At 42.7% G+C, this 121,896-nt stretch overlaps 1 protein-coding gene and 1 long non-coding RNA gene across 2 annotated transcripts; one reads left to right on the forward strand and one right to left on the reverse strand.

Annotated features, from left to right (window-relative positions):
• Positions 1-65,249: 65,249 nt before the first annotated feature.
• LOC137521600 (uncharacterized) lies at positions 65,250-108,784 on the reverse strand. The gene is made up of 2 exons (XR_011022162.1): positions 108,678-108,784; positions 65,250-69,889 (listed from the first exon to the last, which is right to left on the reverse strand). It is a non-coding gene; the product is annotated as an uncharacterized lncRNA (long non-coding RNA).
• An 843-nt stretch (positions 108,785-109,627) lies between these two features.
• IL11 (interleukin 11) lies at positions 109,628-121,581 on the forward strand. Its single transcript, XM_068242204.1, has 5 exons — positions 109,628-109,781; positions 111,999-112,162; positions 114,876-114,962; positions 119,802-119,960; positions 121,387-121,581. The coding sequence occupies exons 1-5, from the start codon at positions 109,628-109,630 to the stop codon at positions 121,552-121,554; spliced, it is 732 nt and encodes a 243-aa protein (XP_068098305.1). The 3' UTR covers positions 121,555-121,581.
• Positions 121,582-121,896: the final 315 nt, after the last annotated feature.

The raw sequence follows: 121,896 nt of genomic DNA on the forward strand, positions 1-121,896 counted from the left end.
TTATAAACAATAAGGGCCATGCTGAGAACCCCCCAAGAAGAGATGGACTAGTCCAAAACCAGTTGGTTCTGTCAGATTTCTACTACCTACTGTGAGTGACAGCAACCATGGCTCATTTTATTCTGAAAGAAACATACTTCTTATTTGTATGTGCTTACATATATTTTAAATTTTATCTTTTTTTCACGATAGTGATCCTTTAACTTTTCAAACTGGACACCGCAGTTCCTCACAGATGTGTAATTGTGTTGGAGGCCCTTCGAGATCCCAGCTGGATTAATGACCAGTAGTAGGAGTTATTTTAGGATGCCGGTAAATTATGCCATAGTGCTACCGGTACCCAACTGTATATCTGTGATTATTTTCCACACCTCGTGTTTGGGTTATGCATACCTTATGATACTACATCTCCTATGCCATGGCTATATTCTGTTCATATTTTAAAAAATTCAATAAAAGTTGTTGAATAAAAATAGTAATGAATATTTTGTTGGTGTGTTAAAATAATCATTTTGTGTGTAAAAACTGTCACATGTATTAGTAGATAGTAGTAGTATTTTGTTGAGCTTTTATTTCTTTTTATTTTCAACACATCACTTCATCACTTAACGCTTCTGTCTTATTGCTTATTTCGCTTAGTTATCTATATTAAGTTGTTGGTATTATTATTATTAACAAGTGATTATGGTAATGATATTAACTATAATTATAATAAAATAATAATAAATGACAAGGAAACATAATTTTTACAGCAAGTAAGCATTTCTATTCTCAATACTTTCAAAATATTGGTAAAAAAAACCTTTCCAGGTGTATTTCTACATACTTTATTATAGTGAAATTTGGGTTAATGAGATCCTTCCAGTGCTTAGGAAGTTTTCAGTCACAAATGATGAGATCCTACTGAATGCCCACATCCAAGGCAAAATTAGCTTTAACTAGCAAAGACTGTATCCCAAAATATTGCCTCCGATGAAGCCTTGGCGATACGCATGAGGCGGTTTGTGATTGTTGGGCCACTCTAGCTTATATTGGTAAGCCGTCCACACTTTTCAATGCTTTTTTTTCTGCTTCTCACGTGTCGTTTCCTCGACAAAAGTTCTCACTAGCTGCCAGATCACTGCACTTTAACCGCTGCATTGCTGGTAGGCCTCTTCTTTTGTCTACTTCACCTGTTTACATTTTAATCAGTCCTGGCACAATCATTTTTTTCTTTACTTTAGAGAGTTTACAGTCCCATTAATTGAACATATTTTATATGCATTTTCTCTATGTATTGGTTATATCTGCGAGTCACTTTGCACTTAAAGCCACACTGCTGTTATTGTCTTTGTGGTTAGACTGTCATTATTATTATTATTAATTTATAAAGCACTGTATAAAGTTAGAAACAAACATGCGGTGCATAATACTACAATACAGACAATGGTATGCACCAATATTCAAAATACAGAATTGGTACAAAATTGGTAATCACAGTGACAAAAGTAACACGATGAATAAAATGTAAAACAAATTCCAAGACACAAAAGTGTGAGAGAGCTCTGGCCTTACGAGCTTACAATCTAAAGATTGATTAATATATCTTTCCTATTGTCTTTGGAATCTAGTGATCTTCCTTGGATCAGGAGTATTCAAGGCTCTTTACATACACCTCTGACATACATTGTTTAGACTCATGTTTAGACATAAACTTCTTTTAAAAATGATCAAATGTATAACTGTTATCAATTAATTAAAGTTCTATAAATGTATGTGTCCCATGCATTTTTGCATACATGCTTGACTATTTATTATTTATTATATATTACTGTACTTAGTAAAGATACAGAATACCTCACCCTTTGCCAACTTTGTTTTTTTGTTTTCATGTTTTTTTTTAAATTGTGCTTGGGATACATTCATCAAAAAAATGAGTATTTTTGCCAGTTTATGGCAGCCTACGTAAAATCACTTGTACTTTGATGACTGATGTACTTCTTTTTCTTAAATAAGTAATTTAAAATATGTAAAAACGGATGCTTTGCCTTTTTTGATGGTCTCCTAATGATGCTCATATTAGGATATAATTAAGAAAGTCATGGCAAGTTTTCATAGACGATACAGCCTCTGATGAAGTGGTCTTGTTGAGCTACCAAAAGTGCATCAGGCCTTTGGAATTTCATAACAGCTGTGATTTTTTTTTAAAATTCAAAATAGGTTTTCATGCATCTATTTCCTTTTTATTGATAATTGGAATTAAAAGTTATGGTTCAATTGTATGTTGTCTCCTTTAAAACCCTTTATTTTTTATATTATTTGTTGATGTAGTAAAAGAGGTGGCTAACAAAACACTAATGGCATGCACACCAGCCCTGTATCACAAGATGCTACAGTCCATTAATAAACACAACTCTTCAAAATGATAATAGTATCAATAGGAAAAACTGTAAAAGTGGAACAGCAGGACTGGTATCCTCAGAGATCAAATACCTGGGATCAATCTTATATCCAAACAATCTGGCATACAGATGACAGAATAACACGTATGCTGCTACACAGCACTGTACACACATTCAGGGGCAAAACTCAGGGCCGATTCTAGAAACAATGGGGCCCTAGGGCAAAATTAGCCCAGGGGTCCCCCCAACAGACACCCCTCGTTGTTCTTTGTTGCAGCCAAATTTCTCTCCTGGGCCCCTGAGCTGGCTGTGGACCTTCCCAATCACCTCCCAACTTAACTGTGCCCCCTTGGGCCCCTGCAGAGTCTTTGGTAGTGTAATGTCTCACCTGCCCACCAGCACAGGTGATACACTGCTCTGATAAAGACTCTGCAGAGGTGTATGTGTGTGTGTGTGGGGGGGCAACAATTAAGATAGGGGAGACACTTTGGGGGCCCCTAAATGCTTTGGGGCCCTGGGGCAATTGCCCTCTTTGCCTCTATGGTATCTCACAAAGATCATAAAACAAGTGTAGACATCATAATCTTCACATCCATAACAAGTGTAGGCACAAAAACACCTGATCTGAAAGATGGATCCCTTTATTGGAGGGAGTGAAGTAGTTGGGACCCCCTTACAGCTCTGGGCCCCCCTGCAGAGGCAGGGGCTGTTCCCTTGTAGTTACACCTCTGCTCAGAATACCAACATTCAGATTAACCACTTAATGACAAGCTGACGTGTTTATAAGTCAGACAGTGCTGCTGCTGCCGATGTGCATGTAAAATCTTGTAATAACCAGAACAAATAGACAGATAAAATGTGTGGGTTTTATGCACAGTAGCAGTGTTTATATTAAAACTATAGGGGATAAAATTGGAGAAATGGTGTATTTTTTCAAATAATTATGAATTTGGCAGTGGAATAGGACCGTGGAACATACAGAGCCCAATCATTAATTACTTAGAAAGGCACACAGAAAAACTGATAAATGTTTCAAATGACATATCAAATTTTATTAGAGAGGATTAAACTAACATAATAAGTTTACCATTAAAAAAGCACATGGGATGGCCACCCCGTCACGACTCATCCATCCCAACACACATACCACAAACCGCAAGCATCCGCCAGCATCTAGCATTGAGCTGTGAAATCAGAGGTTGCACAGAGCACAGTTCAATTGTATATAGCTCAAAGGTAGCAAGCCAATGCAGGACAGTCAGAACACAGGACCATAGAGGAGCATGCACAGGTAAATGCAGGTAGAGCAAGCTTAGCAGAGCACATATAGCATCAGCATAGGGGCATCATTCATGCACATGGCAGCGCCTCAGCTTTGCAGCAAAGAGCATCACACAAGACTTGTCTCACCATGTCCACAGGATCCGGATGAGTGCTCAGTATTAGTGCATCTCACCACATGGATGAACAGGATGGTCTCCGTGTATCCTGAGGCTGTGGCAAATGTCCATCCAAGCCAACCATGGTCTGTAGAGATGGCATAAGAATCAACAGTCCAAGCAGAAACTGGCTCGGTCAGCTCGACCGGTCAGTGTGCACGGCGGTGGGCCCTGTTGCAGACCTGCGGCGTGCGGAAGGTGGAGGTCGGGACGGCGTGGCGTCCCATGCCGGCTTTCTCAAGGGGGCGTGGTTGCCTACACATAGCTCCCCATAGCTTTTAGTTGCCTTCTGGCCAATCAGACTTCAATCACCGCCCATACATGATGTCACCATCAGTATGGTGGCCGCAGCAGGGAAGGCAGGCCCAGGGCAGATATCAGTGTGGAGAAAATAGTGAGAGCAGCGTCGCCAGCCAAACAAAATCCAGAGCCAAAACACATATGGGGATCAAAAAAATTCCTCAATAGATCCCATGCCGGCACCCAAAATTGCCAGCTTAAAAAGTACCGGAAAACAAGGGGAAATATGTGTGTATATATATATATATATATATATATATATATATATATATATATATATATATATATATGTGTGTGTGTGTGTGTGACCCTGAGTCGCTGGCAACGCTGCGCCCACTAATCAAACCACCCCGCTCGCCTGCCGGCTGCCGCCCGCAGCGGACACCCACACACCCGGAATAAACATTCCCTGACCCAATAGGGACAGTGAGTCCCCAATCTAGTATATAGAAGAAGGGGAGAGGGATAAGAAAAACACAATAATTGAAAAATAAGAAAAAGAAAGGAGAAAAAAGACTGCAATAGAATAACTGCCCTGTAAACAATTATTAAGCGAACCCTGATATAACATCAGGCATAATCAAGTGTCATCAACTCAACTGAGTCATAATAACCGTTGTCCACAGCACCACAATAAGGGCCAGGGCAACAGGTCCTAGGGCATGAAGAATATTCCAGCAAACTCACCCAGACACACTACAGAGACATGACCGCGCACACCAAGCAGGACACAGGGATATACACACAACACGCGATCCCAAAATAAAGGGATCAGGTGGGCAGAAAATGAGCATAGCTCACTTGTTCATTTAGACCAGGTGCTGAACAGGCCCGCAGATTGTAAATCCAACGGGATTCACTTCTCAAGAGGAGTCTATCCAAATTACCTCCCCTAATTGTTGGATGTATCCGATCAAGGGCCATAAACCTAACCCCTCTAGTGCTACCCCATGTTCCATTGCAAAATGTCTCGCCACTGGAGAACTGGTGTATTTTTTCATTTTTTTCCTTGTTTTTCCCTTTGAAATGCATAGAAAATAAAGTAATTACTGAAAACAAATATCAACCCCAAAAAGCCCAATTGGTGGTGAAAAAAACAAGATATAGATCATTTAGTTGTGATTAGTAGTGATTAAGCTATTGGCAAATGAAAGGGATGAGCACTGAAAGGTGAAAATCGCTCTTGTCCGTTAGGGTAAAATCCCCTCTGGTGTGTAGTGGTTAATCTGAAGATCATGAGAACGTAGCTCATATGCCTATAGTTAATTAGCATATATGTAACCAAAACTCAGGTATGCTGCAATTGAGCGCAATACATTGAAATGAGAGAATATTAAATAATAAATGTTTTAGCAAATGGTAAGCAAAAGATAACTGGATTTCAGGGGGATTAAATGAAAAGGTTTTACACACAATTATGGGAGGAATCAGCCTTGTATTACTTGTTTCGGAAAGTCCTTCGTCAGAGGGTATCGGTGTACGATGACTGGTGCAGACATCCTCATCCATTGTAGGTCCTGCTCAGTATACATGTGCGCAAGTGGAAGTAAGCCTAGGCTTTACGTTTACCCCTTTACTCAAAGCAAAGCCTGTGTCAGCTTCTGCCATGTTGCTGCAGAATGGCACCGAGTGGCAAACACACAATATTTATAAGGTAAGACACAGAGCAAGGTTAACACTATAGATACTATACTATAGATACTGAGAACATGAAGATAGCCCAAATAATTGATATAATCTATTAAGGTATAAGAAAAAATGACAAGTAATAACAATAACAAATAAACAAAATAATCCACAGTAAAAACAAAAAGAATAATTGATGATAAAAAATACGGTAAGTTTTGATAGGTCTGTCTCTTGTTTCAGGGTACAGTAGAGCAGGTAACAATCCGGAGCCCTTCCTTAGCTTTTGCTGGGATTCTGCAACAGCTTGGAGTCCTTCCTTAGCGTCTGTTTGGGCTCCCCAAAAGCTTGGAGTCCTTCCTTAGCTTCTGCACAGACCCCCCCACCAGCTCGGAGTCCTTCCTTAGCTTCTGCTTGGACTTCTCACCAGCTCGGGGACCTTCCTTAGCTTCTACTTGGACTTCCCACCAGCTCTACATTAGAGTTTTAATATTAAATCCAGGAGCCAATAAAACTATAAGCAACACAGCCTTTGACAGGCTTCAAATGTCAGAGTGGGTTCTGGGCAGAGACAGAGGTGAAAACTTTATTTAATTACCTTTGGCAGCCAAGCATAAAATGCAGTTCTCATTTTTTTGCACCATATTTTACTGGGTGACATGGACAAGAAAATGGCTCAATGAAAAATTTGTTAGTTCTGTCGTTTGTGCAGATACCAAACATGACTATTGTGCCATGGTGCATTCATGGCAAACCATTATTTTAAGTTATCTAAAAAGGTTACTGGATTTCATAACCTTTAACAGTCTAGATGTATTACAACCAATATGGAGTTTACTGATATGTTCATATTCTTCATACGAGTGACGGGCTAACAGCCGTTTCGCGGCAGCCCGCTTCCTCAGAGATCAATGTCACAATGGTCTTTTAGGAAGCGGGCTGCCGTGAAACAGCTGTTAGGCCGTCACTTGTATGCTGCTTGTTATTCCGGTGCTGGTGGACAAATAAATCTCTTAAGCATTGTGGATGGTGCATTGTCTGCTTTCTACTGTTACATTGGAATACTGTCATTACATGTGCACACCAGCAGGAGGGTCCAACCATCTCCGAAGGTCCATTGGTGCCGACATTACAAGTTCTTCTGGTTTATAATGTTCATATTCTAGCTTCAGGTCATTGGGGGTCACTATACTTCAACGTGGCTCTGTCTGTCCTGGTTTCAGGGGCAATAAAAGATTGTGAATCCCACTCAGCCAGATCATCCCACATTTCATTACAAAACAAGACAAATAACATTTAAGTAGTGCTTTTCTCCTGGAGGACTCAGAGCGCCAGAGCTTCAACTACTAGGGCACGTTCTATAGGCAGAAGCAGTGTTAGGGAGTCTTGCCCAAGGTCTCCTACTGAATAGCTCCTGGCTTACTGAACAGGAAGAGGCGAGATTTGAACCCCGGTCGCCTGTGTCAGAGGCTGAGGCATTACCATCTGGAGTGTGGCACGTCTGAGGTATTCATGCACACAGTATTGTGAGAGGGGTGCATACTAAATAGAAACTGGCAGATTATGTACATTTCATTGACTGATTTCTGTCCCCAGGTCTATAAATGTGCTAGTCATGACATTGGCATGTCCATGTTACATGGAAGGAAAAAGGCATTACTCGAATGCTTGAAGGAATTCCCCCAGCTACCCTGCGGTAAGCGACTTCCATTTTGCACATGACAATCATGTGACTAGCAATTTAGACTGATATATTTATTCGTTTTAAATGTGAAAACTTAGTACAAAGTTATTCCTCTGACTCTTTGTACCTGCTCAGGGGAATAGTTAAGGCACCTATCAAAGCTGTATAAGTGGTCATTTCGGGTGACAATTTTATCACTGTACCAAGGGCATATCTACAAGTAATTGAGCCTCCCAGAAAATTTTTGATGAGGCCCTCAATGTGCATTCCCTTTCCTTGCCAACCCCTTGTGACCATCATAGCCTTAGGGGCTGATTGTGCAAGATTTTTAAACCAAGTGTGGCCATCATAATCTTTACACGCATAACAAGTGTAGCCATAAAAAACACCTGATCTTGAGAATGATATCCTTTATTAAAGGAAGGGGAGGTTAGTAGTCGGGCCCCCTCACAGCTCTGGGACCTCCTCCGGTTGCAGGAGTTCCTTCCCTATAGTAATGCCCCCAGGGGCGCCTCTTGCCATTTTGTCAAGGACAGGAAAAATAATAAAAAATTTCCCTCAAAGCGCCTGCCATAAATCTGGCACTCTAGGCAATTCGCTGGTCAGCTGGTCTCTAGAAGCGCCTCTGAATGCCCCTACACTGTACAGATATGCTGCCTTCCCCACAAATGTTCCCTAAAGAAGAGAGAGGTTCTGAGTGGAAATCACCAAGCAATAGTAATCTTTAATGTCAGTTCTCTACTGATTTGGCATAACTGATTGCTATGCAACACTGTGGGATACCTGACTAACACTAGATTTTTTTTTAGCAGTCATGACATACATATAGTAGAAAAACTAGTAAGGGGTCCAAGAGAAGCATAATAAGTTCAGCTAAACTGTGAACCTCAATGAGGGGATTGCAAGATAGCCATTTGATCATGCAAAAGCTAATACAGCACAGTCCCCAGTATCCGGCACCGGCGGTGATCACCTGATGCCAGATAAATGTGCGTGCCGGTTGCCAGGGGCTTCGCTAGCCCTATTTTGGGGGGGCACGTGCCCCCAATCTGTCCTGGGGTGCCACGGATCTCCGCCCGGCCGCCCCCTCTGGCAGCGGCTCCCTCCAGCCGCCGCGTCACTCAGACCTCAGGATCAGGCGGCGAGCCGGCGACCAATCGTGCGGGCGCTAGGACCCAGCGCCCGCACTGATATGCGGAAGTGACATCACTTCCGCATATCGAGCGGGTGCGTCCGGCGCCCGCTCTTACTGGTCGGGTCGCCGCTGATCCTGAGGTCTGCTACGAGGTAAGGGGGGGGGGGGGGAGCGGCGGCGGCGGCTGGAGGGGGAGCCTCCCTGTCACTCACTCCCTAAAGGGGCTCCCTGGCACTCACTCACTCCCTAAAGGGGCTCCCTGTCACTCACTCACTCCCTAAAGGGGCTCCCTGTCACTCACTCACTCCCTAAAGGGGCTCCCTGGCACTCACTCACTCCCTAAAGGGGCTCCCTGGTACTCACTCACTCCCTAAAGGGGCTCCCTGGTACTCACTCACTCCCTAAAGGGGCTCCCTGGCACTCACTCACTCCCTAAAGGGGCTCCCTGTCACTCACTCACTCCCTAAAGGGCCTCACTGTCACTCACTCACTCCCTAAAGGGGCTCCCTGGTACTCACTCACTCCCTAAAGGGGCTCCCTGGCACTCACTCACTCCCTAAAGGGGCTCCCTGGCACTCACTCCCTCCCTAAAGGGGCTCCCTGGCACTCACTCACTCACTCCCTAAAGGGGCTCCCTGTCACTCACTCACTCCCTAAAGGGGCTCCCTGGCACTCACTCACTCCCTAAAGGGGCTCGCTGTCACTCACTCACTCCCTAAAGGGGCTCCCTGGCACTCACTCACTCCCTAAAGGGGCTCCCTGGTACTCACTCACTCCCTAAAGGGGCTCCCTGGCACTCACTCACTCCCTAAAGGGGCTCCCTGTCACTCACTCACTCCCTAAAGGGCCTCACTGTCACTCACTCACTCCCTAAAGGGGCTCCCTGGTACTCACTCACTCCCTAAAGGGGCTCCCTGGCACTCACTCACTCCCTAAAGGGGCTCCCTGGTACTCACTCCCTAAAGGGGCTCCCTGGCACTCACTCACTCCCTAAAGGGGCTCCCTGGCACTCACTCACTCCCTAAAGGGGCTCCCTGGCACTCACTCACTCCCTAAAGGGGCTCCCTGTCACTCACTCACTCACTCCCTAAAGGGGCTCCCTGGCACTCACTCACTCCCTAAAGGGGCTCCCTGGCACTCACTCACTCCCTAAAGGGGCTCCCTGTCACTCACTCACTCCCTAAAGGGCCTCACTGTCACTCACTCACTCACTCACTCACTCACTCACTCCCTAAAGGGGCTCCCTGGCACTCACTCACTCCCTAAAGGGGCTCCCTGGCACTCACTCCCTAAAGGGGCTCCCTGGCACTCACTCACTCCCTAAAGGGGCTCCCTGGCACTCACTCACTCCCTACAGGGGTTCCCTGGCACTCACTCACTCCCTAAAGGGGCTCCCTGGCACTCACTCCCTAAAGGGGCACCCTGGCACTCACTCACTCTCTAAAGCGGCTCCCTGGCACTCACTCACTCCCTTAAGGGGCTCCCTGGCACTCACTCACTCCCTAAAGGGGCTCCCTGGCACTCACTCACTCCCTAAAGGGGCTCCCCGGCACTCACTCACTCCCTAAAGGGGCTCCCTGGCACTCACTCACTCCCTAAAGGGGCTCCCTTTCACTCACTCACTCCCTAAAGGGCCTCCCTGTCACTCACTCACTCCCTAAAGGGGCTCCCTGGCACTCACTCACTCCCTAAAGGGGCTCCCTGGCACTCACTCACTCCCTAAAGGGGCTCCCTGGCACTCACTCACTGCCTAAAGGGGCTCCCTGGCACTTACTGCCTAAAGGGCCTCCCTATCACTCACTCACTCCCTAAAGGGCCTCCCTGTCACTCACTCACTCACTCACTCACTCACTCACTCACTCACTCACTCACTCCCTAAAGGGGCTCCCTGGCACTCACTCACTGCCTAAAGGGGCTCCCTGTCACTCACTCACTGCCTAAAGGGCTCCCTGTCACTCACTCACTGCCTGAAGGGGCTCCCTGGCACTCACTCACTACCTAAAGGGCTCCCTGTCACCCACTCACTGCCTGAAGGGGCTCCCTGGCACTCACTCACTACCTAAAGGGCCTCCCTGTCACTCACTCACTGCCTGAAGGGGCTCCCTGGCACTCACTCACTGCCTGAAGGGGCGCCCTGGCACTCACTCACTGCCTGAAGGGGCTCCTTGGCACTCACTCACTGCCTGAAGGGGCTCCCTGGCACTCACTCACTGCCTGAAGGGGCTCCCTGGCACTCACTCACTGCCTGAAGGGGCTCCCTGGCACTCACTCACTGCCTAAAGGGGCTCCCTGGCACTCACTCACTGCCTGAAGGGGCTCCCTGGCACTCACTCACTGCCTGAAGGGGCTCCCTGGCACTCACTCACTGCCTGAAGCGGCTCCCTGGCACTCACTTACTGCCTGAAGGGGCTCCCTGGCACTCACTCACTACCTAAAGGGGCTCCCTGGCACTCACTCACTCCCTAAAGGGGCTCCCTGCTCTCACTCACTACCTAAAGGGGCTCCCTGCTCTCACTCACTACCTAAAGGGGCTCCCTGTCACTCACTATCGGGGTCCCTGTCACTCACTACCTAACTGGAGGCGCCTGTCACTCACTAGCTAACCTGGGGGTCCCTGTCACTCACTACCTAACTTGGGGGGCTACCATATTAAGGGGGCATTCTGCCTATTTATGTGAAATGCTGTCTATTTATGTGCCTCATTACTGCTGAATTTGTCTTGTTGGGGGCCTCATGATTTGTTGGGGGCCTCATGATTGCTGAATTTGTCTTGTTGGGGGCCTCATGATTTGGTGGAGGCCTCATGATTGCTGAATTTGTCTTGTTGGGGGCCTCATGATTTGTTGGGGGCCTCATGATTGCTGAATTTGTCTTGTTGGGGGTCACATGATTGCTAACTGCGAGACTATGGGAAAAGCTGAATCCTTATCATATGAGACAATAGCATTAAAACTACTTTTTTAGCTTTTTAAAACAGAAAATAAAATTGGGAGGTTCTAAAAAATTGAATACATTTTTCAGGAGTAGGATGGATGAAATTGTTTATCTTCACAGTTTATTTTCAACTTGGATTTTCCATAATGTTCATGTATGAGTTAAAACGTTTGTACAGTATTTAGTTTAAATTGCGGTTGCCACTTTGCGATAGATAAGTGACTTTTGGATTGCAGTTTGGGCACTCGGCCTCCAAAAGGTTCGCCACCACTGTCATAATCTAATGTCCCACCATTGCTAGGTTCATGTAAATTTGTCTCCACCCGGCCGTTACCACACCTATATTCTGGTCCATGGCCCACCCATTTTTCGGTGTGGCACAATAAGCACGCCGCACAACGTGATCCTCATATTTTTGGCAAGCTAGCTGCAGTGTGCTCAATTCTGCTGCCTACAGTATGTACAGTATACGCTGTTCTCTAGTGCCTGCACTGTGTGCTGATTTACCTCCAGTGTGTACAGTGTAAGGTGTTACTCTGTGCCTTTACTGATTGTAAACCAGCTATATTGTATGCTGATCCCTGCTACTTTCAGTATGTACAGTATTAGCTGTAAAGCCTGGTACACACATACAATTTTGATTAGCCAATTTTAGCTCTGTTCATAAAATTCATTGTCTGTTGGCCCACTTACTGCACAGGGGGTGGTAAAATTGGGGGTCAGTGATTGACCAATCAAAATTGTATGTGCGTATACATCTTTGATCTATGCCTATACTGATTGTAAATTATCGAAATAAAGGACAGGGGGCTCCATCCAATATTTCGATGGGCAGGCCCGTTATCTGTAGCTTACACGGCTGCTAAGTTCATGTACATTTGGCCCCACCCATGGCCACGCCCACTCACCGCATGGCCATGCCCATTTTTTGCCAATATACCTCCCCGCCTGGTGCCCACAGGTGCCCCCGATCTCCAAGGACCCTAGAAACGCCCCTGCCGGTTGCTTCAGCAAGCAGCTAAAAAAAGTAGAAACCTTCCCCTGTAAATACATACTGAGCCTCCAGTGATGTCTGGCAGCCTCCCCATACCTCCTTGCAGGCTCCTATCAGCTTTCTCGCATCCTCTGTGCACGCAAGTCAACATGTCACATGACCAGCATCAAGTCAGGTGACCTGCCGGGTTCCATGCACCGTACTGCTAGGAGCCCCCGAGGAGGTACGAGGAGGCTACTAGACACCGCTGGAGGCTCGTTAAGTATTTAAAATGCCACCAAAAAAACCCCCAAATGCCCGGAAATGTAAAGGCTCTGTTATCCTTCAGCCATGCCGGTTAGTTGAGACTTTCATTTGCCTGAATTCCGGATAACATGGACTCTGCTGTATAATACATTTCTCAATTTTCCCTCACCTTTAATTTCACAAATCCCATAAAACAGCTGGCGAGTGATTAAACCTTAGAGATCACCAGGAAGATGACACCGGGCTATTTTATTAGTACTAAATTCCGAACGATTGCTAAACAGAAGCTGTTTGATGTGACTGTGTGCCGTGACAGGTCAGAGTAAGCAGCTGACGTACGGAGAAAAAACTCTACGTGCAATTGTGTGTGCAGTCCCGGCTGATCAGACAGCAGGCAGACTGGGGAGATTATACAGCAGTGGGAGTTGCATCTAGCTGAGTACAGTCAGCATGAATGTCCATGTCGGATTTATATGACTAATGTGTAAATATCACAACACAGTGACCCTACGAGGCTTGTCCAGAATTTCCACACTGTTTGCTTTGTACAATACCAGCCCAATGGCTGTGATGATACAAAGCTTAAGGCATTCTAAAGTCATGACAGCTAGGCAGGTGTACTCATTTCCAATTTCACCACATCTCCCCGATGCCCCCTGGTACAGCGAGCGCCCTGCAATGACATCATCTCTTGGCGGCGACTGAAATCATGCGGAAAATTCGATGGTGAAGTAAAAAGCAAATCTCCTCTTAGCACATAAGGAAATGACAATCATTTCACTGCTGCGGCTTCTGTGCCAACTGCCAACTCTATAGAAATAAAAAAACAGACGTATAACGCACATTACTAATACCTGGACGTGTGCAATTTTCCTTACTGATTTTAACACCTCATCATCTATCTTTTGTGTTTGTCTGTTATATAGATTGTATTCTCTTTTTATTACGTGATACAAATAAATCCTTGCCTCACTCATTTTATCCATGCAGCGTGCAGTTTGTTCCTACATGTCTTTTTTTTTTCTTGTCATGCCCTCTCATTTTCTCTCTGTGATATCATCCATCTCGCTCTCTATTCAGTCTGTTTTGTCTATCCAGTTCCCTCTGTTTGTCTTCTTGCTTTGCCTACCTTTTTTTTTTCTTTTTTCCTTAAGAGGGGAACTTCTGAGAGAGTGTTTACTTTGGCATTTTGGTGTTACTATGGAAAGATACTTTATGACCAAGTGAAACACACTGCATCTATTCACGTAGCTGCCAGCCTGGCCTGTGTTTGGTGTTTAATGCTGGGGTCCCTGGTTCGAAAATGCTCTAGGAATTTTATCAGAGCAGAGCAATGCAATTCTAGTAACTGCCATCAGGAGTCAGTGTGAGTGTCACTGCATGATAATTTACTGCCAGGCTGAGCTCTGTGACTTTCCACATCTCCCGCCAGTTCCAGCTCTAAGGAAGGTAGGGCGATTTAAGAGAGGGATTTGAAACATTTACACTGCAAATAGCATCTGCATTATTTATTGCTCAGATAATACTTTCCCTGCTCAATATTAGGAAAGTGGCACGCACAATGGATTTAGTTTTTAAACGTGGCTGCCAATAAAATGACATCATGAGATTATAGTAATTCTGCCACCAGCATAGATTCATAGAGTGTTGTCTTTGCAAAGGCTACGCAAGCTGCCTAAAGAGGACCAGTCCCTTGCACATTTGATGCTTTCATAATATTTGAGAACAACAAACTAGGAGGGCCTATTCTGTCCTATAGGCCTATATTGCGTATTATTACAGACACTGTTTGCTATTTGATCTGAAGAAGCAGACTACGTCCTGCAAAACGCATTAGTGTTCAACTGTCTGATTATTACATTTTATTTTTGAAATTGGTGTTGCCTCTTCTTTTAGGTGTAAGTTATCTCTCATTATTTTATTTAGAACTATTGTCATTTGGGGAACCTCCTCTCTCCCAGTTATAGCTTATACAGCTCCCCAGAGTTTGCGGGGTTATTCTTTTGAACTTTTATAATTGTTTTCCCTGGAGTGCCACCTGCTCGATTGAAGATCAGAGAACCCGAGTGGGGACAGAACTTCCTTGCTATTATACTGGGGTTGCTGCTTGCTGGTATTGCAACCTACCCTTTATTACTCCCAATAAAATTCAAGGTATCTTCCCGACATACTACACCATAAAGACCATAAAGGGCTCCTGGTGTCTCTATGTTTTTTTTTTCCTGTTTCCCCTGGAAGGTCTTTGGACTCCACTGATCACTACATTGCCCCTATAGGGATACTGTTCAAGGTAGCAAGAACGCATCCAATTTAATAAAATATCACTTTTAGTTACGTAAGCATTCTAAAATAGTAGGGCGGAGCCAGGAAGGGAAGCGACCAGCAGCAGGAGAAGACGTCCCCTGATCTTTTTAACTATTATATGTGCTTTTTTACTTGATGTTTGTGAGTATAATTCTTGATTTTACTTAATAAACCACTGGTTTTACACTATTGGAAGCTCTTTAGCCCTAGATATACACCTGAACTCTGTCTCGAGACTGTGGAGGTGGTTACTATCTGGAAACACTGTGGTTGAGACTGCACACCTAAAGCGAGGACAGCTGTCTGTGAGTGTGGGCAGCAGAAGCAAAGGGTGAGCAGGAGACAAATAGGTGTGGATTGCAGTCAGAACCCAGTTTTTTGAAAGCTTGATTGCACTATGATGTTTTGTTGTTTTGTTTGAGATTCAACATACCAAGATTTTTGGAAGGAAGCTGGTTAACCTTTTAAGCGTGGTTGCTGTCTGTGGGGCTGGGCAGCCTTGCAGCAAGGTGAGCGTGCCACCTGTTGGCTACCACCCATGGTGATCACACAGTAGCAATTGCACAAAGCGGGCCCCATAGGGTGATGGTCCCCACAGGGTGATGGTCCCCATATTAATGTATAATATATATATATATATATATATATACATACATACACACACATATATATATATATATATATATATATATATATATATATATATATATATATATATATATATACATACACTATTGTCTCTGTGACAATGCTGCAGAGATTTTTTTTTTAAAGTCTGGTATGAGATGAAAATAATTTAAAGTTGCAATACTAGCACATTCTGAACAAGATACAACATCCATAATGTTGATCATTGTAATTCTAAGGTTAAATCAAGAGCCAGGCTGATAATAAACAGAAGAATAGCCATATACTTCCTATGATTCAATAAGTCAGCATATGCTTAGAGCACGATTTACTATGGCAAGTACCAAGCAAACTAAGTATGCTCCATATCAAGCTCATCCAGCGGATGTATGCTGATCACTAGTATATAACACGTGGTGGATAACTATAAGATACCCGGAGTGATCTCACCCAATTGGTGGATTAATAGTGATACCCCAGTCCATCAGATTCAGGGTGCATGCAATATTGTCACTGGTCACACAAGATGAGATTGTCTCCAGAACATGAATTGAACCAGCAGATCAGCAGGACTGCCAGGCAGCTAGTATTGTTTAAAAGGAAATAAATAGGGCAGCCACCGTATGCCTCTCACTTCAAGTGTACTTTAACCATAAGCATTTAGTACAACGGAACAAAACAGCTTTCATCACTTAGCAATTCAACAAAAAAATCTAATTTCTGTGTATGAGGGCAATATTGAACTTATTATTACTGTATTATTGAAAGGTAATTTGTTTGTAAAAACATCTCCTGCAAGAAAATTCAGGAGAAAAGTTAATTGAATAATTATCAAATATCAGCATAAACATAAACTACAAGAAATTGATGAATAAGCTTGTACAAATGGAAGGTGCAGTCAGTAGATACCGGTATACTCAATGTGTGGATGAAAAGCAAAAAACAAAAATAATTAAACTACATGCATTCAACTCCTGTTCATTTTTATTGCTGTGTACATATCGTAAAATTCCAGCTTGTGTTGGGGATTTGACTTCTTAAGCTTTTGACCTATCTTTAATTCTTATTGAATAGAGCTATACTTAGACCTCGTGAGATCATTGTGATTATTTTTGGCATGCACAATGAAGGCAATGTATTAAAATCTGCATTTGGGCACTCTTGTCATCACTGGCGGTGATTATTTCCCATAAAGCCATGAAGTCATTGATTTGTACCCTTGCTTAATCGCTGCTACTTTGGTGTGTGGGTAGCGATGACACTGAAGCAGGCCCGGAATCCTTTGTGTTTCGGAGAAAGAAAGAGGTGAAAAATTCAAGACTGGAAAAACAAGCTGAGTAAAACAGAAACCGAGGATGCCGAAAGAACCTGACTTGCCTATTTGGTCAAGACAAAACAAATCATAACTTTACATACAAATCTTTGTAAACACGTTTTAATTTCTGCAAGGACGTTATGACCATGAGAAGTTATCTTTTTCCTTAAATAGTCTCATTTGTCAGATTAGTAAACCACAACTTATTTGAAGCATAAACAAAAATTTAATAGAGGATGTTGTGAAAGCAGTGGCCACAAATGCAGGTATAACCAAAACAACGGTCTTCTCTAGCTAATGAGGATCCCCAATGCGACCAGTACCGGTAGCGAGGATAATCAAAAGGTGGGTATAAACTACTCTAGTTTGGGAGTCTCTTTTGCAGCCTTTATTAATATTTTGTATAGGCAAAATTACAGCTCAATCGAAAAAAACAGCAATAATGAAACATTCAACACTATACAATCAGTTATTATATAACAAGGAAAAAAAGTAGAGACTTTGCCCCAAAGTCCAGAAGCTGAATAAATAGTGGGCACAGATCACTCTATAATCTCCTGAGCCAATATGCACTTCACTTTTTCTCCTTAGTTTTCTCCTAGGTGATATTTTCACACCTTGGGCCATATGCAATTCAAGGTGATAAGAAGGTCAAAATGTGCAAGCTTCTTATTACTTCACATCGCTCAAGATTTACCAGCAAATTATATTGCCAGTTTGACCTGAGTGATGTCCTTGCGTAAAGAAGCATAATTGCACAATGCCCAAACAGGGCTAGACCATAAGTACCAGAAACTTGGTCAATAGTAGACCTATCCCATGTACACAACAATATGATCGCTGTAGTAATACATAGGAGGTTTCCTGTCTCAGGTAATGAGAGATAAAAGACTGTATATGGTCAGTATTGGTATGAACACTAAAGGGTGAGGGTCTTTGCTGATCCCCCCCACTGGTCAACTCGTATTCCCCGTGGGGTGTAGCTATATCTGCCCCAGTGTCACCAATTGAGACCTACATCACAGTACAATTTCCTCTAAAAATTAATACCTATATAATAAGCACAATTGTGGCAGAAAAACACTGGGTGCAAGTTCCCCTAGTACTGGGGTGTGGTTTGCTCGCACACAGGTCAATGTAGATCAGCCACACTAGTTGCAAAGGACCCCATAGGGGTCAAGGATATAGGTAATCCTTCTTCACAGAAGGTAACTGGGGTAACACATATAAGTGGGTGCATGAGTGCATCAATATTTACAGTGCTCTCAACAATTGTTTCACCCTAATACAGGGCGTCGTCAGGAGAAAATAGTGCACAACATAAAAAACACAGTACAAAGATATCCCCACACCAAGTGTCAAAGTTTCCCCCAGCAATAGCTTGTCAGGATTCCTTTGCGTTTTTCTGTGCAGAGGAGATTCGCATGGCGGGACCATCGGGATTCGCATGCCGCTATGCGAATCGCATGCAATGTATTTAATGGGAGATTCGCGTGCGGTTTGGGTGTGCGGATTTTCGTGCGGGTCCTTTGCAACTAGTGTGGCTGATCTACATTGACCTGTATGCGAGCAAACCACACCCCAGTACTAGGGGAACTTGCACCCAGTGTTTTTCTGCCACAATTGTGCTTATTATATAGGTATTAATTTTTAGAGGAAATTGTACTGTGATGCTACATGATTTCTGTGATTTGGCACTGTATTGGCCTGAGGAAGCGGGCTCAGACCCGCGAAACGCGTTGCCTGTGCTCAAATAAAAATCTTTTGTAAGTTTACAGAGATTTCGTCATTGAGGTAAGATACCTCATTTTTCTTTTTCGTTTTTAAACTGGTTTTAAAAGCTTTTATTCAAATCAGGGCACCTCTTTCCCTTATTGCAGGGGTCGGCAACCCGCGGCTCCGGAGCCGCAAGCGGCTCTTTTTCCCCTTTGCCGCGGCTCAGTCCCGGCTCCGGTGCTGCAGGGCTGCCCATTCTGACACTACACCGGTAGTGGGTGACTGGGTGTCAGTGGTTGCGGCGCGCGTGTGACGTTTGCACGTGTGACGTCACGTGTGCTGCCGCTGGCCGGCAGCCTATCAGAGAGGCCGCCGGACCAGTGCAGGGCTTTGGGCGGCCATTTTCCCGTAGCCCTGCAGTGTAGTGCAGGCAGGACGTGACGTCGGGAAGGAAGAGGAGCCGAGGGAGTTGCGCGCCACAAGGAGGTCGGGACCGGAGGTCGGGACAGGAGGAGATCGTGACAGGAGGTCTTCTTACTAGGTGAGTAAATGGGGTTTTCTTTTCAGATCTGCTGAAGGATTTGTGCATATTGGGGTCATTTCTGCTGAAGGATTTGTGCATATTGGGGTCATTTCTGCTGAAGGATTTGTGCATATTGGGGTCATATTTGCTAATGAATTGTGCATATTGGGGTCATATCTGCTAACGATTTGTGCATATTGGGGGTCATTTCTGCATATTGGGGACATATCTGCTAACGATTTGTGCATATTGGGGGTCATTTCTGCATATTGGGGTCATATCTGCTAACGATTTGTGCATATTGGGGACATATCTGCTAACGATTTGTGCATATTGGGGACATATCTGCTAACGATTTGTGCTTATTGGGGTTATATCTGTATATTGGGGACATATCTGCTAACGATTTGTGCATATTGGGGTCATATCTGCATATTGGGGTCATATCTGCTAACGATTTGTGCATATTGGGGACATATCTGCTAACGATTTGTTCTTATTGGGGTTATATCTGCATATTGGGGACATATCTGCTAACGATTTGTGCATATTGGGCTCATATCTGCTAACGATTTGTGCATATTGGGGACATATCTGCTAACGATTTGTGCTTATTGGGGACATATCTGCTAACGATTTGTGCTTATTGGGGTTATTTCTGCATATTGGGGACATATCTGCTAACGATTTGTGCATATTGGGGACATATCTGCTAACGATTTGTGCTTATTGGGGTTATATCTGCATATTGGGGACATATCTGCTAACGATTTGTGCATATTGGGCTCATATCTGCTAACGATTTGTGCATATTGGGGACATATCTGCTAATGATTTGTGCTTATTGGGGACATATCTGCTAACGATTTGTGCTTATTGGGGTTATTTCTGCATATTGGGGACATATCTGCTAACGATTTGTGCTTATTGGGGTTATATCTGCATATTGGGGTCATATCTGCTAACGATTTGTGCATATTGGGGTCATATCTGCTAACGATTTGTGCATATTGGGGTCATATCTGCTAACGATTTGTGCATATTGGGGACATATCTGTTTTATAATGGTTTTGCGGCTCCCAGTTTTTTTTCTCTTTTCGGAAACGGGTCCAAGTGGCTCTTTCATTCTTAAAGGTTGCAGACCCCTGCCTTATTGTGTATAGTTATACCCCCGTACATGTTTTGTCCGAGGGGTGGTGACAGAACACCCGTTGTTTTACCACGGTTAATGTTTTGTCCATCCTTTTTCATCTAAGAGAGCGACCTCAACCAGGTCCGTCCAGGACCACCCCGAGTGGAGTCGGGTTTATGGTCTCCACCTGCTTCCTGTGGTCGGTTGCCCCTTGCAACCCTCCTTTGTGAGTAGCCCTTTCAATCAATTGATTTCTCCACACACCTACTATTGACATACTGCACTATCGGGCTCCCTTTTTTGTCTCCTGTATTTTTTTCCATAGGGTGCCAAGACACCCCAACCACGATTTCTCCCATGTATTACTACAGCGATCATATTGTTGTGTACATGGGATAGGTCTACTATTGACCAAGTTTCTGGTACTTATGGTCTAGCCCTGTTTGGGCATTGTGCAATTGTTAATTATTACCAGTACCTCCCATTCGGTAGTGTGATAGTAAAGAAGCATAGCTCAGGCGAATACTAGGTATTCACCTGAGGGATATTCCTGTGTCGCAAGCAATGTGGAGCAGGCATTTATGTCGTGAAGTTGTCCTTCAGCACCACGACACTGCTGCCTCAGTCCCCTGGGAGATGCAGGCGCACCTGTCACAAAAGCAAGCCTTTGCTCTAACCCGCTGTTCTATCGCCTCCCGCCGATTGTCGCTACCCAGGACCTTCTCCACTGCTGCCGCCCTCTTCTTGCTGGGAGCCACAACAGAAGCATCTTTGAATGTCCCATTGGGGCTCCCATTCGTCCACTAGGTGGCCCAATGAGACTCATCCTGATTCTCATTAGTCTAATGAGAAACAGGATGATACTCATTGGGCCACCTAGAAGTGGGGAAGAGCCCCATGATATGGACAAGGACTCTGTAGGAGAGGGGGAGGCTTTGTCATCCCTCTCTAACAGAGCCCGATATATCATGGACCATGTGGGCTGGTGTGGTTAGTATGGCAGAGCCTCACCCAGGTTGACTATACCAGCCTGCATGGGTGACAAGTGGTTGGTTATTGCTTTGGAGGGGGGTACGTTATTTTTTTTTCCTTCAAAATAATAATAATAAAAAAATTGCATATCCCCCCTCATTTACAATTTCTTTAACCCCTTGTCACCCATGCAGACCGGTATAGCCTGGATGGCCTGGATGGGACTCCGCCATACTAGCCACACAAGCCCACATGGTCCGTGATATGGGGGGCTCTGTAAGAGAGGGACGACAACGCCTCCCCCTCTCCTACAGAGTACTTGTCCATATCAAGGACAAGGGGCGCTTCCGCACCTCCCAGGACGAGGTGGGGGGGGGGGGGGGGGGGGTGCGCATAAACCCGATGGGGTTTATGTGGGATCTGGGAGCCCCCTTTCATAAAGGTACCCCCAGATGTCCTGCCCCTTCCAGATAAATAGGTATAGAGGGTCAAATTTGACCCTATACCTATTTAAAGTATATAAGTCAAAAAAGACACTAATAAACTTTATTATTAGGGAAAATACATTTTTCTTTATTCTTTTGATTTTCATCTATCACTTCTTTTTTGTTTGACATCTGTCTTCTTTAATTCATCTGTCACTTCTTTCCTCTTTAAATCTTGATTGAAGGGTCCCGTCTCACTGCATGTCCTACGCCGCTCCTACGTCCTTCTTCTGCCAGCTCTGTGAATATTCACTGAGCACGGCAAAGCATCTTTGATTCTCCCGCCGGGGCTCCACATTGGTCCTCAGGTTAAACCAATGAAAATACTCCTTAATTTTAAATAGGTAAGGAGTCAGAACTGAAAAGATGCAATGCATGGGGGCAAGGAACTTGCTGTGCGATTATATCGCCCAAGGGAGTTCTTTACTGCCCTGGGGGTTGTTAAATGCAATTGCATTAGGTGATAATCCCGAAGTCTAATTTAAGATCTCGCCAGTGCTTATCACTGGCGAGGTTGGTAATTGCATAGGGCCCCTTGTTATAAAATGTCTTTTAAACCACCAGCAAGTAAGGAAATACTCAAGATAATTTTGATAGTCATTTTTTCCAACTTAGGGGGTACTTTGTCAATTGTAAAATGCTGAAAAGTTATTTTAAAGAAAAGATGAAAATTATCTCCTAGGCGATAACTCAGGTGAGAAAGTTAATTGCATATGGGCCCAGGTGGTTAGCACCGATTGTTCATCAGATGCAGAGCCTTACTGAAACCGAACCTTCCATACTTGATTGCATGTGTGAGCAGCACCAGTAACAAATAAAATAAAGGCTTACCATTCCAGAACAACACACGTTATAAGGTTGTTATCAAGCAGATATAGATGTATTCCACAATCTCTAATCTGCATCCCATGTTTCTCAATATCCTATACCTGCGTGTCACCATCCATCATGGACCCCTATTCCAAAGGTGAGCAACTCAGAATAATGGCATGTAATACTTATAAAGTAGGCAACTAAGTGCAGACTGCTATTTTATTGAGTTGCACAAGAGAAACAAAGAATTTGTGTGTTATTAAACGAGATATCACATTAAAACTGGCTGCATAAGTGTCCCTCGATAAATTTAAAGGCACAGCAGATGCAAATTGCATCTGCAAGCCAGAATATACAGGGTGTAAACTGACTATTCTGCTTGTTTCTGCAGGAGTCAGCCCATGCAAAATCATTAGCATCTAAACAGGGGCGCCACCTTTTTGCCCCCACTCTAACCTCTCTCAAGCATAACCCCAAGAAAGGGGAGCAGCACTGATGCCCCAAACTCGCTTTAGCTGCCTGGAGGCACGGGGGGCGAGGGGGAGCAGAGATTCCGCGGACCTGACACACTACAAAGCGTTTTTTGGGTCGTTTTGGTGTTTTAAAAATGCTTCCATTGACTTACAATAAAATCCCAGTAAAATCGCAGCAAAATTGCCGCAATTACGATTTAAAAAAAAAAAGCACGATCGCCGCTATTTTGTTGCGATTCTAATGTAAGTCAATGGAATTGTTTTTTTTTTTAAATGTAAATAACCCGTCAGGGCCGTTAGTTTTACTATTGCAAGAATTAGAAGCAAGCTCATGCACAAATGTCCTTAATAGAGATGAATTGTGAGATGCTAATAGTTAAGAACTAATACAAATTTTATTTTACTTTTAGGCAAATGTATGCAGCTTGAGATTGGATTAATTAAATGCAGTTTCTGGTCATTCTGACTGCCCCAATTTAAGCTACATAAATTTGCCTAAAATGAAAGTGAATATGAATATGCCAGAGAACAAGACGTCAGATACCTAAGTAGGTAAAGGGAAGCCTCTGGGTAATCTAGAGGTTTCCCATGTCCTCCTTGTTTCCATCCAACATAGCAGACAGGAGCTGGTGTATTGCACTCCTGTGGTGTCACAGAGTCAGCATTTTTTGCAACCATCAAACCCCCCCTGTCCCGCTTCGGCCTTCACTGTTGATATACAGTGTTTAAATTATTACCTATTTAAAACTGACTGTGAATGGCAGTAATTTGGCAGTTTTTTGAAGGATGGGCTCTTTCAAAACTTTAAACCAGCATTATGAGCAAATGACAACCCCCCCCGTAGCAATAGGGGGGGGTGCAGAGGTTGTGACCGCATCAGGGCCCTTGGGCCAACGGGGCCCTCCCTCAACCACAGTATTAGTAACACTCTATTATGGTCCTGTGCTGGTAATAATCACTTCTATAGATGCTTTGAATAGTAGTGATCATTAATATACCGTACCCCATCCCCTTTTTGCAACTCTGACACTGTGTTTGTCCTTGGCAGGTTTTAGTGTACCATATCAATTGTTATGCATAGAGTACTTGAGGGCCCCATGTAAAACTTGCACCGGAGCCCATAGCTCCTTAGCTACGCCACTGCACCCCCCAATATATGTTTTTCCCATATCCAATGTGCACGTCAGTAGATTGTGGCTAAAACAGTTGGGGATGACTTTATAAGCAAAAAAGATCCCTCTGGTGGTGCCTAACCCTTAGACCCCCCTGGTGGTGCCTAACCCTAAAATCCCCCTTCCTGGCGCCTAATCCAAAGCCCCCCTTTTTCTGTTGAAAATAATGTACATTCAAAAAGCAATACATTTGTAAGATAACACATTTCAAAGCTATAAGCGATATATTTTAATTTATTAACACGTATGCCCGTTATTTTTTAGAACTACTGAAAATACTGAACTCACAGGATTATGATCTAATTCATTTTTTTGTTGTATTTTCAGATAATTTTTCTCACTTTTGTGACTTAATACTTGAACAGAGATGCCAATATACAATAAAATATTTAAAAATCAGTTTAAGATGGGAGGTAGGGGTGGATTTACCAGAACAGTCAGAAACCCAGGACAGTCAAATAATCAGCAGAAAATCACTTTACTTTTAACTCGTAAATTGCAACACATTTCAGGCATCTATATCCGCTTCATCAGGCAATAACAGGAGCAAATGTTAAGAGAATCTTAGCCAGCAAAAGCACCTCTGTCGGTGAAAGGGTGTTACCCCCTACCCTTCCTGTCTACAGAGAGCGACTTTTAAAGACAATGAAACGAAAAAATTTTTTTTATGATATAATGAATTGGTTGTGTAGTATGGATAATTACTAGAACATTAGTAGCAAAGAAAATATTCTCATATTTTTATTTTTATTTTCAGTTATATAGGTTTTTTTTTTATAACATTGCATCATTCTCTAATATTTGCAGTTTACACACTACTCAGCATTCTAAATGATTTTACAAAGCAGGCTAGTAAACTTTTGAACTGTTCTCAGGCAGAGAAAAAGAAAATACAATGACTGACAGTTGAGATAACAAGCTTCAGAAGGCAGAGCTCTCTGCAACTTCGAAAGTCGTGGAGCTCAAGGGCTCTTTTGCATAGATAACAACTGGAGTTTCTTAACTCTTCCTGTACTGGAAACAATATTAGACTTACTGTATGCCTCTGCTCCTAATGTTTTATTTCTTAGCTGTACTACACATACAAATCATATCATAATTTCTTTTTTCGCTTCAGTGTCTCTTTAACCTGAGTGGGGTCAGGTCTAATTCCCCCACCTGCCACTAACAGTGGTTGCCTTAGGGGTAACCCACCTTTGTGAATACCTTTCTTTTATTTTATTCCAGATACACCTTTGTACTAAATTACTACACTATCAATGGCTTTCAGATTTTCTCCCTTTGTGTGTTTAAAGCACTTTTGTGACAAATTTGCTTTAAACGAATAAAACATTTTTTTGTTTTATTTTGTCAGTACTAATCAAAAGCACAGCTGTCCAGTATATTTCAATTTAGGCAGAATTTACTCATGTATACCCACTGGATTTTACAAGTACACCTACCTTTGCCCTATTTTATCTTTTGAAACACATCTATGAGTTGGAGTGGGCTTATCCCAAACACAGCAGATCATTTTAAGGATCTGTATATAGCCGGAGTATCTGTAACATTAAACAGCGGAACAAGGGATTTCCTGTTTTTGCTATTTAAAGTGCTGTATGTTTATAAGCCCCCACAAACAGTGTTACCAGATCTATGAGAACGTATACTGCAAATTAATGTCTGTATATCAGTTCATTAATATATATGTATGTATATCCTTATACACATATAAACATCAGCGCATAGCTCACTTATTCCAAAATAATGAAAACACTAACCAATGTAGCTATGCAACAAAAAAAGCAGATTTTAATTGTTAGATTTACAATGGACTTAACTGCGCTTAAAAATGGGTAATATTCCTAATTTTGACCATGCAATAGAGATAGACTGAGTATTTCTATTGCTCATATTGGAGGACTACAACATATTTCTCACAGTCCTCACCCCAACCAAGCAACCAGGAGAGTACTCTGTCTTTCTTAGGGTTCGTTCAAATTGGGGGCATTTTCGTCCTTTTTTCAAGTGAAGGCAATTTTTAAAATCACCCACAAAATGCTTGTGCAATTAATCTCTATGAGAAGGTTCATATCAGCGCGGTTCGTGCAGCAGGGAGTGAATTACGTCAATGAGTGAATTACAAAACCACTCTGGAAAAGCACTTAGAAAAGCGCTTTTACCAGAAACACAGCGCGCAGTGGAGCGCCGGGAGGGTGAAAAAAGTGCACAAAAATGCAAAACGCTTGCATTTGCGTTTGATTTTAGGTGTGAATGAGGCCTTACTAAGAAGGTACCTAGAATCATGTAGGTTTTCCCCATCCCCCATGAGCTTGCGGTTTCAGTTATGGGACCCTCTGACCCAAGGGCTTGTCAAATAGGTTCACACAGCCATACTTCTGTCCATGTATGAGTGCAGTCGCACTGCTCAGGCGCTATGGCAGCCCACATCTGCTCAGTAGAATGGAGTGCATGGCTTTTTCCTCCATGAACAAGCAGGTGTGTGCTGCTGCGCAGGTTGCCAGTGTGCCTGCACAGTGCAGCTGCACTCATACACAGACAGGAGTATGGTTCAAAGAAGAGGAGGATCCCAGGGACCAGTGGTGGGCTCAAGGATTAGAGAAGCCTCTGGAGCATCTATAGCACAGGCGTCAAACTCAAGGCCTGCAGGCCGAATGCAGCCCTCCTTGCCATTTTATGTGGCCCTCTAGAGCAGGGCTTTCCAACCCTGTATTCGAGTACCAGCAAAAGTGCATTGCACAGTAGCGCAGCGGAGCAGTGTAAGATTTACCAGCTCCAGGGATGTGTCCTGTCTCCTGTTCTTATTGGCAGCCACACGCTCTGTGCTTCCCTACCTCCATCTCCCAATCACATGACACACCTCAGGAGCCAGAGGTATGCAGGATAGAGTGAGTGTGTGACTGTCAGGAAGATCAGATGTGACCCGAAGCAGCACTGGAGCAGGTAACAACTACTGCTCCACTGTGCTACTCTGCCACTTAGTTTAGGACTGTTTAATAAATGTTAAATCTTAATAAACAATTTGGCCTGCAGCTTAGACTATGCTTATGATTTTGGCCCCTTGTGCGATTGAGTTTGACACCCCAGATCTAGAGGCTTCATTCTACAGAGGTATGTATCTAACTTCCGAGGATTTTTTTTCTCGGAACACAGGTTTCAAGAAACTGCTTTTGAGAATTTGCCTTTGCTTGGGCTTTAAATAGTCCAGATGGGCATAGTGAAGTCTGTTTTTCTGCGGAGGTAAGCAACCTATTTATACCAGCAGTGTAACAGTGAGTATGATTAGTTTGGATTCCCTTACAACTTGCCACATCTGCCAAATAATCTAATCTGCACAGACTGTAGTTTTCCTTAAAAGCTCATCGACTTGGGCAACATGCAAGAGGTGAACTATTGTGCTTGAATGTGCCAATGTATACATTCACACACAAACTAATATGTTATTGAGAGCTGACAGTACTTCTACCACTGAGCATCTGATTCTCGTAAACAAATTTATCATTTTTATGCATTAGGATAACTTCCAACAAGGATAGTAAACATTTGTTTCTTGTTCCCACCCTACCACCAAGCAGCAATTCAACTTTAAACTGGAATTTATGAATATTGAAGTGGACTGTATTGGGCATAATGAAAAATCATTCTTTAAGCATTTTTTACTTGCTTGTAAATATATAAAATACAACCAATGCAGTGTTTGGATAAGTGTCAAAACCTGCTGCCAATCACTGGTTAGGCCAGATGTTGAAAATCAGTTAAGATGCAATGAAAGATGGGAGGAGGCGCCCCAATTGTGATACAATATGTAGTGAGTGGAGGTAAGTAATAGGAACAGTCTTACCTCTTAATAAGAGGTTAAAAATTGTATTGCTAGACTCCAGTAAAAAGGCAACGCGTTTTATGGGACCTGCCCGCTTCCTCAGGTCAATACGAGACTCTGAGCTATGTATCTATGTTTCAGAATGGAAAACGACTCATAGATATATCTCATTATATTGTAATCTAGGGCCAATCTCAGGGGGAAGCCAATTAACTTATCTGCATATTTTTGGGATCTCTTCTGATGTTTCCATGCCTGAGCAGATGAAATTCTTGATCAGACATAATTAGGCCACAGATTTGAATACTACGGTGCATGTGATTGTACATACGGTATATACAGGTAAAACATGAAAAATGTGGATATTGTGTAAAAGTCCATTTATGTCTTAAAAGGTGAAACTAATATATAAATATACTCCTGTACATGCAAATCGGGATATTTCAAGCCTTTATTTATTATAATTTTCATGATTATGGCTTACAGCTTATGGAAACCACAAGAACAAAATCTCAGACCATTACAATATTGTGAAAATGTTCAATATTATAAGTTTGAAAGTGTCAGACTTTAATCAGCCTATTAATCCAAAACATCTACAAATTCATTTCCTATATTATTTTCATTTTTTAAGTACAATTACTGAAATAAGTGGACTTTTGCATGATCTTCTAATTTTTTTGACACATTACAGGTTTTCAGGGTTGGAGAATGATAAATGTTCTCTGGAAGGGAATTCCAGAGAAAGGGAGAAGCTTGTGGGAAGTCCTGTTTATGCACAGGAGCGTAGCAATAGGGGTCGCAGAGGTTGCAACCGCATCGGGGCCCTTGGGCCCTCCCTCAACTTCAGTATTAGCTCTCTATTGGTCCTGTGCTCATAATAATCACTTCTATAGATGTTTTGAATAGTGGTAATCATTAACAAACTGTTGCTCACCCCCTACTTGCACCTCTGACACTGTAGTTGCCATTGGCAGGTTTTGCTGCACCGTATCAATTGTTATGTATAGAGTGCTTGGGGGCCCCATATAAAACTTGCATCAGGGCCCACAGCTCCTTAGCTACCCCACTGTTTTTGCAGATGTGAGAAGGGGATTCTAGAGGGGGATAAAAGACAGCTGTGTGCAGAGCAGAGGTTGCAGTTGACGTAGTGTCAGGAAATCAGTGAGGAGATATATGGAAATTATTAGTTATTCTGTAATTGCTATTTATAGAAGATTATTTACAATGTATCATGTTTAATCAGTAGTTCTTGGACTCATTCTATTAAACAAAAGTAATTTGGAAATTCCCAAGCAGCACTGTACAGCTTCTTGGAAATGTCTTCCCAACTTGCCAAATAATCTAATTCCCCCCCCCCCCAAATAATCTCAATGTTAGACGCACAAATAAAACAAAAAGAAAAACACACCAATTCCAGCGTTTCCCCCTAAAATACAACAAATTTTAGCAGAGTTTTCCCCTAAAATACACACAATTTAGCAACATTTCCTCCTCAAATATACATAATTTGGCTGCATTTACTCCCCATAAACCTAAAGTCTATCTAAATTTTCCCCAAAACACACAATTTGGTAACGTCCTTTCCTCTAAAAATATAAATAGTTTAATATAGATTTTTCAACAACAACAAAAAAAAATACACATAATTTAGAAGCATTTTACCCCCCAACATACACATAATTTGTGGAAAAACAAATCCTTTCATTTTAGCTTTGTGCTTCATGGCAAACATTATTTGAGCTGGCTTACGTCTTCATGCCCCCTGGGAGCCTGTGAACTGAGTCTTACTGCACGTCTCTTGCTGATCACCACCTAAATACTATGCTGGAGGCTGGTGGATTGGGGGACACAGGACACAACATGGTCGTGACACCAATTGTGCTCAGACAGCCGGCTGACTGAGAGTCATACAGAGACCCTGTGAGTAACTGCAAGCTGACACAGATGCAAGCCTCTGCCATAACCTGTCTAAAGCTACGTACTGACCACCCGACAGGTCCAGCGATGACGGTTGTTAAACAATGCCTCATCCTGCTGGCGACGCCACGCGACTACACGACAGGCGTGTACGAGACGAAAGTAACCGTGGTACTTTGCGCTGAGTCATCGGGGATCTTAACAATACAGTCTGCCGTGTCCGTTGATTAACAATGCACTATCGCTGCAGGGGGGCAGCATCGTTTAACATGCTTATGTTAAACGATGTTGCCTGACATCAGGTAACATCGCCACAAGTATCGCTGGGTGGGTACAAGGCTTAACAGGGTGCTTTGCCATTACTGCGTGTATGGAGCTGAGTGTCACTTGGGCTAACCAAGAGGTTATTGCGATACACAGCGCGGTCTGTGCTGGACATTGTCTCATGGTTGGATTGCAGCTGCATTAAAGATCAGCCTGGCTAACACACTGTATTGCACGTTTGTGTGGAATGAGCATTTGCTTACCTTGCAACTGGAAATTGCCGTGCAAACTATACTTCGAAGGACTGTGCAACTTTATACCCAAATGCAGACTTTTTGTGGTCGCCATTAGCAATTGTTATCAGAAAGTAGATCAATCTCAAATGTATACCGGTACCAATAGCCTTATATTTGAGAGAAGCAATGTACTGTGTGCTTGAGGGATATCAGTGTGTGTGAGATTGACTCATGGTTCTCCCAGCAAGTTTTTAATTATTGATATTCGGGTTCATTGGATGTTTGCAATAAAGGTTTTTTTGACATTTGGAAGAGCGAGCCCTGAAGTGAATTTCTTTCTTTCCGTGCTTTCTATGGCCTAAGTCCCAGTTGATCATCTGATAAGTTGATAAGTCAATGCTACATGAATTCCTCCTGCCGGAGAAATCCTCCCAGAAGAATTTTTCATCTTTTTTTGATGAGGTCTGCAAATACCAATATAAATGCTTACTATAGTGACTCCCAGGGGCATAGCAACAGTCATAGCAGTCATAGCAACTATGGGGGACTTTGGAACAGAGGGGGCCCGGGTTGTACTTGATGTGTTCAACTTGATGTGCTTAATGTGCTTAACTTTTTTTGTATCTCCAGCCTCTGACTTTGTCTCTTAGCCCAAGCATTATACGCTGTGGTTTAGAAAAAATCACAGGATATCACCTACGTCACCTGAAATAAAGCACAAAAAGACCCGTCTCACCTAAGAGTGAAGCATATGATATTAAAGAATTACGGAGTTCAGGGTCATTAAGGCAACAATGTATTCATATATAATTTACATAACAAAATTCCAACTTACACAACCCCCCTAAAACCACAAAAACAATGCTAATTAGAAGCAAAACCAAGCGTATAGGGCAATTAATAATCACAGTCCTAGAAGTGTACTTCAGTATTCAAGACCAACAGCTTACTGATGATCAGTAAGCTGTTGGTCTAGAATATTGGAGTGCACTTGTGTAAGTTGGAATTTTGTTATATAAATTATATATGAATAAAATTGTTGCCTTAATGACCCTGAGCTCCCTAATTCTTTAATGTCATATGCTTCACTCTTAGGTGAGACAGGTCTTTTTGTGGGTAGTGATGACGGTTTGGAAGAGAATTCCAGAGGAAAAAAGAAGCTTATGAAAAGTCCTGTCTAGAGGAATTGATTTCTCTATGCCTCCTTCCCCTTTTTACTAGTCTCAGTTTAGGATCTAGCTTTTTAGCCCCATCCTGGTTTTCTTCCCTTTCCTTATTTGGTGTCCCTACAATTTTTCCTCATCACCGGTATGTCGCTACCTACACTTCTGCTGTGCCCACTGCAGTTATGCGTGGCAGACTTTTTACAACTGTCTGTCTAATATAGTGCAAGAGATGGACAATAGTTCTGTCCCAGTAAGTTCCTCTTTTCCTACATCTAGTTTCTTAAGCGAGAAAAATATTTTCCCCAGCTTATACAGACATTGTACTTCTTTTTTGTTCTGCAATAATCTGTGAAAAACTTTTTTTGCTTCTCTGCAAAAACATTTTTGCTTCTTCTGCAGATTATTTTATCTGTCACACATCTCCTGCAGCTTACTCCTATATGCACTTGGGAGTCCTTATACTCTGGTTTTATATTTTGGTTGCAGCTCAAGAATTGTATTTACAGTATGAGCCTGCATTGATTGACTACGGAGCCTACTGGTTTTAATTTGATTGTGTGTATTCATCTGCACTCCCGGCCACTTTCGGCTGGCCGTGGAACACAAATACAGGAAGTAGCGGGGTGTATGACAATACCCACAATGCATGTCCAGCCAGTCGTACAGAATTAGGGTTTAAATACCCAGTGGTAGCAGGTGATCACTGACAACGCCTCAGAAGAAGCACTGGGAGGCGCAAAATGGCCGTCGGGCTACTTGTACCCACCACAACCACTGAGTTGACCAGTCTTTGCATCCTTGGTATGCGACTCTCTATTCCTTATCCCCATTTGTGTCACTTTAAACATGGCAACTGGTTGAAATAAACAATATGAATTCTATGCAGCAGTGCTAGGTGATCTTTCATCTACTTTAATAGAGAAATGTCAGGAGGCGATTCTAAGGAAGGATGGCTATGTGCAGAGGAAATGTGTTTGGATTGGTATCTGCAAGTTATTGGGATGTACAGTATGTAAGGAACTGATTATTATCACTTATTCAGCAACTGATATACTGTAACTAGAGGCTTATTTACTATCTATCATGTTTGAGCATTTGTTTTGGGATTCTAGGAAACAAAAGTTGTTCGGAAATTCCCAAGTAGCCCTTGCAGCTTCCACTGTAAAACAAACAGTACAGGTTTAAACTGCCTTGTAGTAGAGTGTCGTGTTCAGTATACAGTAAATGCTGTAAACTTCCTGATCTGCTCAGGCATGACGGAGATATGGGTTGCTCATAGAAAGAAAGTCACACGTGAGAGTGAAAGTTCTGCACGTTCCTGTTACTTTTATGATTTGGCCCTTCTCCCAATCTTAGTCACTGTGCTGTGTAACCAGAGATCCTCTTGACATCACATCTATGATGTGCATCTCTGACCATGAGGAGAATCGATAGAGTTGTGATGACTGAGAATTTACTAAGATTTCCTGGTGCTGATGCAGCAAGCCAGCAGACTACAGTCCTTCAGACACTTATGAATAAGCATTTTTTAGGACATTCATGTCTTTACTCCTTAAAGGGAACCTGAACTGAGAGGGGTATGGAGGCTGCCATATTTATTTCCTTACATATGTGAACAGGTTTAAGTGAAGGCATAGATCCTGTGTATTACAAGTCTGTTGCCCACTGTACTATATTATGGTGAAACAGATGCTGTGTGAGCCGGCCCTAAATAAATGCTTTAAGATTGAGGTGCATTGCTAATAATATAAAGTTTAAAGCAGACCTGAACTCAGAACTTTCTCTCTGCTCTAAAAGATACGCAACAGGATAATAACATTTAAAGAAAAAACATTTCTTTGTTACAGCTGATACAAATCCTACAATAAATCTACAGTGTTTCTACTTCCTGCTTTCATGGAAGCAGACATAGGGTTAACATTCTGTGCTTTCAAATTAGATTATCTGCCGTGGCAGTCAGCTGACACAGGGAGAGATCAAATTACAACTTGTGATTAGACACAGATGAGGGTAATTAGACAGGCTAAACTCTCTAAATACATACAGGGTGCATTTATCTCTATTTTTCTTCTGTCCTGTTCAAGAGTTCAGGTCCACTTTAAATAAATGAAAGTTTCTGAACAGGGAGAAAAATGGTTATAAAGGGTACATGCAGTACTACAGGAAGCTGTGAGCCAAAGTGAAGGATTCCAGTTTGTAGCGTTGAGGATTAGTGAAGCCATCTGTGTCTGTGTGTTAGAGCTTATTACGGCATGAACTAACCACACTTTTGTTTGCTTTTTTGTTTGTTTTGTATTGCTTTACAACTATAATGCCTCACGATTTAGGAAGATTTCTTATTCTAGTAATGATAAAGGTTTTAAGTAGTGAAAGTGGCATATAAAATCCATTTATTTTGTGCAGTAGGAAAACGTTAAATAACTTCTGCTGAGTTCTTAGAGCAAAGGTTATGTTTTTCAACAGACCAGTTCGGCAAATGAACATTCATCCATACAGCATCTAAAGAAAAATGAATACTTTTATCTTTTTTTTTTTTTTACATATAGCATAACTATATGTGGGTGATGTTGGGCTTATGGTCTTGCTTGCTATCTTTGTAAGCCTGGTACACGCATTCCAATGATTGGCCAATTTTGCCCCCTCCATGCAGTGGCGTATCTGGGTAAAACAGCGCCTATGGCAAACTTTGAAATGGTGCCCACTCTCAAAGCAGAGTCTCATTCCCCTATATTAACTGCATCCTTTCCAACTCTCACAGGCAGAACAACCCCTGAACACAATTAAAACATACACATATAAAATAAGTTAAGGAGCCACATGAATCAAGATAATAAATCAACTAGTCACATGACCCCCAATAAAAATGTTTAGTCAAAAGTATCTAGATAGGATAATTAAAGTATTGACATTTACTTACCTGAGGTAAGTGGTGACCAGAGACGCTGCAGGGAGGTCCCCGCAGTATCTCTGGTAGCCATAGCAACATTGGCACCGCTCGCTGCCTTGCATCCCCGATCCCCCTCCTGATTGGCCGCATACGTGATGGATGTGGGAGGGGAGGCTAGAGGAGGAAACAATGCGTGGATATAGCTGCGGGCACCAGGCGGTCAGGTGACACACAGGGGGGAGCTGCACGGCAAGTCTCAGAGTGACCACACACAGTCAATTGGCCTCTACTCTCCTTCTGGGGGTACCGGGCGGGCAGCACAGCGCTGGCAGTGAGCAGATTACTGCTTATTCTCCCACCCCTGATTGCTTACTGGTTATTCTCCCACCCCTGAAGAGTGACAAGGGGCACCCATGGCAGGTGCTCTATGTGCACCCCTATAGATATGCCTCTTCCTCCATGTAATATGAGAGCTTGCCTGCACAATCCATTCATAGAATTCAAAATCTGTTGGCCCTCATGCTACATGGAGGTGGTAAAATTGAGCAGTCATTGGACAATCAAAAATGGATGTGTGCACCAGCCTTTTTTTTTCCTTGGATATCTATCGATTTGATCATTGAATTCCACATAATAAACAGCCTAGGCTAAGCCTCATTGGAAGGGTGGGGCTACATACCAACATACAGCATTATATACAGTAGATATAGGAAGTGTTTCTTATGCTGAAAGCTGGATGTTTAACATAAAAGTGAATATCCTGAAAGAACTGCAGTCACGTACCCGTACACGTATTACTTCCTGCTACCGTACTAATAGTACACACAGGAAAGTAATGTGCGAGGACATCTTGTGGCCAAATAGTAAAATTACACCTATATACATTTTTTTCATAAAAGACCTACACATACATTTACAATTAACCCCTCACCTCCCACCTCCCACACTCTCCGGCCAGTGCACACCAAAAACCTCTAGAAAATCCACAAAATGCTAGAGGTTTTTGAAGCAGATTTTCAGACCGATTCCTAGGCATGTTTAGAGAGGTTTTCTAAACATGCCTAGCGGTTTTTGGAGCGTTTTTGTGTAGCAGATTACATATATTGTTACAGTAAAAGCTGTTGCTGAACAGCTTCTGTAACAAAAACTCCTGGAAAACTGCTCTGATCTAGTGTTTTTCAGGGTGGTTTTCCACTTTCCTATATTTTAACATTGAGGCAGAAACGCCTCAGAAATCTAAAAAATGCTGCTGCCCCCGAGTTTGTGTCTGTGGACAAAACGAACCGCTCTGGTGTGCACCAGCCCATTCAAATACATTACCCAAGCAGTTTTCAAACTGCTAGCATTTTTAAAAATGCTCCAGAACCGCTCTGGTGTGCACCATCCCTCCCATAGATCAAATTAAACTTTTACATATAAAATGACAATTAAAAAAAATATATATATTGATATATTGATATATACTTTTTTTTAATATGTATGTCAAGAGGGTGTATTACTGTTATTTTTTTAAATTATGGGCTTGTAATTAGTGATGGACGCAAAACTGAAAAAATTTACCTGTATTTACAAATAAAATATTGGGGCCATACACTGTAATTAGGGAAATATTTTAAACATTGCAAAACCGGGACAAATGGGCAAAAACATTTTTTGAGTTTTATCCACAGTAGAACATTTTATTTTAAAAACTATAACGGCAGAAAACTGAGAAATAATGATTTTTTTCCATTTTTTCTTATTATTCCCATTAAAACGCATTTAGAATAAAATCATTCTTAGCATAATGTACCACCCAAAGGAAACCTAACTGGTGGCGAAAAAAAAACAAGATATAAATCATGTTTTTTTTTTTACAAGTGTAATAAGTAGTGATTAAGTTATTGGAGACTTAAAGGGAAGAGTGCTGAAAAGTGAAAATTGCTCTGGTCTAGAAGGGGAAAAACCCCTCAGTGGTTAAGCTGTGATAAGGTGAAATTTCATAGGGACTAAAGATTCAGCATTAGCTATGAAGATTGGATACACCTAGATGGATAAGTTCCATTTTTCAGCAGCGTTAAACCTATTATCAATAGATTAGTATTACAGAGATTACTGCCCGGGAGTTAGCTCGCTCTTGGATGCCACTTTGTGGTTTTTTGTATTTGATCACTAAATAAAATAAGATTCCTAAGCGGTCTAAGAAACATTATTAGGGTGGTAAGAATAAATAGTGCACAGTGCTCAGTACGCGTGGGACGGTCTCCCATGAAGCCGTCTGCCAAGAAGTGGTAAGCAGTATGGAAGTGCAGCCAACTTCAGTAAAGGTCAGTCACACAGCCGATCCAACTTTTCCCAACCTTTGGAAAACTCTGTGCAAGAAACTAACTTCAAAATGAAAACATGAAACAGTAATTTGATTTAGGGCGTAGCTTGCAGAAATTTCCAGTGCTCAGTAAACTACTGTTTGATAAGGAACACTTGGGTGCTACCATGTATCCAATCTTGTCCACAGATCTGGTCTCTTTTGATGTCATACTGAATCCTTTTTAATGCCAATGTGTGAAAAGGCTTCTTAGCCCACCGTATGAGATCTGCCAGTCCTTATAACAATCACAGTGCACCTTTTAATAGTTAAAACCCAAACAAATAAAAAATCATATCATATCATCATAGTGAAAAATGCACCTGTAGCATTATTTCAAAATCAAATATCTTCAACATAAATTGTGACAGGAACATAATCTAAGTTTTGTGATAAGCAGTAGAAAAAGCCAAACAAAATTTGTGTTTTTTATCTACAGTAGTCCTTTTTTTTTTTTTTTTTTTTTAATTCTCTGTATAGATTTTTCACTTTAAACAGATAACTTAGCCCTTTTTATTTTTAAACTGGAATTGGTACAACTGAGAAATAATGTGTTTTTTCTATTTTTTCCCATGAAAATGCATAGAAAACAACATTGTTCAAGGAAAAAAATGCCATACAATGAAAGTCTAGTTTGTCTTGAAAAAAACAATATATATTTCATTTAGGTGTCATAAGTAGCAATAAAGTTATTACTGATTAAATAGGGACAAAAAAGGGCTAAAATGTAAAAACTGCTCTGGTCCATAAGTGGGAAACAAGGTCTGGATGCAAAGTAGTTATTGAGGATCCAGTCCTGGGCACGTTTGAGCAATGGCACCCTCCTTCATCAATATGATGCAGATTTATACTTCTTCCACCTTCGCAGATAGAGAGATGGCAGGGACACTGTGTATGACAACATGATTTTTGAATACGCTATTAGGAATGTAAGTAGATTTCCTGCAGGGTCTACTGACCAGTGATGTCAATGCCTTAAGATTTTTCTGCTAGCACATATTATAAGACTGTGAACTGCAATGGAGACTGGCCATAGACTTTAATACGAAGCCTGCATGCAGCGAGTTAGAATAATGTGATCTGTTACAATGAACAGGCCCATAGAATCATACAGGCAGTGAGTTGACATGCAGAATTATTCTGCAATGCAACTGACCACTGTGGATTGGCCAGATCAGATTTCACTGTCATTCCTGTGTCCGCTGATCCTTCATTTCAGATCTGATGTAAGAAGAACAAATCATTGATAAGTGATTCAGTTCACAGATTTGCAAGTAATGCTATCACACACATGATGGGAAAATCAGAAGGGGAAGATTAAGGGCTGGTTCAGACGGGCGTTTTTGTGGCGTTTAACGCAGCGTTTCAGACGCAGCGTTTTTTGGGATCTACTGCCATCCCATGCAAGTGAATGGGAGCGTTTAGAGCTGGCTTTTGCAGGCTTTCATGAAAGCCTGGCAGTAGATCCCAGCGTTGCGTCTAGTCTCAAAAGCAACATGCTGCTTTCAGAGGCAGTAAACGCGAGGAAACAATAGCAGAGACCAGAACTGCTAGCCTTGAACGCTTTTCAAAAGCTTTCAAAAGCTAGCTTTTAAACGCTGGCATTTAAACGCTGGCGTTTGAACGCAATGCCAAGCAAAAGCTCAGCAGACGCCCGTGTGAACCAGCCCTTACAAGGACAGGAGAGGCAGGTGAAAGCTGCAGTACAGCAGGCAGAAAACATAGCAGTACTTGGTACAGATTGCTGATAAAGGGAACGGATAACACATGCAGATACCAGGCAAATAGGAGTTTCAGGTCTCCTAGTGGAAAACCCGCCTGTAACTGCATTATTAACCACTTAACCTCCAAGGGTTTTTCCCCTTTAAAACAAGAGAAATTTTCACCTTTCAGTGCTACGTCCATTCATCTGCCCATAACTTTATTAGTACTTATCACACTGAAATGATCTATACAGTGTTTTTTTTTTTCGCCATCAATTAGGCTTTCTTTAGGAGGTATTTTTTGCTAAGAATTATTTCATTCTAAATGCATTTTAATGGGAATAATATGAAAAAAATAAAACATTCTACTGAGGATAAAAGCCACATATTTTATTTGCCCAATTGTCCCGCTTATTGCAACGCTTTAAAATATTTCCCTAGCGCAATGTATGGCGCCAATATTTTATTTGGAAATAAAGGTGCATTTTTTCAGTTTTGCGTCCATCACTAATTACAAGCCCATAATTTAAAAAGTAACAGTAATATACCCTCTTGACTTACATATTAAAAAAAAGTTCAGTCCCTAAGATAACTATTTATGTATTTTTTTATTGTATATTTTATTGTTTTGCAAAAATTGTATTTGGTTAACTATTGGAGAGTGTGGGAGGTAAGGGGCTAATTTTAAATGTAAATATAGGTCTGTTAATTTAAAAAAGTGTGTAGGTGTAATTTTACTATTTGTCCACAAGATGTCCTCGTGCATAACTTTCCTGTGCGTACTATTAGTATGCAAACAGGAAGTAATGCCTGGACGTGTAAGTATGAGCTTTTGCGAATGACGCGACATCTCACTGATGCCGGCGATCATTCACACGGGAACTAAGATCAATGAACGGGAACTGCGTTTTGCAGGGATGTAGATGCTCATCCCAAGGAAGGAAAAGTGGTTGATTGATGGGGATGATTTGATGTATTCATGCTGAAAATTCCCATTTGAGCTTATACTGTTTAATTGGACTCAGTCTAGCAAGTTTAGAAACTTCACATCAAAAACTTCCTCTAGGAAGAAAAACAATCTCAGTATTTCATTCAGTGTCAAACGTACAAATGTAGCAGGGGATCAAATAATTATTTCCCCCACTGTATATATGGAGAACATACTCGGACATAGTATCGAATAAAAGCAGATTTCGTGAAGGTTTTCTTAAAATTCACTTTAATTCCAACAGCACTGTACTGCACACATTGCCCATTTATCACTTTCAGTGTTTAACTGGATTGTTTGCCACCACAGCATACAGCTAGACTCATGATAAAAGAAATATAAAAAGTGTTCAAAACAGAGACTTGCACAAAGCTAGACGCTACTGCCGTGCTGTGCCAGACAGCCACAACCAAACAACAAAGACTGGCCAATAATGTGTGAAGAAACACATAGATGTGGAAGCATTTCATTGTCATATACACACAAAACCACAACAAAGTCATGAAGATTTGGTTCAGTCGAAAATAAGATATCTTCCTATCAATGTGGGAAGAGGAAGAACAGAAACAGAAAGAAACAATAACAACCTGCAGGAACCGTGCTAACATAAACAAATGTTAAAAGAAAATAAAGTATGGAGAAATGATGAGGCCAGCATCTTGAATTTTCCATGAGAAAAAAGGAAGCAATAAATGCAGCAGTGCAAAAGTGGAACGAGAATCCTTGGTTTAGGGTCCCTATTTACATCAGTTTTCCTCCAACTTTCTTTTCACTGATTATTATAAATGTCTGTAAGATTTCAGGGGCAAACTTTCAAGGGGGGTATTCCTGAAAGGTTTCCCTCAATATAGTACAATATTATGTTAGGACATCATGCTGGGTACACATAATGCAATTTCCCGACCGACTGACAGGATCTGATTATTTCCTAAATGTCCTCCCTATTGACAACAGGATCGATCAGGAGCAGTTTGGATACAGATAATAGTGAGGACAGCCGACATTGGTAATGAAGGGGAAAGTGAAGCATTCATACTGCAGGGCACAGGACTGTGCTCATACCTGACTCTGTTAAGTTCTCCAGAGCGGCTCCATGCTCTATACACACAATGCTGCTCCATGCTCTGTACACACACTGCTGCTCCATGCTCTGTACACACACTGCTGCTCCATGCTCTGTACACACGCTGCTGCTACATCCAAAGTCAGCTGTAGCAGGTAAAGAAAGCGGGCGGAACATAGTGCAGGCAGCAGCACCATACTGAGATCTGCAGGATACCTCTCAACTTGGGCCTGTCCCTCGACACTGGACTGTCCCTGGTCTGAGGGGGATTCTGGGCAGCTGTAATCTCCCCCTGTGTTTGCCAATGGATTTGGTATTCTCTCTTTTGAATTCCATTCTGTCCTCACAGGGCTTACATGTAATAATAGCGCATGGAAATTTTAGCACACTGTAAAGTCAAAATTGTGTTTTGTGTGCTGGATGTAACATTACCAATATTCTACTATAGTCTATTGTAACCTAACATTGACCCTCCCCTACTTATGCTTAACAATAACCTCATCAATGCCTAACAGTAACCCCACCCCCCATGTGCATATGTGCATGAGCGTTTACATGGACAGTCCCAACAACTCTCAAAGCAGCAATAATTGGTGCAAATGAAGATATTCCCTGAGCCATTCTGTGCCTGTTTTTTTGTGAATGAACGGGGAAATGGCCACAATGATTTTGCACATGTAGTGTGCATTGTAGTGTGTTCTTCATCCACCATAGACCTCCAGGCACTTTCCTATAGTCTATGCCAGTCGCAGGCACTTTGCAATTTTATTGGAGGGGGGACTTGAGAGAATCATGGGAAAAATGTGCAATGTTTAGAAAGAATGTGTGCGTCACCATTAAAAAGCATTATGACTGGCCCCAGCCTTACAGCTAACTTGGGACCACTCTGGATGATATAGAGGCTTCTCCGATCCTCCTCCACCCAACCACTGCTCGCCTGGATTTTCTTCTTATTCCCTATGTTGTCCCACCCATGTCATAGCGCAGTAGCACAAAGCCATGAATTAGGTGTTCAGTGCTACTGCGCAGGCACGGCCCATACTTGCTCCTGCACAGTATGTATTCAAGCACAGATGGGAGCGCAGCCACTAGAATGTATTTGACAAGCTCTTGTCAGATATGTTCAGTGGGTCCCAGCATTCAAATGGCTATGCAAACAAATAATGGTGCTGTAACAGTTAATGCAAAAAAAATGGACTGCAAAAAAGCCAGAATAGAATAATAGAATACTTTGCATCCGGTTCGTTCTCAAATGAGGTATATGTGACCCAGTGGCGTAGCTAAGGAGCTGTGGGCCCCTGTGCAAGTTTTACATGGGGCCCCCATGCACTCTATACATAACAATTGATATGGCGCACCAAAACCTGCCAATGGCAACTACAGTGTTAAGGGTGTAAGCAGGGGATGGGGAACAGTTTGTTAATGATTACTACTATTTAAAGCATCTATAGAAATGATTATTATGAGCACAGGACCAATAGAGAGCTAATATAGTGCTTGAGGGAGGGCTCCTTGGGGCCCCTCTAGCGCAAGGGCCCCGATGCGGTCGCTACCTCTGCACCCCCTATAGCTACTCCACTCATGTGACCTCATCTTAATTGAAATGAGTTGTAGAGCACATTTTGATGTGTCTTATAGCTTGGACCGATGTTGTATAAAAAAATAGGTAGGGACAAAATCAATCCATCTATGCAAACAAATAATGACACTGTAATAATTAGCACAAAGAAAATGCACTGAAAAAACTCCAGTCGTGCACAGTGGGGTTGATTCATTAAGCTTTGCTGCTTTAGGAGCGCAAGTTATGCACACTTTATGAGCGGTAGTGCAGCGTAGCATGTGCTGCTAATTTACTTGAGCTTCTTGTAACTAACCCACACTCCACTGAACCCACCCTGAGCCCAGGCGGGTCCAGTGGCTTTAATGGACATGATCCCCACACTTTTATTGGCCCAATAGGCTGCCTATCACTTCATAGGCAGCCTATTGGGCCAATCAAAGCATAGGGATCACGTCCATTAAAGCCACTGGACCCGCCGGGGCTCAGGGCGGGTTCAGTGGAGTGGGGGTTAGTTACAAGGAGCACATGCAAGTTAGCAGAGCCTGCTACGCTGCACTTCGGGGAGTACCATTTGCATAATTTGCGCTTCTCTCAGGCATTTCATTTGAGAGCATTTCAATGTCCAAACTAAAATCTGCAGATGGCAGATGTTATAAAAGTATGTCTGTCTTGGCATTCACCTCACACAGAAGATAGCAGTCGCCAAGTAAAAATACAGGTGAAACACTTTAAAATAAGTCACTAAGGCCCCATTTACACTTAAAGTGGCACTATGGCGAAAAATTTTAAATTTAAAATATGTTCAAACACATACAAATAAGAAGTACATTTTTTTCCAGAGTAAAATGAGCCATAAATTACTTTTCTCCTATGTTGCTGTCACTTACAGTAGGTGATAGTTATCTGACAAAAGTGACAGGTTTTGGACTAGTCCATCTCTTCATAGGGGATTCTCAGCAAGGCTTTTACTCTTTATAAAGATATTCCCTAAAAAGGATCTAAACAATGATGCAGGCCAGCTTCCCTGCTCGCTACACAGTTTTTTGGCAGTTGGACAGAGCAACTGCCATTCACTAAGTGCTTATGAAAATAAATAAATCCCTGAGAAGCCCCTATGAAGAGATGAACTAGTCCAAAACCTGTCGCTTCTGTCAGATTTCTACTACTTACTGTAAGTGACAGCAAGATAGGAGAAATGTAATTTATGGCTCATTTTACTCTGGAAACAATGTACTTCTTATTTGTATATGTTTGCACATATTTTAAATTTTAAAATTTTTCGCCATAGTGCCCCTTTAATCCGATGCTCTGAGTTATAACTCAAAGGACAACTAATTTTCAAAGTAATGCCCATGTTTCCCAATGGCTCAGTTCACACTTAACGCGGTTTAACTGAAAGATTTTTCATAATGCACTGCTATGAAGAAAAAAATATGTGTACCAACTGATTAAGTGTTAATGGGGCCTAAGGCTCTAATGTTCGTGCTCGGTGCAGCTAATTCATCTTCCAGATAGGTGAAAATCTATGAATAGGGATGGAATGTGCCATGGCACAGGGTAGCCAGCAGAAAACTTCCATCCTATAATGCCCATCGTGATCGTCTGATCTAAACTTAGCAGTGACATTTATTAAACATGGGTTCGCAAACACAATTTCCACGGCCAACTCCATTCCTAATGACCAGCTCAGGTCAGAGGTCATGCTAGGCATGATGGGATAGAAGTTCGCCCCTGGTGAACCTATGCCATGACTATTTCCATCCCCATTTCTGAGCAGTCTCAACAGTACATAGATTACCGTTGCCAATGGTTGCAAAAAGCAGATATTGTATGTTGTCAGATCTGGAAATTCTTAGTTGGCTGAAAACTGAAATAATAATAACACTGAGGCAGGGAACACACTTGACAGTTTTCGTGCGCGTTTTCTGCACAGAAAAACTGAGAACTCATGTTAATCAATGGGCTAGTTTACACTTAGGCCTTGTTCAGATTGCGTTCCGTTCGCATGGCCGTTAGTATTGGGCAGTTTTTGACACGTCTTTTTTTCGATTCCCGGCGCTTGGGTGGGCGATTTGTTTTTGTGCTAAGCGGATTTCGAAGCATTTTTCCCAAACAGCGGTTATTTATTCACTCCCTGACGCAAGTCAGGAAGTGAACTCTTCGACCCGGAAATCGCCTCAAAAATGGTCCACGCATCGCTTTGCTGCCCACATAGCGCACGACCCGCGCTGATATGAACCTTCTCATAGACATCCATTGCACAAGCGTTCAGGGGGCGTCTTTAAAAAGCGCACACGGGAGAAAAAATTTGAGAAAACGCCTACATGGTGAACGAGCCCTTAATGTGTTTTTCACGCGCAGAAAAAAAACTGACATTCTGCATTATGATTCTGCAGATTTTGTCAGTTTTCTGTATCAATTACATTAGCTGCTGTGAAAAAATGCACGCGTTTTACTGCATAAAAACATACTTGGTGTGCAGAAAACGTACGTCGAAAACTGAAAGACAAGTGTATTCCCTGCCTGAATTACAAAAGGACCTAAAAAGAATAGATCTATGCTAAAAGCAATTTTGTAACGAAAGAGGAATCTTGCTTTAAATTCACCAGAGAAACCAATTAACATGTAAAGGGATCATATAAAGGAAAGATGTGGCTTAAAAAAATGAACATGAAAGAAAAATATCAAGCACACAAGCAGTGTGTGGCCAGGATATGCTAGTGAGCAATGGAAGACAGAATGTGTAGACATGCCCATATATTTTGGCATGCCTCATCTCATTTTCCAATAGGCCACTATTTATGCTTTGCTGCAAAAATGCAATTTCTTTAAACTCCGTCTGTGGAGGTAAATGTACTGGAAAGAAAGAAATAATGAATATACAAGTGTGTGTGAATTAATGTGAACATTTTGGGGTTTGGGGTTATTTGTACAGTTTTTCTAGTTATTTACCCACCCTTGCTAAAATGAAACATTTTTAACAATCATCTTATTTTTACTGTACATCTATAGCCATTGGCAGACTGGCGCTCAGAAAATTCTCATAAACGTGAAGATACCAGACATAGGCAAATGCAGGGGGGATTACAGCTGCCCAGAATCTCCCCTCAGACAAGGGATGGTGTAGTGTCTGGGGCAGGCACAAGTTGAGACACCAGAGTATCTGCAGGCATCCTGCAGCTCACAGCACTGCCCCCTTTCTTTCCCTGCTACAATTGACTTTGGATGAAGCACCAGCGTGTGTACAGAGCATGGAGAAACAGCGTGTGTACAGAGCATGGAGCAGCAGCGTGTGTACAGACCATTGAGCAGCTATGTGTGTACAGAGCATGGAGCAGCTATGTGTGTACAGAGCATGGAGCAGCTCTGGGGAACTTAACACAGTCAAGTATGAGCACAGCCCTGTGCCCCGCTGTGTGAATGCTTCACTTTCCCCTTCAATAGCAATGTCGGCTGTACTCATCATTATCTGTATCCAAACTGCTTCTGATCGATCCTGTTGTTGGTCAGTCGGTCGGACAGGAAATTGCATTATGTGTACCCAGCATGATGTCCTACCTTATTATTATACTGTATTGTGTGTGGCTGAGGGAGACTTCTCAGGAATCCCCCCTTGAAAATCCTGGGTTTGCCCCTGCCAGAGATCATTGAACTACAAGAGCAGTGGCGTCTGCCAGCTTTGTGCTATCCAGAAACACAAAACTAGTGCACAAAAAAGATAAATGGAGGTGACAATAGTGAACTTGAAATTGAAATGGGAATATCTCTAATGCACTGATAATGTTGTTAAAGGATAACTGACAGGTCCTAATAAAAGTATTTACTTGCTTTTTTGTATAAAGCATCAGGGACGCCCCCGCCCCGACTGCCAGAAGCTGTTTACGCACAACTAACAAATGCCGCCTCAGATATCCTTTAAGGCTGCATACTGTACTGAGAACCATCCAGTAAATGATAGCTATGCGATTTGTCTGCACTCCAGGGCCGGTTCAAGTAACAATTGGGCCCTAGGGCAAAATTAAACTGGGGGCCCCCCAACAGACACCCTCCGACCAAAAAACATCATTAGAGGCCCTTTGTTGAAGCCAAATTTCCCTCCTGGGCCCCTGAGCTTGGCTGCTGACCCTCCCCCAATCACCCCCCAACTTAACAGACTCTGCAGAGTCCCTAGGGAGCAACAATTAAGATGGGGAGGGACACCTTGGGGGCCCCTACAGGCTCTGGGGCCCTGGGGCAATTGCCCATTTTTTCCTATGGCAGCTCCAGCCCTGCTGCACTCATATACTTTGTATAGGAGACAAGTCACACAAAAAATAAAGCAAGCACAGATATTGTGAACAGGAAAAATTGCAAAAAGACTGACCTCCATAAACAGATGGAATATTATGAACTCATAATGAGGTAAGCAGGTAATATATGGAATCAGATTGTATTTCCTGTACAGACATCATTTACAGTACATTACATTGTGTGTAGAGCCATTTCCTATCCTGCAACTCACAATCTACAGTCCCCAACGCAATCAATCTGAATCTGCAAATGTCAATAGAGATAAATGGCAACACCTTTTCATCATAAAACAAGAATGCAATACTGAATGCAGGCTTGTAGTACACTAGAGGGAGCTCTCTTCATGGAAAGCATTTCATTACAATCAGTCATGGTAACACTAAATTTAACCGATTGTTAAAAAAACAAAAAAAACCCTTATGTTTCAAAAAATATATATTTAGTTAAAATACCTCACTGCTGACTTTTTGTGAAATGAAAGTGCAATACTACTGCACAAACAGCTGCCTAAACTCCCCCGCTATCATCACCATGGTATAGAAAGAAGCTGGGAGGAGCCAGCAGTCAGCCTTTTTGTGTGCATAGATAAGAATAATAATTCAATTTGTATAGTGCTTTTCTCCGGTCGAGCTGCAGCCACTAAGGGCGCGCTCAGTACGCTACCCTACAGTGTTATGGAGTCTTGTCCTTACTACCCTTACTGTTAGGGAGTCTTGCCCAAGGACTGCTTACATAATAGGTGTTGGCTTTCTGAATACAAAGAGTGAAGATTCAAACCCAGGTCTCCTATGTCAGAGGCAGAGCCCTTAATTATTACACCATCCAGCCACCAGATCATGACAGTCGATTTTTATCTTGTTGACACTGCTCAGTGTGTAAAAAAAAACATGGTTATGAGAGGTACACTTGGCTTATATTGTGGAGGGTATTTGGAAGGGTTTAATGCTAGGAAGAACTAAAGCTGCAGTAGTGCTGGCTTCAAGCAGTTAATTTTCAGCAGGGAGGGAGGTGGGGGAGGAGTCAGTTGCTCTACTCTGTGTGTAAAACAAACCTAAACTGAAAATTAAAAGTCAAAATCAACACACACATGTCATACTTACCTCCCATGTAGTCTGCTCCTCAATCTCTTTCTCCTCTCCTGCGTCCTGTTTGTCCACTGTGATCGATGGAATTCTCCATCCTTCATGTTGAAAATGGCTAATGGCCATTTTTAACATGGAGGATGGAGAATTCCAGCTTCCTGGTCAGCTGTTAAACTGTAATATCGCCCACCTGAACCATATGGAAACATGGACATTACCTTGCACATCAGTTGTCCTTTCAGTTATAACTGACAGCAACTGATATATAAATGATAGCAACTCATATATTTCAGTTCTGACAAAGTCTTGTCAGAATTGGAAGGAACTATTGTTAGAAGAAAATGGTGAGCTTCTGAGAGGAACTGGCGGCGAGATAAGTATGTAATATTCATTTGCAGGTGCATCATGTGTTTATTTTAAAAATGTTTTACTCAGTTCACATTCACTTTAAAAGGAAATAAATATGGCAGACCTCATATACATCTCACAGTAAAACAGAGTACTATAATTCTAATATGTTGCAGTAAATTCAGTTCCGAAAAGCTTACAATATATTACAACTAATACATAGCTTTAAGAAAAAGATGCATAAGTATGAAGTAATCCCTGTACTCTGCTGCATACACCTTTCCTGACATTTAAACACTCTATCCCTAAACACTTTCAAGATGAATCATGCATGTAAGATCATTACATCATCCCTAAGTATAAATTTGGATTTTTACATATATACATTCATTCACATCCACCTGTTGAATTTGTAGCATTTGTATAGAGTAAGAATATACAGCAGAAGAAGCTGGGGAGACTCATATACAATGACTGTTCTAAAGGAAATTGAAAAAACAGGAGGTGTGTGTGTGTGTAGATGTGTGTGTGTGTGTGTGTGTGTGTGTGTGTGTGTGTGTGTGTGTAGATCTCTGTGTGTGTAGATCTCTGTGTGTGTAGATGTATGTGTGTGTAGATGTGTGTGTGTGTGTGTGTGTGTGTGTGTGTGTGTGTGTGTGTGTGTAGATGTGTGTGTGTGTAGATGTTCGTGTGTGTGTGTGTGCGTAGATGTGTGTGTGTGTGTGTGTGTGTGTAGATGTTCGTGTGTGTGTAGATGTTCGTGTGTGTGTAGATGTGTGTGAGTAGATGTTTGTATGTGTGTGCGTAGATGTGTGTGTGTGTGTGTGTGTGTGTGTGTGTAGAGGTTTGTGTGTGTGTGTGTGTGTGTAGATGTGTGTGTGTGTCTGTGTAGATGTGTGTGTGTCTGTGTAGATGTGTGTGTGTGCGTGCGTGTGGGTAGATGTGTGTGTGTGTCTGTGTAGATGTGTGTGTGTCTGTGTAGATGTGTGTGTGTGCGTGCGTGTGGGTAGATGTGTTTGTGCGTGTGCGCGCGCGTGTGTACAGACTGCAGCATGGAAATAAGAAAAACAAAAACACATAATTCTAATGGCATAATTTATTTGTCTAAAATATATAAAAATACAAGCACTACACTAAAAGCCGGGTAATGGGTCCATTTGTTAAAGTCATTACAGACATGAAATTGAATATTGTATTTTTATAATAAAATACTGCACTGGTGTTAAAGCAAAATTCAAACATTGTTTCTTTCTGTTTTGGACAGAGTGGGAAAATGGCTAAAACAAATATCAGCTTATTGTTGCTGTCTGGGTCCTCATTCCCTTGTATTCTGCCCTTTGAGACACCCATAACGGAGCAGTATGGAAGGAAAATTCCCTCAGCAAGAACAGACAGCAATAAAACCTCAACAGTAATTCTTGCCTTTCCTTACAAAAGGAAACAAAGATTCTTCAGCAATACCTGTTGAGAAGATTTCAGCTTAATATCCGTTTTTCATGACACCCATAAAAGTAACAAAAGTTGGAAGTAATTTTACACAATATGGAAGCAGACAGCAATAAAAACCCAGCCGTTGGCCCAGTTCTTTCCACCGTATTTGGGCTTAAAGAACACCTGAAGTGAAGAGGATATGGAGGGCGCCATATTTATTTCCTTTTAAATAATACTAGTTGCTTGGCATCTTCCTAATCTTTCATACATCAGTATTGTTTGAATCACACACCTGAAACAAGCATGCAACAAATCCAGTCAAACGTCAGTCAAACTCCTGATCTGCTGCATGCTTGTTTAGGTGTTATGGCTAAAAGTATTAGAAAAGCAATTTGCATTGTTTAAAAGGAAATAAATATGGCAGCCTACATATCCCTCTCACTTCAGGTGTCCTTTAAACTCTACAGAAAAAAAAAGTGCTGGCGTTTTATAGAGATGACTTTAACTAAGTGGCTAGTACTTTACACTTTTACTCAGTGGCGGCGCCAGGGGGGTGCTTGGGGGTGCTCGAGCACCCCCTAGAATTGTCCAAGCACCCCCAAAGCACCCCCTGGAGTGAACTGACTTCAGGCGTCTAAAAGACGCCAAGTCAGTTCACACACCGGCAGCACGGAGCAGCAGGCAGGGCTACGGTAAGATGGCCGCCCGGAGCCCTGTTCTGCAGACTTCGGGCGGCCATTTTCCCGTAGCCCTGCTCTCTGCATGCAGGCAGGAAGTCTCGTCGTGACGTCGGGAAGGAAGAGGATCGTGGGCGCGCGGGCGCTGCGCGCCACAATGAGGTCGGGACTCGGGACGGGAGGTCGGGAAAGAAGGTCTTCTGGCTGTAGGTGAGTAAATGGGTTTTTCTTTTCTTTTTCAGGTGATGCGGATTGTGCATATTGGGGTCATATCTGCTACGGATTGTGCATATTGGGGTCATATCTGCCACGGATTGTGCATATTGGGGTCATATCTGCCACGGATTGTGCATATTGGGGTCATATCTGCCACGGATTGTGCATATTGGGGTCATATCTGCCACGGATTGTGCATATTGGGGTCATATCTGCTACGGATTGTGCATATTGGGGTCATATCTGCTACGGATTGTGCATATTGGGGCGATATCTGCTACCGATTGTGCATGTTGGGGTCATTTCTGCTACCGATTGTGCATATTGGGGTCATTTCTGCTACCGATTGTGCATATTGGGGTCATTTCTGCTACCGATTGTGCATATTGGGGTCATTTCTGCTACCGATTGTGCATATTGGGGTCATTTCTGCTACCGATTGTGCATATTGGGGTCATATCTGCTACCGATTGTGCATATTGGGGTCATATCTGCTACCGATTGTGCATATTGGGGTCATATCTGCTACCGATTGTGCATATTGGGGTCATATCTGCTACCGATTGTGCATATTGGGGTCATATCTGCTACCGATTGTGCATATTGGGGTCATATCTGCTACCGATTGTGCATATTGGGGTCATATCTGCTACCGATTGTGCATATTGGGGCCATATCTGCTACCGATTGTGCATATTGGGACCATATCTGCCACCGATTGTGCATATTGGGACCATATCTGCTACCGATTGTGCATATTGGGACCATATCTGCTACCGATTGTGCATATTGGGACCATATCTGCTACCGATTGTGCATATTGGGGCTATATCTGATAACGATTGTGCATATTGGGGCTATATCTGATAACGATTGTGCATATTGGGGCCATATCTGATAACGATTGTGCATATTGGGGCCATATCTGATAACGATTGTGCATATTGGGGCCATATCTGATAACGATTGTGCATATTGGGGTCATTGGACGTGTTTTTTGTTAAAATCTGCTCACATTACGTGTATTTTCTTGAGAAAACCTGCACAATTATGTGAATTTTCTGGGAAAAGGGTCACCAAAACTTGGGCCCTCTGTCTTTGCGTTGCACTTTTAAAGGGAACCCGAGGTGAGAATAATATTGAGGCTGCCATATTTATCTCCCTTTAAGCAATACCAGTTGCCTGGCTGCCGTGCTGGTCCTCTGCCTCTTATTCTTTCAACCATAGACCCTGAACAAGCATGCAGCAGGTCAGGGGTTTCTGACAATATTGTCAGAACTGACAAGATTAGCTGCATGGCTTGTTTCTGGTGTAATTCAGTTCACTACTACAGCCAAATAGATCAGCAGGGCTGCCAGGCAACTAGTATTGTTTAAAAGGAAATAAATATGGCAGCCACCATATCACTCTCACCCTGGGTTCACTTTAAATTACAGTTAGCCCCGCCCTCATCCGGTCATGACCACGCCCATTTTTTCGCCGCGGCGCGCTTCGCGCGCCGCAGGTTGTGGCCACACCCATTTTTGGCGCGGCGCGCTTCGCGCGCCGCAGGTCGTCAGCTCCCCCGGAAATTGGTCCAGCACCTGCATAGCACCCCCTAAAAAAATTTCCTGGAGCCGCCACTGCTTTTACTGCACTAGCATTCCAGGTGTATATTCAGGCCAGGACAGTATGTGCATGGGGCTTATGATACACATGTTAAGTATGGAGAACCAGAACTTGCAGGATTTTTTTTTGGAGACCCCTACTGAAAAGCCTATGCTGCCAACAACCTCCTTGACACAGCCTAGTGGTTTTGGCCATCCACTTTGAGGGCAAACATGTGCTTGGTCTACCTGTATGAATGCAAAGCTTTTGAGTTCCTTTAGGCCTTCTACAAAAAAAGAATATTTTGGTGCTGGCTCTCCTAAATCTAACTGGGTATCCCGACACTTAAACTGATGGGAAGACTATGCACTGTGCATACAATACAAAGTTAGTAAAGATGAGATGGTAGTTATGTGATTATCACTCTTGACTTCAGGATACATGGTTAAAGCGGACCCAAACCAAACATTTTTTTAATTAGAAATATTTAGTTGCATCACTCTGACACATACAAAGATAAATAAACACTCCTTCAAGCCTATGAGCATTTCAGTGCATGCTTTTCACCCTTCTCTTTTCATAGCTAGGGTTATACTGGGGGCAGCCATTAGCAATTCCTCCATTGCCGGACACCATCTACTCCACCAGTTTGCCTGATTTTGTCCCGGCAATTTGAAAGGAAGGGAGGGGTTCCTCCAATAAATGTAAAATATTTTATATTTGTCATCATGCAGCTGAAAAAAGCTGTTATTTATTAATATAATTTAGAAAATAGATGTTATTTCTGAAATCTTGTATTTTTAATTTGGGTCCACTTTAAGCCTTGCCCAGGACACCTGTTAAGCTTGGGGGTGTAATCTCCACAGTCAGCATACAACACATAAGCTGACGTGAAGGAGGTACACACACCAGCACAAGGGATCAGGATATCCCCAGTTTAGTGGAGGAGAGGACTGACTCCAATAGGAGATTGTGGTGCACAGAGCCGGTGCAGATCTGAACAGCCACAAACACTTTCGTAATAACGTCTCAGCGCAAAGTAGCGCTGAGCGCATAAACCAGGACTGAGGAGATCAGGACAGGTAGACAGAATGAACGCTTGCCAGCTAGCGATTACTTAGCGACAGCAAGCGTCCAAAACCAGACAGACTGGAATGAGGCAGCCAATGCGTTGCGGCGATGGCGTGCCTCACAAAGACAGGACAGGAGAGACAGGAAATAGCAGGATCGAGATAGATGAACGTAACACAGATAAATATACAATAAGTATGTTTTCCTAGCGTATTACAATTACAGCTATCAATGAAACTATTCGTAACGTCTGACTAACATATGTATATATTGGCAATGAACCGATATATGACATAAGCAGGAACTCTGACTAAGACTGAAGTAATACAGGGAACAGGACTCAGAAGGATTCGCTATCTCTTCGCAGAGATGAACGCAATCCACAAACAGGACCAGGAACAGGATTCAGAAGGATTCGTTATCTCTTCGCAGAGATGAACGCAATCCACAAACAGGACCAGGAACAGGATAACTAGCTCAGCACGGGTGTTCACGATACGCGCAAACTACCAAAACGTGCTGGAAAACTGACTAACTGAACACAGGAAATAAACAGTTCGTGTACGTATATATCAGCGACACTGATATATTAACGTAACACGAATACAAGGAAAATAACAAAATGCGCAAGTATGCGTATATATTGGCGATGAACCAATATATGACACAAGACAAGCAAGTAGCAACTTCTAGAACAAGAGCAGAACTAGGAGGACTCGCTGACCCCTTCGCAGGAGTCAGCGCAGTCCACACGGACCAGGAACGAGGTGGGGCACGAGCAGAGTAACAGATAGAGTCTGAAACTATGATAGCCCATGAGGCATTGCAGGAAGCAGTTCTTTATACTGAGGTCATCCAATGGGAGCAGACCTGCAGATTCCCACACAAGTGAATGGTAATTAATCACAGGCTGATAGCAGGAAAAGGCAGACAATGATATGCAGCCTGCAGGAAAGGGACCGCCCCTCCACTGCAGCAGACAATGTTTGTTTACACAAAAGCATATTAAACTGTCATAAACTTCAGAGCGACTGCAGATGGAATCAGCAACTAGTTTAAGTGCAAACCAAACTATGCAAGCAAATGCATGTAATGACATTAGAACTGCTTGGTTTGCAATACCAGTGCAGTCAGCAGTAAACGCTGCAGAAGCGATCATAACAGTACCCCCTCCCTTAAACGCGGCCTCTGGACGCCTATGAAAACTGACATATTTCTCCTGAACCACCCAAACCAAAAAATCAGAAGTGGGAAATCCAGCAAACTGATCTGACTGAAAATTCATGAAGGTCGGATCCGTCCGACAAAACCAAATTCCCGAATCAGTCTCACCAAAACTAGACCAATTGGAACCAGAACCTACCAAACCATGCCCGTCAGCACTACAAGCCTCAGTGTGATACCCATCAGAACCACGACTTCCAGAAAACAACCCCAAGAAACTCTCTGCGCGATACCCACCGCCTTCCAAGGACTGTCCAAAAACGCCAAAGCCTTTGCAATGCCCACCGGAACTGTCCCTACCAACACAAAACCCACCGTTGAACCAGTCCAAGGTACCAGGACAAGTTTCCTCAGAGATCTCCCAGAACACTTGGAAGCTCCAAAGAGATCCCCACAGGTCAGAACGCCCCTTAGGCTCACATGGAGAACTATCAAGAACCCCTATGGAACCCAGGGCAACTCCAGAGTCAGGGTCACAAGGACAAACATCAAGATCAGGGCTTTTAGGGACCAGAACCATCTCCGGGCATGCAGGCCAACCGGCAACATCAGAACATGTCTCCACTAGGGAAGCACGTGAGCACGCTAACACAGACACATCTGGGCAGTCTGGCATACGAAGCACATCTGGGCACACCGGCACAAGAGAAACCTCTGGGCATGTCAAGGAACTGCGAACCTCAAAGTCAGTCAAGACAGAACCGAAACCAGAACTGGGCAAAAAAAATTCATCATGACTAGACTTCATAGTTACTGGATTCTCACTAAAAACTGCAGGATCAGACTTAGATGTCGCTGATTCCAGCAGGGTTATTAACAAATCATGTTCAGGGGCATTTACAAGACAGGGCAAATCTTCTGATGTATGCACTGAACTAGACAGGGTTCCCATAGCTTCTTCTGGACTAGACAGAGACTCATCAAATACACTGGACTGGAGCTCATGAAGGGCTGCAAAACAAGTCAATATTGTAGCAATCCCCACTGAACTAGGCAAAACTGAGTAACTCACTGGACAGGAAGGGGGCTCTGGAACTTCTGACACACCGGCCAGAGAACCAGAATTTTCCAGGATACAGGGCTGGGTTTCAGAAACACTCATTAACCCGGACTGAAATTCTGAGATTTCTATTATTTTTTCCAGCAAGTCAGAATTATCCATGTTACAGGGCAAGACTTTTGAAACATTCAGAGGACAGGGCTGGAGTTCCTCGGCTGTTACAACACTGGAGAGGGACTCAACAACATTGGTTAAATCAGACTGTGTACAGGGCAAGGTATCTAACACACTTGCTGACGAGGACAATATTTCAATGGCTTCTGCTTCGCTGGGCAGAAATTCATCAAGTTTTATTAGAGCAGACTGTAATTCCAAAACAGCTGCTAGACAAGTGAATATTACTGCAACACCAACTGAGGTAAGCAGTGCTTCAGCCTCCTCTGCTAAAGGGTTTAAAGTATCCAAAATACTGGGTGAAGCATAAGACTCTGCGATCACAGCTTCACTGGACAGGATCACTGAACAGTCCATATTGCAGGGCAAAACCATGGAAGCACCTGCTGGACAGCATAATGATTCTGTGACCTGAGTTTCATTGGAGAGATCTACTGCACAATTCATGGTACAGGGCAAATTTATTGGAAAATTTTCTGAACAAGGTAATAATTCTGTGATTTCAGGTTCACATAGCAGATGCTCTGAGCTATTCACGAAACTAGAGCGAGGTGTAGAAACAGGAAGATCAAGACACAATGTTTGCGCATCTGAATCACCATTCATTTGTAAAATTGGAAAATTCAGATGCTGGGGTTCTGAGTTTACTAGACAGGATTGCTGGAACTCGGAAACTGATGTAGTGCATCTATTGGCATCTGCTGGATCAGACAGGAGTTGAACTTTATTAACACAGGTAATTTCTGCAGAAGTGTTTGCAGAGACAGGCAAGATTTTTCTGGTGTCTGTTTCACTAAACAAAGAGTCATGAGTACTGGCTAGGCTGGATTCGAAAGTCAGCAGGACCTCTGGGTCCTCTGCTGAGAAATTTGTGCAGGGCAAGATTAAGGAAGTATTAGTAATTTCTGTCTTACTGGGAAGTAACACTGAGTTATCCATGGTACAGGGTGGAATTACAGGAACTTCAATTTCACACAAAAGGAGCTCAGAATCACTCGCTGAATCAGCCAAAGGTGCTGAAGCAGGCGAGTCCTCAGGAACTGAGGAAGTGGAACAATCTCCACTTGACAGTGTGTCTTCCCTGGTATCAACTGATTGAATTGCATAAAAATCGTCCAGAATCATTCTCCACACATCGATCAATGGAGCCACAAAGTCATACCCACACACACCAGTTTTTATTAGGTTATAAGCAGACTTAATGCATGCATTCAATACTAATTCACTTTTTGCACTGTAAAACTGACAAAATGAACTTGCATCTTTCTTCCATTCATAGACCAGAGCTTCCATCTCTCCTTTCTCAAATGGAGGATCCCATGCATAATTAACAGCTGAGCATTCCGGCTGATCATAGTTTGCAAATGTGTTAGTGGCAGAAACATACATTGGGTTATTTAGCAGGTGATTGGCCGATTTCTTATTCCTAAGGATCTCCAATACCTGTAGCAAGTATTGAACTGTAGTGTATGCAAATTTCCCTTGCTGCACGAATAAATTGATCTGTTCAATACTCTGTAATATATCTTCATAATCATATTCAGATAATTCATTTAAACAAGAACCTTTATTTTCCCTGGCTAGCAATGAAAGTTCATTAGTAGTTTCATAGGTCCATTTGACTCCCCTGAATGGTGACTGAATTTCATTATCTGCTAATGGTGGAGTCTCGTTACAGATCTGATGCGCAGTCGCCAAGGGCAACGACTCCGCTGATTGTAACGCTTTTCTTTTGGAGCGTTTACGTTTGGCTTTAGACCCTGCTGCCTTAGCAGAAGAAAAGTTATCAGAACAATTATCTGCTTGTTGATTATTTTTGTAGGCAGTAGAAGGAGCAGCTGATTGACAAGCTGCCAGGAGCTTATCAAAAGGGCTAGGCAAATCGGTTTTGCGCAGCCAGTTATGGATCACAAACGCTAGAAATTCCAGTGGTCTTTCTTTTAAATTGGTATGATCCAAGACATCGTAGGCCCACTGAAACAATCTTCCCTTAAATAAAACATAAACTAGCTGGGGGGCCCACGTTGAAACAGGAGTAGCCTGGAGCTCAGGATTGGCCAGGAACCTGGCACATTCAGAAAAAAACTCATTTTCTGTTTCAGAATTGAGCTTCTCAAATTTCTTAAAGGAACAGGAACCATAACAAACAGTGTCATTTTTGCTGGGAACCCCCCCCACAATGGGGATTGGTAATGGGGCTATCATAATGTTAAGCTTGGGGGTGTAATCTCCACAGTCAGCATACAACACATAAGCTGACGTGAAGGAGGTACACACACCAGCACAAGGGATCAGGATATCCCCAGTTTAGTGGAGGAGAGGACTGACTCCAATAGGAGATTGTGGTGCACAGAGCCGGTGCAGATCTGAACAGCCACAAACACTTTCGTAATAACGTCTCAGCGCAAAGTAGCGCTGAGCGCATAAACCAGGACTGAGGAGATCAGGACAGGTAGACAGAATGAACGCTTGCCAGCTAGCGATTACTTAGCGACAGCAAGCGTCCAAAACCAGACAGACTGGAATGAGGCAGCCAATGCGTTGCGGCGATGGCGTGCCTCACAAAGACAGGACAGGAGAGACAGGAAATAGCAGGATCGAGATAGATGAACGTAACACAGATAAATATACAATAAGTATGTTTTCCTAGCGTATTACAATTACAGCTATCAATGAAACTATTCGTAACGTCTGACTAACATATGTATATATTGGCAATGAACCGATATATGACATAAGCAGGAACTCTGACTAAGACTGAAGTAATACAGGGAACAGGACTCAGAAGGATTCGCTATCTCTTCGCAGAGATGAACGCAATCCACAAACAGGACCAGGAACAGGATTCAGAAGGATTCGTTATCTCTTCGCAGAGATGAACGCAATCCACAAACAGGACCAGGAACAGGATAACTAGCTCAGCACGGGTGTTCACGATACGCGCAAACTACCAAAACGTGCTGGAAAACTGACTAACTGAACACAGGAAATAAACAGTTCGTGTACGTATATATCAGCGACACTGATATATTAACGTAACACGAATACAAGGAAAATAACAAAATGCGCAAGTATGCGTATATATTGGCGATGAACCAATATATGACACAAGACAAGCAAGTAGCAACTTCTAGAACAAGAGCAGAACTAGGAGGACTCGCTGACCCCTTCGCAGGAGTCAGCGCAGTCCACACGGACCAGGAACGAGGTGGGGCACGAGCAGAGTAACAGATAGAGTCTGAAACTATGATAGCCCATGAGGCATTGCAGGAAGCAGTTCTTTATACTGAGGTCATCCAATGGGAGCAGACCTGCAGATTCCCACACAAGTGAATGGTAATTAATCACAGGCTGATAGCAGGAAAAGGCAGACAATGATATGCAGCCTGCAGGAAAGGGACCGCCCCTCCACTGCAGCAGACAATGTTTGTTTACACAAAAGCATATTAAACTGTCATAAACTTCAGAGCGACTGCAGATGGAATCAGCAACTAGTTTAAGTGCAAACCAAACTATGCAAGCAAATGCATGTAATGACATTAGAACTGCTTGGTTTGCAATACCAGTGCAGTCAGCAGTAAACGCTGCAGAAGCGATCATAACAACACCATTGCATGGAAATTATTTGGTCTATAAATTAGAATTTGGTCAAAATTAGAATGTGGGCCCTATTAAGGGATAATAAATTATGAAGGAGGCTACTCTGTAAACTGATGTGTGATGTGATGGTGCCATGTAAGTCTGTAAAACAAAAAGTACATTTAACGAGGAACTGTAGTGAAAATAATGTAATGAATAAAACTGCCTTTTTTTTTTTTTTTTTAACAATATTTATTCATACATTATTTAGACAGTGTTTGTCCATTGTAAAATCGTTCCTTTACCTGATTTACATACTGAAATGTATCACTGGTGGTGACATTTTAGTCCTGCCAGGAATGTTTGTTTCTGAGCATTCTATTCACAGAGGGAGATACTGCTAGCTTGCCGGTTTGAAACAGCTATTACTTCCCACAGTGCATCAAAGTTCACAGACAGGAAACTGTCAGGGCCATGGCCCTGACATCATACTGTGGGAGAGGTTTCACCACACTATCAGCCATACAGATCCCAGATACACTTTTAAAGAAAAGGTAAAGATTTATCATGGGAAAAGCAGTGTTAGCAACTGATTGGGATGAAGTTCAATCCTAGGTTTAAAGGGACCCTGAGCAGTAGCTAGAATAAAAAATGTCACTTACCTTGGGCCTCCTCCATCCCACCGTAGGCCGTGAGGTCCCCTGGTGTCCTCCTGGCTCCTGTCCGTGTCCTGGCGACACCCGGGACAGGTGTTGGGCGACTCTTCCTGGATCTTCACGCTCTGTGTCATCACGCTGGCCGCTACACGTCATCATGGCGGCTGGCGTGACAGGTCTGAGCATGCACGGTTTTAGAGATAGAAAACCGAGCATGCGCAGACCTGTCACGCCGGCCGACGTGATGACACAGAGCGTGAAGATCCAGGAAGGGTTGCCCGACACCCGTCCCGGGTGTCGCCAGTAACGGGAGCCGCCGGAGGGACACGGACAGGAGCCAGGAGGATGCCGAGGGACCTCGCGGCCTACGCTGGAGGAGGCCCAAGGTAAGTGACATTTTTTATTCTAGCTACAGCTCAGGGTTCCTTTAGGTTTCTCTTTAATAATGATTATTCCCATTTTTGGAGACCTGTATTAAATGTTATACAATAGGTCTTCTTATGTCTAATAGGAATTAATTTGAACAAAATTATTAGCTAATGAAATAATAAACAAAACATGTGAACATTCAGGTCATTGCCATAGCGTAACCAGTAACCGCTTTATAAATGAATCCTGTGTTGTTTACTACTCTGCACTCTGCAACTGCTGGACTATGAATATTCCAATAACAGCTATTGACCTCAGTGAACTAGCAGCAAAGGCTCCAAGACACAACCAAACCCAAAAGAAGCATTTTCTATGTGTGGTGCAGCCTTCAAATGCCACTATTGACCTTGATCTGCTTCTCTGGTTTCCCACTGAATTTTTCCTTAAAAGCAACACACAGAAGTTTATTTTCACTGTTCGGTGCCCTGACACTTATACCCAGCTTAGCAGCCCATTCCAGAGTAATGTAAGATTGCTGTTGAAACAACAAAATTGCTGTTTGTGGGTCAAACAAACTGCTGGACAGATTCAGTGAAAGGCTTACTCTGTAAGGTGTGAAAGGCCTGATATAAGACCGTGACAATATGGAAATAATAAAACTAAACTCCAGGATTGCAGATTTAAAGGGAACCTGAAGTGAGATGAATAAAGAGGCTGCCATGTTCATCCCAGACACACATTCTTCATTTAATAATAATAATCCTAACATTTATACAGCGCTTTTTTCCTGTTGGAATCAAAGCACTCAAGAGCTGCAGCCACTTAGGATGCGCTCAAGAGGCCAGCCTACAGTGTTAGGAAGTCTTGGCCAAGGACTTCTTACTGAATTGGTACTGGTCCCTGGACAGGATTTGAACCCTGGCACACAACAACCAAGTTTGAAAGGCAAAATTAGCATTTTTGTTGGAGATTACCTTTGCTTTCCAGTAGGAGTTTCTCTATGTTTATATAAAGCAAAAGGTGCACTAGAATAAAAAACAAAAATGCTTCTGCACACTATTAATATTCACTTATCAACATGAAGGCTATAAAAATGTGCCTTGTTCAGTCTTGGCATTAATTGGGCTGTAAGAGGAAAGGCTATGGTTAGACAGGAAGGGGTTACTAGTTGAAGGAGGTTAGGGTCAGACATCAAGCAGGGTAAACCATAAAGGGTATCTTCAGGTTTGGCATAAGGGAGGCAGTTATGTTAAAGGGAAGAGCCGCGGACTGTGATAAAAAAAAAAATACTAATCCACTTACCTGGGGCTTCCTCCAGCCCGTGGCAGCCAGGACGTGCCCTCGGCACCGCTCCGGAGGCTCCCGGTCTTCTTCGGTGGTGCACCCGACCTGGCCAGGCCGGCTTCCAGGTCGGGCTCTTCTGCGATCCAAACTGCGCCTCACGGGGGCGCGCTGACGTCATCGGACATCCTCCGGGCTGTACTGCGCAGGCGCAGAACTACTGCGCCTGTGCAGTACAGCACGGAGGACGTCTGATGACGTCAGCGCGCACCAGTGAGACGCACGTTGGAGCGCAGAAGAGCCCGACCTGGAAGCCGGCCTGGCCAGGCCGGGTGCACCACCGAAGAAGACCGGGAGCCTCCGGAGCGGTGCCGAGGGCACGTCCTGGCTGCCACGGGCTGGAGGAAGCCCCAGGTAAGCGGATTTGTACTTTTTAATTAGCGTGAACCTTCCCTTTAAGGATAAGGGTTGGTGTTATCATGGTTTTTTTCTCTAGCTAAACAATATGACAGTATTTTGACAGTAATTTTCACCTACTTTTTGGTACTTTTTAAATTGCAGAGTGACGATAAGTTATTTTAAACAGAAGATTAAAAATGATCTCCTAGGAGAAAACTTAGGAGAAAAGGTGAAATGGATAGGCCCATGGAAAGCTATGATGGAACTGCTGTCAAAACAGTACTGCATAGCCGAGAGCAGGCATGTAGCTGATATTTACTGCCGTTCAGTACTCAGACATTGAGTATTAGGAAAACACCTTCATTTATAATACTGATGACCTCCTCTGAGGGACAGGTAGTGGCATGAATATATACCGATTTCTGCAGAAGATGTCAGTGTTATATAAAAATACAGATATGCTATCATCAAACCAACAAACGTTAATGATTACTACTATACAAAGCATCTGTAGAAGTAATTATTACCAGTACAGGACCAATAAAGAGCTAATACTTGGGTTGAGGGAGGGCTTTGGCAAAAGGGCCCTGGTGCGGTTACAACCTCTGCATCCTCATCGGAAACCACTGGTAACAGCTTGTAGCTTTGCTATAAACCAACAGTTCTGGATGTATTCCCTTATTTAAGGGATGTAGAAGAATCCCCACTGCTTGAGATGCTAACTCGCTCAGCTGAGTAGGCCAGGGGTCTCAAACTCGCGGCCCGCGGGCCATTTGCGGCCCTCGATACAATATTTTGTGGCCCTCGCCGGCAAAAGCTTCCTTATAGTTCGCTTCAGTGCTCCCAAGTAATCCGCCGCATCCCCGCCGCTAAACGAGGGCTGCAGAGCCTCCAAATCGCCCGGGGGCAATCCGCCGGCATTTCCTGGAAGGGGCAGAGCTTTCAGCTTCAGCTCTGCCCCTCCTGACGTCAATCGCCGCACGGATCGCCGCCTCTCCCCGCCCCTCTCTGTGAAGGAAGAGTGAGAGGGGCGGGCAGAGGCGGCGATGCGCCGCGATTGTGAAATTCCTTATGCGGCCCAGCCTCATCCTGACTTTGCCTCCTGTGGCCCCCCAGGTAAATTGAGTTTGAGACCCCTGGAGTAGGCCATCCTGATTACATTTGCTCAGGCTGTGTATCTAAGTAAGCAATCGAAAATCAATTTACCAGAATTCACCAGTAATTCTCCACAATTCGACATCCCACCAAGGTAATTTCCACTCAGTCCCCTCCAATCATGTTAACGTCCCCTCCCTTTAGATTGTAAGCCTCTGGCAGGGCCCTCCCTTCTTGTGTATCTGTACACTCTGCTCACAGAGAAAAGGGAACCTGAATTACTGAGACCATTACTCCAGTGTATGATCTGGCATTGTGTACCTTATTGCTTATTGTCTGTTGTGTGTTGACTGTCATCCCTATTAGCAATGTCTGCAACTTCATTTATTGTACAGCGCAGCATGATATATTGGAGCTACATAAATCCCATTAATCCTATACAATAAAACCTGTGTCCCTGCATCCTCCTCCTGTGTGTCCCTGTGTCTGTGCTTTTGCATGCTGCACATGCGCGGAACGCGGGCGGCAGTTAGAGCAGGAGGTGGACGGGGCCAGGGGGTGGGCGCAAGCGCTGACATGCGGCGCCAGCGAATGGCGGCGGTGACAGGGATGGGAGGGGGGATGTGAGGGAGGCCTAGAGCCCGTTATTGTAATGGGCTTAGGTCTACTAGTAATAATAATGTTCATCTCTGTCTATTAACGTAATGAATTCGTTTAGTAAAATCTTGTTCATATGAATCTAAATACTTGCAAGCACCGTCTCTTTTATTAAGACAAACTAAGCTTGATAAGAATATATATTTTACAGGATAGAGATAGAGATAGAGAGAGAGAGAGAGAGAGAGAGAGAGGTCACAGTCACAGCATCCACTGTGGTGTTACACAATAAGTAGGAATGGTAAAGCATGGCACAATGAAATATGGCCATCTTTTAGGAAAGAGCTACAATAAAAGTCTGAGGAGCAAGTTCTTTCCCTCTCATTTCCGTTAGGCTATGTAAGCTTGGAGTTCTAGTTCTTAAGAAGGTGTTAAACATGACCTCGAGGGGAAGTGAGCAACGCAGTTCAAAGATAACTGGATTGTATGAATAATGCGGTTGGCAATACTGCTCTGGTGGTGGAAATCCCTAGAATACCATAGTCAGGAATGTCTAGCATCAAATGAATCAAAGGACAATAAAGGTATGATTAGTAACTGAGGAGGTGAATAATTAGAATAAAAAAAAAAAAGAAAAGAAAAAAAACAGAAAGAATTCAGATTTTTTTACTAAAAGTTTTTAACAACAAACCTCCATCTCTAATAGGTAGAAACATTGCCTTTAAATTAATAATAAGAACACAACGAAATCAAGCACTTAATGTGGACCTTACTTTTTCAATACCTAATTGATCACATTTCTGTCACTGCATTAAATATTTAGAATTAAAGCAAAGGGACAGATCAGAATACATTATTTAGTCAGAGTTTGCCTATTGTAAAATCTTTCCTCTCCATGATATACATTTGGAAAGTAGTGATATCTTTAGTCCTGTCAGGTGCAGCTCTGCAGAATGCTTGTTTCTAAGAATTTCGAGGCTGTTAGAGGACACCCGAGGAGAAAATAAACTAATGGAATAAACAATTGGATCTATCCTTCTTCTCCTAAAAATGACTTTTTAAGATCCACAGTTTTATTTTATATTTAAATCTACTTTTTAAGTTTTTACTGTTTTATTGTTTTTTGATTAATGACACATACATTGATGTATGCCAGAGCTAAAATCTACAAACTATTGACCCTTTTTATCTCATTCCTGCTCCCAGAAGACATTTTCTGCTAGGAAAGTGTTTTATAGTTGTAAATTATTATCAGTGAGGGTCACACTGTAGTCTGACCCAGACAGAAACTGCCACTTACATACCTGATGTTTAACTCTTTCAGGCAGAGAAAGAAAAAAAGGAACACAGCATAGTTATTTGTGTACTAGGCACTGTACATACCCATGTCTATCTCATCATGTCACGCGTCACCTCGGGTATCCTTTGAAAATAATGCCTGGTCTCTCAGAATTCTCTGGGAGGAGAATTTTGCATAGCTAAACAGCCTAAGCTAAGCATCACTGGGAGGGAAGGACTACATACCAATATACAGCAATATATAGGAAGTGTTTCTGGTGCCAAAGCCAGTAAAATTAGCCTAAAAGTGGGTGTCCTGAATAATTGACTGCTGCATTCTGCTATATGTCACTATGGTGATTTAGGTGTTTTATACAAGAATTCTCATATAAAGTCTACAGTTGGAACAGTCTATTTAACACGTATCTGGGCTATTGGATCCGGACTGTCAAACCTATCATGCTATGGGGGAACATAGGGGGGTATTCGCTAAACTTCAGTATGCAGAATAATGCTCAAGTCTTACACGCAATGAGTAGAGCATGATGCATTGCATGTAAAGTACTGGATTATGCTCTACTCACGGTGCTGCACTGTTTGTTACAACCATATACTTACCCGCCTGTAAAGCAAAAGTTAATAACGTAACCTAAATAAAGGACGCCACTACAGTTTGGATTAAAAATGGCCGTGGCCCTTTATTAGGGTTTAATAAATAACAATGTTTATCAAAAAACGGGTGGGATCATAAAAACCCAATAACTTGAACTCCAAATCACATTAAGCCCAGAGCAACCCAGTCCATAAAACAACTGATTCCCACCCACTGAAAAGCGGGTGTCACCGCCCGCGTAAAGGTGCCAGCAACAAAACAAACAAGAGAAAAAAAGGGGGGGGGGGGGGGGAGGCGGGCAAAGCTAATTCAAGTCAACAAGTTGACTGATAGCTGTCTCCTCAGAGAATGAAACTTCATATGAAACATCATGTGACCACCAGCGCTATTTATTGCCTTTGAAACTTGACTCCATAGGTCAATTGACTGACCAATCCTGGCCCTCGGTCAGTCAGAGGGGTTCCTCCACAGCCTTCTCACCTAGCAGGTGCCAAGCAGACGTTTATCTGACTCCTAGCAACCTGTAGGATGAGAGAAAAAAACACCTTGTGCACCAACCTCACAGACAACTTACAGAAAGATAAACTTTTACCTCATAATTCACTCACAATGGAATCACCGTGAGATGCCTTTGTTAAAACACTATGGCACTTATACATTATGTGGTAGGATTCTGTGCTTACCTCAGTTTAGTGAATACACCCCATAGTTACATGCCTGCTTTTTCACTACTGACAAACTGATTCTACCACTCTTTAAATATAGGAAACCTCCACATTCACATATTCACATGGCATGTCATTAGGATAGTCTACTGAGGATGAAGTCAGCTACACACCTGCCTTGTACCAAACACTCTTATTCTTTTATGCTTTTTAAAGGGCTGCCTCTTAGCTGATCCTTTACATCATGGTGGTCCCACCAATATTGCTCTAACTCAGCACTTCAGACATTTGTGGCTGAAAGATGACACCACGCACAGTGCTTCACTGCATGCAGATATTACAGATGACTGTTTTACAGCAACTGTTCTGTTTTAAGCACATAGCTTTCATTCCTAAGGAAGACAAAAAGGAAACAGGAATAATAACAAGAGATAAGCAAAGATGAGTATCGACTTAGAAGTGAAAGTGTTTGTACTAACTGTGCAGGGACAGAATTCCCTTTCCTATGATTAACTGAAAGGAATCACCTTCATTTAAAGCCACCCACATCTTAAACATTTTGAAACGTCTGCAAGACAAAACAAATTGCTTTACAATGTTCAGGAGGAGTCTGAGTCAGATTCCACTTTCTAGTCTGTGAAGCTTCTCACAGGCATGGGAAATCAGAGGCAATTAATACCTGTCTGCCAGCAATGTACTTAAACAATCATTAATAACCAATAAAGAGTGTCATCCACCCATGACCAATACTTATACGAATCACCCTGATAACCAAAGAACGACTCTACCGCTGCCTGCTTCCTGTGATGTCTCCTTATTGCAATCATTTAACCTCTTCACTCCAAGAGTTATTTTACCCTTCTAGCCAAGAACCCTTTTCACCTTTCAGCGCTCCTCCCATTCACCTGGCCATCATTTTATCACTGCTTATCACACCTGAATTATCTATATCTTGTTTTTTGCCATAAATAAGGATTTTGTGAGTAATATTTGTTTTCAGTAATTACTTTATTTTCTATGCCTTGTAAAAGGAAAACAAGGAAAAAAAATAAAAAATACACTATTTCTCCAAATTCCATCCCCTATAGTTTTAAAATAAACAATGCTACTGTAGACCCACACATTGTATTTGCCCATTTGTGCTGGCTATCAAAACATTTAAATTATATATGTATGGTGACAATATATTATTTGGAAATAAAGGTGTATGTTTTGCTTTCTCACCACACCCTATTAATAATTACAAGCCCTTATTTGCAAAAATAACAGTAATATACCTCAGAATATAGATATTAAAAATGCTGAGTCCCTAAAGTAACTACAGTGGCTTGCAAAAGTATTCGGCCCCCTTAAAGTTTTCCACATTTTGTCATATTACTGCCACAAACATGAATCAATTTTATTGGAATTCCACATGAAAGACCAATACAAAGTGGTGTACACTTGAGAAGTGGAACGAAAATCATACATGATTCCAAACATTTTTGACAAATCAATAACTGCAAAGCAGAGCCATATCCCATAAGGCTTATTTAAATTGACATAGGCTAACTTTACTGTCTTGGTTCTGAACATGTAGTGCCTGTGTGGTAGAAGTAACTCATGTTGGGCTTCGGGGGTACTTCAGCTTATCAAAGTCAATTTATGATAATAAGTTTGAGATGAAGAAAACAGTAAGTCATTTATAGATAAACTTGAATAAATATTTTTAGTAAACTAAAAGCACAAGTTAATGTTTTGAAAAGCATTTATGTACAATAATCATCTGATTTGATACAATCATTTGATTCTACTAGGAAATATATCAAAGTGTACTTGAGATGACATTGCCCAAAAAAAGAGGGAACAGTACTTAGCAAACATTATCATTCACATTTTTTTAAATATTGTTTTTTTTATCCTTTTCCATGTAACCTATACATGGTAATGATGCCGAGAACCAGTGGTTTACCATAATAAAACTTGTGCTTTCCATGCTTGTGGTGCAGAGGGCACAATACTGCACATCTTTTGGGACTGCCCCATAGTTACCTAATTTTGGGCGGATTGGAAGGTGATGGTACAAGAGGTTTAGAGATTTCCTGCCTCTATCTCCCTCCCAGGCTCTCCTGTGCTTCCCTAATGACGATGTCCCTGGTACATACCGTGTACTATATAGATACATGCTCCTTGCTGCTCTATGGAGCATAGCCTTCAAGTGGAGAACCCCAGATTTGGATAGAATTTTGGTTAAACAATGATTGGACTCTTTAATGCTAATTGATATTGTGTTTTATCACAGTATAGAAAACCTTGATCGCTTCAACAAAATCTGGGAGCTTTGGAGATCCTACAGTGGTGTTTGAGCTTGATGTCCTAACCTCTTCCGATTATTGATTTTGCAATACTTAAGATAATGGGTCCTTGGACGCCTGTTATTGTGAGTGTATTTGTCATCATGTTATTTATCTCTTTACTAGACATTGTAATATATCTTCTTCTTTATGCATAGCAGCACCAGTTCACCATCCTTTGCTTGATGCCAGACCCTTTGAGTGGTCTGAAACTCTGACATAACATTCAATAAAGATATGTTTTCCTACTTTCTATTACTAATACAGTTATCGTATTTGCTTTTGTGCACAAGTAATATTGTCTGTCTACAAATTACAAGTTTCCAAAGTGTAGTTTATCTTACCCTGAAAGCTGTCCTTGCATGTTATTCGTTTTCTATTACAACTGCTTTTTATTATATATTAAAATCTTCTAATTAGCTATTCTGAACTCTGTGTGTGCCTGAAGCAAAGACAGTTTCTCAGAGAGTGTTTGTTTACATTCCAGTGTTGATACATTTGTGTTTAACAAGTAAAACATATACTGTTATCTCCAGTCTGGATGCGGACTTGAAGCTGAATAGCATGATAAAGTGCTTTGTTTAACCATTTCAGCGATGTTCTGCTAGAATTTTTTCTGGTATAGTAGCTTTCAAGCTGTGAGGAATCTTTTAGAGCTAAGTAGAAATACTGACTTTCAGACCGCTTTAAGTTCAGTGTGTTTGTTCAGATACGTGTCTGCTTCTATTTTCACATCCACTTTGTATCTTATGTATGCTGCTGAATAGTTGCTATAATGTTTAGCTTCTAGAATTTGTGCTATTCCTTTTTCTATGTGAATTGACTGTTATTGTTTTTATTATGCTGACAAATCTCAATAAACTATGTTTCTGAATAAAAAGAAAAAGAACATGTGCTGTGAAAATGGTATTTATCACCCTTTGTCTTTCAACAGCATACATTCTTGTGCATATTAAAAGTGAAGTTATTGTATTGTCCCACGTAATGCAGAATCAACAAGACACCCTTTTATTCACAATCCCAATGATCCATAAAGTATTGCACGTACAAGATATTAAAATACAGCTTATCTCAATCAGACGCAACCTTCCCACTCGACATCCACCGTGACCAATGGGGATAAGGGACGCAATGTGTTTCGCTGCAACAGTGTCTTCCTTAGATCATGTGACATCACCTGAGGAAGACTCTGCTGCGTCGTCAGACCGATAGCACACAGAATCGACTAGCAGAGGAGCTCCACATAATGGTCAGTTTTTGGATCGCTTATCCCTGTTGGCCAAGGTGGAAGTTGAGCGTATTTACATTGACACTGACTTCAATCAACATTACTCTAACACTTTGGTTGCGCTCTGAATACATTGTTACTTTTCCCGTATAATGGACCTATGTAGGGCGGAACACAGTGTCAAGGTCTTGCCAGAAAGTTCACTGTGCATTATCGCTCTATAACAAGAAGCAATCAGAGATATCCATGCCTCGGAATGTGTGGTGCCTCACTTTACAGACCAAGGCAGTAGGATAAGCTGTATTCCATGACGGATGTCATGTGATCCAGGACGAGGTACTGTACAAGCACATTTGTTCAGAGATGGATTATAGGCATGGAAGGAGTGACATCAGTTCTCTACCACTTCAAGCATGAACACCAGATTTCATGGAAGCCAGAATTTTCAAGAACACATCAGAGCCATTTGTAGCCTAGAATGGAAAATACATCAATGAGAATTTTACGTTTATAAGAGTGATTAAATCTATTTCATCAGTTCTGGCAAAAGAAGCGCAGACTGAAAACATTAAAGAACATTAGACATCCATACCCAAAAGAGGGGTTAAAGTGGATCTGAGACAAACTTTTGCAGCCTTCATTTTTCTGCCCCTTACATAATTGCATGTTAACCCTCCTGGTGGTCTAATAAATTCCGCCAGGAGGCAGCGCAGCAGTTTTTTTTTTTTAAATCATGTAGCGAGCCCTGGGCTCGCTACATGATAGCCGCTGCTCAGCGGCATCCCCCCGCCCGCTTCGATCGCCTTCGTCAATCTCCGATCAGAAATCCTGTTCAAAGAACGGGATTTCCTGGAGGGCTACCCCCGTCGCCATGGCGACGGGGTGGGATGACGTCACCGACGTCAGCGACGTCATTGGGAGTCCCAATCCACCCCTCAGCCCTGCCTGTCACTGATTGGCCAGGCAGCGCATGGGGTCTGGGGGGGGGGGGGGGGGGGGCGGCGCAGCGCGACAGATAGTGGCGATCGAGCGCGGGGCGGCGGCGATCGTGTGCTGACGCAGCTAGCAAAGTACTAGCTGCGTGCAGCAAAAAAAAAAAAAAATTAAGCAAATCGGCCCAGCAGAGCCTGAGAAAACGTCCTGCGCAGCTTACCCCGAACTACTTTCGGGGTTACCGCCAGGAAGGTTGATGAATGTATCCACACCCCCAGCTCCTTCAGTGCCTAGGCATTCTGAGTCTCATGCTGGAAATGCTCATGGGAGCTCAGCCTGGGTAGGAGGAGGCTTTTGCTGAAGCATGCATGAGATTTCAGAGGCAAGGGGGCGGAGAGGGGAGGAGTGAGGAGGAGAGGGGAGTGGAGCTTTCACAGGCTGAGGGGTGGAGATGCAGAGCAGCTTGCCTATGCAATGATGACAACAGCAGAATATGGCTGCTCTCATTTTATCCCATGAAGAAATAATCATATACTGTTGAACCTGTTTGCATCTAATCGTGGTTGGGGTGTCTTGGCACCCTATAGAAAAAAATACAGGAGACAAAAAAGGGAACCCGATAGTGCAGTATGTCAATAATAGGTGTGTGGAGAAATCAATTGATTGAAAGGGCTACTCACAAAGGAGGGTTGCAAGGGGCAACCGACCACAGGAAGCAGGTGGAGACCATAAACCCGACTCCACTCGGGGTGGTCCTGGACGGACCTGGTTGCGGTCGCTCTCTTAGACGAAAAAGGATGGACAAAACATTAACCGTGGTAAAACAACGGGTGTTCTGTCACCACCCCTCGGACAAACATGTACGGGGGTAAAACTATGCACAATAAGGGAAAGAGGCGCCCTGATTTGAATAAAAGCTTTTAAAATCAGTTTAAAAACGAAAAAGAAAAATGAGGTATCTTACCTCAATGACAAAATCTCTGTAAACTTACAATAGATTTTTATTTGAGCACAGGCAACGCGTTTCGCGGGTCTGAGCCCGCTTCCTCAGGCCAATACAGTGCCAAATGACAGAAATCATGGCCGCTTCCTCAGGCCAATACAGTGCCAAATGACAGAAATTATGTAGCATAGGGAGCCTCTGAGTCTCGGAGGCTCCCTATGCTACATGATTTCTGTCATTTGGCACTGTATTGGCCTGAGGAAGCGGGCTCAGATCCGCGAAACGCGTTGCCTGTGCTCAAATAAAAATCTTTTGTAAGTTTACAGAGATTTTGTCATTGAGGTAAGATACCTCATTTTTCTTTTTCGTTTTTAAACTGATTTTAAAAGCTTTTATTCAAATCAGGGCGCCTCTTTCCCTTATTGTGCTGTTTGCATCTAGATTTACTGTGTAAACCATCTACACTTTAGATAAGATATATAGACAAGTTACTTGCTATAGTTAGTTTTTCATCTCGGATCCGCTTTAAAGCCCAGTGAAACTACTTTAATTTGTATAATTACCTCTGGAGGTGAACATTTCAGATTAAATTAATCCTTTGTGTATCTGTACCTCCCTGCAACTGCGCACCAATTCATACAGGCAAGTCTTACACACATACACACATAGGAGGATTCAGTGCCAGTCCCATGTCATGTGACAGGGACGGAAGCTGCAATGGTGGTTGGCTGGCTGCACAGCACTTGTAAACTAAACATGAAGTGAAGAGGACCTGTATCATTGCTGGGAGCAGGTAATGTATAACATTTTGCTGTGGCTCTGCTGGGCTGCCCCCTCCAGCTCCAACTCTTGCCCCCCTACCCCTAGCACCCAGGCCCCACCATGGTGGTGTGTTATTGTTCCTGCCCCTGCAAGGACTTTTTCCTGCGGGACTAGATCCCTCTGGGCCAGGTTCTGTACAGGCACATTGCTACAGTGGCAACAGACTACAGCAGCAATGCGTTCTGTTGCTAGGAGGGGTGTGGAGGGCTGATGGCATAGTGCATGATGGAGCGGGTGGGGCAAGTAGGAGAACCACACTGTTGGCTCTCATTGGGCTGAGATAATCTGCCAGTCTTATTGCTCTGCAATGCATTGAGGAAGATCAGGGGGCACTATAAACATGATAGACTCTCAATTGAGACAGTTTATGTACAATGCTTTATGCTACATAAACACAATAGAATCATGTGAAACGACTGATGAACACTCATTCCATGATCAAATTCAGAAGATGTTACGCAATATAATGTGAACAATGGCAGAAGACTGCAACTGAAATGCCAAACCGTCATTAACCAATAGGATCGTTAAGCGATGCAGAATGCAGGCAAAGTACCATAGAGACTTGCAGACACAGGCCCATATTCAATTCCCCTGTTCTCCCAGAGTTTTCTCCTAGGTGATATTTTCACACCTTATCAATAAAATGCTTTTTAACCACTTCACCACTGAGGGGTTTTACCCCCTGACCACCAGAGCAATTTTAACCTTTCAGTGCTCCTTCCATTCATTTGTCTATAACTTTATCATTACTTATCACAATGAAATGAACTATATCTTGTTTTTTCCGCCACAAATTAGGCTTTCTTTAGGTGGGACATTATGCCAAGAATTATTTTATTCTAAATGTGTGTTAATGGGAAAATAGGAAAAATGTGGGAAAAAAATAATTATTTTTCAGTTTTCGGCCATTATAGTTTTTAAATAATGCATGCTACTGTAATTAAAACCCATGAAATTTATTTGCCCTTTTGTCCCGGTTATAAAACCGTTTAAATTATGTCCCTATCACAATGTTTGGCGCCAATATTTTATTTGGAAATAAAGGTGCATTTTTTCCAGTTTTGCGTCCATCCCTAATTACAAGCCCATAGTTTATAAAGTAACAGTGTTGTACCCTCCTGACATAAATATTTAAAAAGTTCAGTCCCTAAGGTAACTATTTATGTATTTTTTTTAATTGTAATTTTTTTAATTTTTTTTTATTACAAAAAAAAAAAAATGGGGAGTGTGGGAGGTAATGAGTTAATTTTTTGTGTATAACTAATTCATTTGTATGTGAAAAATGTTTAGGGTGTAGTTTTACTATTTAGCCACAATTTTTCACAATGATTGCGCTGCTTAGCGGAAAAGCAGCGGATCATTTTGGGGCTTAGATCAACGAACAGGAATGGATTTTCCCGTTCATTGATCTCCGGGCGAGCGGCCGGCGGCGTGTTTACCCGCGGGAATGCGCGCTAGAGAGAGCGGGAGCGCGGGCAGCGGCGGGAGCGCGGAAAGTACGGATTTCTCCGTCCCTGGGGGTTAAAGGATGGAAAAAGGGACGGAGAAATTCGTACGGGCGGGGGTAAAGTGGTTAAACCTCCAGGAAGCAAGAAAATACTCTACTTTTTACCTCCTTTTTGGTCCTTGTGCACAGTGCTAAAAAGTAATTTTAAACAAGGATGAAACTTGTACACTGTACACACTGCTGAAGGAAAACAATTATCTGCCAATTGCCAAAGTGATCCGTCATGTTGGTTACTCAGAGTCCCCAAGCACCGTTGTGGATCATTTGTTTATAATTCACTGAAAGTGAACCAGAGACGAAGCACCCTCATTTATTTTACCATATATATCTGTGGGAACATTAGAGAAAACACCTACCATGCTCTCTGTTTCATTCTTCACTGCACAGCTTGTTTCTTACCAGCCCTGATAAAATCCCCGACTGAGCATTCAGTCTGGCTTTGCTCAGGAATCATTATAGCTGAGTCTGTGTTCTTTGGTGTCTTTTCAAGCCCAAGCCTGCCCCTTTCTGGCTCTGCTATAATGACTCGGCTATAATGATTCGTGAGCAAAGCAGGAATGAATGCTCATTCAGGGATTTTATCAGGGCTGATAACAAGCAGGCTGTGCAGTGAAGAATGAAACAGAGAGCAGGGTAGGTGTTTTCTCTAATGTTCCCATTGATATATATGGTAAAATACATGAGGGTGCTTTGTCTCTGGTTCCCTTTAAGAAGTTGTTTGTGTTTTTAATTTTTAAACAAAATCTGAACAATGAGTCATTCAATTTATTGTTCATATCTAGCCAGGTTCAGAACTTTCCTGCCTGTTACTAAAGGCCAGACAAACTCTTGATTGATGTCGCCCGGTGGGGATCAGGACCCGATCCCTCGGGAAACCTTGCTGAGCTGAAGCTGTACAGAGGCGGGGGCAGCGGTATAGCTGATGATGTATTCTGTTGCTATGCGGGGAGCGGAGGGACGACGGAGCATGGGCGAGTGGAACCATCAAAGTTATCGGCCGTCACTTGAGCAAATTGATCTACCTGGCAGATGGCTTGCTGGGCGGAGGTCAGGGGTCACTGTAAACATTCTGGACTATCAGTTGGAGCAGGTAAAATGGAGAATCCATTTTAAGATCTGCCTGCTGACATTTGAGGCTCTACGCCCCATGGGACCCAAATACATAGCAGATCTATTGTAACTGCCGTATATGTCCCTCCATGCACCCTCCGCTCTGCCAACAAGATAAATTTGGTTATTTCCAGGATTCACTTAAAAACATTTGGTGCTCGGGCCTTTTCCTATGCAGCTCCAACTCCATGGAACTCACTTCCTCAATCAGTGCGAGAGGCTCCTTCTCTGGACAGCTTTAAGTTACAGAGTATCCAGAAAGCTGGCATAGTGGTTAGCACTCTCGCCTTACAGCGCTGGGGCCCCGGTGTGCATCCCAGCCAGGTCAACATCTGCAAGGAGTTTGTATGTTCTCCCTGTGTCTATGTAGGGTTCCTCCGGGTACTCCGGTTTCCTCCCACATCCCAAAAACATACAGGTAAGGTAATTGGCTTCCCCCCTAAATTGGCCCAAGACTACAATACATACACTATACAATATAGGCATATGACTATGGTAGGGACTAGATTGTGAGCTTTATTGAGGGACAGTTAGTGACAAGACTATATATACTCTGTACAGCGCTGCGGAAGATGTCGGCGCTATATAAATACTAAATAATAATAATAATAAAAGCTCATGGTGAACAAGAACTCCTAGGAGTGTTTAAGAGGCTACAATGGGCCAAAAAGCCCTCTCACTAAAGTGCTATGGAAATCAAAGGTTTGCTTTCTTAAAACTGAAAGTATTTGTGATAATTCAGGTTGGAGTGAGATGTCTCCCAGTGCATCACTGATGAAATATGCAAATTATCCATTGTTGTCCCTGGACAGCTTTAAGAAAAGGCTGAAAACCAACCTCTTTTCCCCAGACTTTGAGACTGCAGAATGCAAGGTCACAGTGCTTTGAGTCCCCAGGTAGAAAAGCGTTCAAAAATTATTATTATTATTATCAGCTGTATTTATCACCTGCCTCAGCTGACTTTAATATAACGTGTGTCCAGGACTTTACTGTTAGAAGAAAGGCCTCTAAAAGTTGATTTAATCTACTTCTTGTAAGTTACAAACTCCCAAACAAATGGTTTTTACTGTGATGCTGGGAAATGAAGTCAAGTATCTATTGTTTTTCATTCTTTGTGTGCCAAAAGGTAACACCTGAGAAACCCAATTAGCATCTGAATGCAGGGAGGAGAGAACATTGTACTGTAGTTCCAAGCACATCTGCCCAACAAAATTCTGCTTAACTTTTTGCTTCTATATTCCATGTTTATATTCACATATCATCCTGGCTGCTATTATAATTAGTGTTGCTCAGTTGTTGGCTTTGTTGTGTTTTAAGTCCCAGTAGGCAGCTAAATACACAATTGAAATATAGTATATGTGGAATGCACAATGGAAAGAAATGATCTGTAATTCTGTCTAGCCAGTCCTGTGATTCAAATACACTTCTACCTTTGCTGTATACCCCTAGGGCAGAAATCACCTTAAAAAGGAACCCAAGATCAGAGATATATAGAGGCTACCATATTGATTCACTTTTAAACAATACCAGTTGCCTAGCAGTCCTGCTGATCTCTCTGGTCAGTACTGTTTGAATCACACACCTGAAATAAGCATGCAGCAAATTTGCATACATGCAACTAATCTGCATATGCTTGTTCGGGGTCTATGGCTAAAGGCATTAGAGGCAGAGGATCAGCAGGACAGCCAGGCAATGTGCATTGTTTAGAAGGAAATAAATAAAACACACCTGTTCAGACAAGCCTATAATTTGCTATAGGTAGCACTGGAGGTTTACTGCCTCATCCGCTAACTCCTGTGTCTCAATCCCAAATGTCTCCAGTTCTAGATTGCAAGTTCGCTAGGGCAGGGACATCCTCCTAGTGTTTCTTATTCTGCTGTAATTTATCAGATGAACATGTACCAGTATTGTTGATGTCTGAAGCTGCACATCAGCTATGTATGCATTTGTATTGCTGGGTGTCCTAGTTGTACAGTTTTGAACATCTCATGTATCTATGCTCCCCCAAAAAATTTTTATACTATGTACAACGCTACGGAAGACATTGGCGCTATATAAATAAACAATAATAATAGTAATAATATGTCTCTTACCTCGGGTTCCCTATAACAATCATAATGATGGCTCTTGCTAGAACAGGAAGTGGGCATAAACCCCCTGACATGGATCAAATGCAAAAGGAAAATATGACAGTGATGATAGCCATTCCCTTCTTCACCCAAAACCAAAAAGAAAGTTTTGAATGAAGTTCCAGTTAAAAAGTAAGGCTCTTTTTGTAAAACTACATTCAGTTGTCCAAACAACTGTGCACCCTTTGCTGAAAGCTCTCTGAAATAATCATCCACAGGAACAAGGGCTAAACAATATGTTTACAGGTTTTCTGGTCAAGTAGATCCCACACCCGTTTTAGTGACGACAGATGACTCACAGACCAAATGACAACAGCCACAGAGTTATCAAAACAGATGATCAAAAGCAATTTACTAACAACACACTCACAAGTTTTTACTAACTGGCCAATCAGCGCAAGTGATTTGTTTTGGCAATATTAAAATGCAGTACTACATTTTATCACAGAAAGGGTTGCATCATCTTCACTAAGAGCTGCAAAAAACAAAAAAAAACCTTAAATAAAAACAAACCCATTGTACACTTTTTTCACATGCATGTTATTCCACCTTCTCCCCCATGTGACTAATCTTTTGTCTTATTTGTGACCACGCCCACCTATGAAGTGCTCTCCCTTTTAAGGTGCATCCCCAGGGCCCTGCCAATGCATCATAGAGAGGGTGTGGTTACATGGGTTTTTCCCAAAGACTAGCAAAATGATGAGACCTGCTATAATTTGTTTAGCCGTGCAACTCATGATAGCAAATTGCATGGTTTGTTTCAGGTCCACTTCAAAGGGAATTTAGAGTTTTTTGATTTTCTATTGTGCCAAAAATTGTATATTCCTTAAAGAAAGAACAGAAAAATATTAAATATAAATACAAAAATAATTTTTGTTTACAGCTCCACCTATTGGTTCAACTGGAACACTTTAAAAAAGTCTTGCTTTACTGCAGTGCAATAAATCCCAACATAACCAAAAAGTGTAACATAGTGAATTCTAATAGCATCCAGGATAATGAGTCACTATGAACAGTAACAAAACTGATGGAAAATATCTGTTTCATTAGCCATTTGTCCTTGAGAATTACTCTAATCTTTTGCATTCAGCTGTTAATTATACAACGTAGGAAGAAAAATAGATACTAGTCTGCATTTCTCAGAATCCCAGCATTACAGTAGAAACAATTTGTCTACACAAGAAAGTTTCACAGGAAGTAGGCATCAGCTATTGTAATACCTTAACTCAACTTGCAGGAAACAGGCAGGGGGGCATTTAAGCCTATACAGTTGGATGCACAGCTGCAGAAAACAGAGATACACATCAGAGTTTTCAATCAGAATAGTTCATTTCCAATTATTAATTAAGTACTTATTAAGTTATTAGGTTTGGTCCACACTACGCCACAGCTACAATGTGGAAGGTCAAATCGGTCCATCCATGCAATCATTGTGTCTATAATAACAGACATGCCATAGATACCATTGCTATCTATGACATGTCCAATTGTGGTGCAGTGTCCAGAAAAGTAGTATAATATGGAACATGGCACTACAATACCGCAACAAATATGTCTAAACGTATCCTGCAGATGGCACACAAGCCGTCGATTTGTCTGTTTGTCCATTGGTCTCTTTTGCAGAAAGCGCTCTGATTTGGTCTCTATTGTGGACTTAGCCCAGTAGCATAATTTATACTAATCAACATGATTGCTTCCAGAAGTTGGCTTGTTCAATTTTGGATTTAGCTGGGCTTTTAATGTAAGCCTGATCCATAGAGAACAAAAGGGTATAAATATATAGTTACTGAGTCTGGAGACTAGGGATGAGTGGGCACAGTTCTGTGGAAGGTGAAACTTTACCCGCATGTGTGCGCAAGCGGGAAAAGGGAGCAGAGCGCTCTATCCGCCCCACATTTCTGTTGTCACAGCCGGAACTTGTTATGTGAAAGTGGAAGTGTTGAACATACGGAGAGCAGCATGCAGCGCAGCAGCTAAAGGTGGCGAGACAGGTGAGTTAACCCTCTCTGCCCCACCCCCCTGCCCAGTCACGCGCAGGCACAGTTTCTCTTTGCTTTGTAATGTTCACCAATTCAGCAAAGTGACACAACCTTTCATTTTCCATCAGCAGGTGGAAAGCAACTATATATATATATATATATATATATATATATATATATATATATATATATATATATATATATATATATATATATATATATATATATATATATATATATATATATATATATATATATATATATATACACACACACACACACACACACACACACACACACACACACACACACTATGTGTATAACATATATACCCCTATTGCAAGCACACAACGGCATGGCTCTCTCACCCTTTTGTGTCTTGGAATTGTTATTAATTTTGTATCTTGCAACTTTATTTTATGTTTATTCATTGTGTTACATTTGTCACTGTAATTGCTATTTCTGTATTTTGTACCTGTGTCCATATTTGATATATATCATTGCCTATTGTGTAATATTATGGATGCCATGCTTGTTTTTTTTACTTTGTACAGCACCATGGAATATGTTGGCACTTTATAAATCAATAATAGTATATATATATATATATATATATATATATATATATATATATATATATATATATATATATATATGTACGTACGCACGCACACACACGCACACACACACACACACACACACACACATGCTAAGTTCAATATGTGTGTGAAGCAAACAGCACATTCCCTTTCAGAACTACTGCTCTAACCTAGAAGTTCTTTTTTTTTTTTTTTAAAGTTTTAACTCAGCTCCTAATTCCTATTTTGCAGCATGAACAGGCTGAAATAAAAATGGGCTTTCTGCTGAGGCATCTGTATCACCCAAACCAGGATGAATGAAATGGCAAAGTATTCAGGAGACAATTGTGAAATGAGTGGCAGCAGGACAGGGCAGTGTATCTTCAATGACCTCACCAACCTTTCCCCCCCTCTCGTCCTGCGCCCCCCTCCCTCTCCCCTCAGACGTACATACATACATACATCTAAGAGAACAAGTACATTTTAGGAGAGTGTGTCATAGTGTTAATGCATGCCGCCCATGCAAATTTAACTTTTAGGAAGGAGGGGTTTTGGGTATGAGGTTTTTTTTTCTCAATGGAAAAGATGTGACTCAAGATGTGTCATCTTTTGAAAAACACATACAAATAGTGCGACTTGCTTTCCTTCATCAGTGGTGTATATAAACCCTCAATTTGTAGTGGTGTAAGTTCACAAGCTCAGACACACACACATCCCCACTCAAGTCACTCACAATCACTGTCTCCTTGTAAGAGACACTGTCACTAGTGAATGCAGGGACTGCTATCTGCTTTGGCTGTGATTACTACCTCAGAGCTGGGGAGCAGGTGAATTAGTGTGGAACACTGACAACTGAAGCGGCACTAGAAAAAAAGGACAAAGGCGGAAATATTCCTAAAATAGGTAAAACCCAAAAAACAAACAAACAAAAATTGCAACTAAAAAAAATTAAACACTTCAAGAAAACTCCCAGAACATCAATCCATCACTTAAGAACGTTATCCAAGCAAACAAAATATGAGAAGTAAGTAATGCTTTTAACTTCTTCCTTTTTAATTTTTTTTTAATGTTTATTGTTTACTTTTATGCATGTTTTGGCTATTCTTGGCTTAGATATCACAGTCACGTTATCACAATAGCGATTTACTGGTTAAAGCTGTAAGAGGAATGTTTGAAATTTGAATTATGCCATAGGGGACTAGCTAGGGATACATTTCAGTCATATGTTGAAAGCAGTCTGAAATGTTGTGACTTGGGACATCATTATAAAGTCTATTGCTACATGGTACCCAGAGAGTTAGAAATCACCTCAGCAGCACTGGCGTTCCCAATGCTTTCTGAACTCATAGCGCCGCCTGCTGTCTTTAATAGGAATTCCACATTGAACTACTTTTTTTTTTTAGGCAGCAAAGCCAAAAGTTATGCCCAGGTTTGTGAAAGTCAGCAATGATTACAATAGCTGTCGACTATATACCTTAAGAAAACTCCCATGTATTAATAACATGCAATGTTATTAGAAACCTGTTATCACTGTGGCATATGCGTCAACCAGTTTCAATAGATTAAGCACATACTGGTAGATTTCACAGTTTTAGAAGGTCATGCTTGTCAAATAGCCAAGTAAGATTCTTTAACCGAAATGATCTTGCTCAAGTTTTGTTTTACAAGAATTTGTACTGCAGTGAGTAGTTCTTGGCTGAACTCCCTTGGCTAATATTTCTAAACATTTACAGTAAGAGCAGATAGCTTGCTAGCTTCTTTATCATGTGGGAGACCTGGAGACTGGATGGATTCTTGGTGTTATCTCTCCTGGGATTGCTGGATTAGCATAGCAAGGGGTGTTTTTGGCTGACATTACTAATGTGAGTGTCCAGCTACCGTTCATATCAAGCTTGTGTGGGCAACAAATAAACTGGTAGGTGCAATCTTGTTTTTTACACTGGATGAAAGTATATTTTGTAGTCAAATGGCAGAGTATGTGTCTTAAGGATATCTTACAAAGCATTTAGTCTACATTTTGCAATAGATAAACTAGCAGATCCCTCTTGGTTGCTGTACAATTTGATGCAATTTAAGTAGTAGTCTGTACAGTTTAAATCATTAAGCTGACCATAAACCATACAATCTTGATTGGACAATCTTACCAAATCTATGCAATTTAATGGTCAATAGATTGAGAATCATTTGAACAAATCATTTCTGTAAGCTCTCATACAACATGGAAGTGATGAGTTGTACCACCAAGGTGTATGGTGGGTTTTAAGATGGTCACACACGCCATATACTCTCCATTGTACAATCCTGTCCAATCTTACCACTTCCATTTAGTATCAAATCTTACCTAAGCAACTTTAAAGTATTCTCAATCTGTTGGCTCTTATATTACATACCCCAAGACTCTACAAATTAAGCTTGTATGGAGTATGTCCAGCTTTAGTTATAGAGGCAGACAGGAAATGTCAAATTCTTTAACCCATGGCAACCAGTTCTTCATCTCATTATTTCTGTCTACATTGCCTAGAGGAGAAACATGCTTGGTTACTGCAGGTTGCAGTCAGTTCCCCATCATGACAGCTATTTATATGGCTTTGTCAAATGCTTACTAGTATGCAAGGCATGCATTCATCGTAAGAGGTAACATAAGGTTACTTAAGCTGTCTTCTGACTACTTCAATAAAAATCCTTATGAAAAAAGGAGGCTTTTCCACCCTAAGCAGAAAAATGTGCTTTGATTTCTACCAGCTCGTTCTTGGAAGAATTCACAATGAGCAGCAGGTTCTTAGTATCTGGAAATGCTATCAGAGGAGAACCGGCTGGGATTATAGAGACCGGCCAATAAGTTAGAGCAGTGAGCAGCTACCTAGTGTTCACCAGTCAGCAAGCAGCGCTATGTCTGGCTGTCTGGCTGGAACCTGACTGAAACTCCGCAGGGAAAGCACCATTAACAAATTAACTCAGGGCACAAAGCCATTCTGAACTTCACAAAGCAGCTATTCCCACTTGACTAACCTCCAGGCAGTCGTTTCAAAAACATGGTTAAGAATGTATTTCTTGCCTTATGTTAATAGCGCGCTGTGAAGAACAAGTATTTTGTAGTCAGCCAATAGTGATGAAATTAAAGAAAACAGAATTTGCAGGAGGTGAACAGGAACGTTCCAGGGGCTAATCAGTAGCAAAAGCTTATAGATAATTCATTGACGTCACTGTAGGTGAAATTTCACTTTCACCCGTTTAGTGTGATATGAAGGATGAAAGCTCACTCCTGATTGGCTGACAAAACATTTACTGCCAACTTAATCAATGACCAGTCAGTTTTGTGTCCAATCAGACACAGAAAGTTGCATTTTTTTGTTTTAAAGGGAACTCGAGGTGAGTGGGATATGGAGGCTGCCATATGTATTTCCTTGTAAAGAATGCCAGTTGCCTGGCAGCCCTGTCGATCTTCTGGCATGAGTACTGTCTGAGCCAAAACTTTGGAACAAGCAAAAGCCTAATCCAGTAAAACCTGTCAGCTAAGTCAGAGTACCTAATCTGCATGCTTGTTCAGGGCCTATGACTACAAGTATTAGAGACACAGGATCAGGAGGACTGCCAGGCAACTGGTATTGATTAAAAGGAAATAAATATGGCAGCCTCCATATCCCTCTCGCCTCAGGTCCCTTTAAATACTGCACACGTGATTGTCTAGTGACATAAACACGGACCACTGGCCGGAGTGAAAAATGCTCTCCTGTCAGCCACACTCTGTACATTTCAGTCATCCAGAGATGGCTATAGGCCAAGACGCAACAACATGAGCACACAACAGCACTCGATAAAACAAATAGAATATGAGCTGCTAAACCTATGGACTGAACGTGTTTTTTGTGGCCCATGTGTGGTTCTTGCAGGTAGTAAAGGGGTTAAGAGTCTCACCATCACAGCGTGCCAGCTAAGCATGTGGAGTATTTTACAAGCAAATCATGCATCTGAAGCAGATAATCGTTATATGGAGTTCCTCTGAAGTAAAACGTTTACCCTCCCTAAGGAATTCAGACCCCTGAAACTTGTATTTTACTGTCAATAAAAGGGGCAAATGAAAGTATTTTAACACCGAAGGCATTGGCCTTTAAAATGATCTTAGGGGGTCTGATGATCCACGCCTGGCCATTAAGAGACGTTCATGAGTAGAAATGCTTATTCCTTCTGTTGGCTTAACTTTATTTAAAGACACAGGGCCATTTTTTTAAACGTATATTTCCTAAAAGCTAAAGACCCAGGTTTAACTAATGACTGAAGTCGGTTCAAGCCTTCTACACACCTAAAATTTCTGTCACCTTAAAATCCTGTTAATTTTGAGTGACATTTAGGAACAATCACTATACAGACATGCTGCTTTAGGAAAATGCTGCATGGCTGTTAGGCAGACTGCTGTAGTCTATGCAGAGAGGGTGGGAGGAGCTATGTAACATGCAGGTTATCGTGCACATTATCGTAGAAAATGTGTTTGGATAACTTAAAATGTTACAGAAGACCTGAGATGTGAACGTGCCCATACAATGGTATGGGCAGCGCATTCACGCTTAGCAACAAAGCGCAGAGCAACACATGCGCATAGCAACACAGCGCAGAACAACCCAGCATGCAGCAAGATGCTCTAACTTGATTAGCAGTTGTGGGAACACTCACAGCGCAGATGTTTACAGGAAAGCGAAAGTGGAAATGGAATACGTAGGGGGCCATCTTCGTTAAAACAAGTCAGTTGCCTGACTTCTTTGCTGATGCTTTGCCTCTAATACTTTCAGCCACTGTCCCAGAATCAGCTTGCAGAGCAGATGCTTTGACTCTGCTCTGACTCCACTGGCTGAATGCATGCGTGACTCAAAAACAACTACAGCCAAAAGCTCAACATGACAGCCAGGCAAGTGGCATTGTTTATATGGGAATGAAGACGGAGCTATCTAAAAACTCTCACAGTAGATGCAACCACCATTGCACAAGTGTTTTTTTTTAATTAACCTTTCAGATGTCTGAGACCCAGGCAAATTCTGCTTCCTCAATGCACACAGTTTTTGGCCAGGTCTGTCAGCTCATTCATCTGTATTGACCAGTCCTTGAGTACTTTAGTCTCTCAGTACTCATTTAAAAAAAAAAGGCTCCAAAGCAAGTCTAACTAAACCTGTTCCTATAGACCTGTACAGAGCGGAACAATTAGGGCTGCCTTCTGAGCGTAATGGGCAATAATTCAGTATGGGGCCCAACAGAGGAGGACCAAAATTCTACCTTTTATGGTGAAGCCCAAGAGAAGCCCAGAGTTATATTTAGTATGAGGTCCACACATTTGTTAAGGTTTCTCATTTGAGCCAGTGGCAAGTGTTTTAATTGCTTTGGGCATTTTTGAACAGCCATTAGGATCAGTTCACAGTGGAATGGATCCATCCCTTTGCATGGACCCTTTCACAGCATTCTGTTACCATCTGGGACACTGTGATACAATAGAACACAGTAATTCTTGTAGTACGATGCAATGCTAGCCTGATGTCATATAATATTAATTTGTTTCTCATGTAGAGAGAAGGTCACGTGGACCTAGTTGACCTGGTTTTTGGATGTAGTGGACACTGGTACTTACATAATTATACATGTATTTGCGTGGCCTACAGTTAGTAATGGTCTAACATCACAAAACAACATAAAACAAGCACTCACATTACTTTAGTAGCCTAGAGGCAATAAAGGATTTTTATTTTTCAGAATACCAGCAGTCTAAATAATTGACAGTATAAGTGATACATATTATATATAAGTACAAATAGTGACAACGTAGCATCCAAATACAGTAAGTCATGAGCGTTTACAGAAGGTTCCATCAAAAGCAGCCACATGCCACGTGTGGCACCTCGGTCACTCAATATTTACATCCTCAGTACAGAAAACTTTTAAACTCAAAGAATAAGATTTCCCATTACAAAAGCTACTCTGTTCAAAAAGCACAGCAACCCAGCTCTCAAAACATTCCTAAGGGACTTCTCTTCAAGATATATTCATTTTGTTTCCCTGTTTCTGTCAGGAACATGTATGTTCTCAGCTTCCTTGCATGCCATCACGTGCCAGGCACCCCCCCCCCCCCCCCCCCCCCACACACACACACACCCCAATGGTCACTTCAGGATTGTCAGGAGACAGTTGTCAGTAACACACTCACAAAGTTCGCATAATAAACTTCACTACGTACCTTCTGAGAAGGGGGCTTGTGCTGTTGACGTCCTTTTCAGGAGGACAGGAAACTGCTGTGTGTGAGAGCAGCAGTATAGGTGGAGCCCACTCCTAAAATCAGCTCTGTCCCAGCTGGGCTCACTCTGCAGTACACACATCCAGCTCACTCCCTTCCCTCAGATAGGATCTGTCTGTAGACTGTCTCCAACAAGCACTTATCAACAGGTATTCTGTGCTGCATCCCAATATGGATCAGGTGTTCAGGGAAAAGAACCCCTTAATAAGCTTTATATTAGCTGCTGTAGACTAGGATTTGCATTAGCAAGCAACTCTTTTTTATAACAGCTGTAGTGTGTAGAATCCATCTACTCTTTTGCTAAGCCATACATTGTGTATGATGAGCCTTCTAGTGGAACTCCGACCTCCTCTATGTGCACAGTCTTCCAAGCTATAAGCCATTTTACAGAGTTTCCTGTAGTTATATAGTACTAACAGATTTATCCATAGCTCCCAACTGTCCCTCTTTCAGAGGGACAGTCCCTCTTTGGGAACAAAATACCTCTGTCCCTCTTTCTTCCTCATTTGTCCTTCTTTCAAGACTCCGGTACATATCTGTGCAAATATATTAATTTTTCTACTGAAAAAATGTGTTTAATTGACCCTAACTTTACTCCCACCCTTTAAATCGATGCAGGTATGGATTTACCTAGCAACTTACATACAAAACAGGACAAAAAATAGCAGGCCAAAACTGAGGAATTAGGGATGTCGAAAAAGCTGATTTCCGATTCTAATGGAATTCTGCATTCCGAGAAGCGTCTTTCTGATTTCCGCGGAATGTATTTCTTAAATTATTTTTGTCAAAAAAGTTAGTTAATCGCGGTAAACTTTCGTATTCTCTGATTGGCCTAATACTTCCAAGTTTTGTGATCGGCCTAAAAATTCCATGGTACTGGTAAATACTGATTCTTTGACTGATCCAATACTTCAGAGTCTTGTGATTTGTTTAAAATGTCTGAGACTCGGTAATGCAGTATTCCGCGGAATTGCCATTTCTGCATACCAGTTTCCACTGTGGAAAGCTGATTCCCGATCGCAAACTCGGAAATTGGAATTTGGCAGAATTTGGCAGCTCATCCCCAGGAGGGAAAATTTACTAATCAGCCGACTGAAATAATGAGTTTAGGGGAACTGATTATTTAGGTATTATGTTGCATAGTGTCTGCAGTGTAGTATCCAAAGTAACAATCCCAAATATCTAACTAGGTTTAATCATTTGCCTCTAAACTTGGCTCTTTATTTTTTAAATAGTGTGTAAAGAGGTTAGAGGGGGAGATGTAATCTCCGTCTGTGTCCCTCATGTAGACATTTTCCTGCAGTTGAGTCACAGCAATAAAAACTTGCTGGAGATTCCAATTCTCATCCAATTTACTCAGGGCTCGTTTCCACTATAGCGAATCCGCATGCAGGCACCGCATGCGGATTCGCATAGTCAATACAAGTGGATAAGATAGTTTCCACATGTGCATCGTGCGAGTGCGTTTTGGCGTGGGGGGAAATCTGCACGGCAGAGCCGTCAGATTTAGCGCGCGGCAGGAATGCGGGCGAATCTCCCGCAATGCTTTTAATAGGGAAATCGCATGCGGCTTTGTCATGCGGATTTCCCCGCGATTTCGCGTGCGATTTCGCATGAAATGCAATGGAACTTTGCACAGGCAGTGACATGGTTAAATTCGCCTGGCTCCTTGCCATGCGAAATCGCATGCGAAATCGCATGCGAAATCGCAGGGTAATCCGCATGCGGAAACGCATCCGCATGCGATTTCGTCCGTGGTGGAATCCAGGCGATTCCGCACCGCAACAGTGGAAACGAGCCCTCAGACTATGAAAAATGTTATTTGTTGCTGTGTGTGCCATGTTTGGCGAGATTTCACCACTTCCTGTCTGGAAAGGAAGTAATGGAAATTCTCACAGATGTGGACACAGGACAGCAATAAAGCACACAAAAAAATCTTTTAACTCTACCACAGTATCTAAAACTATTTTGGATCAAATTCACATTAGAATGCGTAAATGCATGGTACATGAACGCATATGGGATAGTTTCCATTGTACATATTGGAGGAAGAAAATTCAACACATACAAAAATGCACAAAAATTGAATGGCGACATTTAAACATGCACTCAAAAACGTGTGTATGCATACAATGTGACATTTTGTAGTGGAAATGGTGCTTTTAAAATTTGTTAGGACTTCAACAGGTAATCTGCAAGTCTGCAGATACCTGCATTGTAAGTGTCACTATTGACACTGGTGCATAAGTCACCACATGTGAAGTGTAGTGTTGGCTGACAATGATAATTCTTTTTGGAAAGTCTCTCTGCATCATTATACATACAGTAAGTCTAATAAACCAACTCTCATGGTACTGTGGATAAAACCTTACCTAGAAACAGTCAGCGCTCTGATGTCTGTGTTGTTGCTCCTAAACTTGGGAGAGGTGGAACACCGCATCTAATGGTGATATATAGAATTGTTTCTCTTTCCATTATGGACACAGAGCAAGCTGTACTGTATGGCACACACAAGAATATACATAGAGGTGTGTTCCCTGGTGATCTGCTCAGATTGGCTGGAAGCCCACTCATGCCTGTCACTGGAGATTGTGTACCCAGCTTGCTGTCAGAAAAAACTGAGTGACTATTTATTTGTAATAGGTTGGAAGAGGGTCTGATGAGGAATGAAATGCGTATTTTCACAGACTTGCAGACATAAAATAATTCATTAGAAAATAATCCAAACTAGAAGGGTTCATACAAGTTTTCCAGAGGGGGTAGGTGGGGGGAGCCTTCCATCTCTAACACTGAAGGTGAGAGGAGTCTCTTACCTCAGTCACGGTTGTAGTTCTGCCCAGGGCTGTATTTAGGGTTTGGGCTCCCCTAGGCACCCCAAACCTACGACGCCCCCCCCCCCCCCCGCGCCCAGGAGGATGGTGAAGAATGGGCGTGGCCACATAATGCAGTGGGCGTGTCCATAACACAGTGGGTGTGGTCAATTAAAATTTCCTAGTAAGAGTGCAGCCCAAAGCCGTTTTCTCCCCAGGTATGAGTAAAGTGACCCTAAAAAAGCAAGTAGGAAAAGTCCCCCCCCCCAAAAAAAAACCCCCCCACACATTAGCCAGTGTTCTCTCCCACAAAATAGTGGTAGGTATTAGATTGTGAGCTCCCCTGAGAAAAGTCAGGAACATGGCTGTTCTCTGCAAAGTGCTGCAGAAGATGCCAGTGCTATATAAATACAAATATGGTAGGACATTAGACTATGGCAGAATTAGATTGTAAGCTCCTCAGAGGATAGTCAGTGACATGACTACATACTCTGTGAAGTACTGCTGAAGATGGCAGTACAATACAGTACAGTAGTATGGCAGCATGGTGGCGTAGTGGTTAGCGCTCTTGCCTTGCAGCGCTGGGTTCCAGGTTCAAATCCCATCCAGGTCAACATCTGTAAGGAGTTTGTATGTTCTCCCTGTGCCTGTTTGGGTTTCCTCTGGGCACTCCGGTTTCCTCTTACACCCCAACAACATACAATACAGATAAGTTAATTGGCTTCCCCTAAAAATTGGCCCTAGACTACGATACTTACATGCACATGACTATGGTAGGGATTAGATTGTGAGCCCCACTGTGGGACAGTTAGTGACAAGACAATACATACTCTGTACAGCACTGCGTAATATGTTAGCGCTATATAAATAATTAGTATAAGTACAGTCAGTGGTGGCTCCAGGTTTTTTTGGGGGGGGTGCTATGCAGGTGCTGGACCAATTTTTGTGGCTATAACCGCACTGCGGCAAAAATGGGCGTGGCCATGCCCGGATGAGGGTAAAGCTAACTAATTTAAAGTGAACCCGAGGTGAGAGTGATATGGAGGCTGCCATATTTATTTCCTTTTAAAGGGACACTTAAGCCAAATAAAAAATAGTTTTACTCACCTGGGGCCTCTACCAGCCCCCTGAAGCTGTCCGGTGCCCACGTAGACTCGCTCCGATGCTCCTGGCCCTGCTTCCGGTTCTGGCGACAGGAGCCGACAGGCCGGGAACGCGAGTGATTCTTCGCGTTCCTGGCCGTAATAGCGCCCTCTATGCTGATATAGCATATATCATATAACAGCATAGAAGGCGCTATTACGGCCAGGAATGCGAAGAATCACTCGCGTTCCCGGCCTGTCGGCTCCTGTCGCCGAAACCTTAAGTGGCTGCCGGCAGGGCCAGGAGCATCAGAGCGAGTCTACATGGGCACCGGACAGCTTCATGGGGCTGGTAGAAGCTCCAGGTGAGTAAAACTCATTTTTTTTTATTTGGCTTAAGTGACCCTTTAAACAATACTAGTTGCCTGGCAGCCCTGCTGATCTATTTGGCTGCAGTAGTGAACTGAATTACGCCAGAAACAAGCATGGAGCTAATCTGGTCAGTTCGGACAATATTGTCAGAAACCCCTGACCTGCTGCATGCTTGTTCAGGGTCTGTGGTTGAAAGAATTAGAGGCAGAGGATCAGCACGGCAGCCAGGCAACTGGTATTGCTTAAAATATTACTCTCACCTCGGGTTCCCTCTAACCACCCTGGCGTTCTATTAAGATCGCCAGGGCGGCTGCGGGAGGGTTTTTTTTAAATAAAAAAAAACTATTTCATGCAGCCAACTGAAAGTTGGCTGCATGAAAGCCCACTAGAGGGCGCTCCGGAGGCGTTCTTCCGATCGCCTCCGGCGCCCCGAATAAACAAGGAAGGCCGCAATGAGCGGCCTTCCTTGTTTTGCTTATATCGTCGCCATAGCGACGAGCGGAGTGACGTCATCGACGTCAGCCGACGTCCTGACGTCAGCCGCCTCCGATCCAGCCCTTAGCGCTGGCCGGAACTTTTTGTTCCGGCTACGCTGGGCTCAGGCGGCTGGGGGGACCCTCTTTCGCCGCTGCTTGCGGCGAATCGCCGCAGAGCGGCGGCGATCGGGCAGCACACTCGGCTGGCAAAGTGCCGGCTGCGTGTGCTGCTCTTTATTTGATGGAAATCGGCCCAGCAGGGCCTGAGCGGCAGCCATCGGCGGTGATGGACGAGCTGAGCTCGTCCATACCGCTAAGATGGTTGCAACGCAAAGACAGTGGGCCCAAGTGTTGGTGACCCTTTCCCCAGAAAATTCACATAATTGTGCAGGTTTTCTCAAGAAAATACACGTAATGTGAGCAGATTTGCCCAGAAAATATATTCAATCATGTCGGCATATCTGCCCAATCATGTCAGCAGATTTGATCAGAAATACGTGCAATAACGTCAGCAGATTTGATGAGAAATACGAGCAATAACGACAGCAGATTTGATGAGAAATACGAGCAATAACGTCAGCAGATTTGATGAGAAATACGAGCAATAACGACAGCAGATTTGATGAGAAATACGAGCAATAACGACAGCAGATTTGATGAGAAATACGAGCAATAACGACAGCAGATTTGATGAGAAATACGAGCAATAACGACAGCAGATTTGATGAGAAATACGAGCAATAACGACAGCAGATTTGATGAGAAATACGAGCAATAACGACAGCAGATTTGATGAGAAATACGAGCAATAACGACAGCAGATTTGATGAGAAATACGAGCAATAACGACAGCAGATTTGATGAGAAATACGAGCAGTAACGACAGCAGATTTGATGAGAAATACGAGCAGTAACGACAGCAGATTTGATGAGAAATACGAGCAGTAACGACAGCAGATTTGATGAGAAATACGAGCAGTAACGACAGCAGATTTGATGAGAAATACGAGCAGTAACGACAGCAGATTTGATGAGAAATACGAGCAGTAACGACAGCAGATTTGATGAGAAATACGAGCAGTAACGACAGCAGATTTGATGAGAAATACGAGCAATAACGACAGCAGATTTGATGAGAAATACGAGCAATAACGACAGCAGATTTGATGAGAAATACGAGCAATAACGACAGCAGATTTGATGAGAAATACGAGCAATAACGACAGCAGATTTGATGAGAAATACGAGCAATAACGACAGCAGATTTGATGAGAAATACGAGCAATAACGACAGCAGATTTGATGAGAAATACGAGCAATAACGACAGCAGATTTGATGAGAAATACGAGCAATAACGACAGCAGATTTGATGAGAAATACGAGCAATAACGACAGCAGATTTGATGAGAAATACGAGCAATAACGACAGCAGATTTGATGAGAAATACGAGCAATAACGACAGCAGATTTGATGAGAAATACGAGCAATAACGACAGCAGATTTGATGAGAAATACGTGCAATAACGACAGCAGATTTGATGAGAAATACGAGCAATAACGACAGCAGATTTGATGAGAAATACGAGCAATAACGACAGCAGATTTGATGAGAAATACGAGCAATAACGACAGCAGATTTGATGAGAAATACGAGCAATAACGACAGCAGATTTGATGAGAAATACGAGCAATAACGACAGCAGATTTGATGAGAAATACGAGCAATAATGTCAGCAAATTCAGAAGTACGAGCAGTAACGACAGCAGATTTGATGAGAAATACGAGCAATAACGACAGCAGATTTGATGAGAAATACGAGCAGTAACGACAGCAGATTTGATGAGAAATACGAGCAATAACGACAGCAGATTTGATGAGAAATACGAGCAATAACGACAGCAGATTTGATGAGAAATACGAGCAATAACGACAGCAGATTTGATGAGAAATACGAGCAATAACGACAGCAGATTTGATGAGAAATACGAGCAATAACGACAGCAGATTTGATGAGAAATACGAGCAATAACGACAGCAGATTTGATGAGAAATACGAGCAATAACGACAGCAGATTTGATGAGAAATACGAGCAATAACGACAGCAGATTTGATGAGAAATACGAGCAATAACGACAGCAGATTTGATGAGAAATACGAGCAATAACGACAGCAGATTTGATGAGAAATACGAGCAATAACGACAGCAGATTTGATGAGAAATACGAGCAATAACGACAGCAGATTTGATGAGAAATACGAGCAATAACGACAGCAGATTTGATGAGAAATACGAGCAATAACGACAGCAGATTTGATGAGAAATACGAGCAATAACGACAGCAGATTTGATGAGAAATACGAGCAATAACGACAGCAGATTTGATGAGAAATACGAGCAATAATGTCAGCAGATTTGAGCAATAATGACAGCAGATTTGAGCAATAATGACAGCAGATTTGATCAGAAATACAAGCAATAATGTCAGCAAATTCAGAAATACGTGCAATAATGTCAGCAGATTTGTCCAGGAACTTGACTACAACAAATATCTTACCTAGTCCGGTGCGCGAGGGAAACTCTGCATGCCACCGCCTGGTCTGGTGGTGGCCTGCTGTGCTGCCTGGGCGGCTGGGGCCTGCTGCCTGTGACCCTGGGCTGGGCGAGGGTGACCTGGCTGCCTGGCTGGCTGGGTAGCTGGGGGCTGGGCTGGGCTGCAGCAGCTGCTTCACATGGCTCCCGATCGAGTGACTCCCCCGACCCGACCATCTCATGTGTTGCTGTCCTCCTCCTGCGTGATGTAAAATGGAGCTGAGGAGGAGTCACTTTACCCGGGCTCGGCTAGTCGGCTGGGGGGGGCGGAGCATCGGAAGCCAATGTATTTCATAGCCTGCCCTGCTGTCTCAGACTCAATGTCAAGCCACGCCCCTTCCCTGTAAGTGCAAGTGGCTCCACCTGCTCTGGCTGGCTCATTACTGTGCGATGAGAGTCAGTCAGAGCGCACAGAGAACGTGACCAGAGGAAACCATTGTGGATGGTGGCGGCAGGGGGGGAGCGCTTGCAAACAGTAAGAACTGTAACTTCTGGCTGCTGCAGCGGCGCTCCCCCCCCCCCCCCCCCAAAAAAAAATGTTAATGATAGAAAAAAAAATGTCATAAGGGGGAAAAAAAATAAAAAAAAGTATTATTATTTGAACCAGTGGCCACCCGCCCCCCCCGAGGACCCGCCCATGGCACCGGCCCACGGGTGCCTCTTAATAGATACGGCCCTGGTTCTGCCGCTCTTGTTCCTGACTTTAGACTTATATATGTTACGGCCAGAACCCGAAGTTTGGCCACTTCTAGTTCTGGCCGGCCACTTCGGGTTCTGGCCGGCCAATGCGCGAAGTGGCCGCTGCGCTGCGGCCAATGTTAGAAATGGAATGATTCCTCTGAGGTTAATGTATCTTCTGGCCGCAGCGCAGCGGCCAAACGTATAACAACTTAGTGAATTTATTGCAATTCAGCCGGCGGCAATGTAACAATTCAAGCCGCCGGCTTTTTCTCTGCCTCTCTCTCCCCCCCCCACCTCTCTCGCTCTCCTATGGGCCGCCGGCGGGGACACGCGTCTCCCCCCGGAGTCGTTCGTCGCGGCAGGGGAATCCTGCTGTTCTTGCAGAGTGGGTGCTGGCAGAAGCAATGTCTGCAGCCTCCCCGCTCTGCTGCCCTGGCGCCACAAACGACTCCCGGGGACACGCATGTCCCCGCCTGCTGCCCATAAGAGGAGAGAGAGAGGCAGAAAAAAAAAAAAAGCCGGCGGCTTGAATTGTTACATTGCCGCCGGCTGAATTGCAATAAATTCACTAAGTTGTTATACGTTTGGCCGCTGCGCTGCGGCCAGAAGATACATTAACCTCAGAGGAATCATTCCATTTCTAACATTGGCCGCAGCGCAGCGGCCACTTCGCACATTGGCCGGCCAGAACCCGAAGTGGCCGGCCAGAACTAGAAGTGGCCAAACTTCGGGTTCTGGCCGTAACATATACGCACAATAGGTTTCTGTCAGCCAACTGTTAGCTGAAAAGATTTTCTACCGTAGTCACCACAATGGGATATGTCCCACTCGCCCTCTCCATAGAACAGAACACCAATTTTAGCACATTTAAAGGGTACCTTTGCCCAAATGTGAGTGGAGTGACACTCAGGCCTGTGTCATACATTGTACCAGCTCGTTCCTCCCTCACTAAGCGGTTCCCATTGCCAAACTGTCACTATGCAGACGCCTGTTAAACATCACAGATGGTTAAAGTTGGCCAGTGGAAGCAGCCTAGGGTGCATACACACATCCAATTTTGATTGGCCAATCACTGACCAATTTTACCACCTACATGTAGTATAAGGGTGAATAGAATTTGTATACTGTGAACAAATTGTATAGGCAAGCTCTCATATTACATGGAAGAGGTAACATTTGCCAGTCATTGGCCAATCAAAATTGGATGTGTGTAGCAGGCTTAACACTTTAATGCCGCATTTACTCTAAATGCGATGGCTGCTCCCTATTGTATCAACCCACTTGAAACAACAATAACAGAAACTTTGTTTCTGAAGAAGAAAGTAAAGCGTGATGTAAAGTTTTATGCGATACTTTTGTCTGCATATGTATAATGGAAAGGATTCAAGAAAACATGATGATGAATAGATGTATATCTACCCCATGCTGAAATATGCCTATTATAGACTCAGCCTAATATGCACAGCATAATATACTCAGCACCAAAGAGAAAATTGGGTAGACACACTCAATGAGGCACTTGAGATAATTAGCATAGCTGCTACACTTCCCATCGGCAAGAAATGTTCTAGGCCTTTCTGGGTCTTGAACATAAAGGCTTTGCAATGATGCCCTTTAACTAAACAAAATGTTTGCATTACACCTAGGGTCCAATTACTAACGATCAGTGGAAGTACTCTTGTCCACAATAGCTGACTCATGATGTCATTCTACGGTATGGCGCTGCTACTCAACAAGAACTACATGTTTCCTCTTATTACATTTAATTCATTATTTCTCAGCTATTTACACCACTTTTTAGATGGACTGAAGAGGTAATGAGAGACACATAGGCCGGTAATCGGCAGATGTTTTTTCTCGAGACGCATCTGCTCTTTTTTGCTTGAGGAAGTGCTCAAAACTGAAAGAAAGAATATTTTGAGATCCATGTCAGTTCTAAGACGTCCAAAAGGACGATCATGCAGTAACAGGCACTCCAAATTATATCGAGACCACTAAGATGTAAGAAATTATTAGAGCCAGTATGATCTTGGATTTTTTTTTTTAGGAAGGATGATTTTTTTGAAGAACAGTTGTTTTTATATGATAATTGTGGACCACAGAAAATGTTATAAATGGTCTGCTCGGACCATTGAACCCTCTATTCAATTTTTTTTTTACTCTTGAGTTTGCTTGCAGTGGGTGCTTTCACAGCTTATCAATAAAATCCCAGCAACCAAAAAAAAAAAAAAACAATCACTCAAAATAAATTTGATGTTATCCTTTTCACTGACTTTTTCAATCGTGAGGGGCTGAAAAGTAATTTTACAGATAACACCAAAAAATATCTCCTGGGAGAAAACTCAGGAGAAACGTTAATTGAATAGAATTCTTAAATTATTTTGCTCAACTGCATGAAATAAAGGGCCCGATCCAATTCACTTGTTCTCCCAAGCTTTCTCCTTCAGTTTAAAATAACTTTCCAGAACTCAGCAATTGAAAAAGTACAAAAAAGTAAGTGAAAAAGTACAGTCAAAATTACTCAGAGTATTTTATTGCTGGCTTAAAGAGAACCTGAGCCATCGATATAGTAAAAAAAAAAGCTTACTACCTTATTTGGGGAGCTACTCTCCTGCAAGGGATGCCCCTTCCCTATTACGCTGCTGCTTGTCGCCTGACCTGGTGGGGAGGTGGGGGGGGGGGGGCTGGAGCATGCCTATGTGTCCCTACTTTACCTTAAAAAAACGCCTTGGGTACACTTTTAAAGAAAAGTTGAACAGAAGAATGTTTTAGCACAGCTAGTACTTCTTTTTTATGCCTTCCTGCGTGTTACCTCTGTCTCACCCAAGAAAAAGCCAAAGAATAGTGGATAGATAAGGAACATCTGACTCTGTGGAAAGCTAGTTGATCCCGACACTTGGGTGCTGGGCAGAGAAGGAGAGCCAAACCACCAGTGCATGCAGCCATCAGTAACAGTGCTTGTGTGCAAGAAGCCGTACTTGGCTTCCTGACAAGCGCTTATCTATGTGAACACATTCATTTAAACATTGCTTGATGTTTCATTTTAGTGCTGAATGTTGTGTAATGCTACATGACTGTAAACAAACCCTGCGTCGTGCGAGGTTGCCCATTTCTGGTCCACCCACTCTACCACAGTGATTTCACCTACGCTGTGAACTTCCTTATAAAAGCTTTCATTATGCTAAGAGATTAACTATCACAGTGTAAGAAAGGATTCCCTTAAACAGGAGAGCAATTAGCCTATGGCAGTCTACTTAGCTGCAGACTAGCTGTCTCTACTAGTGGAAGAACTTGAAGCGTTCCATTAAGTTTTTGGCTTGGTTGGAGAAAGAATGGCCCATTCAGCGGCACCTCTCTGTAAATGCCCTTTTCCTCGCTCTTAACAGTCCTCTTTCCATAAAATATTTGACTTCATCCAGCCTCGCCTCCTTGGAAAGCCTGAACATCATCAGTATTTCCGAATTCCACTCTAGCCTTTCTGCTTCTCTCTGTTCCCCCTCCTTTACTCTGCCTACCCTTCCCTTCTTACAGAGTAGAGAAACTGCTGGGGGATCGGGGAGAAGCTGATTGTTCTCGCAGGACAAGTTTTTGGACATCTCTGTAATGAATGCAGCATCCATTTACTGAGGGACCTCATCCTACTCAACAATGTCCTTTAGGTGTTGATCAATCTATAACGCATTTCGCCCATGTGTTTGCTTGCAATAGTACATATGTCTTCCTGACAATAGGGAATGTAGGGGTAGATTCACTAAACTGCAGCAAGCAGAATTAAAGGGGAACTTCAGCCTAAACAAACATACTGTCATCAAGTTACATTAGTTATGTTAATTAGAATAGATAAGTAATATAGTCTCTTACCCACCCTGTTTTAAAAGAACAGGCAAATGTTTGTGATTCATGGGGCTGCCATCTTTGTCATGGGGGCAGCCATCTTTTTGGTTGAAAGGAGGTGACAGGGAGCATGAGACACAGTTCCAACTGTCCTATGTCCTGATAACCCCTCCCAGCTGCACACGCTAGGCTTCAAATGTCAAATTCAAAATGTAAAAAAAAAAATTGCACCCAAACAGCAGAATGAGAACAACAAAATCAGAAATCCCATCATGCTTTGCACAGCATCAGGGGAAAAAAGCCCGGGCAGTTTTCTTCTGTGCAGCTAAAAAATGAGGCTTGTATAAGAGAAACAAAGGTCTGATGCTGTGAAACTGTTAAAGAAACACAAAGCCTTTTCAGTGCTGCTAAGTTGATTTTTAGTCCGGAGGTTCACTTTAAGTCTGTAAAGTATTTCCACACAATGAGTAAAGCCTACAATACATTACATGCAACTTATCGTGTGTGCAGACTTTATACATGTCATTTTACTTATCACAATTTCATTAATGTACCCCTTAGTGCCTTTTGATGGCACCCATTCTGCGATCTGAGCTTTTGAAATGCACAGCAAGAGCGATATTAGAATGCGGTGCTTTACAGTCAGCACCATTCACTGTGCAAAATGCATTCAAAACACACATGCCTTTGCCATTTTACTTGGGAATTCTTACATGCGTTTTTAGTTTTAATAGGCCAGCAGCTCTGTTCTACCAAGTATGCGGATTGACATGAAGGCACATCCTTTACAACTTGGCTAACAAGAGGACTGTGTCACAGACCGCGAGCCGGTCTGCGGGTGGGGTAAATCGATCAGCGTCAGAAATCCTCTTACACGGTCATTTGTTCATCACGAAGGGTAACCCGCATTCGCAATTTGATGAACTGACTCGCGAAGGGAGCGTTCTGATACCAACCGAATCACTCCACACACATATACAATTCAAAGATCTGCCACCAAGCGAGTTACACAGCCCGCTACTGTAATTTTACTAGGACTTGGAGAACGCTATATTAACCCTTAGCAGTATGCAAGAATCTGGGTCAGATCGTTATGTCTGGGCCGGGTTCTCGCATACGGGTTATAAATGTATACTTCTATTAAACACAGGGTAGCGAGTTCAGGAGAATAGGTACGATTGTGTATGTTCAGCAACAGGTCATAACCGCTAAACGATTTTTAAACGTTTAATAACACAAATGCATTACATACAGTTATATACACCTATTAACATATAAAACACAGAGCTTAAAAATAAAAGGAATAAAACAGAAAGTTCTTACTTAGTTAGCTGAGCAGTCCATTTGAATCATGAAGAAAATAGTCCAGTTTAAACGTAGGCATTCAGCTTAAAAGTCCTTTGTACACAACATGCGCCCGGTTCTTCCGTGAGCACATGTCTGGACTTCCCTAGTCGATGTAAATTGAAGAACTGGGTGGAGTTCCTTGCAAACGCTTTTTACTGACCAGAGTTTTGGGGCGGTCACTACCTGGAAAGTAGGTGTGTTGGAGGCAGGGTTACCTCCTGGCAAGTCAGGTTACCACCCACAGACTTGGAGCAAGGAATGTACCAATTATTAATAATTTGTGTAATTCCGCCCCAGATGGGTGCATCGCAGATCCGAGACCATATTCATAAGCAGCATGCGACTCTGTATTAAATGAGACTATACACGCCTAGTCTAACGAATTTGCTCTACGCATGCCGGATAAAGCGGTTTCTCAATTGATTCCTGATAGCTAGAGAAGGATAATTCATGTGAATTATAGACCTGTTTCCTAGGTATCAGGAAATGTAATTTTGGTCTTGCTGTGACAAACCTATTTTGAATTATTAATAAGTTAACGTTCCCTTTGTGTGAAGCTATACGCTTGGAGGGAAATTTTGAATCTCAACCAGTTTGAGCTGGTTTTCCTTTTGGGGAAAGATGAGCTATGTACCAAATGCTGCTCCCCAGGTGGTCTGGCTACTTGTGAAATTCTTTCCTGACACAGGATGTGGGGGAGGTTACTGTACTCAGTAAGAGAGAGGGAAATTGACATCTATTGTGCATTTACCCAAGACTGACAGGAACTGTGCACGACCATGCGAAAGTCGATGGCGCTTACGCGCACGACTTTCGTAATATTCGTCACATCTCTCCCCTACCAGACGGACGCACAGAGTGGGTCTGCATGACCCGCTCTACGCGGCGCTTAGCTACTGAACGGGTTCTCGACTTCTTATCTGACTGCCCGTTAGACAACTCACCAGAAGCATAAGGCCTCATGGTCCGGTGTGTCCCAGTGTCCGCTTTGCAGACGGTGCGATGCACACCAACAGGCTTACCGCTAAAGGCCTGGCTGGGTTTGCGTAGCGCTTCCTGTAAGGGAGAGAGTCGCTGGCTGACATCCGGGTCACTTCCTGACTCTCGGGTGTCAGCCTGCGAATCTGGAAGCAGCGTGGCATACCCCTGCTCTAACTGACTACACCTTGGCACAACATTTTGGTCAGCACAACCTAGGTGGACATTAGAGTACATTTTAAAAAACGAATTAGCCTTTACCTGGGTGGCGAGGCTTGCCCCTTCTCCAGGAAGGATAGAGGGTGGACCTGTGGGCAGTTTTGCACTGGGTTGCTTCTGCAAGGGGAAGACCTGCAAGGGTGAGACAGGGAAGGAACGGCCTGTCTCCACCAGCTGTTTGTTAACAGCAGACAATGGTGGAGCACTCTGGCTGTCATAGCAGGAGGGGAGGTCTAGGCCCCCAGCTGCCTGCTCTGACACCTGGCCTGCTTCCACTGCCCTGGACGGATATGACCCAGGCAAAACAAGACTGTTACCTCTTAGATTAGAGACTGTCACATTTAAACATACATCATTTTTAGCACTGTGAGATTCAGCATGAAAGCTATTAGCAACATCTGGTACAACATTAACATCACAGTTACGTTCATTCTTCACATCATGTACACAGGTATCTGGAACAACAGTGACAGGTTTAGAATCAGACAAACCGTGATTAGCCAGCTGTCCATTAGAAACAGGTACCGCTTCCTTGCCTCCTTCCCTAGGAGGGCTAGGTACCATTACCCTTGCTGCCTCCCTCTGTCCCACCCCAAGCTTGTACAGTACCTGAGTGGGTCCAGACTGGCAATCCTGGGTGTTGATCACAGGTTCATAAAAGGATCGTAGGGTGCCAAGATCGGTGCCCAACAGCACAGGCACTGGGATGTCATCTGTCACCCCCACAACTTTTGACTGGCGGCCCCTTCCCCAATCGAGAACAACACGAGCTTTGGCGATGCGTGCGTGTGTGCCACCAACTCCCAAAAGTGTGACACGCTCATTAGGCAGGAAATTCTCCCTGGCTACAAGATGAGAGCGAACCAAGGTAAGCTCTGCGCCTGTGTCGCGGAAACCAACAGCGATCTGGTCGTTAACTTCCACGACTTGATGATTTCCGGAAAGTCGAGGATTTGCTGCTCCCATGACGAGGTAGGCGTGTGCAGTAGAGGATGCGCTAGCCACTTCTGCGCTAGGCTCTGGAGACGGCGTCCTCACCTCGGGGCAGGCAGACTTGAGGTGTCCTCGCTGTCCACAGTGGTAACACTTCGGAACATATGTGGCATCAGGCGGATGAGTAGCAGGGGCAGCATCCGGCCTCTGTGGCTGTGGGACCCGATTCCCACGGTTAGCAGGGGGAGGAGAGCTGGGTTGCATAGGTCTCCCCCCTTTCCAGCTCTGGGCTGGAGGTCTGCGGCTGTCCGGAACACGGGTGGCCACAAAAGTGTCTGCAAGTTCTGCGGCAGCTTTGGCGGATTCAGGCTTCCGCTCCAAGACAAACTGCCGGACATCTGGAGTGCAGCAGTTCAGCAACTGCTCCTGTACGATGAGGTCCTCCAGACCTTGGTGAGAGTCTTTTTTGAGGCCCCGTGACCACTGCCTGAACACAGTCAGCAGGCGACTCTCCAGGTCGGTGTAAGAGTCGGTGTGGCCTTTCTGCAGGGAGCGAAACTTTTTGCGATAGACCTCTGGGGTCAACTGGTATTTGGCGATAATTGCAGCTTTTATCGCAGCATAGTCATTGTCTTTCTCAGCGGGTAAGTCCACAAACGCCTCAAGCGCTTTGTCCCGCAAGTTGGGTGTTAGATATCTCGCCCACTGCTCCTGGGGCAGATGATGCTGACGACAAGTCTTTTCAAATGAGTGTAAATAAGTGTCCGGTTCGGTTCCCTTCTCCATTTCTGGGAATTTAAACTTTGGAGTCCCAAACGGGCCTGCTGTGGGCCGGGGTTCCGGAGCACTTTGCGAGGGATTTTGGCCTTGCGCTCGCAGGTTGGCCATTTCAAGGTCATGTCTGCGTGCGGCTGCTCTCTCCTCTCTTTCCGCTTCTCTCTCAGCAAGCCACCGGCGCTCTGCCCGTTCCGCTTCTCGCTCTGAGGCTTCCATTTCCGCCTGGCGCTGGCGTTCTGCACGGTCAGCATTTTCTCTGACAATCTGCATGTACAGCTCAGGATTTGTCTCCAACAGCCTTTGTAATCCAGGTTGCATTCCAGCATCAGGAACACAGAACAGGTTGGCATGGGCGGGCTCCTGCCGGCCACCATGCTCCTCAGCAGTTACAGCGACCGGTTCAGACGCGGTACCGTTTTCCTCTGGGTCGGGAAGTGGGTTGCTTTGCTCCAACCGCTCACTTTCCTCTGCCCCAGTTACAGCACCGTCTGAACCAGGAGTGTGCTCTCCCAGCATCTGCTCCGGCTGGGTATTCAGTCGCAACAAGTCCTCGATCAATTGCGATTTCTTTTTTCTATAAGTCACAATGCCTTTTTCCTCACACAAGTTTACTAGGTCTGCCACTGACATTTTCTTGTATCTTGCTGCAGCCATTTTTGCCAAATAAAAGATAGGATAGCAAAAGAGATTGGGGGGGGAACTCTGTGCTACACGTTTAGTCTATATAAATGGTAATGCACCGGTTATCGACCACAGATTTTTGATCTGTTCTGGCAGGTTAATCAAATAACGTTGCCGTTGATGTTCTGAACATACACAAATCCCAAAAAGCTGCCAACCAAATGTCACAGACCGCGAGCCGGTCTGCGGGTGGGGTAAATCGATCAGCGTCAGAAATCCTCTTACACGGTCATTTGTTCATCACGAAGGGTAACCCGCATTCGCAATTTGATGAACTGACTCGCGAAGGGAGCGTTCTGATACCAACCGAATCACTCCACACACATATACAATTCAAAGATCTGCCACCAAGCGAGTTACACAGCCCGCTACTGTAATTTTACTAGGACTTGGAGAACGCTATATTAACCCTTAGCAGTATGCAAGAATCTGGGTCAGATCGTTATGTCTGGGCCGGGTTCTCGCATACGGGTTATAAATGTATACTTCTATTAAACACAGGGTAGCGAGTTCAGGAGAATAGGTACGATTGTGTATGTTCAGCAACAGGTCATAACCGCTAAACGATTTTTAAACGTTTAATAACACAAATGCATTACATACAGTTATATACACCTATTAACATATAAAACACAGAGCTTAAAAATAAAAGGAATAAAACAGAAAGTTCTTACTTAGTTAGCTGAGCAGTCCATTTGAATCATGAAGAAAATAGTCCAGTTTAAACGTAGGCATTCAGCTTAAAAGTCCTTTGTACACAACATGCGCCCGGTTCTTCCGTGAGCACATGTCTGGACTTCCCTAGTCGATGTAAATTGAAGAACTGGGTGGAGTTCCTTGCAAACGCTTTTTACTGACCAGAGTTTTGGGGCGGTCACTACCTGGAAAGTAGGTGTGTTGGAGGCAGGGTTACCTCCTGGCAAGTCAGGTTACCACCCACAGACTTGGAGCAAGGAATGTACCAATTATTAATAATTTGTGTAATTCCGCCCCAGATGGGTGCATCGCAGATCCGAGACCATATTCATAAGCAGCATGCGACTCTGTATTAAATGAGACTATACACGCCTAGTCTAACGAATTTGCTCTACGCATGCCGGATAAAGCGGTTTCTCAATTGATTCCTGATAGCTAGAGAAGGATAATTCATGTGAATTATAGACCTGTTTCCTAGGTATCAGGAAATGTAATTTTGGTCTTGCTGTGACAAACCTATTTTGAATTATTAATAAGTTAACGTTCCCTTTGTGTGAAGCTATACGCTTGGAGGGAAATTTTGAATCTCAACCAGTTTGAGCTGGTTTTCCTTTTGGGGAAAGATGAGCTATGTACCAAATGCTGCTCCCCAGGTGGTCTGGCTACTTGTGAAATTCTTTCCTGACACAGGATGTGGGGGAGGTTACTGTACTCAGTAAGAGAGAGGGAAATTGACATCTATTGTGCATTTACCCAAGACTGACAGGAACTGTGCACGACCATGCGAAAGTCGATGGCGCTTACGCGCACGACTTTCGTAATATTCGTCACAGACTGAGCTTTGTTTTATTCTTTTTGTCAACAGCAAAGAAACATCTTTTTTTCCCAATGATCTGCACTACATAATTTCTGTCTATGAATATTCCCTTTGCATGCAGTGTTTGGAGAACATGATTAGGTGTCCATTTAATATAGGGAGCTGCCAACCAAGGCAAAGGCCATATTGGCTGTGGCCTAGGCTGGAAGCTGCATTTGAGGTGGGGAATGTACAATGGTTAGGTTGTGGTTGAGGGTTAGTTTGAGGTTCACTGTAAGAACTAGAAGACAGACTTAAATTAAGGGTTAAGACTTAGGGCCCGTTCACACTGCACGCGTTTCCAGCCGCGTTTTGGAAACGCGTGCAAGTGGCCAAAACGCACGACATCAGACATTGCATAGAGTGCAATGTCTGATGTTCACACTGCATGCGTTCCGGACCTGTGCGGTCCGGGAACGCATGCTGCACGCAGATTTTGCAAAAACGCGTGGGTGTCCCATTCACTTTTCAGTGATGGGATCAGCCACGCAACGCACACAAATGCGGATGGCCATGCGTTCGTACGCGTTGCGGTCCGCACGCGTTCCGCACGCATGGCCATCCGCATTTCTGATCTGAACGGGCCCTTAGGTTTTAGGATAGCTAATTAATAATGATTTTAGTGTGATGATGAATTTATGTCCAAATGTCATAGGTAACATGAGTATCAGTGCTAAAGATGCATTATTGACACAATTTTGTTGGTGCCAGAAGAGTATGCGCTGATACGACTATATGAAGCCCTTGGGATTCAAGTCAGCAGAACACAAAAAATATATAAATAAAGCTGATGTAAAGTATGCATTGCAGCAGGATAGAGCTGGGAACACTGGTATCCCGTGAAATACATTTCAAAGAGGATGCTGCCTCTCTGCATATTCCATTCCATATAGCCTATTCATTTTAAATGCACTTTGCCTTTCACAGGGCATAGAAAGATCCAATGAAAAAAGACGGAGTTGAGGGAAAGCCTAACTTAATTGAAAAATTACATTGCTGTGACCCCACACAGTGCTCCATGCTATAATCCTGACAAGTAGAACTGCCTGTCATTCCATTACGGAGACCACACACAGCCTTAGCATATGCATCCGTATCCTGGCCTTCCACACCTCCCTGCTGTGCCAAGACTCAGCCTTTGCAGCTCACAGCCACAGTTAGACAGCACACTGGGCCTTTGTCGAGTGGCATAGATTTGAAATTATAGAACATTAAACGTTCTCATCCCAGCCCAAGAAAACAACGCCATACTTGTGCATTTGTATTAATTTCAATGTGTTAGCCCACAAAGGGTAAGCAGCAAGAGCAAAGCAAACACAAGGCAGTGGTCCTGAATGAGTACTCTTGACTGAAGTGCAGAGACAGCTATGATAGACAGGTTTAGTAGCACTTAATAGTGACTATGTGGATGTCTTTATGAGCCTCCTGGGACCCAGTAGTGAGTGGCAGGAAGTAATGTAGAGGTAATTGGAAGTTAATCCTATTAAGTACTGAATGTCAAAATGACACCGGCCAACCTAAGAAATGCATTGGTGCCAGACATTTAGCCGTTTATGTGTTTACACGTTAATCTAACGGCATCCAGGGGAAAAAAAGGTAAATCCAGAATGGGGCTCGGGGAGTGTTATAGACTGCTAGCAAAATGAAGCCATAACACTGCAGCACTTTACAGTGACAACTTTCAAAGTTTCAGTAAAATGAAAGACATAAAATAATCCCTGTGCTGCTAACTGTATTTACAAAAGCGTAAATTCCGAAACCACTTAATGACTGTTGGCGTTATCACCAATGCTGTCAATACGCAATAATAAATTGGAAAAGAGGGAAATCTAAATAAGAGCACTAAGAGCACCAAGCAACTCACAATCAGGGCCGGTTCTAGACTTTTTACTGCCTAAGGGCTCTTTCACACTACAGGCATTGGTAAAAGGCTAAAACGCTGCGTTTTGTCTGCAGGCGCTTTGAAGGCGTTTTAACGCCAATACATCACTATCAATTGTAATGAGAAACGCCGCGGTAGGCCCAGAAAAAGCGCCTGAGAGCGTTGAAATGCAACGCTCCAAAACGCGGCGTTAGATGTGAAAGGTAAAATGAAAGTCTATGGACTTTCATTTTACCTGGAAAATGCTCACTTTGGCCGTGGCGTTAAAATGCCGAAAAAGCCCTCTAGTGCGAAAGGGCCCTGAGGCAAACTTGTGAGGATATTCCCCCCCCTCCACCCCCAATTGGAATGATCGCACAGCACCCGACAATTTGCACTGCATCTTATAGCCGCGGTGAGCCCCTAAAAAAACCACCCTCAGCATAGGTAGGTATTGGTAGCTAGGTACAGTTGCCCCCAGTATAGGTTAGCCAGGTACAGTTGCCCTTAGTATAGGTTAGCCAGGTACAGTTGCCCCCAGTATAGGTTGGCCAGGCACTCTCTTCACTTCCTGTTTCTGCCTGGTGCTGCTCCCGACTTCTGCTGCCTGAGGAAGTCACCTCACTTGGCATCATGGGTGGACAGGGCCTGCTCACAATGGGCCTGATCCAATTAATTGTTTCTTCTAAGTTTTCCCTCAGGATATAATTTTTCATCATCTGTTATAAAATAACTTTTCTAGCACTCTGCAAATGAAAAAGTACCATAAAGTAGGTGACGGAGTACTGTCTAAAATATTCTGAGTATTTTCTTACTTGCTGGAGGCTTAAAAGGCATTTTGTTAAAAAGATGTGAAAATATCAGCTACAAGAAAACTTGAATTAGATCGGGCCCAACATGTATTACATTAATATATAAGAGTGTAAAAGAGGAATTGTGGTGAAATAAGAGATTGAATACAATTGTTTATTTTTTACAATATTCATTTATAAATGATTTAGTGTTTGAGCATTATATAATCTTCCCTCACCTTGATTTGCATGCTAAAAATTTATCACAGATGGCCACATTTTTATTCCTGTCAGGTGCAGCTCTGCAGAATGTTTGTTTCTGAGAACTCTGCAGCAAGTAAAAATAATGCCTGATTTCCCAGAATGCTCTAGGAGAAGATTTCTGCATAGCTAAATAGCCTAGGCTAAACTTAACTGGGAGGGCGTGGTTACTTACCAATGTTTAGCAATATATAGATATAAGAAACGTTTCTGATGCTGAAACCAGAAAAATTACTAAAAAAACGAGTATTCTGAATCATTTACTGAGTTCTACTATTTGATACTACAGTGCCTCTTTAATATAAACAAATATATATTATTGTACAGATCGCAAATCATGTACATTTTGGCACGTTTTTGTTTTAATGCAAAATTATTAATGGCTAAAGAGTTGCAACTCAAACAATCAGTTACAGTGTATGGCGTTTTTAGCAATATTAAGGGCATCATATTGGGAAACACGTACAAGTGGAGGGAAACGGTCTTCCTCCTAGCCTGCCTGTGTACTGTATATGAATAGTTGGCTCTCCTCCAGAGCTTAAGTATGATTTAAATAGCCTAGAGGGGATTCACTGATGTTTATAGCTGGTTCAGATTAGTCTTTGAGTTACTAAGACTTCTAGTGAAAGTGAATTTCATGCTGTGTTGACCTTAAAAACCTCAACTGAGTTCCTAAAAAAGGAAATGATGCAAATAATGCAGGCAAAGAAACCAATAAGGTCATTGACAATTTGCTCACAGCTGCCACAAAATATATTTAAAGGAGATGTTATTTACACATTGAGTGATTGGGGTTTAGGGAGTTCTAGACAAGGCCTACTTTGTATAAAATTGCCCAAATGGAGCTGCCCAGTAGTGTTGGTGTTCGAATTCGGGATGCTGCATATGCAAAACCTGAATTTTACCAAACAGCATACTTCAGCACCCACAGCAGTGGACAGAGTCATGGGGACTACACTTACTTGCGGTTCACTTTGTGCGACTCCACTGCTTCCTCCTTCCAGCTTGGAAGGAGGAAGCATCAGAGTCACATGCACCGCAATGTGGATGGTAACCTCGTCCACTAGCTTGGGTGCTAAAGTGCGGTGTTCAGCATAGTTCGGGTTTCCAAATGCAGGATCCCACATTCAAACACCAACATTACTGCCCAGTGTCTCACACACACGCACACACGCACGCACGCACGCACGCACGCACACACACACACACACACACACACACACACCAAGCAAGTATCCGGGTGATCCCAAGGAATCCTGTAGCCACTGATTAAGGGGAAAACATGGCCACTCTTTTTCTCCATAAATAGCCCATTCTCTAGTTTAACTAGGTAAAAATGGTGACAGAGATAGTCATGGCCGGATTCGAAGCAAGGCCACAAAGGCCATGGCCTAGGGCACCAGGAAGCAAGGGGTGGACAGTGGGCTGGCTCACTTAGGCAGTTAAACTACCAAATATGTAAATTGCAGCAGCCACAAGCCCAGTCCTGTGTTACCCCCGTCCTGTGCACTGCTTCCTCCAAGGGGTGACAATGACCCTTGGGCAGTAAAATCTGGCCCTGGAGAGAAGCATAAAATGAACGTAATAAAAAAAAAAAAAAAAAAAATCAGTGCACACCCAAAAAAATGTCCTCTTCGGTAACTTTCCCTTAAGTGTCAATAAGTACAAAAGCCCTTTGAAGTAAGCTTACAGTATGTGGCCCTACAGCAAAGTATTTACCAGTTACAAAGTATTTACCTCAGAATCCATGCTCACCACAAGTTTACACGTTCAGGCTATTAAATATTGCCTCAGCTGTTTGTTGTCTGAAGGTAGCCAGTGAATTGTGAATCCTGTCAACTCTCTCTGCGTAGGAGGGAGGAATCAGGAAGAGGGGGTGGCTGAACACATACAACGAGTTCAGAGGGTGGGATAGAATAATATCACATGAGCGTAATGATTGTTGCATAACTCATCCCAACTGGACCAGACACAAATAAATAAATAATGAGAAACAACAGATTTCAAATCTATTTCCTGTGTCTAATCTGGCAGCTGAGCCTGAGCTTTCAGCCAGAGTTGCCAGGAAAATACGTCATCAGGAGGGGGTGAGCCGAAAACAAAGCTTGACAAAAGACTGTCCATTCATTCATTGCTCCATTATTCCCATAGAGCTAAATGACTTTCAGGCACAACTGTACAATAAAAGCTGATTTGGATAACAGTTCCGTAATAAGTGCTGAGCTATTTTATAGGATGTTCTGTTAAAGGGGAACTCAGCTTCCACTGAAAATTACCACAAAAAGAATCTATAAAATGAATGGTATCAAAAAAGTAGCTTTCATTTTCATTTGCAGCCAGCGGTGAATTACTAAAACTGACTGAAACTGAATGTATTCTTCTTTACAAGTTTGGAATCTGTACTATCTTTGTGGGAGTATGGACCTCCTAGAAACTCCCCATCTTGCTGTGAGCTTAGTGTTAGATGCACAAAGCAGGAGCTCATTTTTCATTCTTGAATTAATCCACTGACAAACTTGGTGTCTCCCATGTCTCCAATTCCATGGCCCTGATTCGCTAACCTGCAGTAAGATTGCCATGTGTAGGTACCGCACTGCTATTTTACCGTAACTAACGCTGACAGTGTACCGCACGTTGCATAATTAGCGTGACCCTCGGTGTCTAAGTAACGTGACATTGCTAGGGTAATGAGCGGTTCAAAGTCAAGCTCTACCCATAGATCTTACCTCACCTTCCTCTCCATCAGTGAGTCTGGCCATCAGAGTGGTGGCTCAGTAATAAAATGCATGCCAGATGCAGTCCTGGTGACTCCAGGATATGAAGTGTTGATGGATCTTCCTTGTAAAATAGGATGTCATAGCTTGGGCATTTAGGAAAACGGTGTCCTTATTAATATGCCATTAAAATGTTACGTTACCTACTTATAAGATTTTCTACTTCTTCGGTGTTCCCCACAGTGTAAGAGGAAAGTTGCATTCTGGGTGGATGACGGCCAATATTCTGTTACCCAGCTGTTCTAGACCACTTAAATAAACAGCATGGCCCACACACCTCTTTCTCTTTTAATTAGGTGGCATGTTTACAACAGTGGTTATGGCACAAGTCCCTTATTAGTTAGACCTGACCAAGTGAGACTTTCAATCTGACATGGTCCTTTTATCATGATATTTGCCTACGGTATATCCATGGGCTTTCCACTAACTTGTATCAAAATATTTCAAAATGAATTCGTCCTAGGCATTATGAAAAAAAAATATAGAATTAAAAATATATTTGGTAATGTTATTTTTTTACTTCTGCAAATCAAGGCCTGGCTAGATCAGTGATTCCATAGTTCGGCTATTTACACAGCTTTTTTCCTGAAGATAACTGTATATATTGGACAGCTAGCAACGCATAGACTTTAGCAGAGAGTCAGCCTTCAGCAGGGAACCTGGCAATGTGCTTTGTCAATCTAGTGGGAATAATTGTGATACCTATATTTCCACTTTCATACATATTTGAGGAGGGCTTTCCACAGCCAGACTTTATTTAGATACCCAAAGTGTCTTTAAGGATAAGTCACAACTTAGGTTTTTTTTTTTTTTTTGCCTTGAAGCAGATTTACAAGTAACTGCAGTTATTTATTATTTTGCAGTAATCCCAGAATTCCAGTGAGCTTGTAAGGGTTGGCAGACTTGTTGACAGCTGTCAGCTTTATCTGTGCAGTAGAAGACATTGTTAGGGGAACTGCAGACAGGCAACTGCCGATGGCTGTGTACAGCGTATACCACAGGGATCCACCATGTCACACATTTTCATGAATGGCAGGGTTCATCTCAATGCGTTTACCATCGATTGCTGGCCTTTACGCCACCATAGATTGAGTTTAACAAAAATTAATTAACCCATGTTGACAGACATGTGACACCTATGATCGTTCGTTTTTGAATGACCGACAGGTCCGATTAAGTCGTTGAGGATCGTTACGATCTTCATTGACTTGCACGATTGTTCGTTTCCACCCCGGCAAACGAAGATTGCAGATGCGGCCAGATAGAAGGTAAAACGATAGTTCGTCGGTGGCGATCAATTTCCAATCCATCTGGCTGCATCTGCCGGAGGGTATTTAGTTTCAGATATGAGCTTTGTTATTTTAATGAGAAATCTGACTCCTAAAACAGTCAGTAACAAAGAAGTTTGTCTTACAATGTGGGGAAGATGCTTTCGCTAATTTTCACTGCTGCCTTATATTACCATTGGACAGATTAAAGATATGTACACACATACATTAAACTTTTGCAGGCCTAAACAATCATTCCAGCTGTTAGTTTGAGGTCGGTACAGTCACACCCCATCTTCTGTGCCTATCAAAACACTGGGGCAATAACAATTTGGAAGGGCTAAATCTCAATTTAGCTCCAGAAGCCTTCTGCTTCTCATCCAGAGGATGATCCCCAGAGGATAGTACATTCTGCTCAGATGAGTGACTACGCATAACCTGTCACAGGCAGCTGGCTGTGTGTCAGCCAAAACAATCACAAGTGATGCTTCAGCCAGCAGAAGTAGTCTGCACTGGAGTTTCCTCATTTCCAGTTTTCTGTGGCGAGGACTCAAGAAACAGGAAGTGAAGAAAAATAACACCTGACACGGTTCAGGCAAGATGACCACTATGGCAATGGTTTTAACTCTTATTCCTCCCTCTTTCCAGCTGAAAAGTCTTATGTGGAGATCTAGTTTAACTGTAACAACCATTAATTTGAATGACAGACTTTTCTTAAGCAACGTTTTCTTGTATTGTTCAGGAAATAGAAATTAGCCTAGGAGGACCACTTATGACAAAGAATTTCATGCATAATTCCAGACAACGGCAGTCCTTCCTCACAATAATTGGCACTCATGCAAACAGACAGAGAGAAAAGAGCGCAAACATAAGGAAAACAATTATAATGAAGAGCTTAGCATTGCATTCATAGTGAAAGTATTAAGCGAAAGGTAAACATGGTACTGGAGAATAAAACATATGTATGCATTTTCTTTTGCTCTAAAATTGTTTTTGTTTTTCTTCCATTTTTGCAGGCTGTTTGTACCAGATAGCTCTAGCTATTGTGAGCGTGTGTGAAGGAGTATGGTCCCTTCCTCTCCTGAAACCAAAGCCTACAGATTCTAAGGCAGAATTTGACAGCATCCTACACATGGCTAAACATCTTTTGAATGACACCAAACATCTCTACACCAGCTTTGTAAGTATTATATTCATGCCACTGTTTAAAGTGACCCTGTCATGGATCCATGCCTATGAATACACATTTATACCCTGAAACAGAGGTGTTACAAAACTGCACCTACACTAGTTTTTACCTGAACATCTTTTCTTATTATTTCACCATGCAAAAAAATTCCTGCTGGTCACTCAAGCTTGCTTTCTGATTTGCATGCGGTCACGTCTTCCCTCCAGGGCCGGGCCGAGGCAGAGGCTGGAGAGGCTCCAGCCTCAGGGCGCAGTGTAGGAGGGGGCACACAATTCATTCAGTTGTCACTCCCAATTGTGTTTGAAGCAGAAAGAAATAGGAAAAGGGGATACATGGCAGTGACTGCAAGTCAGATAACTAGAGATTAAGGTATTGGGGAGGTTGGGGGCCCTGGGGCGCCTCTTAGTCTAGTAGCAATCAGTGTGTGACGGCTGGGGCGGAGGGACGCACTTTTTGTCTCAGCCTTGGGTGCTGAAGGACCTTGTCCCAGCTCTGCTTCCCTCCAGTCTTCTGGAAAATCATACTGTCTTCTTTTCACCTAGACAGCATGAGTCATCAGAAGAGAGGGATGAGGCATGATTAGGGGGGAGACCCCAATACAGCTGTGACTAGACTACTTAGTAATAAGTTAATCAATTAGATCTTTAGGATTTCCAAATAGCTGGATTGTACAGGAGAACATATATTCAGGGTAATAAGCAGTGTTTGTGCTATTATTTAATACCTTTGTTTCAATATATGTATTTTTCTTCTGGTCTGACTGTTTTTTAAACGAGCTAGTCTATAAGACCTAGCAGGTCTTGAGTGTTCATTTGTTTATACAGTTTATATCAAATGTTTGTCACAGCTGCAGTAAGGAGCCTTCAGTGACTTCATCACAAGCAAAGGAGAAGTCCTCCACGGATAAACATAAATAATGTCGCTCTTAGACACCATTTTTTCTTGTCTTACCAAAACTTGACTAGACTGAAAATGGGACTGTACTGAACTCTCTCTGCGACTGATTAAAAAGCTGGCTGGGAAAGAGCATGCAGCTGTCAGTCCATGAGTATCTCTGAACAAAAAGTTCCCTTTTCTGTTTTCCAAAGGCTACACTGGTCTTTGTGGAACATAACATGCATAACTGATTACATTTTCAGTCACTGTGGCTGGATAGTGTAATGCCTCTGACACCGGAGACCTGGGTTCGAATCTCAACTCTTCCTTTTCAGTAAGCCAGCACCTATTCACCTATTCAGTAAGGAGTCCTTGGGCAAGACTCCCTAACACTGCTACTGCCTACTGAGCGCACGTAGTAACTGCAGCTCTGGCACTTTGAATCCGCCAGGAGAAAAGCACAATATAAATGTTATTTGTCTTGTCTTAAAAATACATATAATAAACTGTTCCTGAACTGGTAGCGGTAACATTACAATAGGTACCAAGCTAGTTTAAGCATACAAAAGTATTTCTTCAGATCTAAACATAGATGCTGCGGTGGAAAGAGCCCGTGCTTGTTCAGGGCAGACCTTGAAGAAGTCTCTCTGTGCTCCTGGGGCAGCCTGTGAAACAGATGGCTATTCCTAGAGAGCCAGATGTGGCTTGCAGAGTATAAGCTGCAGTCTGTGGTGCACACAATTTACCTTCTTTCCATGCAGCCAGAGCTGTAATTCTACTACAACCACCACTTCAGCACGAACAAGGCCTGAAGTACAGCTCAGCCAGCAAAATGGAAACATGCACTTTATAATGCATAATCGTAAAAACTGATGAGGCCTCTATATATGCATGAGAACATGAAACAGCCGCATGTGACACGCCTGTGACCTTGGGATGACATGATGATGAGCCTGACATGAATGGGTTATAAATATGCGCACACCTTTGTGTAGACACTGAGGACTCTACACAACATGACTAAAAACACTTGCAAAGCATCTGTGCAGTAGCACCATTCACCTATTTTAAAAACTGTCATTGCTTAAAATGTTAGTGTGCTTAAAATAACTTAAAGTGGGACTAAACTCAAAACTTCCACTCTGCTCTATAAGATTAGCCTCAGCATAATAACCTATATAGAAAAAAGGTCTTCCATGAAATGCTCAGTGCAGTTTGCCTTCTTAAAACAAAAGGCATTTGCAATAATTCAGCTTTAAAGGTGCCACTGTGGTCTCCCACAATGCAACACTACCGAATATGCAAATTATCTCTTTATGCCCCTGAAGCCAGGCTTGCATATGCAGTAGTGATGCATTGTGGGAGACCACAGTCACTCAATTAAAGCTGAATTATCGCAAATTATTATGATTATTATTGATTTATAAAGCGCCAACATATTCCATGGTGCTGTACAAAGTAGTTCTGTTTTACGAAGGCAAACTACACTGAGCATTGGCTTTATAGTAGGAGGGCTTTTCTGTCTCTTTTAGTCCCCTATACCTCCCTATTAGTTTTGGGTCACCCTAAGCTGCTTGGGTATTCTGTTGAAATGTATGGAAATCCTAAAAAAAAAAAAAAAAGCTTTCATTTGGTTTAATTTTCCTGCTGGATCTGGGCTAATATGATGGACTTCCTGTGTAAAAAAAAACAATATTAAGGCTTTGTCAACAAGCTGCACAATTATTAGAGTGTACCCTTATTATATTATTCTTACCATTGCCATTATGTAACATTAGTGACTGTAGCTTATTGTAAAGCTTATGTTTACTTTGTATCTGTTTTTCAGAAATCCAAATACCCATATGAAGGGGACCACAAGTTGGAAAGTTTACCAGTACTGACCCACAATGCAGCAGAGCTGTCTACTATTCAGGTAACTAAATCTTTTTATAGGACTGTTAATTTATTTTGGAAACTGTGAGAAATATTAATGCACATCTTAAAAGCAAAACCAGCTGAAAAGTTACAGAAGTTCATTATTAAGTTAACCAACTAATGTAAACTCACAACACCATATGCCAGTATTTGCACTACTGAGCACCATGAGGTCAAAGCTCACATTGGGCCCACGCTGGAAGAACTCAAATGATGAACAAGAGTGTAGTCAGTCAGTAAACATACTGCAGAAAGGGCAAGTACTGTTTAGGTTGGGCAGCTGGAAGAGTAAGGGTCAGTATTTAGGTTGTGTTGTTGCATTGTCAAGTGACAAGGCAGGCAAAAGACAGATGCCAAAGCCATAGCAATAGTCATTGCCACACACACACACACACACACACACACACACACACACACACACACACACACACACACACACACACACACACACACACACACACACACACACACACACACACACACACACACACACACACACACACACACACACACACACACACACACACACACACACACACACACACACACACACACACACACACACACACACACACTCCACTAACTTGCTTTAGTTATAGCTCCATTCTCCATTTATGTAATAGGTTCAATATATGCATTTAATAGGAACTATACAGCATTTTTAATACACACATTTTTTAACTTTACTTTTCTTTTGCAATTAGAAATGAAATACTTGGTGCAGCACTTTGCTGGTTCTGATCTCCACACCACCAACGTCCACATCCCTCGTCTCCTTCCCTTTCCCAGTCAGTTGGTGCCCACTAGAAAGACTGTCAGCAGAAAGAATAAATGTACCCCCCCCCCCCCCCTCCCCATGTGGACTACCTCATTGTATTGATCAAAGAGCTTTGACTGACGGGGAGGAGAAAAACACGTGAACGGCTGAATCAGATATTTTACATTTTTAAAGCAAAAGGTTTTTTATATGCAAATTCATAATAAAAAGTCTTAAATAGTTTCCCAAACAGTACATTTATAAAAACCGGTTCCCATGCATGGGTTTTAGGTCATACCCTGCTAAAAACTCTTAGATATATAAATGTAGTAGGATCTTATAAGAATCTGCCTGGTAATTATGTCATCTAAGTCAACAATTGCCTGATGGTAAATGACTTTCCAAACTGATATTTTTTTAAGTGGCAAAACTTATCTGTGACGTGAGCTGATGAGTTACCAGCAAATCAGAGTGCTGGGAAACTGTACAACTTGGAAATAAATACAGTGAAGTGAGAAAGGTTACGCTGTAATTAATCATGTAGCGCATTAGACCATTCTTATTTTGAAGATATTATGTCTGTAAAATGATATCATGCTCAGAAGAAAATGACACTCACAGATTAAGCTGTGTCACTGAAGTTTGACAGTAATTAGCCATTTGGGGCAACTTGTCCTGCATAAGTAGATGATGTCACAGGAGCATGTGATATATTTTGCATGGAATGACAAGTTCAAAGAGCTTGATGTCATCGACAGCTGGAAGCTTTTGGAAACAACTCGCAAACACGGGTCTTCCTGCGCAATTCCTGACCTCAGGAAATCAATGCTTAGCAAACCTCCCACAATTCATAAGCAATGTTCATCCGAGCAAGCAGAGGAGTAGGAATGATTTCCTGTCTCCGTTTCCTGTCATCTCCGGGTGTATGATGCAAGTGCGCATCTAAAATCACAAGAGGAAAATAGTCAAAACAATACATCCCCAAATGAAAATAAGAGTGAAATCTCCGATGATGTGAACTTTGCATGGACACGCACAGCTGAACACAAGAGGAGAGACAATGAGCTAGGCTGACATCTTGTGGTCAGAGCAAAATTACACTGCAAAACATCTTCATAAAGCAGGAATTGTTCACAAACTGTATCTCTGCCTTACTTGAGAAACTAGGGGTAGAATCATGGTTCAAAGCAATTACACTACTGAATGCTTCTAGGCATACAGATGGTTTAAGGTGAATATGGACCATAGAATTTTATGGACCATAGACAAACTACCAGCTTGATAAGGCGAGACTATAGGGGGGAGAAGGCCCAAGGTATCCACCTAGATTATACCATGGATGGTGTGCCCCAGCAGCCTTTGAAAGCCCCTCAATAAGTACAACGATTAGACAGTGTTAAGAACCAATCAACAAGTCATCATGCTCCCATTGCTAGCTTGACTGCACTGTTTAATATATGAGACACTCACTTGGTCACTGCGGAGCCCTGCCCCTCCCCATAAAAGCGCAGAGTGTGCAGGGGAGTACACGAAGCTGATACAATGACAGAATAAGGTAGTCATACTAGACGTATTCATTCTTTAACTCACAGCTTGGTTTTTTGGTGCCTATCTTCTGGATCTATGCCTGGAGCATAGCCTTTTGAGCTGTGCATAGAGAACTTGGGATGTGGAAAGAGCAGATCCATATACATCTGTTAATATTACTTTTTCTACTTTATCATCTTATACAAGGCTAATTACTAGAAATAATATACTGTCAGTGTATCCGCATGCCCTGCAGCAAGATGCTGCCGAACAATTACACAACGCACCATAGGCATCCAGGGAGTACGTATGTGCTTACCGCCTGGTAAGTTGGATGCAGATTCCGGGTGGCATTGAATACTATTCCCTCTCTGAGCCATAGCAACTCACAGGGAAAAGTATTTAGGGGTCCGGCTAATATCGCTGTCACCCGAATTACACTGTAAATCCCGCTGCACCGCTCTAGACGTAATAGCATTACGTCTATGGCGGCGCCCAGGTCAGGTGCAACTTGGCAGTGAGCGTGTGCCCAAATGGCCTGCTTCGGTCATGAGGAACCAGTATGTGCAATGCAGTAACCCATGGCAACTAATCAGTAGCTCTTTTTCAATAACTGTAGAAAACCAACATCTGAGTAGTTGTTATGGTTACTGTACTTTGCACATCGTTGCTTCTCTTTGCATCGCCTTATTAAATAAACCTGGACGATCTTTCAGCCCAGTTCTTACTGCCTGATCTGCGACTCATTCCTTCTGTGCCACTTTTCCCATATTAGTCTTAGCCATGGAGAAACGCAAACCATTTTTAAAATAGGGCCCTGTGCCTTAAGATTTTCCATGTGTTTGAGTCAGTTTCTCCTTATGCCTTGAAACAAAATAACCCTTCATCTGCCAGCATTTTTTTTCATTTCCACCAAATGAATGTATCACTGTGTCGGCTTAATTTCCATGCGCACACTGGAAGCATGGGAATAATTCCCAACTTAGTTTAGCAATTTCTAATGTAATAAAAGTGTTCCACACTCTGGCCTCATGGGAATTGGCATCTCATCAAGGAATGTTTCAAAGCTGATATTAACACCATTTATGAAACATTTGCCTTGATGCATGAACGTGCAGTTGTGGAGCGATATTTTTTTAACCCATGCTGACCAGCTGAGATAGTAGGAAAAGTCCATCCAAATGGCTAAAGACATGGTCAGTCTACATTTACATTATGGGAATCTAACAAATGCTCTGTAAATCACAACTCTGGCTTTCCTTCATGGGTGGTTGAAGAGGTGTAGTGGCTGGAGAGTCTAGCAGTGGCGGGATAGTGTACTGGTTAAGGGCTCTGCCTCTGACACAGGAGATCTGGGTTTGAATCTTAGCTCTTCCTGTTCACTAAGCCAACACCTATTCAGTAAGAGACCTTGGGCAAAACTCCTTCACACTGATACTGCCTATAGAGCGCACCCTAGTGGCTGCACCCTAGTGGAGACTGACATATTTATTTCCTTTTCAACAATGTACATTGCCTAGTTGTGCTGCTCATCCATTGCCTTTTGCAGGAGGGGAGGCTAGGGAACATATCATTTTAAGCAACACAAATGTAAAGTGTATATGTAACTAGCTCTCAAAATGGTACAATAGCTCATACAGTGCCATAAGTCCAGCTACATGACAAACCAGAGAGCTGAATCTAGAAGCAGCTCTCTCCCGTTCACTCTTCCTGTGTGAAAAACGGGAACTCAGTGAAAATGGCTGGGTTGCTGAGGAAAGAATCTGAGAGAGGAAGGAGGATATGAGAGGATCGGGACCAAAATCAATAATTTAACACAAATATCCGCATCACTGATTTGTGAATAAAAGTTTAGTTTACTGTTATCTATGACCTTACAGAACACAGGCCTCTGTTGCAATTCTGATTTCAAATTTGAGTTGATGTGTGGCAGATGAAGCAGTTAAAAGCAATTCCATCCCTGCTGAAGGATTATATAAACGGACTTTAAAGTGTTTCATATATCTGCCTAAAGCTCTTCTTTAAAAGAACTGTTTATGGTACATCCATGAATGTATAAATGTCAAGGATGCAAAACATGTTAAAAACTTTACGACATTGGCATTCTCCGCTAACCATAAATTGAAGGAAAAGATGACACAGAGGAGGCAAGCTGACCATGGTAAAAGGAAAAAGGAGGCTATGATGTGATTTGCAGAGTGGTCTGTAGATGTGATAACAGATCAGCAAATCATGAATACAATCCAACGTCTATACAGTAGAACCATGATGTGGATGAATTGGACCATGCTGCATCTTATAAACAAAGTTAAAGCATATATTTATTTGTGGGAACATTTTCCTGTTAGACGAAAGGGCTAGTAGGGTGAAAGAACAAGTAAATAAGATATGCAGAGATGTTTGGGCTTCTACGAAGTTGTTTTTCTCGCTAAGGAAAACAAGATGTAGCATTTTCCTACTTAGTGGTTATAAGGAAAATACAAGTTCAGTATGTTTTAATTCCTGACGCATGCCCAGCTTTTCAGAGTTTAACGCTGAATTATTATTTTTCAGGTCCCCACTGGTCTTACAAAGCTCAGCTCTGAGCTCTTCATATATCAGAAGCATTTTGATTGGCTGAAGAAAGCTGCACATGTTGTCCGTCCCATGGATCACGAGTTCATCGGCATTCACAATCGTATCGAGAAGCTGGTGAAGAAAATTGATTCTTTGGTGAGCAGACAGTAAATGCTGCATGCTACTTTATACTGTATGATAGAATATTCCATGCTGCAGGATCTCTTGCGAATATAGATAGCATCTTGAGAGTTATATCCATTGCTCAAGTGAAAAATCAACCTATTGGTGTCTATTTATTGACTGTCTGCTGCCAGGAACATTTAAACTGTTTAAAGCACCAGTTTCTGCTCTGTTAACGTTACAGATACAGTATACCTTAAAGCAAACCTGAAGTGTAAGTAGAATAAAAAAAACAAACAGATAGGCTCTGGGTCCTGTAGAGCCTTCCCAATCCTCTTACGGTTCCCTTATTCTAGCGCTGTCTCTCCCATTCAAATTTCCTGCTTCAGAAGTCTTCCCCAGCCTGAGCGCTCCCGGTGACATTCAGCTCCATACTGCACATGCACCAATGTGCGAGAGAGCGCACTCGTGCATTTGCGCACTACGGAGCTGGATATCTTCGGGAGCACTTGGGCTCCTGAAGACTTCCGAAGCCTCCTACGGCAGAAGAGAGCAGTCTTCGACTCATCGGTTGGAAACTGCTAACGGGGGAGACATTGCTGGAACAAGGGGACCGTGAGAACAACAGGAAGGCTCTTTGGGAACCAGAGCATTCCCTCTCCTTAGGGAAGTATCTGTCTTTTTAATTTTCTTTATGCTTTAAGTTCACTTTAAAACCCTAGTTGTTCCTAGTACCAACAAATCTTTAAAAGTCTTTAAATACCTGTATTTTTCGTTTTGCCATGTGGTCACATGAGCCATGCTGCACGATTGTTTTTCACCCATCCAGCTCTAAGGCCCAGTGTTCTCCCCAGGCTCTTTTAGCTGGGTGCTCCACCCGGCTAATTTTGATGAGCACCCGGCTGTCATCGGCTCATCTCCTCCTATGATATAAGCAGAGTTGGGCACAGAAGCACCAGCCCAGCATTCTCTCATTTTGCCCCACCCGGTTACTTTTTCATGCCACCCGGCTGGAAAAAAATTCTGGGGAGAACACTGAGGCCCCTTTCACACGAGAGGCTGAACAGCTTGTCGGGCCCATAGCCTGCATTACATAGAACAGAATCAAGCTAACATTATTTTTAATCAGATTTCTGCTAAAGTCAACTGTTATACATCAACTGCAACTTACTTTTTGATCTTTCACCAGGGTGCTATTGACCTCTGTAAGCTAGCTTAAGTTTACTGTTTTAGTGTTCAATTACTACTGTATGGTTCTTTTTTCCTGTTATATTCAGAGAACTAGAGCGTTACATCCAGTTAGTTTCCACTCAGGAAGCCTTCCTGGTCTCCTACGTCAATCTTGATCTCTTTATCAGTGATCTAGGTCTATTTGGCATTTGGGATCCTAGGCTACTTATTAGATGACCCCCCTACTATAATCCAGCACTATACTTAATGATGTTATTATTTCTTACAGATGGCAAAACTAAACATTGCCCGGGCCAGTGATTCACCACTGCCACAGCTTCCCACTACCACCTCCCAGTGGGGAGTAGTCCAAACTGGCCACGCCATTTTCCACCATTTCCACCTCTTCTTGGACTACGCAACACGAGCCTTGGTAGTGATGAAGAACAAATTGTAAAGACTTTATCAGATCTACACCTCAGGATGGGCCACTGCGAAGCAGGTTGTTTGGGGGCACACATGCGGCCGCATAGCGCCTGAGTTGGGTGCCGCTATAGCTGCAATGCTATAGTCCGCTGCCACAATTCGGCCTACTCTGCGCCCAACTCACCGGTGGCATTTCCATACGTACGCGGGCCACTGTGTTGCAATGAGACCAACCCAGCCTGCCTGATGTAGAAAAAAAAACATTCCTTTTCATTGAGTCAGATCTCTGGATCTTTCAAAACACAGTTGCCTCTCTCCTCCTACTGCACCTGAATTATGGGAATTGTCTGGTGACTCTACAATTTTCTTTTCA

This window comes from Hyperolius riggenbachi, chromosome 6 (assembly GCF_040937935.1).
Source record: "Hyperolius riggenbachi isolate aHypRig1 chromosome 6, aHypRig1.pri, whole genome shotgun sequence".
Taxonomy (NCBI): Eukaryota; Metazoa; Chordata; class Amphibia; order Anura; family Hyperoliidae; genus Hyperolius; species Hyperolius riggenbachi.

Bases quoted from the DNA above. Each gene is read 5' to 3' on its own strand.
- IL11 (XM_068242204.1), top strand. From the start codon at position 109,628: ATGAGCGGTTCAAAGTCAAGCTCTACCCATAGATCTTACCTCACCTTC. The intron at 109,782-111,998 runs GTAAAATAGGAT...CCATTTTTGCAG, and splicing joins AGTGTTGATGGATCTTCCTT to GCTGTTTGTACCAGATAGCT. The intron at 119,961-121,386 runs GTGAGCAGACAG...TATTTCTTACAG, and splicing joins TGAAGAAAATTGATTCTTTG to ATGGCAAAACTAAACATTGC.